The sequence below is a fragment of the Heptranchias perlo genome, chromosome 29, assembly GCF_035084215.1.
Source record: "Heptranchias perlo isolate sHepPer1 chromosome 29, sHepPer1.hap1, whole genome shotgun sequence".
Classification (NCBI taxonomy): domain Eukaryota; kingdom Metazoa; phylum Chordata; class Chondrichthyes; order Hexanchiformes; family Hexanchidae; genus Heptranchias; species Heptranchias perlo.
This window is the reverse complement of record NC_090353.1, coordinates 8777579-8889985: the sequence shown is the minus strand read 5'-3', so window position 1 is coordinate 8889985 and position 112407 is coordinate 8777579. Positions and strand designations below refer to the sequence as shown.

Sequence of the window (112407 nt, the reverse complement as noted above, 5' to 3'; positions counted from 1 at the left end):
AGGCCAGAGTCGGAGGAATGGAGTGTTTAGGGGAGGGATACACGGCTGGAGGCCGAGGTGAGGGCATAGAGGGATTTACAGATGAAGAAAAGGATTTTAAATTTGAGGCGATGGGAGCCAGTGTGATCAGCAAGAAGGAGGGTGATTATCAAGTGGGCCTTAGTGTGAAACAAGATATGTGCAGCAGAGTTTAGAACAAAGTGGAGTTTATGGAGAGTTGGGGATGAGCCAGAAGAGCATTGGATAGTCGAATCTGGATGTGAAAAAGATATTTATAAGAGTTTCAATGGTAGAGGGGTTGAGATGGAGGCAGAGGCAGGCAATGTGGCAGAGGTGGAAGTAAGTGGTATTAGCGATGGAGAAGATATGGGGTCTGAAACTCCGCTCTGAGTTAAACAGGACGGCGAGGTTGCGAACAGTTCGGGAGAGTAGCCTGGGAGGTGGTTGGAATCAGTAGCAAGGGAGCGGAGGTTGTGGCTGGGGTTGAAGATGATGGATTCAATCTCCCCATTGCTGAGCTGGAGGAAGTTAACACTTATCTGGGCCTGGATGTTGGACAAGCAACAAGCAGTCTATCAGCACAGAGGCAGAAGAGGGAAACGAGAGGGATGGTGGAGAGGTATAGCTGGATGTCATAAGCATACATGTGAAAGCTGACTCCATTTCTGTGGATGATGCCACCAAGAGGCAGCGCGAAGGTGTCCAAGGATAGGTCCTTGGAGGAGTCGGGGGTGGCGGGGTGGGGGTGATTCTGGGCTGTTCTTGAGGTATCATCTTTTCGAGGGCTGTATCAGTTTTTGTGAAGAGTTGACCAGCTTCTGTTGGTTTTCTAGCTTGGCGTGTAGAGAAATGGATAAATACTTTAAAAGGAACAAATTTAAAAGAATATGAGGAAAGGGCAGGGGAATGGAACTAAGCGGAGAGTTCTTTTAGAGGGTCAGCATAAACATGATGGACCAAAGGGCCTCCTTGTGTACAGTACAATTCTACGGTAACCACAAAGCTATAGGTGGAGCTCCACACTGAGACCCACTCGGACCAATGCTCTGATGTCTGAGGTATGGTCCATCTCCGCTCAACAGGCTCCCTTGAAATCTGGGAGTCTGATTGTCCTCACTGTTGATATTTTTCAACCTTTAGCATAATTCCTCGCTGAAAGTTCAAGCAGGCTTTCAATTTCTTCATAATCCTATGTTGGCCACATTTTCTGAATGCAATGCAGGCATTGCACACAGTTGCATAACCAGCAATGGGACATGGCATATCTCCACTGAGACTGGTGCAACAGTGTGCAGAACAAATGTAGTGTGACAGCATGTGTGTGAGCTGGAATACAACGGGGTGGAAGTTATGCTGCAGTCGTATAGAGCTTTGGTCAGACCCCATCTGGAGATACTGTATTCAGTTTTGGGCAACATACCTCAAGAAGGATATATTGGCCTTGGAGGGAGTGCAGCACAGATTCACCAGAATGACACCGGGTCTTAGAGGATTAAATTATGAGGACAGATTGCATAAACTTGTAAACCCTTGAGATCAGGAGATTGTGGGGTGGTCTAATAGAGGTGTTTAAAATGTTAAAAGGATTTGATAGGGTAGACACAGAGAAATATTTCCTCTGGTGGGGAATCAAGAACGAGGAGACATAATCTTAAAATTAGAGCTAGGCCGTTCAGGAAACACTTTTTCACAGAAAGGGTGGTAGAGATCTGGAATTCTCTGCCCCAAAAGGTTGTGGGTGCGGGGGGTCAATTGGAGCTTTCAAGACTGAGATCGATAGATTTTTGTTGGGTAAGGGTATCAAGGGATATGGAGCAAAAGGGGGGTAAATGGAGTTGAGGTACAGATGAGCAATGATTTAACTGAATGGTGGCACAGGCTTGGCTGAATGGCCCACTCCTGTTCCTAATGTTCCTATGTTCCTAAAATCAGCAGGCACATCACCTCAGGGTGCACTCAGTTAGCAACTGATTACACAGTAACAAGAACATAAGGAGGTCATATTCCCACCCTCTTAGTAATCTCAACTTTTGCTCAGCGTTAGCACTCTAGCCTCCAAGTCAGAAGAATGTGGGCTTAGGCCTCACTCCAAGGGTTTTAGCACATAATCTAGGCTAATGCTTCAGTGCAGTACTGAGGAAGTACCGTCTATCAGATGAGATGTTAAACTGAGACCCTGTCTGCCCTCTCAGGTGGATGTAAAAGATCCCATGGCACTCTTTGAAGGAGAACAGGAGGAGTTCTCCCTAGTATTCTGGCCAATATTTATCCCTCAACCAACATTACTAAAACAGATTATCTGGTCATTATCTCTTTGCTGTTTGTGCAACCTTGCTGTGCGCAAATTGGCTGCTGCATTTCTTACATTACAACAGTGACTACACTTCAAAAGTATTTCATTGGCTTTAAAGCACTTTTGGATGTCCTGAGGATGGAGAGAGAATGTTTCCTAGACATAGAGAAATTGTTTCTTAGACGTACGTAGAGAAAATGTTTCTATCTGTGCAGGAGTCCAAAACTAGGGATCATAAATATAAGATAGTCACTAATAAATCCAATAGGGAATACAGCAGAAACTTCTTTACCCAAAGAGTGGTAAGAATGTGGAACGTGCTATCACAAGGAGTAGTTGAGGTGAATAGCTTAGATGCATTTAAGGGGAAGCTAGATAAGCACATGAGGGAGAAAGGAATAGAAAGCTTTGTTGATAGGGTTAGATGAAGAGGGGTAGGAGGAGGCTCGTGCATAGACCAGTCGAATGGTCTGTTTCTGTGCTGTAGAGTCGATGTAACTCTATTTAATGTAACTATGTAACTTTTCTCCTCTTGGCTGAAGAATGGCATGTGGCAAAAGAGGATGTAAATAGGGGAGAAACATTTGGAATTCTATATCTTTTTATTCCAGTATCTGCCAGTTTAATGAGGCCTCCACCCCTGGCCAGTCTAATGGTGCAAACCATATCCGATCCCTGGCAGTGCAGTGGCTGTGCTCTGCCCAATCCGTAATGGCTCAGCAGTAGGTACACATCTGTTTTTTGACAATGCAACTGGAAGGGATGCATTCATTTTCTGCAGTGTTGTAGTGACCGGCATGTTCCATGCAGTCTATGTGTTGGTCTCCCTCACTAAATGATTAGCAATTCTGAGAGGATCTCTGATAGTTTATTGAGTGCTGCTATACAGGTAATTGCTCGGAAGAGAAGAGTAGTCACTTGGGTGAGATATCAAAGTGCTGCAGGTGCCTATGGAACTCTATTTCACCTGGAGTTAGTACTTGCTCCTTCAGGAGCAATGAGGAGAAAATTGGGGGGAAAGGTACAGTGTTACTGGGGCTTAATAGCAGAGACGCTGCTAGAAAAATGAATCGCAGTATGAAATGATTTCATCATCATGGAACTCATATATAAAACTCCTTTTCTATCTCCCTGTACCTCCGCCCAGTCATCTTTCTTCACGTACGAACGTGAACAGTGAGCATTAGCAGGCCATGTGACCATAGGGTAGAAGGTCATCACAGCCAAGAGCAGTCCTGTCCTTGCCTGACAACCACATGTACGTCCTCCCGGGAGCCCTGGTCGGCTGATTTTATGTTTTGCTTCTCTAAACCCTCAACCAAGACAGACGTTGCTGACCCTGTCCTCACCCAATATCTACACATGTATTCTTCCTTTATTATTTGTTCTCGGGATGTGAGCGGTGTTGGCAAGACTGCATTTAATGCCCATCCCCAGTTGCCCTGAGAAGGTGATGGTGGGCCTCCTTCTTAGCAAGTGGGAACTAATAGGGTCAACCATGTGGACTGGAGTAGAAGGCTCCCTTCTCTGACGTTAATAAACCAGTCGGATTTTGGCAACAATCCAGCAGCTTTCATGATCATTTTGTTTCTGGCACTAGCCCACAATTTACTAGATTACTAGTACTGTGGGAGCACCTTCACCACATGGACCGCAGCAGTTTAAGAAGGAGGCTCACCATCACCTTCCCGAAGGCAACTAGGGATGGGCGATAAATGTCAGCCTTGCCAGTGACGCCCATATCCCAAAAATGAATAAAATGTTTTTATTATCAAATTCAGTTGGCATCAGAAGATTTGAACTCATGACCTCTGGGTTACTAGACTAATACTATAACTAGTACAATACCATACCCCCCTGTTCCTCATAGGGGTTATGGAGCTGTGATCAGCAGTAGCATCACTGGCTGATTCTCCTCCCCAGCCTCCCTTCTCCAGCCCAGGGATGCTGAGGTTCATTGCAGCAACACTACTGCCACCTTTGTTGAAACTGAGTACAGGCAGGTTTGTAAACCCTTAATCTCCCGAGTCTGTATGATTCAGTGCTACATCACACGGCGTAAGTTATCCACGGAGCCACTGAGTTCTACAGAACGTAAACTGGAAGACTTCTCAAATTTAATCTTTACAAACAAGGGCCTAATTAATGTTGAGTTTAATTTCTACCCTTCACTCAGGAATGTATTGTTTAAAACACCTCAGTGAATACTTTAGTAACATACACACCTCTATAGGGAAACAAAATGATTTCAGAAACTGACTCACCTCCTAGAATGCGGAGTTAATGTATTCCCCTATCTGAAATCTATAGTGTTTCTCAGAATCAGGATTACACTAATAATTACACATTGTGAAAGGGTACTTGTGTTCATCTGAATCACCACACATTCCTGCATGTTCTAAAAGGGGGTGTATGTCCACATACTGGGGTCTCTCACTCATCCTTTGTTTCTGTCTCCTCAGTTTTGAGACAAGTGGTCAGACGCAGATTGAAAGCAGACATTTTGTGTAGAACTCCCCCCTCCCCCCGATGGTATCATGGATGAAAACAGTTGGGTGTGGACAGCACTCTCCAGGCATGAAGTAATTGAAAGGGCGACTTCTACACACAATAGCTATTCTCACACTGTATCAGAACAGCAGTGTTAAATAACAATAAAACGCCTGTGTTGTATAATAGAACGCTTGCAAATACAATGATTTCCCTTATGATTCTAATGCTGACTGTGTTGATATTCAGGCCCGATTCAGCAATGCCTTGACAGCCATAAATCAAAAGGGCTTTTGCTCCCTAAATGTGCAGGTGCTTATCATAGAATTATACAGCACAGAAGGAGGCCATTCGGACCATCGTGCCTGTGCCAGCTGTCTGAAAGTCCCGCTCGCCTGCTCTTTCCCTGTAGCCCGGCAAATTTTTCCTTTTCAAGTATTTATCCAAATCCCTTTTGAAAATTACTATTGAATCTGCTTCCACCACTCTTTCATTCCAAATCACTCGCTGCATAAAAAAAATTCTCCCCAACGCCCCCCTGGCCTTTTTGCCAATTATCTTAATTCTGTGTCCTCTGATTACTGACCTTCCAGCCAGTGGAAACAGTTTCTCCTTATTTACTCTATCAAAACCCCATATAATTTTGAACACCTCTATTAAACCTCCCAACCTTCTTTGCTCTAAGGAGAACAATCCCAGCTTCTCTAGTCTTATGAGACCAACCCGCTCCCCCCTGCCAGGTTTACAATTAGATACGATAATGCTTGCTCCTCCAGGGGTACCCATGAGTCATAATCCAGCCTGTGCCATTGCAATATTACTGAGATCTTCTGAGGGGAGGGAGGGCTGGATGGCTGGCTGCTGGGAGACACAGGCTATCCATTGCAACCATGGCTCACAATGCCTCTGCAAAGCCCGTTCCAATAAGGGAAGAGGAGTATGAGGAGGGGCTGCAACATATGTCTCCCGAGTAAGAAGGATTACTGGAAGCATAAGAACGATATCAGCAGTTGATTGATGGCTTCTTTCCCCTGAGCTGCTGCACTGGGACATTTGTCTCGTGCTGGTTGCAATGAGGTCTCTCCGCTCTGCTTACTCACTGTTGCCCTGCATTTCATCAGCAGCTCACCCACACGAGCATGTGCTGATATCCCTTGGTGTTTACAGAACAAGTATAGGCAGTGCACGACTTAATTAGTGGTAACATTTACTTTAATTAGTGGTAACATTTGCTGTAGTGTGCATTAAGGTGTGATCCATGTGTGTGTCTTTGTGCCGACAACAGACTGCGTGTTCAGAATTGTGATGTAGAACTGGTGCATCAGCGTGCAGAGTTTTGCAGTTCTTGTAGAAAATGGAAGGAATCGCAAAAATAATCCCAAAACTCCTGCAAAAATCCCGGGAACCAACATCACAAAAATAGAATTTAACCTATTCAGTCACCATAAACCATTGAGTCTAATTATAAACAGAGGGCGGATGGAACGAGATTCCCCAAAACACTAGTAAAATTCACGGAATTCCATGTAGAAAAGCTGATTTTGACTTACTGTAAAATAGTGGTCCTGTGTATAACTTAATGGAAATAACTGAATGGCTGCCCCTACGTTGAAGTGAGATGAATTTGTGTGTGTGTTTACGTGTGCACGTGTGCAAGTGCAAGAGTGCAGTGCACTGGGGATATGGGTTATTGTACAGCTATGTACTTCCACCAGAGGTGAACACACCCACCTGTGGAGAATCCTATTTGCTGAAAATCATTGAGTGGTGTTTATCTCTTGTAGGATCGTGCTCCAGCTCAATCAATATACTATTGTGTCCCCTATGGTTGCTAGGCAATTGAATAAACCTTTAGCTCTGAGAAATCTCAAACTGAGTGCTGTTCACCTTCCTTTGGAGTGCAATATTCTAGAGGAACCCAGACCTACACACAGATACAGAAGGATTTCCTGCAAATACAGGTCACGTTTTGGGATTTTTAAACCATTTCTCCACAGAAAGAATTTGGGCAAAAAAAAACATACATTTAAGGGTTGTACTTTAAAACAAAGTGTATTCACACAAGTTAAAAAAGGCCCTGAGACAAATGATGCTTAAAATGCTAATGAGACAGGTTTTGATGTCTTTTCCCTGAGGTCTATAAACAGTAAATAGGTTATTAGCCTGTCTGAACAATTGACTATCACCTCCCAGCTATTGTGTTGGGAGGTTTATGGACCCAGGAGCTCGACAGGTTCTGAACATGGGAAGATTAAAAAAACAGCCAGAGACATGGGCAGTCAGGTTTCCAAACAGAAAGCTGCAAGGGCACACTTTCACCAGGCCCACAAGGAGAATGCAGGATGGGAGTTAAAAGTTATTTTAAGTTAAGCAAGATGACCCACTGATCTGGGGAAGTGTAGCGTGTTCACTATTTTTGTATTATTATAGAAAGACAAGTCATACTGATTGAATTAAGTAAGTCTGATCATAACTGATCTATATGTTCACTTGATGTGAAGTAAAGCAGCTTAACAATTCATAGCTGTCATCGTCTTACCAGGTGCTTTACAGGACTGCCTTTGAAAGGATTGGAGAGGTACATACAAAAGACACAAACATCCAGTTCAGATCACAAGAGGTACCATTGTTACACCCCTGGTTTGCACTATTGTATAAGTAGGTATTGGGCAGTGTGAGTCTACTCTGGTGTGTTGTGGTGTGGGATCTACTTATGGGAGCAACTGACACCACCAAACCCAAGAAGATATCAACGGGAGACCTGGATTTGTAACAGTAGGTTTTATGACTAGTAAATTTCAAAATGGGCAGCCACAGTTATTTTTAAAAATTTGTTTTTGAGATGTGGGCTACACTGCCAAGGCAGTATTTATTGCCCATCCCTAGTTGCCCTGAGGGCATTAAGACTTTACCATGTAGTGTAGAGTCATATGTAGGTCAGCCCAGGTAGGGTGGCAGGTTCCCTTCCCTGACGGACATTAGTGAACCAATTGTTTTCTTACATGGTCATCTGTTCTGGTGTCAGCCCATAAATTACCAGATTTATTGAATTCAATTTCAATAATAGAGAAGATATCTGATCCTTTTGTTGCAGTGCTTGTGCTGGGGGTCACTTGGGGGTGAGGACATAGAAAAAGAAAGATAGACATATGGAGTGAATGAAACAGTTATGAGGTAATGAGACTTGGAGTATGGGAAAGAGAAGAAAACCAACAAGGAGTAAAATGGAGACAGCAAAGAAAGAGAATGGAGAAGACATTATTTCAGTTATATGGAGAGACTAGAGAAGCTGGGATTGTTCGCCTTAGAGCGGAGAAGGTTAAGGGGTAATTTAATAGAAGTGTTCAGAATTATAAAGGGTTTTGACTGAGTAAATAAGGAGAAACCGTTTCCACTGGCAGGAGGGTTGGTAACCAGAGGACACAGATTTAAGATAATTGGCAAACAAATCAGAGGGGAGGTGAGGAGAATTTTGTTTATGCAGCGAGTTGTTCTGATCTGGAATGCGCTGCCTGAAAGAGCGGTGGAAGCAGATTCAATAGTAACTTTCAAAAGGGATTTGGTTAAATACTTGAAAAGGAAAAATTTGCAGTGCTATGGGGAAAGAGTAGGGGAATGGGACCAATTGGATAGCTCCTTCAAAGAACTGGCACAGGCACGATGGGCTGAATGGTCTCATTCTGTGCTGTATCATTCTATGATTCCATAAGACAAGGGGGATAAAGGGATGTAGAAAGCAAAGTTAGAAATGTTACTGCATAATGTTGGGAGCTAAAAAAATAGGTTTTGTAACCTGTTGCCCTATAGTTTCCTCTCCCCCCATCTCCAGCCCTGCATTAAGCTATGGACCTTTGACTATCCAGTAACCTTTACTGCTGCCAACTCACACTATTTACCATTGGCATTTGCTTAATAATGTTCATCATTGTGTGATTTATTTTTGAAAAATAAGAATAAATTCAGTAAACATCCTTATGGTTTTCTTGTATTGTGCTTGAGATTGAGCAAATTTCCTGTGGGAAGAGGTAACTGAGAAAACAGGCAAATCCATTGCATCACGTCCACTGTATCAAGCTCACTGCATCAAGTCCAGTGCATCAAGCCCAGTGCATCAAGCTCACTGCATCAAGTCCAGTGCATCAAGCTCACTGCATCAAGTCCAGTGCATCAAGCTCATTGCATCAAGTCCAGTGCATCAAGCTCACTGCATCACGTCCACTGTATCAAGCTCACTGCATCAAGTCCAGTGCATCAAGCTCACTGCATCAAGTCCAGTGCATCAAGCTCACTGCATCACGTCCACTGTATCAAGCTCACTGCATCAAGTCCAGTGCATCAAGCTCACTGCATCAAGTCCAGTGCATCAAGCTCACTGCATCACGTCCACTGTATCAAGCTCACTGCATCAAGTCCAGTGCATCAAGCTCACTGCATCAAGTCCAGTGCATCAAGCTCACTGCATCACGTCCACTGTATCAAGCTCATTGCATCAAGTCCAGTGCATCAAGCTCACTGCATCAAGTCCACTGCATCATGTCCACGCATTAAGCTCACTGCATCAAGTCCACTGCATCATGTCCACTGCATCAAGTCCACTGCATCATGTCCACACATCAAGCTCACTGCATCAAGTCCACTGCATCATGTCCACACATCAAGCTCACTGCATCAAGTCCACTGCATCATGTCCACACATCAAGCTCACTGCATCAAGTCCAGTGTAGAGAAATGTCACAGTGACTACATTTCAAAAGTACTTCATTGGCTGTAAAGCACTTTGGGACATCCTGAGGTTGTGCAAGGCGCTATATAAATGCAAGTTCTTTATTTACAATTAAAAACATTAAAAAAACAACATAGGTGTTAGTTCTATAGAGCCTTCTTTGCTTGGTCAGCTTCTCAGCTGATTTCCTGTCGTTATGTTTGAATTTCCTTCAATTAACATGTTCCTTTTTTTGAAGTCTTAATTTGCCTTAAGAAAAGGTACATACAAACATTTTGTGAAGTTACTATACAGTTTTGTCACATGGTACTCAGAGAGGTTGTTAATATGCTGTGCCTGTGTTAGGAACATCACACCATTTGGGGGTCAGGATCATTTGATAACCGTCCCTAGGGTATGGCTTTGTCGTGGACTTTTAAAGAATTTACCAAAAGCTAATGAGCCTTAAAGGATTGGGGAATCTTCCCTTGTGCAGCATTAGGAGAGGGTCGTTACATTTGGACTCTCTCCCAACTCTTCTTCACTACTCTCAGCAAAAAGACAGTTTCCACAAGTGGACCTGTGCCTCTTTTGATCTGAAACATAGAACTTTATATGTGTCGTGTATGGCACAGGATTAATAATTGCTGTTTGACCATGGTGTTGAGCTCCGGAGACCCATGTGAGTTGCCCATCATTACTCCTGTCCATTCCAAAAAGCGGAAAACACCAGACGTTCATACCACATATTCAGGCTAAAGCATTGGTCAAATTTATTTATAAGAATTATAATTACACAGAAGCAAAAGATTATAGCAAATTAACAACAAAGTAAAACATGATTTACACAATACTTTAAATGGTCCCAAACTAATGTCCAAAATCTTAGTGTCTTTTGCAAAGTCTTTTAACGGTGTCTTTGATGAGTGTAATGTCAACACTTCAGCTCCACCGAGCCCATCCTGCTGATGCGATGTGAAAACTGACAGACAAATGGGAAACTGAATATCCTAGGACTGTCCAGATATGCTCTTGCATTTCTCTGAAGTGGAGGCAGGCTTGTTTGAAGTACACCCTGGGTCAAAGCAATCCTTTCCCACTAGTCACACAATCGTGTTATTTAGCAGTTTTACCAGTCAGGTGAATAGAATGTGAATAGCAACCGCTTGGCTGTCTGGCGATTCATTCACTACGCCAAGCAGTGAAACAAAGCCTATTGGAATTTCGTTTGACAGCTCACTCCTTTATTGGTTGCAGTGATCACAGATAATGAGTTTTGTCTTCTCCCACATAGAATCATAGAAATTTACGGCACAGAAGGAGGAATTCGGCCCATCATGTCCATGTCGGCCGAAAAAGAGCTATACAGCTTAATCCCACTTTCCAGCACTTGGTCTGTAAAAAAGTTTTTCCTCATGTTGCCTTTGGTTCTTTTGCCAATCACCTTAAATCTGTGTCCTCTGGTTCTCGATCCTTCTACCAATGGGAACCGTTTCTCTTTATTTACTTTATCTGTACCCTTCATGATTTTGAACACCCCTATCAAATCTCCTCTCAGCCTTCTCTGTTCTAAGGAGAACAACCCCAGCTTCTTCAATCTACCCACCTAACTGAAGTCCTTCATCCCTGGAACCATTCTAGTAAATCTTTTCTGCACCCTCTCTAAGGCCTTCATATCCTTCCTAAAGTGCAGTGCCCAGAATTGGATACAATACTCCAGTTGTGGCTCAACCAGTGTTTTACATGTACAACGTTGCATACATTATTAGTTCAATAATCTAAGGCACTAGCTACACAAACCGGACCAGATTTGGTTCTGAGTTTCATAGAATCTTACAGCACAGAAGGAGGCCATTTGGCCCATCGAGCCTGTGCCGGTTCTTTGAAAGAGCTATCCAACTCGTCCCACTCCCCCGCTCTTTCCCCATAGCCCTGCACATTTTTCCTTTTCAAGTATATATCCAATTCCCTTTTGAAACTATTGCATCTGCTTCCACCGCCCTTTCAGGTAGTGAATTCCAAATCATAACAATTCGCTGCATAAAAATAATTCTCCTCATCTCAAATCCGTGTCCTCTGGTTACTGACCCTCCTACCAGTGGAAACAGTTTCTCCCTGTCTACTCTATCAAAACCTCTCATAATTTTGAACACCTCTATTAAATCTCCCATTAACCATCTTTACTCTGGACAACAACCCCAGCTCCCTAGTCTCTCCACATAACTGAAGTCCCTCGTCCCTGGTATAATTCTAATAAATTTCCTCTGAACCTTCCTTCTCCAAGGCCTTAACATTGTTCCTAAAGTGTGGTGCCCAGAATTGGACACAATACTCCAGCTGAGTACAGGCAGTGATCCCCTACAATGGTCGACCTTCTCCCCCAAAACTAATAGCTATTTCCAGGTAGATTTGTGTATCGTCTTTCTTCCCCAATGCAAAGAAACTCTTATAAAAATGCAGCTAATTGGAATTACCTTTTTTAAATTGATGGTAAGTTGGTCTATCTAGTGTTTCATATGAGAAAAGGTTTGAGATAAGAGGGAGCCCTACCTCCATCATTGTTAGTTTGGGCCTCCATTCTGATTTTCTTGAGGGGGTAGTGTGGGTTTCTGTGGGAGCTGCCTGGGATTGTGTGGGTTAGGGTTAGGGTATTTCCCAAGTTTCAGGTGGAGTTGACCGACACATGTCTCACAGTTGTTTCACCCACATATTTGCTGTGAGAAGCCAAGGTGGGATAAAAGATGAAGATGTGTCTTCAGGAGTCTGTTGAGAAATGGAAGTACAGTTTCATGGTGGCCAGCTCTCAGAGTATTTGGAATGTGGCTTGATCCTGAAGACAGTGGAATAAGTTATGTTGGATGAAGTGTAATTTATCTGTGAATTTGAAGGACATAATCTGGCCTATATCGAGGAGTTGCCCTAAGCTGGTGATGTCTTTCTTATGCCAAGTTTGGAACTTCCCCCATGGAAGATGCATCTGGGAGTTCCACATGGCCCTGGGTTTGTGGCAGGAGAGAGGAAACACAACATCAGGGACCCAGAACTGGAGATGGGGCAGAGCAGGAAAGGGAGCAGAACAACATCAGAGACCCAGAGTACAAGGGCCAAGAAGTTTCGAGGAGAAACAGACCTCTTTGCAGACAGAAAGTGTTGTCGTTATTGTGTGCTTCTGCGGGTCCATGAGGACAGACTATATAGAGATATTGGAGGCTCTGGTCTCTATGCCCATTCACGGGCTGTGGAGATGAGCCAGATACCAGGTCGTATTTCACTGGAACTGGGCTGCCCAATTGTGGTATCTGAGGTTGGGAAGACTGAGCCCCTTTTATGCTTGGGAAGTCTGAAACGTATTTGTAGTTTCTTGCCTGCCCTTAGAAACCTATAGATGATGATGTAGAAGTCTTAGAATTGCTGGGACCCCAACTGGTAGCATCTGAAATACCTATAGAAAGCAAAAGAGTAGGTTCATTTTAGTGAGCTTGCCCTTTCCAGGTAGATATGGCAGCGTGTCCCTCCTGTCCAGACCAGTGTACACAGTGACCAAGGTGGGGGAGGGGGGAGAGCTTTTTTGTATAGATCAGTAGAAGACTTAATATTACCCTTCGGTATTTGAAGCCAGACTCTAATTATGCAAGGGACAGGTCTCACGAATGTGTTGAGGGATGTTCTCCATGAGGGACGTTCTCCACGAGGGACATACCCTTTGATTTGGAGAAATTAAGCTTACATCACGAGTTGGCCAAACCCCTTGATTTTGTTTTGTAAGATGGCGGGAGTGAGGTGAAGGGGTTAAATTACGTAAAGTAACATCAGTGTCATCAGAACACCGTGATATTTTGTGCTCAGCCTCTAATCCATAGATGTCCGAGCTCACTGTGGGCATTGTGGCCAACGCAAAGAGGAGGGATAAGAGGCATCCTCGTCTGGTCTCTCATTGGAGGGGGAATGCAGGAGAGCTGAAGCCGCTGGTGAAGGTGACGGATGTGGGTTGGACGCTAGAATTTTAATCCACTTCCACAAAGTGTCATTGAAAGTTATTTGTCTGAGTACTGAGAGAAGGAGTTCCCACTCCACCCAGTTAAATACCTTCTCTGCATGCAGGAGGAATGGTAGAGCAGGGATTTTGGTGCTGTTGCAGTGGTGTGCAATATTGAAACGTGTTTGTGGTTTTGCCCCCAGTGGTAGCTCTGCAACAAAGCCAGTTTGTTTAGTGTGGACTAGACCTGGGTGACTACCTCCAGTCTGATAGCCAGGATCTCGGTCAGTAGTTTGTAATCAATGCTGAGTTGGGATATGGGCCTATAGTGTGAACAGAGAGTGGGATGTTTGTCTTTCTTTGTGGATTAAAAAAGAAAGACTTGCATTTATATAGCACCTTTCATAACTCCAGGACGCCCCACAGTGCTTTACAGCCAATGAAGCATTTTTGAAGTGCAGTCACTGTTATAAAGTAGGAAATGCGGCAGCAAGGTCCCGCAAACAATAACGAGATAATGACCAGATAATCTGTTTTTAGTGAAGTTGATTGAGGGATAAATATTGGCCAGGACACCAGGAGAACTCCCCTGCTCTTCTTTGCATAATTACGTCCACTTGAGAGGACAGATAGGGCCTTGGTTTAGCGTCTCATCAAAAGACAGCACCTCCAACAATGCAGCACTCCCTCAGTACTGCAGTGAAGTGTCAGCCTAGATTTTGTGCTCAAGTCTCTGGAGTGGGACATGAACCCTCAACCTTCTGACTCAGAGGCAAGAGTGCTACCACTGAGCCACTGTTATTGAATGTATCTGGGACAATGCACGTCTCTTCAAAAGTAATGGAAGAGTTTCAGTAAGGGAGCAGGTGTCAGTTTGGGGAGTTGGGCCTTCAAGAACGTGGCTAGGGGGCTCGGGACTTTTCTGGATCAGAAGGTTCATCTAAAAAGAACTTGCATTAATACAGTACCTTTCATGTCCTCAGGACTTCCCCAAATGCTTCACAACCAACTAAATACTTTTGAAGTGTAACCACTGTTGAATATGTAGGTAAACACATGAATATTTGCCAGTTCAACAGAAGAACTCTCTCAAATAATACCTTGGCATCTTTTCTGTCCACTTGAACAGGCAGACGAAGCCTTGGCTTAACATTCTCTCCAAAAGAAGTTTCACCTCTGACAATGCAACATTCCTCCAGTACTATAGTGAAGTATCAGCCTAGATTATGTGCTCAAGTCCTGGTGTGGGGCTTAAACACATGGGGCCAAAATGTACCATAACCGGTGAACGAACGGAGCCCACCATTAGCTAGACTTGCCAATGCCCATTTATTTTCCATGAGATCGTGCACTGTAAGTGGGAGATAGAAATGGTGCAGTGCCGCCTACAGGGCATCTGTGTGAACAGGGCAAGCAGGAGGTGTATCTCCTTAATCAATCAGATTGAAGGATTGTTAAATGAACAGTAGAGTCTGAACGAGGAAGTGTAAGTTAGAATAGTGAATTCAATGTCAAACTAGGCTCAGAAAGAGAAAAAGAGAGAGGGAAAGAAAGAATGGATTAAGAGAGAGAGAAATAAGAGGCAGAAAGAAAACTTTAAAAAAATTTAAGTTTTTAAAAAAAATCTCCAACAATTAAATGAAGGAATGAGAGCCCCGCTTGTAATAGTTAATTTTCAGTGCATTTCAATGCCCTTAAATGGTGAGGCATACGGTGAGATGCCGTTTTCACGAAGCTAAGGGTGGAGTAGCGCATCTCGGACGGCAACTTTCGGATTTGCACATTTAACCTTGCACCTGCCCCTCGCCTGAAGTTGCTGTATGTAAGGGTGAGCACCATTAAACTCACTTATTTTGCAGGAAAATCTGGGCCAAAACCTTCTGACCCAGAGGTGAGAGTATCACCAACTGAGCCTAACTACCACTTTGTTGCTTGGACCTCCTTGGCTGAGATTGGGCACTCTAGTGACTGTGCCTCTTCATTTATGAGTCAGAGAGTGGAAATTTGGCAAGATGGAACGGGTGGCCTAGGACTCAAGATAATGAGGCAAAGCACTCAGCTTTTTAAATGAACATCATCTATTTTGATGCAAATAGAAACACAGAAAATTTATGGCACAGAAGGAGGCCATTCGGCCCATCGTGTCTGTGCTGGAGCGAGAGGGACTGCAGCATAGTAGGGCTTGGAGCAAGAGAAGGTGCAAAATAACTGGGACGCTGGGTAGGAGAGCAGGCAACACAACACCAGGGACCTAAAGCAGGAGAGGGGGCAACATAACATCAGGGATTCAGAGCAGGAGAAGGGGCAGAGCAGGAGAGGGGGCAGCATAACATCAGGGATTGAGAGCAGGAGAAGGGGCAGCATAACATCAGGGATTCAGAGCAGGAGAAGGGGCAGAGCAGGAGAGGGGGCAGCATGACATCAGGGATTAAGAGCAGGAGAAGGGGCAGAGCAGGAGAGGGGGCAGCATAACATCAGGGATTCAGAGCAGGAGAGGGGGCAGCATAACATCAGGGATTCAGAGCAGGAGAAGGGGCAGCATAACATCAGGGATTTAGAGCAGGAGAAGGGGCAGAGGAGGAGAGGGGGCAGCATAACAGCAGGGACCCAGAGCAGAAAGGTAAGCACAAAATTTAGAGTCAGAACTGGACACCCTGACCGTAGTCCTTGGAGAATAAGATTGCACACCATGGTGTATACCTGTGACCACCCATGGATCAAAATGCTGCTGCACACATTGAGAAGATGATCAGAATTTCCATACTTCTCTCGGTGTGATTGCAGTGTCTGTCCACCAGAAAGTGAGCCCCACGAGTAGAAGGAAAATAAGGAAAAAGGCGCAGGGTGTAGGAAAAGGCTGATAATTTGGGAGCACTTAAGTTTGCTGTGCACTTGATATTTTTCCAGATTCTGCCACAGGCGAAGCCGGTGGTGGGGGGGGGGGGGGTGGGGTGGGGAGAAGGCTTCCAGACCCACCCAAGCAGGATAATACTTGTTTTCGTGTTGGTATGTGTGCTGGTGTACAATTGTAGTTTTCTGTTACAGCCCCTTCTAACACCAGAGGCTGTGCACACAGATCACAATTCACATTTAAAGCACGAATGTCAAAAAATATGCAGTAAACAAAATGGACGTTCAGCCACTGAATGGTTAAATCTTTTTATAGTGGGGTTAAGTCTCTGGGAGATTGACAGTGTGAAATGTGTTCCCTTCCGGGTTTCGTATGTGTGCAATGTCCTCTCCGCCCTCAAAGCAATAACGACTTCAGGAAACTGGGTCAAATTTAATGATCACAATTACAGCCCTCAACTTTTATATAATCACAGTAGAAATACATAGATTGCTGATGTTACAACACTCTGATCCTTCTTATAGAAGTGCTGGCCTGTATTTAAAGCTATTTCACTTACACAAAGCCAGAGAGTTCTAAGCATTACTTGCAGGAAACCTATTTTAAATGAAATTAAGAGTTTCCTATAGGATTGGAGGATCCTTAACATGGTGTGCATTTAGGTGAATATTCTTATTTTATATTGCATATAAGTAATAAATGTTTTAATTGAAGTGTTCTTAGATCAGCTTCTCTCCTCTAGTCAGAAGGCTGTGGGTTCGAGCCCCACTGCAGCAGTTGAGCAAATAATCTAAGCTTACACTTCAGTGCAGTACTGAGGGAGTTCTGCATTGTTGGAGGTGCCTTCATTAAGATTAACATTTATACTTAATACTTGTTTCAGGCTTCACTTTTTAATATTTATTTGGGACAAGAAGTAAATTGTCAATTAATTCCAATTTTTAAAAAAGTTACTTTTCAATCTCGTGAATATTTTACAGGACTTAGAGAGCTTGAATATTTGTTTATTACAGCGTACAGTTTTATTAAAATAGTAATGTGATTTTGCCATAAGCTATAACAAGAGGTGTAGAAAGCAATTCGGAAGAGGAAAAATGAAAGGCAGTTTAGGTTAAATCACTGTACACAGAGGGCACCAAGTATGTGGGATTGACTGCTGGGAGAGGCTGTGGGGGTGCACAGATATTGAGGGAGGGAAGCAATTAAGGGTATGATAGAGTGATGTTTATCTGCTGGGATTTGGGATGCTTCTGATGGCCATAACGGTCCTTTCAGATTCTGTAAATTCCTAGAACTCCTAATATAAGGAAAGGATTTACAAGGATGATACCAGAACTGAGAGGTTATAACTATCAGGAAAGATTGAACAGGCTGGGGCTTTTCTCTAGAAAAGAAGGCTGAGAGGTGATAATAGAGGTCTTTAAAATTCAGATGGAAAATCATGAACTGGGGAGTCCAATGCGCTCACAGTGGACCATCTCCTGTCATGCGACACGGGAGTTCACAAACTTTTTTGTGTGTGTCAGCTCCGGTCAGTATTGAGACAGGACCAAGGAGTAAACTCAAAGACAGTATCAGCTACCTAAAGGAAAGCAGTGAATTCGTGGCAGAAAAAAGTTTAAAAAAAATTAATATTTAGCGTAGTGTTACCAACTCTGGTTGAATATATTCCTGGAGGTTTCATCACATCACCTCTTGTCTGCAACTGACCCTCTACCACGCTGCTACCATCGGTCGCCCAACACGTCCGTTCTCACAGCACCACCACCTTCCCAAGCCATTAGGAAAACAAAAAGACTCATTACCCAATTGGATGATTCTTAACTGTCAGTCAAACAGCCTTTTTTTTCCCATCTCCAAATTTTTTTTTATAACTAATAAACTGAAGTGTTTAAAAAGTGTGTGTGTGTTATTTTCTTTGATGCCCGTATGATTTTTTTTTCTCCTGGGTTGCTTGCAGCAGTGTCCTGGAGATTAATCTTCAATTCCTGGAGACTCCAGGACAACCCCAGAGAGTTGGCAACCCTAATCTATCGGCAGAAATAAAGTATTAGTAAGTCAACAGAGAGATAAAATTAAGAAATCTGTTTATCTTGCAGATTCTCCTCATGAGCTCAGTGAGGTCTGGGTACCCCAGTTTGAAAACTTATGGGGGGGGGGGGGCAGATTTAGAATGGAAGGGAGGTCACACTGAAGCAACTCTGTTGAGGGCTTTGTCAGTGCTTCTCTATGCTCTGCTTACAGAGCATCATGTAACGTAGGCCTCATGCGTTCTGGGTGCAGGGAGAGATAGGAAAACATGGAGCAAATAATATAAAAGAAAAAGGAATGGAACTTAAATCAATAACAACTTGTATTTATAAAGCACCTTTAACGTAGTAAAACATTCCATGGCAGGATCGTCATCAAACAAAATTTGACACCGAGCCATATTAGGACAGGTGACCAAAAGCTTGGTCAAAAGAGGTAGGTTTTAAGGAGCATCTTAAAGGAGGAGAGAGAGGTAGAGTGGCAGGCAGGTTTAGGGAGGGAATTCCAGAGCTTAGGGCCTAGGCAGCTGCAGGCACGGCCACGGCCACCAATGGTGGAGCGATTAAAATCAAGGATGCACAAGCAGCCAGAATTGGAGGAGCGCAGAGATCTGAGGGTTGTAGGGCTGGAGGAAGTTAGAGATAGGGAGGGGTGAGGCCATGGAGGGATTTGAAAATAAGGATGAGAAGGGTTAATGGCAAGGGCTTGCACACCAGATCACTATCCAGCAACTTCATCAAGTGCACCTGTTTAGGTTAGGGCAGGATCAAGCTTGCATGTGATGCCCACTACAGTCGAATAACCCGCTGCCACCCATTCTAAAAGCTCAAGTTTGAACAGTCAGTATTTGGATGAGGTACAGGAACTGATTCAGTTGAATTCAAGTTAGTGATCTTTTAGCTTTCACTGTATTACCCACATTTCCTTTGTATTATACTCAAATCATGTGCTGCGAGATCGATCGATACCTGTGCGCTGCCGAATGCTGTGGAGAATTTCAATTTTGTTCAACTTTTTAAAGATGCCAATAGTTAATAAAAAATTAAGCTTTTTACTGTTTTGTTAAGAGACCATTGTATCGTTACTTAACAAAACTTCAAAGATCCGTGTACTTAGGCTGGGCTGAGCTCTTTACGAGGGGCCCTCATCCCCTCACACAGCTCTTACGAGGCGCCCTCGTCCCCTCATCAGGTACTATTTTCTCTGACTAGATTTGATCCCCAATTATTCTGTTTCTCTTCCTAATTTTTAAATCAGATATTGTTTCTTCTCAAGTTGAAAATTCCAATTTGTCTGATAAATTCTGTTATTGATCTCTTCCTTACTTGTCATCTCTGCTCGATAGTGCCTTTTAAAGAGGAATGAGATTGCCATTACTTAGTGCCTAATCAATATTACTCAGAATACATCCAGCTCTTTCCCGAATAGCACCATGGGATCTTTAACGTCCACCAGAGAGGGCCTCAGTTTGATGCCTCCTTTAAAAAAGGACAGGACCTCAGAAGGAAAGAACAAACTTGCATTTATATAGCACCGTTCACAACCTCAGGACGTCCTAAAGTGCTTTAGTCGATTAAGTACTTTGAAGTGTAGTCACTGTTTTAATGTAGGAAATACGGCAGCCAATTTGCGCACAGCAAGCTCCCACAAACAGCAATGTGATAATGACCAGATAATCTGTTTTAGTGATATTAGCTGAGGGATAAATATTGGCCAGGACACCAGGGAGAACTCCGCTGGTCTTCTTCAAATGGTGCCATGGGATCTTCTACGTCCACCTGAGGGGGCAGACGGGGCCTCGGCTTAACGTCTCATCCAAAAGACGGCACCTCCGACAGTGCAGATTCTATACTCAGGTAGGAGTATAGAGTGGGACTTGAACCCACAAACTTCTGACTCAGAGGCGAGAGTGCTACCACTGAGCCAAAATGAACTTCCTCCGTTAGCAGTAGTAATGACAGGGGGCAAAGCATAAAAAGGAGAACGAAAGAGGATTCTAAGGAATCAAATCTGCAATAGGTATAAGCTCTGCCTGTCATATTATAAAATATTCTCTTCATATGAAATTCAGCATAGCAAATTTAAACTCATCTATGAAAGTGTATGGAACAGGGAAGAGATGTAGACCAAATACACAGTACAGTTTGAAGTGACCAAGTGTTTAAATGCAATAGAAATTCTGGCCTGGCTGTAACAATGTGGCTGCCTTAGATGTTTTTGAACTATATCTAACCAAATTATGTGTCCTTGGAAGGACACTATTTTTATATGTAGGTTCCACTCAGACAGTTCTCAAAGAATGTAAGCTTACAGAAACACTCTCTAAAAGGCTGAGTCATCAAAAAAAACGTTGTTTTAGAAAAGCAGGCTGGAACTCGTGTTAGTATTTGCAATCGCTGGGTAATGTAGACTGGGAGTATCAGGGCTCATTAACAGGGACTGCCAGCATCTCCCACCATCATGTCTTTGATCTGGCTTGATTAATGATTTCTGGCCCCCCCGAGGCTGGGATCAACACAGCAGGTTTTTTTTGCTATATCTTTAATCCACTTCTTTTTACTAATTAGCATCACATCACAGTGGGGAGACTGAACGCCAAGGAGTTAAACGCCTAGGTTAGTCGTTTAAATTTTAAAACCATTTTTCCTTATGCATCAGTGAAGCACCTTGGGATAGTTTGCAGTGTTAAAGGCACTACATGTAAATTCTAGCTTGCATTAATAATTTTGAAATACTTATTTTGGTCTCAGATAGTTTAAAGTACTTTTTAATATGTGGATTTATTTTACTTCGGTATAAACTTACATCTTACAATACAATGATTTTGTAGTGTTTGCCTAAAAGATGTGGTCTGTCAGCATGGTGTTTTCTACTTACTGAAGTAATCAGGAGCGTTTGGTTAGCATCCTACACACCCTTCCGTTGTGTAACCTGAAAACTGGATAAGTGAATACTTTGTGTCTGTCTTCACAAAAAGAGAGGGACGATGCAGACATTGTAGTTAAGGGAACGAGGGATAGACCAAGTAATTACAGGCCAGTCTAACCTCGGTGGTGGGAAAATTACTGGAATCAATTCTGAGGGAAAGGTTAAACAGTCACTTAGAAAGGCACAGAGTAATCAAGAACAGTCAGCATGGATTTGTTAAGGGAAGGTTGTGTCTGACGAACTTGATTGAATTTTTTGAGGAGGTAACAAGGACGTTGGATGAGGGTAGTGCATTTGATGTAGTCTACATGGATTTTAGCAAGGCTTTTGACAAGGTCCCACATGGCAGACTGGTCAAAAAAGTAAAAGCCCATGGGATCCAAGGAAAAGTGGCAAGTTGGATCCAAAATTGGCTCAGTGGTAGGAAGCAAAGGTTAATGGCCCACGGGTGTTTTTGTGACTGGAAGGATGTTTCCAGTGGGGTTCCGCAAGGCTCAACACTGGGTCCCTTGCTTTTTGTCGTATATATTAATGATTTGGACTTAAATGTAGGGGGCATGATTAAGAAGTTTGCAGATGATACAAAAATTGGCCATGTTGTTGATGGTGAGGAGGAAAGCTGTAGACTGCAGGAAGATATCAATGGACTGGTCAGGTGGGCAGAAAAGTGGCAAATGGAATTCAATCCAGAGAAGTGTGAGGTAATGCATTTGGGGAGGACAAACAAGGGAAGCGAATACACAATAAATGGGAGGATAATGAGGTGCAGAGGAAGTGAGGGACCTTGGAGTGCATGTCCACAGATCCCTGAAGGTAGCAGGACAGGTAGATAAGGTGGTTAAGGCATACGGGATACTTTCCTTTATTAGCCGAGGCATAGAATATAAGAGCAGGGAGGTTATGCTGGAACTGTATAAAACACTAATTAGGCCACAGCTTGAGTACTGCGTACTTTCATTACAGGAAAGATGTGATTGCACTAGAGGGCCCAAAGGAGATTTACGAGGATGTTGCCAGGACTGGAGAATTTTAGCTATGGTGAAAGATTGGATAGGCTGGGGTTGTTTTCTTTGGAACAGAGGAGGCTGAGGGGTGATTTAATTGAGGTGTACAAAATTATGAGGAGCCTAGATAGAGTGGAAAGGAAGGACCTATTTCCCTTAGCAGAGAGGTGAATAACCAGGGGGCATAGATTTAAAGCAATTGGTAGAAAGATTAGAGGGGAGTGGAGGAAAAATTTTTCACCCAGAGGGCGAGTCTGGAATTCACTGCCTGAAAGGGCGGTAGAGGCAGAAACACTTAACTCATTTAAAAAGTACCTGGATGTGCACCTGAAGTGCCGTGACCTACAAGGCTATGGACCAAGTGCTGGAAAGTGGGATTAGGCTGGGTGGCTCATTTTCGGCCAGTGCGGACGTGATGGGCCAAATGACCTCCTTCTGTGCCGTAAATTTTCGATGATTCTATGACATGTTAATCCTGTTGCATGTTAACCCATTCACTCTGCGCAAGGTTTATAAATTTCAGTTCACAGGAGCGTGGGACTGCCTACTGAAACTGTCCCGAGCATGAATAAAGTTTTGGGAGAAGTCTGAATTGTCATACATACCGTATTCTCACAAATGACAGACTAGGAGCTTGCTTTCGTCCCATCTTTTCTGCAATCTTGAAATCTTAACCCCCACTTATACGGTAAAGGGTAGTATGGAAACGTTTATACTTTTAAAAATTAAAAAGTTGAGCCCAAGTTTAACTAGAATGGCTGCTGACCATTCAAGTCCAGTTTCTGTACAATATAACAAAAGCTTGCTAATTTAATGTAAAGTGCCATTTATTTACAATGATTTTTTTTTTGAGTTAAAAATATGCACCGACAGAATGCTTAAAGTGAACAAGCTATTTTCACTTTATGATCAAGCGGGACAGCTCCAGTAAACCTGGGTAGTTCCTACCAAAAGCATTCCACTGTAAAACAAAGACCGCACTGGTCTTCAATGAAAGAGAAAGCCTCGCTCTTTGGTTCACATACCTCAGACAAAACAATACATTTGCTTCTAATTCACATGAAACAATTGCCACTTCAGTTTTAATAACTTTTTGCAACAGTTGATTAAATTATACATTCAGTCCACATCATTTGCTTTGCAAAATCTTAAGAAAAAAAAAGCTTAAAAACAATCAGTATAGTACTCGTGCTACTGGTGATTTTTTTTTGTAATAAGCCAAATCTGTTTTTACACATTACAAAAAGTGACACTTTTTTTTTAAGAGCTAACCACAACCAGTAGCACAAGATGCCCACAGGCTTCACAAAAGGGAACAAGTGCATCAGACACAACATTATAAACCTGATAGAGTGACATACACCAATATGCACCAGTGCCTTAACAATAACAGCTTACATGTATTTTTATTTATTTAAAGGCATAGGCATATACAATCCATAGACAACTATACAGGAGCACAACACAGACAACCGAGATCCCAGCACAAAACTCAACTCCATTATTCTAATCACAGTGCGTTTCTTTTACCTTCTACGCCTCAGTAGATTAAACTTGTTTCACACGTATTTGTTAAATTAAGTTCATTTTCTTTTCCCCCAGGCACTTTAAAATGGATTCACATTCCCCTAGAAGTACATTCGGGGTGCAGTTTGCCTCAAAAACATTTGGGCTGCTGTACATACAGTTCAGTCACAAAAAGGTTAAGCGAGCCTGAAACAAAAAAATCAATCTACACGCGAGAAGTGATTGTGAGCAGTTCTTCTTTCAAGTGTGTAAAACAAAATTGTGAGAACTTTGCCTTTTTTGTTTCACTACTGACTCCATTCAGCCCACGCTGCAACTGGAACATTAACATTACTTTTCATGATTCTGAATCAGATGTGCTCTACTCTTCTGGTGGAAACACTAAAAGAACGAGACTAGGCATGCACTATTTCCAGTGGAAGGTGAATTTACTGCTCTCCGTATGTACTGCTTTAGACATAATGGCCCACAAAACAAATGGATTTGGGAATCTTAGCATCATTCTCATTATTCAGGACAATTCTCATTCTATAGAATTCTTGATCAGTGTTTACCATTTGCCTTTTCTTCCTGTAACTGGTGATGATAATGTGCATTGCTTTGATTGTTAGACTGGCCTCTTGGGAGTGCTTAGTGGTTGCAATGGGAGGCGTGGTTACTATGTGGGTGATTATATTCTATCCATGAAAATATTTATTAGTTAACAGGCCATTGGGTCTACAGCAAGTGTCAAAAACATCCTTGAACCAAACTGAGCACCACAAGTGCACAACTCTAAGCAGCACTAAATTCTGTGAAATGTATACTTCACAAATGAACTAGATGTTGTCTCATTCAGGAATTGTCAGCTGAATACAGTACATAAAACCGCACAAAGGATTTACTCTGGTAAGCCTGAACCAGTAGACTCTGGTTACTCTGCCAGGGACTGAAATGAATGCTATAAGATAATGGGGAACGTCACAGTATGGTGTACACATTTTACCCGCAATGGTAACGGAATATTTGGAAAGCCAGTGCTTGCAAAGATCAAAACCCTATTGATTGGAAACAAGCTCTTCCCCAGTTTACAAGCCATGTCTAGCAGTGAAGCAGCAAAATAAAAAACTTTAAAAAATGAACTAAAAAGAGTTGACCCAAGAACAGGAACAATGGTAAACCACCCTTTTTTTTTTGCTTTTTGTACAAAACAAACTAAGAATTTACAACTCAACAGAGAAAGGTTGGATTGGGAAAAAAAAAGTGTCTTCCTTTAGCTGATCTTTTAAGCTCAATTCCCTCACAAATGTCAAACCTCAAACGTGGATATGTGGTCGGGAGAACAATGTTTAAAGACTAAGGACTAGTACCAAGCTGCATTGACTGTGTGCGTACACTCACCATTTTAGCACTCTTAAATTTACCCCAGCTCTTTGATACAAGTGCTTTAAAAGGGCTTGTGTTGTCTACTCAAATAACCATGCGTATGCTGGGTGAGTTTTGTTTTTGTTGGAAATGACAAAAATTCTAAATGCAGCACATCTCTCAGCCACCTCAGAACTACCACTAGGCACTGAATTGATCAACGACTCAAAACAAATTTTAACTTCCACAGCATTACTGGTATCTTTGGAAGAATTTACCAAAAACGCTGAAGGTTATAACAATGAAGTATGCAGAGTGACTTTAACACTTCCAATTTATAGGGGGAAAAAAGGAAGTTTTTTTTTAAAGTCAATTTTTAAAATAAACAAACTAGTGACAGCAAAGGGACTGATACTTCTACAGACACTCCCCTCCCCCCCCTCATCACCAATAAACACTTGTAATCCCAAGACTGGTACTTCTACTGACTCTACCCCCTCCTACCGATATACACCTCTAATCCCAAGGAATGGTACTTCTATCAACTCTCTTCCTTTCTGGGAAACACCTGTAACCCTTGGGTGTCTACAACAAAAGTGAATTTTATTGAAGAAAGAATGCCCACAGCGGATCATCGGTCAGTGTAGCATTTTGGCAAGATGTTTAAACGAGCTCTCAAAACACTACAAATATCTGTTGAATATTCACTCCGGTGAACTGCCACTTACCTTACATACTTCCAGAATCATCACAATGACTCCATTTTGCTTAAACCACAAAGAATCCTTATTACACACGTAAAAAAGCACAGATAAAGTAACATTTTCTACAGAGCTAGCGTGCATATTTTCACTGAACAAGATATCCACCTATGTTCAATCATGCATTTGAGAAATCTGCTCCACTATCAACAGACTGGTAGGTCATTTAAAAAACATACACAGGAGTCCTATTACCACAGACTTCCAGCTACTCTCAACTGTGTCTTTGGAAGAGATGCGAGAAAAATATACAACAGGGAATTAAATTACTCACCTGCTTAATCACTGGCTGAATGTTACACTAAGTATCCCACCACCAGGAGAACCAACAAGTACCACTGAAAATGTCAACTAATTTAAGATACTGTTTGGTTTTAAGTTTTAATTAATTCAGAATCTGAGGGGCCTCAAGTGCAAGAACACCTGGAATAAATCTGGCTTACACAGGTTTTACCTGGAGTGGCAACCTAGCCATTACTTAGAGTTGTACTCTGAACAAATTCTGAATGAGCGATTTCAATTTGCATCCCTTTACGAAAATAACAATGTTATATGGCACTACTCTGGTAAGCTTGTATATATATAAAAAAAAAATCACACCCAGTATTGATATTTTAATAGGAAAGCAAATCTTCTGACTCTATCTTGTGAAACGTCAGTCAGTGGCAGGAGATGTGACACAGAGTTTTGAAATTAATTGCTGTACTTTGACAACTAGCAGAACTCACTGGCAAAGAAGAACTTCGAGTCTTGAATGACAGGCTTCCAACCAATTGCTGCCAAGTATAAAAAACCATATCACGGGTATTGATATTAAAAGGGAGGAAACTGCTCAGCCCAAATCAAGAACTAACCAGATAAAGAAAGACAGTGCTTTTTTAAAAAAAAACCACCAATGCTGCCTGGATGTAAAACTCCTCACGTAGTTTCTGAATGCAGGGAGAGTCCCGATTGGTGCCACAGTCACGACAGCAGTGGTTGATAGACATCAGCAGAGGTGGACGGGAGCAGTGGGGTTGGGAGGGAGGGTGGGCTATCGGTCGTTCCTCACACAGCGGTGCGTGTTGGGGTGCTGGGCTGGTTCAGCCCCATAATTTTACACAACCAGCCAGCGAAATCCACCTCCTCCATTTCAGACCGCTTAATGAACGTGTGGCTCTGTGAAAGAGAAAAAAAACAAGAGTCAACATTTTACAGGAATACAGTTGGATACCCGAGTTGTTAAGCAAGTTCTTCAATGCGTGTTATCAGCTGACAAATATAAGACAGAAATGAAAAAGAAAAGAAAGGTATCCATCTAAACTAGCTCACCCAGGCTACAGAAATGAAGTTACAAAGCATTTAGGAGATTTATTAACTTTCATTGGAATACATTCCACAATGATAATTGCAATTTTTCCAGTTTCAGCTTCTAAGAGTTGCTTTCTGCTGCAATGGTACAGAAAATATTGTCAGGGAAACCGTACATTACAGTGACGCATTTGGTATTATCTTACTTCAAAGGAGTCATTAGTTGGAGGTTATATCCACTTGGATAAAAAGGTAATCTCTTGTAGCAAATACACACACATCCTGGCAAAAGCATTAGAACATTTTCAATGTATTTCCCCCCAGTGCAACAGACCCCAATTCCAATAGTTTTTGTTTAAAAATGTACAATGTTCTGAATCCCTCAAAATGGGAACAATCATTATTACACTTCTAAATAATGGATATCTTAAATTGCCATGCAAAAGTGTGTAAACATATCTTTTTTTATTTTCTGCTATGCACTTACAGACTATACAACACGTGGCTGAAGCACCTGTGGGATATATTGCAAACCCAACGAGTGATGTTTGGCTGCTGGCCTGGAACGGGAGAAATGCCAAGAGATCCAACGTCTGCTCTTGGATGCTCACGTCACAACCTCATAACCATCCAACCAATACCCAAAGCACCTCGCAGCAGGAAACTGCAGACCAGCAACAGCACTCACATACATGCAAGGTCAATGGCCACAATCACCAAAATGACCACCAGTGGGCAGGGCCCCACCAATACAAAAGAGAGAGAGAGCAGGGGAGTGGAATTAGTTTTGGGATTATGCTATTGAAGAGCCAGCACAGATGCGATGGAAACCTGGCTAATTCTCACCTCAGGGGAACTGAAAGCAATTGTAGCATCTCAGACAGCTAAATCAAACTCATTTGGGGACTGAACCAGAGACCTTTCTGGTCCATATGGTTCAACCTTAAAACACCTTTTGAGCCATTAGGAACCCTCACAGATACTTCTCTCTCTCCCCCCCCCCCCCCCAAGTCATTTATAAGATGATATAGGAATCAGTTACAGCTCTGCCCAAATGAACTGATTCCAGGAGAAGCTTTTCTCCTTGCCAGATGGTAGGTGCACTCGACCCTTTCTACAAACCATTTGGCTAGCAATTGCTCAATAGCAATCTTTCCTCAATTCTGAGTTCCATAGATAACAGGGTTTTTCCATCCACACATTGGAATTCACATTCTTACCCAGAGTGAACTAGAATAGTCCGAAACAACTGAAACTGTCTTAGGAAAGGACGTGGGTTCAGGACTGATGTCAACCCCACTTTTGCTCTAGATAAGGTGCGATTGGTTGATGACCAATACCTGCAGCTCGCTAAGCATGCAATGTTAATAGTCAACATTTTCACAGGAGTACAAAGTACCTTTGGAATGGGTGTTATTGCTCCATATACACAGAAATTACACAAGTCATCCACTTTCTTCCTGACTAAAAACTTTTTGGGAGGGAAAGAAGCCAGATCAATCTTGTGATCGAGACAATTTTTTTCATTGACACCACTGCCACAAGGATGGGCACAGAATTTATGCAGCTGCAAGGAAAATCCCAGGATAGAAAGGCAGACCTGAGGAATGGCTGAGTTTTGCATATCACTTTTATAAACGTAGAAAATCAGTGGATGTTCTCCCAGTGACCGTTTTAGGGACTGAATAAAAAAAACTGACAGCTGTTTTATCATTCTATAAAGGAGCAATTATTTTACTTACTAGCCCAGCAAAAGCTGTACATACTTCATAATGGACGGATTATCACATCGGTAACAAGATATAAACTAACTGAGCAGCAGGGCTGGTTTAAAAGCACGGGAAATGAAATACCCTGGGACGTTTTACTACATTAAAGGCACCATTTAAATGCAAGTTGTTATTGTTGAAATGGGAAGTTACAAATGTTAGGTCGATTTTTTTCCCCCAACTCTTTGTTCAAGAAGGATACTAAATGAGAAAGAAATTGTATTAGAGAGATCACCTTGGGAGAGAGAAGTGTGCTTCAAAGCTGCAGATATTTTGCAAGAGATCAAGGGCACATTTGAACCCTATAATTTGTTAAATGTGCATTACTTAGTGAGATAATTCAATTTGAAACGAGTTAAAAGTTCAATTATATATGCAGGGCCACTATTTCATATGAGAGTAGAAACAACTAATTTGCACACATAACCTTCATCACTGAACAAGTGGACGCTAAATGGATTACTTGAATATTTGGCGAAGTATTGCGAACCAAACCCACCCAAGATCATTAAATAGGACCTCGGAGCAAGAAATTTACACAATTCACTTAGTAGGGTGGCTCCTTCATAATTTTGTTGAGATTCATAACCATAATCTCAGACGAGTTACATTTATTGCCGTCAAGGTTAATGCTCCCTGTAGCCTGTTATCAGTTTGTTAAATAATCAGGTAAAGGTGGGCAGATAAGTGGGGAAATTTTCAAGGTTAAAACAACATTTCAAAGAACTATCTGTTCAGCTTTTCAGAGGAAAAGCCCTCCCTCGTCACCAGTTTCTAACTCTGGTGCACTTATTTCTTTCTGTACTAGGGTTTCGTAAATTGCCAGGTTAAACTCAGGACTTCAGCTAAAGGTTCAAGCAACAGTGTATCCCATCACATGAATACAACATAAGCTTTACTTCCTCAAACAAACTGCTGCTTCACTGCTCACAATTCTAGTGAGGCTCCAAAAGGATTGATTATAGCACGTGGATGTAACTTGACTAATAATATATCTCACTTACAGATAGAAAGTGCAATGTTTTTCTTGTAAATCTGACCAGTAAATGTGAAACCATGCTGGTAGATTATCTATGCATGATATTGCAAGTATAGCCAAATCAAAAAGGAACTATTATGACAATTCAATGCAAATGAGATTGACTTATTGCATTACTTTGGCTACCATATTGGCTTCATTACATTGCAGTTAACGGAAACCCCAAGACGGTCTCTGTTACATTGTGCAACAAATATGATAATGCAGAACAGAAACCAAAAAAGGGCAAGGAAGTCCCAGTTAAATTTAAGAAAACATTTGAGTACAAATTAAAAAGGATTAATTGAAGTGCATTACATTTCAGTAATCGTTCACCAGTAGAGATGCATTCACCCTCCTAAAACTGATTATTATATAATTTAAGATTTTAGCACTCCTCCACTGGCTGCTCCGAAATAGAAGGGCACAAGTCGATTTTAACGATTAACTGGCGAAAATATACAAGAGGCCCGTCAAAGCAAAATGACCACCTGTCTGGCGACTAGGCTCTCCATGGTTTTGGAAATCTGCGAAATCTGAGATAAATCCAATAAGAAATTCAGGAGAAACGTCTTTACCCAGAGAGTGGTCAGAACGTGGAACTTGCTACCACAAGGAATAGTTGAAGTGAATAGCATAGATGCATTTAAGGGGAAGCTAGAAAAGTACATGAGGCAGAAAGGAATAAAAGGATATGTTGATAGGGTTAGATGAAATAGGATGGGAGGAGGTTCGTATGGAGCATAAACACCGGCATAGACCAGTTGGGCCGAATGGCCTGTTTCTGTGCTGTAATTCTATTTAATATAAAGATACAAATCTCAATAATTCTGAAGGGAGAGGCTTGAGTGGCATTTTCAATAGCATAAATAGGTTGGAGAGAATGCAACCACTATTAAAGTCCCACAGAGTCTGTACTAGATGTAAATTGATAAATGAAGGCCCAGACACTGAAGGATTTTCACTTACCATAAGTAGTTTCAAGTCTGCTCGGTCAGCTGGATTCTTGAATAAGCTACAATTAAAAGTTATAATTAGTAAAACAGCACAGTATTCTAGATTACACTGAAAGATGCAAATTCCAGCTCAAGAGTGCTGAATTTTGACCAGCTGTGCAGTATTTGTAGTCACAACACAATTAAAAATAAATACTAAATATATTCACAGCCAATCATTTTCCAAAGTTTTTTTTTGGTATAACTATTGTGCGCAAGTACAACATGAAATTTACATAATATACATGGCCTGGAGCATGCTATCTCGAATACAGAGTATAAAATTTAAAGCGATAGCAACTTCACAGAACAGATTTGGCAAGTTTTATATTTAAAAAAAATACAGAATGACACAAACTGTATTGAATCATTACAATGAAAATGATGTATGACAAAAAGGTGGCCAAATGCTTCCCATGAAGATAACTTTAAATCACCAATTTTATGAGCCGCCACCTACAAATCAGAAGATCCTGAGTAACTGCAGACTGCAGCAATCACCATCAGTAAGTGCCAGGCACGACTGTACCACATTAAAAGAAAATTGATAACTCAAGGGAAAAAACTTACCCAAATGTTATTTAAAACAAAACCAAAGCTTCCTATGAAGATGAAGTCCTAAAATCCAGCAGAGACACATGCACTTCTTCACTAATCTGACACCAAACAGTAACATCACGAGTACAGCTACTCATTAGCCTGCATATGTTGCTGCACTTCAAAAGTAATTCATTGGCTGTGAAGAGCTTTGGTATATTCTTGAGGATGTGGGAGGTGCTATAAAAATGCAAGTTTGCTCTTCTTTAGGTGGCAGCTAACCAAACATGAAATTATTCCCTTATGCTAAGTTTGATTCATGCAATCTTCAGGTTATAATCCCGTCCATTGGAACTCCTATCCCACTTTTGTATAAAATCTCACGAGCCCCTCAGATTCTTCATTTCCCCTAATTTCTCTCTTCCTCTCCTGCAGGTGGTGATTCATGCTGGAGCACGGCTTATGGACAACAGCCTTCCTTTACCACACTCGTGGCCATTCTTTATATCGGCTTAGAAAACTAGTGCCAGTAGGCTATTTGTTTGTGGAGGCCAACACAGTCTTGGCCAAGTCTGTCCTAATGACATCTAAACATTCTGTGAGGGTAACTGGAGCGGGAGCCGATCAAGAACCCTGACTTATTGCTGCATCCCACCTCCCTGCCCTTGACCAGGGTTACCACCCTGGATCACTATATTTATGAAACCTTGCTGGAAGTACAAATGTGGACAGGAACAGGAACAGGCTCAGCTGTGATGCTCTCAGTTTGTAAACATCAAAGGCTTCTACAGCATAAAAAGAGTCCATTCGATCTTTTTGCTTGTGCTGCCTCTCAAAAGGCTATCCACTTCCATTTCCCAGCCCTTTTCCCCATACTCTCCAACATTTTTCTTTTCAAATATTTATCCATTCCCCTTTTAAAGGCAGTCGTGGTTCAGCACCTTTTCTTGTAGGGCATTCCATGTCCTAACAATCCCCTTGTAAAAAAAAAAATTCCCTAACCGCTCCCTTCATTTTTTTAGTAAATTTATGCACTCTAGTTACTGGCTCACCAACCAATGAAGAGAGATTTCCCCTATTCACCTCATCAAAACCCCTTATCATTTTGAATGCCTCTATCAAATTTCCTCTTGACACTGAACAGAACACACGGAATTTTATCAAATGGCTGACGTTATTAGAGTACTGCAGAGAAACTGGAACAGGTCCAAAGCCAGCAAACCCAAACCACAAGAATCAGGCACATTAAATGGGCCGCAGCCACATCCAATCCCAGGTGGATTGGACGTAATCACAGCCTAGCACAAAACCCAGATTTAACTCCTCTGAGAGGAAGGCTCCCAAAAGAATCACAGTGACAAGAAAATTCAGAATGTAGTTGATTAAGAATGAAAAATCCAATAGCAGGATTGTAGTTGACTACTGAAACACTAAGGTCAAACCAATGCAACCCTACCCAAGACAACAGTGGAAACTGTACATCCACAGCACATGTGAGTTTACATATGTGTAGCTGTAATCCTGTGCATCACTAAACTTTGAAAAAAAAATTGTTCCTAGAACTGTACTCATGTGAAGCAGGAAGAATGGTAGTTATCTGCAAACTATACCATCACTGAGAGGGAGATTGCATTCTAAGGTGTTCATTTTTAAAATGGAAAAAAAATCCTCCACAAAACTAGGTGCTGGGTCACCAAAGGGCCACGGGGGCAATAACCCTTTCAGAGCTCACTGACATCGATACCATCTCATCCACATGACCATCCCTTCCTTGCCTGAATATAGAAGACATTTCTTTACATCCATCATGAGTTGAATACCAAGTTTAGTTCACAGTTCCATAAACTTATACATATATAAATGCAGCTAAGGTTCCCACTGGGCTTCTCTGCACTTACCAGATTTCCCAGATTCCCCAGAGCAGTTAAGTACTTGCAATAAAGCAGCCCTAATGGAAGTTCTAATAAGCCAACTAGTAAGCAGGAAGAGATGTCTGGGTGCTGAAACCTTATGCAGCCAGATACGGAAGGCACTTTTTGAAAGCCCTGAGTGCAGCAGATGTGATTCAGAAGGGAAGCGCTTTGCATTGGGAGTTAGTCCCTTGGATGTTGAATGTGAGGAGTTTAAGAGTTAAAAGTAATTAGCCATGTAGAAGGAAGCATCCATCAGGTGTAGTTAGGCATTGAGGTCTCCTGGAGACACTGCTCAACTGAATTGTGGCAACGACACTATTCTCATGTTAAATGGCCCAGATGGAGCTTCAGGGCTAGGCAGAAACCTCTCAAATAGAGATCATAAATTGTGAATCAAATCCCTTTCATTCCTGGTTTCCTGGCACTTGTGCGGGCTTGCAAAAGAACGCAGATCTCTGCTAGCAGTCCCAATTCGGAGCTCCAAACATTATAAATTCCCTTAATATTGGAGAATCCTTCTAGAGTGGAAAGGATATCCTAGGTGGATTATTTCCTGATCTAAGCAGCTCTTAAACTTTTCCACTGATCCATATGAAATTATAAGGTTCCCCAACCCAGCTACTCGGGTCCCTTGTGATGGAAGCAATGGAGAGAAACCACTGCCAACACGTCAGGGTTAAACCACCTCCGGGACACTCCCAACACATACCCCTTTTGCTCTTAACTCCCTTTTTTGTACAGGGGTTGGAAAGAAAGAGCCTTATCTCGCCTGTAACATGATTGGGTTCACCCAGCTGTGTCAACAGTAGCTTTGAGGTTTTGCTGCAGTGCCTTATGAGTCCTGGGATCAACAAGGATGATATATCATCACATAAGTTTAAATTTCAGAACAAGTTAGAAAGCTTGGATTCTTGTAAAGCTACGCAATTACAGATGAAAATTTGTCGAAATGTTCTCGTCTAAAAGCACTTGGTTTTCAGCTTTAAAATGTACTTGTGCATTCATTATTTTTGGTGAAATTCCTATAACCAAGCATTAAATATATAAAATATCACTGCATTTGCAGCTCCAATTCTATTCAGGAGAATACAGTAATAGAATACAGAAGCTGACACCCCATGGTGGGACTCGTGTTTTTAATATTTATGATGTCCAGCATTTTTGGTTTGCGGTACTGGGTTTATAATTGGGCTACCTAGCAGTGCTCGTAAGTTGACTCTTAGGCTCTGAAACCTGGAATTTACAGTTTGAATATCAAGCATTCTTAGCAAATTAACTAACTTTCAACAACATACATAAGAACATAAGAAATAGGAGCAGGAGTAGACCAATCGGCCCCTCGAGCCTGCTCCGCCATTCAATAAGATCATGGCTGATCTGATCCTAACCTCAAATTTAAATTCATGACAATTTCCTGCCCGCTCCCCATAACCCCTAATTCCCTTTACTTCTAGGAAACTGTCTATTTCTGTTTTAAATTTATTTAATGATGTAGCTTCCACAGCTTCCTGGGGCAGCAAATTCCACAGACCCACCACCCTCTGAGTGAAGAAGTTTCTCCTCATCTCAGTTTTGAAAGAGCAGCCCCTTATTCTAAGATTATGCCCCCTCGTTCTAGTTTCACCCATCCTTGGGAACATCCTTACCGCATCTACCCGATCAAGCCCCTTCACAATCTTATATGTTTCAATAAGATCGCCTCTCATTCTTCTGAACTCCAATGAGTAGAGTCCCAATCTACTCAACCTCTCCTTATCTGTCCGTCCCCATATCCCCGGGATTAACCGAGTGAACCTTCTTTGTACCGCCTCGAGAGCAAGTATGTCTTTTCTTAAACATGGTCTGCAATTATTTATGTCTTACAGTTTCAGTGTGTCCAGATTAATTTATCTGTTACTTTTTAAAAAAAAAGTCACAAACTTGTCCTGTAATAAAACCTTTGGCAAAGAATTTGTAATATATCTTGAGCCTCACAAAGTATTGCTATCAATCTATAAACAATGATGTGGCCTGAGCACTCGACACGTTAATCCACATCTAAGATTCTAACAATGGACAACAAGCCATCATATCTCACATTTAGATAAAAAGGCCAAAAAGTGTATGGGAGAAAGTGCAGCAGATAGCAGTGGCCAGATGATGCTGAGATTATAAGAATGAGACAGAGGGTCATCTGTGGCAAAGGACAGTAGAAAAGGTCTGACAACTACCTTAGGACATCAAATATTTTGGTAGGCAGCCACGTGCTGCTTGGATAATAAGAGTCTAAACAGGATAAAGAAGCAAAAGGATCTAGGGGAACAGATACATAAATCACTAAAAGGAGCAACGTAGGTTAATAAGGCCATAAAAAAGGCAGATCAAACACTAGGGTTCATTTCTAGAGGGTCAGAATTGAAAAGCAAAAGAAGATTATATTAAACTTGTATAGAACCTTGGTTAGACCACACAGAATATTGTGCATAGTTCTGGTCTTCATATTATAGGAAGGATATAGAGGCATTGGAGAAGGTGATACCCTTATCAGAAAAGGCTGATCAGGCTGGGGCTCTTTTCTCTAGAAAAGAGACGGCTGTGGTGTGACCTGATAGAGACCTTTAAGATAGACGTAGAGAAAATGTTTCCACTCATGGGGAGTCCAAAACTAGAGGTCATAAATATAAAATGGTCGCTAATAAATCCAATAGGGAATTCAGGAAAAACTTCTTTACCCAGAGAGTGGTTAGAACGTGCTACCACAAGTAGTTGAGGCAACTAGCATAGATTCATTTAAGGTGAAACTAGATAAGCTCATGAGGGAGAAAGGAATAGAAGGCTATTCTGATGGGGTTAGATGAAGTAGGGAGGAAGCAGGCTCGTGTGGAGCATAAACGCCGGCTTAGAGCAGTTGTGCTGAATGGCCTGTTTCTGTGCTGTAGTTTCGATGTAACTTGATGCAACAACCTTGTAGGACTTAGCATCTATGAGAGGTCCCAGTGCTTCTACCCTCACACTGCATACCATTCGATTACTTACCATTTATTTACAAACTCTTGAAAATCCTGTGTAAATACACCACCACAGGGGAGTTTAGGAGGAGGCTGGAAGGAAAAGTAACAAAATGGTCATTAAACAGCACTGGAAATGATAGGATTTTTCTGAGCGCACTGCACTGCCAGTTGGCCAGATATGCTACATTTTTGCATGTCAGTTCATGTAAATCCTCTGGACAGCTCCCATGCTCAGTACCATTTAAAGTCACGTTTGTAAGTGACCATGTATCCTTGAAGACTCAATTATTTTTGGACAATCAGCATATAAGAACATAAGAAATTGGAGCAGGAGTAGGCCAATCGGCCCCTCGAGCCTGCTCCGCCATTCAATAAGATCATGGCTGATCTGATCCCAACCACAAATCTAAAGAACACAAGAAGTCGGAGCAGGACCCGGCCACATAGCCCCTGGGCCCTCTCCGCCACCCACAGGGCATTGACCGATCCGAACTCAGCTTCATGTCCAATTTCCTGCCCGCTCCCCATAACCCCTAATTCCCTTTACTTCTAGGAAACTGTCTATTTCTGTTTTAAATTTATCTAATGATGTAGCTTCCACAGCTTCCTGGGGCAGCAAATTCCACAGACCTACCACCCTCTGAGTGAAGAAGTTTCTCCTCATCTCAGTTTTGAAAGAGCAGCCCCTTATTCTAAGATTATGCCCCCTAGTTCTAGTTTCACCCATCTTTGGGAACATCCTTACTGCATCCACCCGATCAAGACCCTTCACAATCTTATATGTTTCAATAAGATCGCCTCTCATTCTTCTGAACTCCAATGAGTAGAGTCCCAATCTACTCAACCTCTCCTCATAGGTCCGCCCCCTCATCCCCGGGATTAACCGCGTGAACCTTCTTTGTACTGCCTCGAGAGCAAGTATGTCTTTTCTTAAGTATGGAGACCAAAACTGTATGCAGTATTCCAGGTGCGGTCTCACCAATACCTTATATAACTGCAGCAATACCTCCTTGTTTTTATATTCTATCCCCCTAGCAATAAAAGCCAACATTCCGTTGGCTTTCTTGATCACCTGCTGCACCTGCATACCAACTTTTTGATTTTCTTGCACTAGGACCCCCAGATCCCTTTGTACTGCAGTACTTTCCAGTCTCTCGCCATTAAGAAAATAACTTGCTCTCTGATTTTTCCTGCCAAAGTGCATAACCTCACATTTTCCAATATTATATTGCATCTGCCAAATCTCCGCCCACTCACCCAGCCTGTCTATATCCCCTTGCAGGTTTTTTATGTCCTCCTCACTCTCTACTTTCCCTCCCATCTTTGTATCATCTGCAAATTTTGATATGTTGCACTCGGTCCCCTCCTCCAAATCGTTAATATAGATTGTAAAGAGTTGGGGACCCAGCACCGACCCCTGTGGAACACCACTGGTTACTGGTTGCCAGTCCGAAAATGAACCATTTATCCCAACTCTCTGCTTCCTGTTTGATAACCAATCCTACACCCATGCCAGAATATTACCCCCAATCCCGTGATTTTTTATCTTAAGTAATAATCTTTTATGTGGCACCTTGTCGAATGCCTTCTGGAAGTCTAAATACACTACGTCCACTGGTTCCCCTTTATCCACCCTATACGTTATATCCTCGAAGAACTCAAGCAAATTTGTCAGACATGACTTCCCCTTCATAAAGCCATGCTGACTTTGTCCTATTAAATTATGCTTATCTAAATGTTCCGTTACTGTCTCCTTAATAATAGACTCCAAAATTTTACCCACCACAGATGTTAAGCTAACTGGCCTATAATTTCCAGCCTTCTGCCTACTACCCTTTTTAAATAACGGTGTTACATTAGCAGTTTTCCAATCTGCCGGGACCTCTCCTGAGTCCAGGGAATTTTGGAAAACTACCAAAGCATCCACAATCCCTACTGCCACTTCCCTCAAGACCCTAGGATGGAAGCCATCAGGTCCAGGGGATTTATCCGCCTTGAGTCCCATTATTTTACTGAGTACCATCTCTTGAGTGATTTTAATCGTATTTAGCTCCTCCCCCCATATGTGATGGTGTAAACAGTAACATTAGCATTCCGGCTCAGATACATGTAAAAGTGATTCACGCTAATTCAACTGCCATTTGTGAAGTAATGGTTACACAAAAGAAAAGTTTTAAAGTATATAAATTCTGGACTTAAGAATTTGTTCACTGGGATATATTTTAGAATGCCAATATTGGAGCGAGTTACTACTTAAATGGTAAAAAGTTGATCGTTATTCTTTGCATGTAGCTTGGACTCTACATTCCAAAGGAAAGGAAAGATTGGCAGCTGTCCATGGAGAGTTTTCAGGCTGGAGCCAAGCACTATCTTCTTGCAGCATCTATAAACTCACAGTCTTGCTGAGCCATATATGTTTTGTCTGGTCCAAAACTATCTTAACCTAACATTTCTTGGGAAATCTGTGGATACTACTTCCTTAAAGCTTAGCTCACTATGACCAACATTTCTTCCTCAAGCACCAAGAGATTAACTGGCCATTCATCTCATTGCTATTTGTGGACCCTGGTCATGTGCAAAATGACTGCTGCGTTTGCTTATGTAACAATCACTGCACTATAATTCACTGAATGTTAAATGCTTCAGACACTTGAGTGATGGGATAAGGTGCTTCAAAAATGCAAGTCTTTCTTCATAATCAACTGACCAAACACAGATGGAGGATGAGATTGGTTTCACGTGGAATAAAATCTTCAAAAGGAATTGAACTATTTCACCTAAATTGTGCTTGTTAGATCAAATTGAAGTATTTAGTGAAGCTATTCCACCAGATATCATAGGGGTGCTGACTCTGAGGCCACCCAAGCAGTCACAGAAGATTACCCCATTCTTTGAGAGGGAAACTGTTTTCACCCTACTAGCAGAAGGCAAGTCAAACAAGATGATGATCTTAACTATTGTGGAAGCAATGTTCCTTATGGACTTTGGTTGAGCACAAGAGTCAAGTGGGGCTGATTTTCCTGGTCCCCACCTCTGCTATAGCACAAGATAAGTATGATGCAGGCCCAACCCTTGGTGAGGCCTAGCCCTGGCAGATGGGGGGAGAAAATCTGACAGCAATCGCAGGCCTCTCAGGCCTGCTGCTGCATGGCTACAGCTCAAGGGCATCAGCCTGAAGGCCCCAATACCCAAAGGTCTGGTGGGTAAGTAAAAGCAGAGTTAAAACTTGTTTTCTGGGGCTCTCTTCAGCCAATCTGTGGGGGATTCCTGGCTGAAGCACTTTGCCAGTTTTGCAGAGCACATCATGGCTGCAACTCCAGGAAAAAGGCAGGAGATTGGTAATACTCCTTTCTGTCTCATGTAAATGGCAGTGATGGGCCTGATCCTGCAAAAGCTCTGTCTCCCCAGAGATTGCCCAGAAATTCTGGGGCAACAAAGGAAATGGAGACGCAGAGTAATGGGTCCCCGCTCCTTTTCTCCTGAGCTTTGTGCCTAGAGCGTGTTTCGGCTCCAGGGGCAAAGTTCAGGAAAATTGGCCCTAAAATCTCAAGCCAGGTGGAACCCCAATGATGCTTTTGGAAAAAATGTGGATAGAGTAGTAGCTCTGCAGCATCTTCATCAGCAAGCCAAGGGGTTTAAATGGGGAGTGGTGCCAAAAACAGATCTGTTCTCAAAAGGTTTTGCTAGCCAAAGGCTTGACTTGGAGAGTCCATAAATGTATGCGGTACAATATGAAATCTCCCAAGCTGGAGTTTAGAATGGTTTCTAGTATTCGTGGGGGGGGGGGGGGGGGGGGGGGCGGGAAGAGGGGGGCAAAAAGAGAGGAACCCATATCGTAAAGAAATTGAGAAATATAACTTGACTTTTACAACAACAGTCTTTTCCAAAGAATGCTTTGTACAAGGGGCTGATCAGCTTGTGTTGCAATAAATGCAGGTGGAAGAAAGAGTTAAAGATGGCAATCGGGAAAGGGGGGGGGGGGAAGAAACAGAAGAGCTTCTGGATACAGTAAAGATAAATTATATGATTCCTGCCTCTTTTTTTTTTGATATAAAAGGGAGAGGGGCATCTCTCTAATCTTCTCCAGATGTATCTCAGCTTGCCCATGGTAGGCAGAGTATGACGGAAAATTTGTGAACTGGTAGTTTTTAAAACAGAACTGAAATAACTTAACAAAAGCACAAAAAGGGGACAACTTTACAAACACATTTCAGACCAGGGCACCAAACATTTATCCTTTGTGTTAACAATTTTGAAGTGAGCCTTCATTACTATAAACATTCACACACACAGAAGTACAAACCTCATTAACAATATAATCCAGAAGTTCAAAAATAGCCATGGCTGGTCGACTGTCCATCCCATGCCCTGCACAATAGAAAGGCAACAAGTCAGCTGAAATACTGACATCTCTATTCTACACAAGCAGATCTGTGAACCCCTGAACTCAGCTGTGTTGCTGTGGGAAGGAGCCAAACAGGTAACCACCCACCCCCCCCAGTGGATAGAGTGTACTGATGGGGTGGGGGGGGGGCGGCATGGGGGCTGAGAACAGAGGACCAGTTGCCCCTTGCCATTCTCACTGCAGCTCCTACAGCCTGGCTTAAAAGTGGCAATGGCAGAGGCCTATATTCAGGATGATCACCTGCATTGTTGGTTGTGGTCTGTGGATGGCTCCGGAAAAGTAGCAAACGGGTTGGGGGAGAAAAAAGAGACAGAGCTTATCCTTAAAAAAAACCCTCCAAATCCTCTAGGCTCTTTGTATAAAGTTAAATGACTTTTCTGCTTATTGTTGGTCAGAATTCAGGTAATAGAATTTTACCAACCTTTTTAATCATGTGATCTTTGCAAAGTCATAATGAACAACAGCAATTAGAAAAAAAAGATTAAATCTACCTCAGATCTTAAAAGGAGCTATTTTCCTTGGGATTTCTAAACATGGTATAGCAGCTAGAGTGATAGCCGTGACCCAGTTGGTACCACTCTTGCCTCTAAGTCAGAAGGTCGTGGGTTCAAGTCCCACTACAGAGACTTGAGCACAAAAATCTAGACTGACATTCCAGTGTGGTACTGAGGGAGTGATATCTGTCAATAACAATGCCCTTTACATTTATGTAGGGTCACAGTGTTTTCTGTAGCTGAACACTGATAAAACTAGTTAATTTTGTTCTTAGAAATCCTGAGCTTCGATCAGGAATTCCATATAAAAGGAGCATGATGATACTAAGCTAGGTGGGAAAGTAAGCTGCAAGGAGGACGTAAAGAGTCTGCAAAAGGATATCGACAGGTTAAGTGAGTGGGCAAGAAGGTGGCAGATGGAGTAAAATGTGGGGAAATGTGAGGTTATCTACTTTGGTAGGAAGAATAGAAAAACAGAATATCGTTTAAATGGTGAGAAACTATTAAATGTTGGTGTTCAGAGGGATTTGGGTGACCTTGTACACGGAACACAGAAAGTTAACAAGAGCAGCAAGCAATTAGGAAGGCAAATGGCATGTTATTGCAAGGGGGTTGGAATACAAGAGTAAGACAGTCTTGCTGCAATTGTACAGGGCTTTGGTGGGACCACACCTGGAGTACTGCATACAGTTTTGGTCTCCTTACCTAAGGAGGGATATACTTGCCTTAGAGGCAGTGCAACAAAGGTTCAATTAGATTGATTCCCGAGATGAGAGGGTTGACCTACGAGGAGAGATTGAGTAGAATGGGTCTATACTTTCTGGAGTTTAGAAGAATGAGAGGTGATCTAATTGAAACATACAAGATTCTGAGGGGGCTTGATGGGTTAGGTGCTGAGAGGATATTTCCCCTGGCTGGAGAATCTAGAACTAGGGGACACAGTCTCAGGACAAAGGGTCGGACATTTAGGACTGAGATGAGGAGCAATTTCTTCACAGAGGGTCGTGAATATTTGGAATTCTCTAGCCCAGAGGGTTGTGGATGCTCAGTCGTTGAGTATATTCAAGACTGAGATCGATAGATTTTTGGACTCTAAGGGAATCAAGGGATATGGGGATTGGGCGGGAAAGTGGAGTTGAGGTTGAAGATCAGCTATGATCTTACTGAATGTCGGTGCAGGCTCGAGGGCTATATGGCCTACTCCTATTTCTTGTGTTCTTATAAGGATATGGTGACATTTTACATCTGCTTTAACCCCCATTTGGATGCCTCTAACCAGCAGTTTCAAAGCACAAAACAAAACAAGATGTGGTGATAAAGGCAGAACTCTTCCATTGGGCTGAACATTTGGATTTCAACTCCAGTAAAATTTAGATGGTGGGTTACGAGTCCACCTAGATGTGTCAGAGAACTGAATGCCTGGTCAGATAATCCCCACTATCAGCAAAAAAGATCAAACTTTTAAGACTTGATATCGTGAAGTCTTGATGCAAAGTTTTTGACCAGTCTTTTCAACTTTGATATACAGAGACTTGACTTTATACAACACTAGTATGAAATATTGTACTGGTGTACACTGTAGTGGAAGCAATTTGAGGCAATGAATTAGGGGCATCGGACAAGAAGTTTATTGTACAACATTACAATGCATTGGCTTAACTGTAGTTTTTCCTATAGCACACTCTACCAATACAATAAATAAGCCTTGTTACATTATTCAATTTGGAAAAGTTACTAAAAACAAAGTAAGCAATGCTTCACAGACATTTTTGTGACTGTACTTTTACACTTCAGGATAGTTTTTGTGAGGATATTGCTTTCCTCTTCCTTTCACCACAGCCACCCCATTGCTAAGAGTACAGGTCTGAGACTACACCACACCCCCCCCCCCCCCCCCATTATCAAGAGTATAGATCAGTGGTTTATTGCTAAGGCTCCACCAATGCTGGTCTTTATCCAATAACCAGGTTTGCGAATGTGTCTGGGTGAATGACTTTCAGATTTTTCCCCTTCTAAGGCAGCAGAGTTGAGATCAGGAACGGGAAATTGCAGGCATCAACCTACAGTATCCACTCATGTTCTGGGCAGCAGTACCAAATTGGTAATGATTTCTCCCTGCAGTGTGGTCCATCCAAGCCAGTCCAAAGCACGAGTTCCCATTAAATTATTGGACCTGGTCTGGGACGCATTGGGGTGCTCTTCAATATAGGTCACTGCAGCAACCCGGGACATGGGTGAACAACCAAACCAGCAAGACTCCATAAAGCCACCTAGGTAAAACTACCTCCCAATAGGCAGGATAGCTTTGTTAAAAAATAAAAAATTAGCTGTGGAGCAGTTTGTATACAAAATATTGCCAACCCTTCCTTCGCCTTAGCAATCAGAGATGTACGAGCAGACAGCCCATTTCCAAAAAGGAACCTGGCCCAGCTTGTAACCATTTATCAATCCTGGGAGCAGGTACTTTTGCTGCAGAGTTTACGAATGGAACCTCAAACTCAGGTTCTCACTAAACAACTTCAAGTCCCGTGATAAGTCATCCAGTTTTTTGAAATTCGAGAAAATAATAGAGGTGACAAATGATTTAGTTTTTAATTGATAAATACCAGGGGCTGTTCTACGTATCTATTTCTGAAAGGAAGAAACAATTTGATTATGATAAATCACTAACCATGTTTAGTAAGAGGAAAATAAATGAATTTTCAGCTGAGGATATTTACAAAATACATGGACTGTTTCTAAAATGTCCATTTTTAAATTAACCCAGCATTGGATGATAGGAAACTGAAAACTGACTGAAGTTATTGAGGCAACAAACTGATGACAGACAGGTTCGGACCAATCACACACGTGGAATTAAAGCATGAAAAGCATAATTTAAGCAGCAAATAAGAGCATAAGAAATAGGAGCAGCAGTAGGCCATATGGTCCCTTGAGCCTGCTCTGCCATTCAATAAGATTATGGCTGATCTTCAACCTCAACTCCACTTTCCTGCCCGATCCCCAAATCTGCCAAGTTCTTACCACTGATAGGACGCCCTGGGAGCCTTGCCCTGGGGGATGTGCTGTGTGATTCTCCTCCTGCTCCATCCATCAAAGGGCGTTGAAAGATGGCCTCCAGCTCCCTCCCATCAGGAGGGGGGATAGGATACCTGCCAATTGCCAACTCTACCAAGGAAAGCCCCATACTCCAGATATCAGACTGCACAGAGTAATGGGTGCCTTGCAGTCTCTCTGGCTGCCAGGAGAAAAAAGTACAGTACAGCAATTTGCATCGTAAGTAAAAGGGAAACAAACATTATACCAAGTATTCACTTTGTACCAAATAGCTAATAGCTAGGAAACTAAAATGCATGAAGAAAATGTGAAATACATTATATATTTATACAATACCAGAACTGAACTTTTTATATTGAGCAAGACAATACCACAACACTATATCCATGCCACTTCCCACACTCTGCTGGCTGGAAGAAGACATGTGATTCAGGTCACGAAGGCTGACACAATTTTGCAAGTACTCCATCAACATTGTTCTTAGTGTTTTTTCACTTCTGTGCTGTTCAGGGCCATAGTAACCGTTTATCAACTTAAGACATGGTTTTAAGTGATCTGTTTCAGCACTAAGACTCCAATTTTGTACTAATTGTATTTACAAATTAGCTTATATAGAAAAAAAGTGACCAAAGTGATTTCTCCATCTGTATATTCCTCAGGTTTTACTTTTAAAATATTTAACATTAGTAGCCTAGGGAGGAACAATTGCAGGTATTTAAAAAAACTTTCGAATGCTGCAAAGGCTAATTCTGCACCCCCAGTGGGGAGCTATGGTTGCAGGGAACATCATGAGAATCAGTGCTACTATCGCTGACCCATGTCCCCTTCAAGCGTGCTTCCCTGTTGGGGAGTGCAGGATCACAGAATCAGCTCTATAGAGCACTAAAAAGGTCACCAAAATAAAACTTACAATTGAGATTTAAAAGTAGTTTGCAACATCTTGTTTTGAAACATGTTTTCCTTCTTTAGGATGACCTGTAAAATCTAATTAACTTAGATCTCTTGGTGAAGCAGTTCTAAATTCTTTAAGAGGCTGCACCCTGTAATCTTTCTACCGTACCTACTGATCTGGCTGCATTACAATTTTTGAGTGACCACAACACTTAAGAAGACAGGAGTTGTTTTTAACAATGCATCACACAAAGGGTCACATTAAACATCTTATGCCAATCTGCAGAGTTTTGAAATACTTGTTAGGTCACCTTGCTCATAAATCGCTAGTTTTTAAATAATAAAACTGTACAAAGCTCATGAAAGAACAAAGACTTACAGACATGTAAGAGCGAGTTCCCACAAAGGAGTTTGCCATTGAGTCAATCAGCTGACCACTTACTCCAAAGTCACAGAGCTTTATCTCACCACGAGAATTCACCAAGATATTGGATGGTTTCACATCTGAAATAAAAAGGCAACAGAATTGAGGAAACAAGGAGTGCAGCCATTTTGGCACTGTGACACAAAATTACTTATTAAAGTAAACACACATTGGAAAGATCAATTAGTGGTTTACAGACAATAAACCAGATTTTTTTTGAGCTATCTTGTATATTCTTCGCAGGTCAATGAAGACTTCAAAACAGAAATAAAGCACGATCTTCTCCTTGGATTGGAAGCTATTTAAAAAGATAAAACAACCTTTTACATTCCTCACTGCCTAGACACAATTAATTTGACTTTATATATTCTTTAAAAGGAACATCAGGGAACTCTCACCTTTAAGAGCATAAAGAAGATTCTGAAGGATACACTCCATTTGAAATTTTCACCATTGACTTTCCCACATATTAGAATACTTATCATCCAGATTTCCCCAAGCTCATTTTTGGATTATTGCAGCACTTGAAACTGATGCAACGTACAAAACAGACCATCTGGTCTATCAAGCCTGTCCCACACAGTAGTGGGGGGGGGGGGGGTGGGGAGAAAAATAAAGAATGACGTTTACACCACCCCCACCCCCCCACGGACGCTGTAAACTAATCCAGGAGACCACACAGACTATGCTTGTATTGCCTGGTATTTCATCCAACTTTTAAAAAACCTATGTGATATCAACGTGACAGATGAAAACTAACCAGACTCTATGTTGGGAAGTTGTTAAAAAATAAGACTTTTAGTTTAGCACTCAGCTCATAGTTGAAGTTGGGGGAAGGAAGGCCTTGGTAGCAAAATTCATCTCTCTTCTGCCTCCTACAGATAGCTGGAAACATCATAGGTTCATTTTTGAATTTACCTCAAAGACTGCTAAATGTGAGATCTCTTCCCCTAGGGAATGAGGGGGGTCACCTTGATGTTTGTTGGGGCTCTGCACGATGCTTGGACTTGTGCAATTTTACCTGGGGGGCTCTGCACCACATTAGAGATTCTCAAATCCTCTCCCTTTACCTCTCCTCAAGGCAGTGACTTGTCTCCACGGGCATTAGCCAACTGGTACCTTGCCACTCTTCACATATATCTATATTAAGTCGCAAGCTTTTCAATTCTGGGAGGCATTACAGCTGATCCCCAACTCTCTTCACCTAATATCCACCACGACCTTGATCCCTACTTTTTCCCTCTCCCCACCCTTTCAACTCTGTTTTGATAATTAGCAGCTGCTAGGGCTTCACTTTTGTACCTTTCTTTGAAGCTGGAAGAGATTTTTAAAAAAAAAGTTTATACTGCATATAAGGGAAAGGAAACTGGCATGACCCATTGCAAAGTGTAGGCAGAACTTAAATCCTAGCATAAGCTCTAAAAACAAAATTAAAACTGGTGCGTGTTCGACAAAAACAGAGAAGCATTACCAGTAACAGTTTCTTGTGATGGAGCAGATGCAGTGAAACTGATATGATGTGGAATGGAAAGAAAATTTTAAAAATGACCAGGAGGGCAGCCATGTATAGTACGGAAATGTACTTGCAACGACTCCTAGTTACTGAAGCCTGGTAGGCACCCTTTTTGTGGCATGCAAAGCATGAAGGAGACAGTTTAGCCTATGTACACATGTTTATCCATGGTAGTTCCTTGGCCTTAAGCATGTTTACAAAGAGGCCGTGTTTGCAGAAATGCATACAGAATAAATACAATTACAAAAAAAAATCAATATGTTGTAATTACCTCCTACTAAGAAACCTACTAGTACCAAGATTATACTTCACACATTCAGGCTCTGTACTAATATGACAGACTAATTTAGCTTATATTAATGGGGAATACATGTTATAGGTCAGAGACTAGTGAACAATTATAGGTATCAAAAATCCATCACATGTAGTATTAATTTTAGCAAACTGTCTCGCTTTAAATGTCCTTTTAAATTTATTCTGTGTTCTGTGAGGTTTTATGTTTATCTCGTCTTGTCCCTTCTCACTACCAAACTCAGATTACTCTCAAGGTATGGATGATCCTCAATGAAACCTTGATTTCAGAGTAAGCAGATTAAAGATCTGTGCAGTATGCTTGATTAGTAAAATCACTTCCAGCTTCAGCGGTAAACAAATTGTTTTGAAACAGCATGTACTCAAGTATTAATAAACAGATTCGGAGGAACTTCTTTCAAAGCAATGCATACAGAGACACTATTCTAGAAGCGTTAACCTGGTGATTTCACTTGCTTTTCAAGCCTTTATTTCGGCATCTATTGTACCAATCATGTAGGTGGTGCTATTCCTTTAGCAGCACAAAGGATTAGATATTTCACCTTATTCTGCTCATTAACCAATTTACTGAGTAAGTGGCAAAATGAGAGAGAAAGTTATAGAAGTTTACAGCACAGAAGGCAGCTATTTGGCTCATTAGGTTTTTGCCAGCTCTCAAAGTTATTCACCGAGTCCCATTTCCCTGCACTTTCCCTATACCCTTAAAAAAATTTCTTCTTCTATTTCCTTTTTAAAAAAATTATCATGGATTCCGCTTCCACCATTGTTTCTGGTAGGGTGTTCCACACCCTAACACTACTCCAATTCTCCGAACCTCTTCTTTTTTTTTTTGAGCGATGATTTTAAATTTATGCCCTCAGTTTATTAATGTTTTCTTAAAAAACAAAAGCTTTCCAATTCCTTTTCTTTCACTCCATGTATTTCTGCCTCCTTTTTAAAAGCAGCATCGCAGACAGTTCAACATTTCTAACAGAATGCAAACTGCCAAGAAATCTGAGAAACCAAGTCAAAGTTGGCATGGTTGATCGCTGCATTACTGAAAGCTCTCATTATAAAACCGTTTTACTTAGTGGATCACAAGTAACAAAGCTGACAGCTGTAACATGAATTCTAGAGTTTGACTACATCAGTTCTCGACCTCAGTTAAAGTAACATGAATGAACATAAGGATGTAGGCGATCTGTTTTTGATTTCGTCTCCATCTCACCTCTGTGCATGATTTGATGCTTTTCTCTTAAATATGCCAATCCTCTTAGGACCTGCAGAACAAATGGCATTAAAATGCATGTTAAACAGCAGGTTGCTTTCATACCATCTAGATTTATGTATTACAGAATTAGCTAATATCAAGTTAACAACATTTTTGTATTTGGTAACAAAATAAAAGATTAGAACCTCTGGGTACTAGATTTCTTCTAGGGCCAGCAACAGCCAGGGTTTGCTTAAAAAAACATAACTACTCCCTTCAAGTTACCCTTTTAATTATCCATCAATTCTGGTTCTTGGAATCAACCTGCCATGAGGTGTACTTTGATCCTCATCTGGCCAGTTGCAAGTAGGCAACAAAAACATTAGTGAAATTTTGAGTTATGATCACTAGAAAATTGTCACCCAAGTTTTAGTGCTTAGTGGCCTAAACAGAGTAACTAGATTCACCAGCTTGATTAAAGGAGCTGAAGGGCAGGACATGGAAATAAATATATTTCCTCATCTACAGATGTATTTACAAAAAGGCAAACCTAAAGACATATCTGTTCAGGGAAAGGTTAGAGAAGTGATTTCATAAAAAACAACCCAAAGAATGTAGGATTAGACAATAGACACCACCCTAGTGGCAGCACTGGTATGCAGTAATAGGCAAGTGTTATCATGCAAGCATAGCAACTGGGTATCTAAAATGAAGTCCACACATACAGCTTTCAAATTGGTAGGCTCTGTAGGCAAGTTAAGCTGATGAGTACATTAATAAGGTTTCATATATTTTTGCTTTAAAAAAGGTATTTTTCCCTCTGGAAATGCAGAATTATATAAATTCTTCAAGTTTCAACTTCAAAATGAGACTCAAATATTTGCTAAGCCTACTAAGTCAATGATAGACATCATTCACTGTTGCTATTTTCCATAGGTAATTCTTTGTTGCTAAGGAATTATCTTCAATTCAAGATACAGCTATTATGAAATTAACATTTTGGATTTAGTTCTGCCTTCCTAAAATGAGAACACAACTACCAACTATGTTCCCATTAACACTTTGGGGACTGCAACAGTTCTTCAGCAACACACCTCGAGGGAACGGTTTCTGGGCACAAGGATACAGGAATGTGGGACACCAGTTCAGGCCACTCTGGTCATTCCATATGTTGTAGGTTTTTCTAAACCTACTTTATCCCATTAGAAATATATTCCAGATGTTACATGAAAGAAAAGATACAAATCCCCGAAGGATAAAATATTTCAATGATTAAAGCATTAGATTGTACTGTTGTGGGAGAGAGTAGGCAAGGTGTAGCCACCGTGAGGAAGAGGGGACGGTACACAGAATAGCCAGTACCTTCCAGCTCCCAACATTACTATTTATAAACATCATTTATCCCCATTTCAAAGCTTTTCATTTCATGTGCCACAGTAGAGCAGCAAAATCTGTGCTAGAGGGAAGACTAAAGCCAATAATGAACCTTTAATGTATAATAAACTAACAGGGATTTTTTGTCACAGCTCTGAAGATATACAGGATATCAAAAAATAGGTTGAATCATTGATTCCAAAACTAAACTAGACATTTTGATTAAAAATCCTTTAAACGTAGTCAGTGTGGTGGTACTGAGTGTTAAGGGTGTTAACAGACTGCTGCTGGTTCAAGTGCTGTTTGCTCAGTTCCCAAAGCGAACAGCAGAGGCTGGAACAGCTCCTTGCAAAGGGAATGGGGAAAAAAAGTGTCACAGGAACAACTATGCCTAGATAGTCCCTGGTACCTCCTGACTGCCAGCTACAGGGGGGTGGTGATGGCAGTCGTGAATAGGCCATGTAATACAGTTGCAGAGATGTCTGGCAAGGCAGAGAGACAAAGAAAGCAATAACTTACAGAAGTTGGGACTTATCAAAAAATAAAGCAAGTGATTGTTCACATTCTTGTTCTCTTTACCCCTACCCACCCCACCTTTTTCTTTTCAATTACATTCTTGCCATTATCCATTGCTTGAATAATCAGATTTTGCTAGTATAAAATTATATTTGCCTGCGACAGTTGCAGTCTCTAACATAAACTGTCCATGAATCAAATCTAAAATTAAAGAAATGAGAAGGTAGCTGCTACATGTAGATTTGAATATCTAAAGCCTCACATTGAATTTCTACTTGCAACATTTTCAAACTGGATTCGAAAATATGATAAAGTAATCCAGGAACATCAGCACCCGGACAGATTAAATTGAGAGGTAGGGCTGCAATGAAATGACATATGGGAATTTTGACATTAATTCACATTCAGTCTGCAGGTGGGTCAGCGAAGAAAATTGAACATCAGTACAGTACAGCCTTAACCTCCATCCCACACACATCTAAGTGATCATTCCTTATGTCTGAGTGTTGGCAGGATATTTGATTGTGGGGGCACAATAGCTGAGTAAATCTTTTCCTGATATGGCACCCACCAGCTTGTTTCCACCAGCAGTCATTGGGTAGCAATCAGAAGCAGAAGCTCTGGATTACTCTATTCAACCTTCCTCACTTAGGGGCGTGAGATGAGACCATGCAGTACCCCAACTGCTGATCCAGCTCATTAAACCCATAAACTGGAGATCTTGTGACCCATATGGCCTAATACTACAGTAGCATTGCTTTTACCCAATGGGCCATTGGGAGAAACTCATCTCACTTAAGCCAATAGCTCATTCATATGTCAATGTGCCACACATGGGTGGTAAGACAAGACAAAGGTACACTCACTACTCCCACAGAAAGATCCCAATCTCATTAACTTCAAGCATTGGCAGGTGCTTCATCCTGGTGAAGGAGGGAGGGAGGATTATAACAAACCTTTACCAATCTCACCCACTTTGTAATGGCTGGTTTAAAAGGTGGCATAGTAAGGGACTGGGAATACGTTGCCTGTACAACTTCTTGGTCAGAGAATGGTACACGGTATGGAGAGGCAATACAAAATAACTTACACTATCAGGGCAATGCCTAAAGAGGTAAATCTATATCAGGATGCTAACCTATTACCTTCCTTAATGATTGTAGTTTCCAAATGTTAAAACTATATATTTTTTGAAAAAATAGGCACATTTCCATGGATTATAGATTAGAATAAGATATTATGGAATATTTCTTAATAGTGTCTGCTCATATCACACTAACTCCACATTCATTCTCCACGTTTCTTTGTGCTTTATACACTTACCGCTATGCTGACTGTTCCCAGGATTTCCTCTGGAATTCTCCTGGCTTCCTTTAGCACCTGATCGAGAGAGCCACCATCCTGAAAGGAACAGAGAAGTGGAAAAGAGAAATCTTGAAAAATTAAAAGAAAACTACACAAGATTGAGATGATTTGCACGAGAGCTGTAGACGTTTCCTTGGTCCAGCCTTAAATATTATATACCACACACAAATAACTCTACGAACGGGCCCTTCTGGTAGTTCAACCACCGCAGCCTGGGCATTTCTGCAAAAATACTTTTACCACAAAAGTAACCAGTTCTATTGTACTACGCCGTGACTGGCTAGAATAAGGCAGTGGGGAATGAGTCAGGTTTGTCAGTTTTCCCCTCGCGTACTCTCTCATGGTGACCTATGTAACGACCACTTGAAATGTTCACCAACTAAGGTAGATGAATCTGCACAACAGGCAGCTCCGAGACCTAAAAGGCTGTGACATTCCAACCCCTCAGTACTCTACAAAACCTTGTCTTTAAATTAAATAGGACACAGCATTGCTTCAAAGCAAAACAAAACTAATAAAAACTATTCCCCAATAAATTGCTGCAAAAAGAAAACTCTAAAATTACACTGTAATGCAGAGTTTAAACATACATAGCATAAAATGATGCAAATAATCCTTCTGCTCCTTAGTTACCATTATCTTACCATGTGCACCAGATAATGGTACTATGTTTAAGGCAGTAAATTCTACTTGCAATGTCCTCTCCATTCCTCCCTCTTCCACTCCCTAAAGTACTGCCTAGCATCACAAAATAGAAGTCCTCTAGTATCTCCCCCCAAAATGGCTATTCCTCACATGGGTCTAGACAAGGAATATCACTAGGATATTTGACTGTGGAAGTATTGTAGCTGAGCTGAATTCTGACCCACCTATGACATGTATAGACATACTCACACTTTTTAGCAAGGATCGCAGAAAGGCCATCAGAGAAGGAGCAAGGAACCTGGCTGGTACTTTTTGTTCCTTCCTAGCCTGGAGGGTTTAAGACCGACGGTATCTCACAACCCCCACCCCCCACCCGATGTGCTGGCTGAGGTCAGTTAAAATACATGAGTTAGTTCTGACCTCAGCCTGAAGCTCTTCTCACTTTAGAGTTTTAAATCATCTTAGAGAAGGCTAATTTTGTAACTTTGTAGTTTTAAAACTTCTAACAGCAATTAAAAATGCTGGTGAATACAGCAAAACACTGCTTTTTGATATACAAAGTGCACCATCTAGTGGTTCACAAATACACATGCCAAGGGGAGTGTTCAAAAACACCTGCATCACTAGTCCAGAACCTCAATTACCAATTTAATCACCTTAGATCCTAGGCATTGGCACAGAGGATAAAGTTCTCTGCATTTCCTAATTATAAAGCAAGAGTATCTGAACTGACCACTTACTGGTTACTGTTACTGTGGTTTCACATCATTAAACTCAAATATAAAAAAAGACTTGCATTTACATAGTGCCTTTCATGATCTCAGGATGTTCCAAAGTGATTTACAGCCAATGAAGTACTTTTGTAGTCACTGTTGTAATGTAAAATGATCAGGCAGGCAGTATGCAGCAAGAGCAAGGAATGTTCCACACATTCCTACAATTCTCAGTACTAGCACCTTTAATTTTGCCACTACTGAACTGGTTTTGAACCGGAGTGGCTGTTCTTCTTGTAAACGTGTGGTCAACAATCTGGACCCCCGTGAGTCAGAACTGGCCATGGGAGACTTCTGCGTATGTGATTTAACCAGAGAAAAACGTGAAGCTGAAATGGCTGCATGTGCTGTGCACTGAAATGTGGCAGCAAAGAGTAAAAGTAGCAATATATTTTCACGTGAGAAGAAAAAAATTAATACAGATTTAGCTTTTCAAAAGAAAGTAAGAATTCCAGAGGCAGAATTGTTGCACTGCTTTGAAAAACTAGATTCACCACAAAAAGAACATTGCGTAGGTCAAGAATGGGTTTTCTTAAAAATCAAGTCTTAAAAAGAATTCAAGTGGTGGGAAAAATAAGTGAGATTACAATAAACACACACTTATAAACTACTGCCCAACAGATCTGTTCCCAACTCTTAAGAATAATTGTAAAATTTTGCATTCTGGTTAAATTCTTGGTCAGAAAGCAGCCCTCACGTGCTTCCTCCAAGGCACAATGTAGAGATTTGATTTTGAGAGATTATAATCAGATTAATATAACTTTTATATTCCAAGCTATGAAACAGTAATATTTGAACAGTGACCTGAACCCAACACTAGAAACTGTCAAAATGTAAAAAGGGATTGGAAGAATCTCTATGCAGCCCTCCCCCACATCCACACCCCCTCAAATGTCTCCTCTCTTTGCCTGAAGATGTCGGCTCATGCTTCCATGGGCTCTGGGCACCTGCCACTCTCACCCAAGTATTACGTAGAATTACGTAGAATGTACAGCACAGAAACAGGCCATTCGGCCCAACATGGTCCACAGGAGTCTCCTCCCTCCCTATTTCATTTAATCCTATCAGCATATCCTTCTATTCCTTTCTCCTTCATGTGTTTATCTAGCTTCCCCTTAAATGCATCTATGCTATTCACCTCAACTACTCCTTGTGATAGCAAGTTCCACTTTCCAACCACTCTCTGGATAAAGAAGTTTCTCCTGTATCCCCTATTGGATTTATTAGATATTTGATTTATTATCTTATACTTATGGCCACTAGGTCTGGTCTCCCCTGCAAGTGGAAACATCTTCCCTACATCTACCCCATCAAATCCTTTCATAATCTTAAAGACCTCTATCACGTCATCCCTCAGTCTTTTTTCTAGAGAAAAGACCCCCAGCCTGTTCAATCTTTCCTGATAGGTAGAACAGCTCAGTTGTCATATCATCCTAGTAAATCTTTTTTTTACACCTTCTCCAGTGCCTCTATATCCTTTTTATAATAAGACCAAAACTGTTCACAGTACGGCAAGTGTGGATCTATACAAGTTTAACATAATTTCCCTGCTTTTCAATTCTATCCCTCTAGAAATGAACCCCAGTGCTTTGTTTACTTTTTAAAATGGCCTTATTAACCTGCGTCGCTACTTTTAGTGATGTGTGTATCTGTACCACCAGATCCCTCTGCTCCTCTATCCCATTTAGACTCTTATTTTCTAAAAAGAGTATGTGGCCTCCTTATTCTTCCTACCAAAATGTAACACCTCTCACTTATCTATTCAGAAACTAATTTGCCAATTATACGCCTATTCTGCAAGTTTATTAACGTCTTCCTACATTTTGTCACAGTCCTTCTCAGTATTAACTACATCCCCCATTGGAGTCGTCCGCACTTTTTGAAATTGTACTTCCGATTCCCAAGTCCAAATCATTTATGTAAATGGTGAACAACAACAATCCCAGCACCGATCTTTGTGGAACACCACTTCCCACCATTTGTCAGTCTGAGTAACTACCCTTAACCCCTACTCTCTCTTCTGTTTTGTAGCCAGCTTGCCATCCATTCTGCTACTTGTCCCGACTCCACATGCTCTGACCGTAGTCATGAGTCTGCTATGCGGTACCTTATCGAAGGCCTTTTGAAAATCCAAATATATTACATCTACTACATTACCCTTGTCCACTCTTTGTTATTTCTTTAAAGAATTCAATAAGGTTGGTCAAGCATGACCTTCCCTTTTGAAATCCATGCTGATTATTCTTTATTACATTTTCGATTTCTAAATGCTTTCCTATACATCTTTGTGTAAGGATTCCATTATCATTCCTACCACCTACGTTAAGCTAATAGTTTCCTGGACTGGTTCTATCTCCCTTTTTTAATATAGGAATTACATTAGCTGTCCACTAGTCCTCTAGCACTATTCCCTTCGGTAATGAATTTTTATATATATGTAATAGTACCTCTGCTATCTCTTCCCTAACTTCTTTTAATATGCGTGGATGCACTCCATCTGGACCAGGGGTTTTATCCTCTCTAAGTTTGATTAGTTTATCAATTACCTCCCCGCTTTCTATCTTAAATGTCTTTATATCTTTTTTGATCTCTTCTCCTAATATCATGCCCACCATGTTAGACTCCCTGGTAAATACTGAGGCAAAGTAATTATTTAATATTTCTGCCCTTTCGCTGACATTACCTGTGAGTTTATCGTGTATATCTCTTAGTGGCCCTATCCCTGTCCTGATTTTTCTTTCGTTATTTAATGTGTCTGTGCATTTAGAAATCGAAAATGTAATAAAGAATAATCAGCATGGATTTCAAAAGGGAAGGTCATGCTTGACCAACCTTATTGAATTCTTTAAAGAAATAACAAAGAGTGGACAAGGGTAATGTAGTAGATGTAATATATTAATTTTGTAGTTTCTCTGCCTTCCTAATTGTTTTTTTAAAACTTCTTTCCTAACCTTTTCGTATTCCCTCGTCATCCCCTCCTTTGTTGTCTATGTACTTAGTGTATGCCTTTTTCTTTATTCATCCATGATGTATCATTACTGGCTAATTTGTTCTTGCTTTTTAGTGGGATTTATTTCTCCTGGACTCTATTGATCACAGTTTTAAATGTTTCCCACTGCCGGTCTATTCTGTTTATCAGTAAGTTTTTTCAGTTTATTTTCCCTAGTTCCATTCTCATCCCCTGAAAATCAGGGGATTTAAAGTACTCACTGTGCAGACTCTCCCATTGTCAGTAGACTATTATACAGGGTGGTGAAGAGAGGGGGGGGGGGGGGGGGAACAGGGCACGATCCAACCAAGCCAAATTCTATTCTCACTTGGCAACCATAGCAGTGCACATTCCAGCAGTAATTACTGGATAGCAGCGAGCAGCAAGAAGCCCTATTGCTGCCCTGGCTAAGATCGGCTAACTCAGCACAGATTACGGATAGAACACAGATCTTCCTCGTCTGAATGACTCAGTTCTGCACAGGACGGTGCATTTACAATCTGAACCACTGGGATGCTTAAAACAGTTTCCACATCGGGTCGTAGGAACAGGAGTAGGCCATTCAGCCCCTCAGGGGAGGGAGTTCCAGAGATTAGGGCTGAGGCAGATGAAGGCTCTAACACTAATGGTAGCGTATTTTTCCACACTCTACATTTATAGATCTTTTGAAAATTAGAGTCAACTCCTACTTTCTCCCCATCTCTCCTAAAGAGAGAGACACACACACACACACACACACACGACTAAGTACCTAAAATCTTAATGTGTTTCCCAATCTGAGTGTCATCTCAAAATCATAAAGCAACAATTTGTATTTATATAGCCATTAACGTAAAGGAAATCCCTTCAGAGCTTCATAAATAGAAATAGATAGGGAACAAAGATATAGAGGGAGAAATTAGGAGAGGTATCCAAGGGCTTGGTCAAAAAGACAGGTATCGAGAAGGTTTTTAAACATGGAGAGAGAGACAGAGGTTTGGAGAGGGCTGAAGGCTCTAACACTAATGGTAGGGTGAAAGGAAGGGAGGGAGGATATAGGTCAATGTCAGAGGACCAAAAAGCGTAAAGGAGGGGATATAAAGCCAGAGGAAGGGAAGGAAGGATGAGGCTGTGGAGGAAACGGAAAACAAGGACAAATATTTTAAATTTAATGTGTTGGTGGACAGGGAGCCAGTGTTAAATCAGTGAGAACTAGTGGGATGGGCAACCAGGACAAGACAGGATATAGGTGGCTAAGTTTGAGAGTTGGAGCTTATGGAGGTTGCAGGATGGGAGGCCAGTAAGGGGACCATGGAGTATTCGTGTCTAGACACTAGAATCTGCAAGTAAACACAGGCTGTAGATGGACTGCAGGTACATGATGATTTGTTAAAGTCTTAACATCCTTTAAACATTAGTATTGCTGTGAAGTGGAAACAATTTGACAGCTGTACTAAAGTTGCAATATAAATGCCAAGCAATGCAGCTTAGATACAATCTCAATTTATATGCAGGTCACATGTATCCAGGCTATATTTCTCAATAAAATACTAGCCATGAAGACTATTAGAGAAGCTGTAACACTTTCCTCTAAATCACTTGGGGGTGTATGTACACAAATCTTTGAGGTGACAGGTCAAGTTTGAGAAGGATGTTTTAAAAAAAAGCATATGGGATTCCTGGGTTTTATAAATAGAGGCAGAGTACAAAAGCAAGAAAGTTATGCTAAACCTTTATAAAACACTGGTTAGGCCCCAGCAGGAGTAGTGTGTTCAATTTTGGGCACCACACTTTAGGAAGGATGTCAAGGCCTTGGAGAGGGTGCAGGAGAGATTTACCAGAATGGTACCAGGGATGAGGGATTTCAGTTATGTGGAGAGACTTGGAGAAGCTAGGGTGATTCTCCTTAGACCAGAGAAGGTTAAGGGGAGATTTGATAGAGGTGTTAAAAATCATGAAGGGTTTTGATAGAGTAAATGAGAAACTGTTTCCAGTGGCATAAGGGTCGGTAACCAGAGGATACAGATTTAAGGTGATCGGTAAAAAAGTCAGAGGCGACATGAGGAAACATTTTTTACACAGCAAGTTGCAATGATCTGGATTGCACTGCCTGAAAAAGGGTAGTGGAAGCAGGTTCAATAGTAACTTTCAAAGGGGATTTGGATAAATACTTGAAAGGAAAAAAAATACAGGGCTATGGAGAAAGAGCAGGGGAATGGGACTAATTGGATAGCTCTTTCAAAGAGTCGGCACAGGCACAATGGGCTGAATGGCCTCCTCCTATGCTGTATCTATTATCATATTTCTCATTTGCATCTGGCCCATTTTCAGAGTAGCAGCACAGGCTTGAGATACGGCATAGAAACAATTTTCTTTAATTTTTCTCACATATCTGCAGGTAGTCACAGGTTTCAGATGGCCTGCGGTTAAAAGATCATTTATTTAAAGCCTATTCTAAGCCTCAGCTAATCTCCTTTAAAACGTTTTGTATCTGCAGTAAAATCCAGGAAAAAACTTCACTTCCCGTGGAGCAAAATACATTAATGAATGAACAAACTCTGATTCCATGTCAACCCCTGCAGTGCTTCACAGATCTGGTTTTCTTTGTTTCCAGAAGCTGTACAAGGGCAGATTCAATTGTAAAATGGTGTTCTCCAATTCTGCCCTTGCTTGGCACTGCACAACTTGCAGTTTTCTTCCCAACAGCAATTGTGAAAATGGCACACTCAGCGAAATGGCTAAAGATTTTTTCAGCTTGCCCTTCATAGGAAGTTGCTATTAAAATGCCAACTTAAGAGTCCTGCTGCTAAAGATTTCATCTTTGACTCGATTCCTCTGAGACCATTTCTGTGTTGTAGATTGTATGTAGTTCTATGTAAAGAAGAAACTTCAAGCTGAGCACAATGTCAAGCAAGGGCAGAATTGCAACATGATATTTTAAAATTCAATACACACCGAGCTCATAACCATGGCTCCTCACTCATGGCAAAGAACAAGTGCTATCAAGCGGCACTTACTCACCAATAACCTGCTCACCGATGCTCAATTTGGGTTCCACCAGGACCACTCGGCTCCAGACCTCATTACAGGCTTGGTCCAAACATGGACAAAAGAGCTGAATTCCAGAGGTGAGGCGAGAGTGACTGCCCTTGACATCAAGGCAGCATTTGACAGAGTGTGGCACCAAGAAGCCCTAGTAAAATTGAAGTCAATGGGAATCAGGGGGAAAACTCTCCAGTGGCTGGAGTCATACCTTGCACAAAGGAAGATGGTAGTGGTTGTTGGAGGCCAATCATCTCAGCCCCAGGACATTGCTGCAGGAGTTCCTCAGGGCAGTGTCCTAGGCCCAACCATCTTCAGCTGCTTCATCAATGACCATCCCTCCATCATAAGGTCAGAAATGGGGATGCTCGCTGATGATTGTGCAGTGTTCAGTTCCATTCGCAACCCCCCCCCCCCCCCCCAAATAATGAAGCAGTCCGAGCCTGCATGCAGCAAGACCTGGACAACATCCAGGCTTGGGCTCATAAGTGGCAAGTAACATTCGCGCCAGACAAGTGCCAGGCAATGACCATCTCCAACAAGAGAGTCTAACCACCTCCCCATGACATTCAACGGCATTATCATAGCCGAATCCCCCACCATCAACATCTTGGGGGTCACCATTGACCAGAAACTTAACTGGACCAGCCATATAAATACTGTGGCTACAAGAGTAGGTCAGAGGCTGGGTATTCTGTGGCGAGTGACTCACCTCCTGACTCCCCAAAGCCTTTCCACCATCTACAAGGCACAAGTCAGGAGTGTGATGGAATACTCTCCACTTGCCTGGGTAAGTGCAGCTCCAACAACACTCAAGAAGGTCGACACCATCCAGGACAAAGCAGCCCACTTGATTGGCACCCCATCTACCACCCTAAACATTCACTCCCTTCACCACCGGCGCACAGTGACTGCAGTGTGTACCATCCATAGGGTGCATGGCAGCAACTCGCCAAGGCTTTTTTGACAGCACCTCCCAAACCCACGACCTCTACCATCTAGAAGGACAAGAGCAGCAGACATATGGGAACACCACAACCTGCGCGTTCCCCTCCAAGTCACACACCATCCCGACTTGGAAATATATCGCCGTTCCTTCATCGTCGCTGGGTCAAAATCCTGGAACTCCCTTCCTAACAGCACTGTGGGAGAACCTTCACCACACGGACTGCAGCGGTTCAAGAAGGTGGCTCACTGCCACCTTCTCAAGGGCAATTAGGGATGGGCAATAAATGCTGGCCTTGTCAGCGATGCCCACATCCCATGAATGAATAAAAAAAAAACTTCTCCACGTCACTTCCACTGATTCCCTTCACTTTGAAAACATGGATCATGTCCATTCTCTTTTCACCTAAATTCTGTCCTCTCCTTTTCAAAGTTTCTTTTTCTGATGACATTTAGTTTCCTGAGCCCCTCTCTATATCAGAGTTAACAGATGCTATCTTTAATTCTTACCTGGTAATGATACTATCCTTCCTTTGTTTTTGTAAATGCCAACTTAGGAAACTATTGAAAGCTGACTCTAAGCTTAAAAAAAAAACACAATTCAAACAGCCCTCATTACACAAGACGACAAGAAGTTGGACTGAAAGCGCAGTGGGACAGAGTTGAATTTTGTGCTCTTAAGTTGGCCCAAGTGCTTCCAATTCAGGATTTGCAATCTATCAGCAAAAAAAGACCAAGAGATCGATTAAGGAGGGGAAAAAAGAGCATGAGAGTAAACTTGCAAGGAACATAAAAGCAGACTGTAAAAGCTTCTACAAGTATGTAAAAAGAAAAAAGATTAGTGAAGATAGATGTAGGTCCCTTACAGTCAGAAATGGGATAATTTATAATGGGGAACAAGGAAATGGCAGAGCAATTAAACAAATACTTTGGTCTGTCTTCACAGAAGAGGACACACATAACTTCCCAGAAATGCTAGGGAATCGAGGGTCTAGTGAGAAGGAGGAATTAAAGGAAATTAGTATTAGTAAAGAAAAATGCTGGACAAATTAATGGGACTGAAAGCCAATAAATTCCCAGGGCCTGATAATCTACATCCCAGGGTACTAAAAGAGGTAGCCATGGAAATAGTGGATGCATTGGTTATCATCTTCCAAAATTCTATAGATTATGGAAGATTGGAGGGTGGCAAATGTAACCCCATTATTTAAAAAAGGAGAGAAAACAGGGAACTACAGACCGGTTAGCCTAACATCAATAGTAGGGAAAATGCTAGAGTCTATTATAAAAGGATGGGATAACAGGACACTTAGAAAATATTAACGGGATTAGACAAAGTCAACGTGGATTTATGAAAGGGAAAATGCATTTGACAAACCTACTGGAGTTTTTTGAGGATATAACTGGTAGAATAGATAAGGGAGAACCAGTGGACGTGGTGTATTTAGATTTTCAGAAGGCCTTTGATAAAGTCCCACATAAGAGGTTAGTGTGCAAAATTCAAGCACATGGGATGGGGGTAATATATTGGCATGGATTGAAAATTGGTTAACAGACAGGAAACAGACAGTAGGAATAAATGGGTCGTTTCCGGGTTGCACGCGGTGACTAGTGGGGTACCGCAGGGATCAGTGCTTGGGCCTCAGCTATTCACAATATATATCAATGAGGGAACCAAATATAATATTTCCAGGTTGGCTGAGGACACAAAACTAGGTGGGATTGTGAGTTGTGAGGAGGATACAGAGAGGCTTCAAGGCGATTTAGACAAGTTGAGTGAGTGGGCAAATATATGGCAGATGCAGTATAACGTGGACAAATGTGAAGTTATCCACTTCGGAAGGAAAAACAGAAAGGCAGAGTATTATTTAAATGGTGATAGATTGGGAAATGTTGATGTACAAAGGGACCTGCATGTCCTTGTACACCAGTCACTGAAAGCAAACAGGCAAGTGCAGCAAGCAGTTAGGAAGGCGAATGGTATGTTGGCCTTCATTGCAAGAGGATTTGAGTAAAGGAGCAAGGATGTCTTACTGCAGTTATACAGGGACTTGGTGAGGCCACACCTGGAGTATTGCGTGCAGTTTTGGTCTCCTTACCTAAGAAAGGATATACTTGCCATAAAGGGAGTGCACCGAAGGTTCACCAGACCGATTCCTGGGATGGCAGGACTGTCATATGAGGAGAGATTGGATCAACTAGGCCTGTATTCACTAGAATTTAGAAGAATGAGAGGGGATCTAATTGAAACGTATAAAATTCTGAGAGGGCTAGATAGACTGGATGCAGGGAGGATGTTTCCCCTGGATGGGGGGTGCAGAACGAGGGGTCACAATCTCAGGATACGGGGTAGGACATTTAGGACTGAGATGCGGAGAAATTTCTTCACTCAGAGGGTGGTGAACCTGTGGAATTCTCTACCACAGAAGGCTGTGGAGGCCAAGTCACTGAATATATTTAAAGAAGGTGATAGATAGATTTCTAGACACAAAAGGCATCATGGGGTATGGGGAGAGAGCGGGAATATGGTATTGAGATAGAGGATCAGCCATGATCATATGAAATAGCAGAGCAGGCTTGAAAGGATGAATGGCCTACTCCTGCTCTTATTTTCTATGTTTCTATGTCTATTATGCTTTTATTAATTATTGTCACTCCTCACATTTCTCTGTGGATGTTGACTGCTCTAACAGAGGCATGGGCGTTCTCTCTCCAGTTTCTGCATGGTAACAAAGGAACCAGTACTATGCAGGCAGACGAGGCCTCAGTTTAACATCTCATCCAAAAGATGGCACCTCTGACAATGCAGCATTCCCTCAGTACTGCACTGAAATGTCAGCCTAGATCATGTGCGCCAATCTCTGAAGAGGGGCTTGAACTCTCAACATTCTTATTCAGATGTAAGTGTGATACCACTGAGCCAAGGCCAACACAATTAAGTGAAAATCATGATTACTCCAGTCCTGCTCCTTATTTTATTTCTAATTAACTTTAATTGTACAGATGCAGCTACAGCAATGATGAAGTTTATGCATTCACATGAACATCCTCATCTCAAAAAACAGCTGCAACTAGTTTCAAAGAAAATAAATCTTCACATAAAACAATAGCTGAGCATACTCTGAGTTTTTAAAAACTGCATTTTAGCAGAACACTTCTTTGGGGACAAGTGCTAAACAAACAAATGCAAAAACCATTTGCTCATCTTAAACCTTTTCTGACCCAATTCATGCGCAAACAGTTGAGCAAACTAATGCCTGGTTAATTGGTTCGAATAGCTATTAGTCCTGCCCTCTAGCTGATCCAACTCATGTTCCCCTCCAATCCCAGTGGGAAAAAAAGCTTATTTTCATTCTGAAACACTGACAAACTGAAATGCTGTCAGCTCGGCAACCTGATGGTTGGCATGCTCATGCAGTGACATTATCCTTGTGGGAAAATCTGTTACCTTGTGCTGATACTATCCTTGTAGGGAATCGGTTACTTTGTGTTTTATGTGCAGAGACCTTGCTCAGATAGCAAGCTGTACAAGAATGTTCGCATACGATGTTACATTTGTTTCATGTACTTCTCCAATATTGATCTTGGAAATGCAAAGCATTGCTAAGTTCTAAACCCTTTGACAGTATCTGTTTTTGTGCAACAGCACTACTTTGCAAAACAAATTTAAGGAAAAAAAATTAAACAAATGAATTGGATTCTATATTTGAAATCTATGCATTAAAATTTACCTCAAAGACCAAGTCCACTTGAAGCAAACAATTTAGAATACTGACATTTGCGTTACATTACGAAAATACAAGTAACAAGTCAGCAAAAAAAAATTATGAAAGCATGCCCCAGAGATCACTACAATCAATTCTACAGCATCAATAATTCAGGATTCATGCAATGCAGACTTTGTGTTCATACAATGAATCACATTAAAAAGTAAGCAGCCCTATACACCAAGACTTAAAAAATTGTGACATTACAGAGGATAAAAATGGATGTAAACCGGTGGTACTCAATTTGGCCTGCCTTGTTTTTCCTTTCTCTTCAGCAAGAAAAAGCAAGGGAATGCAGAGAGCATGGAAAGACTCCACTAAAAATGAACTTGAGTCTAGCTTTTCCCCTCCCTCTTCCTGTGTTCAAGTACCTGTCCTCCACTTAGCAGCTGCCCACAACTGAGACCAGCAACTCACTACATGGAGAAAGATAGGTTTGAGCCATGCCTCCCAACTCCTTGGTGTGTGTTGCAATAATCACAAGTTCGGTCCTTGAGCAAGACTGCGGTCCAAGAAATTTAGTGCAATGTTGCTTTGAACCGTCACTGTCAAGAATGTATTTCCCTATTTTGTGTATTTCTCATTTGTGATTTTTTTTATATGGCACTTTTGCCTTCCAAATTGCAAACCAAAAGTTTAATATATCAAGTGAGGAGGAAGAGCATTGGGTGACAAGTATGCCGTTTACACAGTACTGAACTAAATTATTCCTGGATGATCCCGTTGTCTGGTGCATCACAGCAATACCAAGATTTTTATTTGGTGTCAGCCGTGGCTCAGCAAAAGCTCACTTGCCTGAGTCAAAGGTTGTGGGTTCAAGCCCCCCTCCAGAGACTTGAGCACATAAATCCAGATGGACATTCCAGTGTAGTACTGAGGGAGTGCTGCACTGCCAGAAGTGATGTCTTTCAGATAAGATGTTAAACCAAGGTCCCATCTGCCCATTCAGGTGGACATTATGGATCCCACGGCATTTTTCCAAAAAGAGCACGGAATTCCTCCAGTGTGCTGGCCAACATTTATCTCTCAACCAACATCACTTCAAAAAAAAGTTATCTGATCATTTATTTCATTTCCGTTTTGTGGGATCTTGCTGTATGCAAAATGCCTTCTGTCATTCCCGGCATTACAACAGTGATTACACTTCAAAAAGCAGTTCATTAGCTAGGAAGTGCTTTGGGACATCGTAAGGTTGTCTATAAATGCAAGTTCTTTCTTACTGATGGACTCTATCCTGATAAGGGGAATGTTGTCAGAGGATACTAGTAATTATCTCCTAACATGACTGACAGCACAAAAGGCATCAGATGGAGCAAATAATTGCTAGTGAACATCAATATCAAAAAAAATATTGCTCAGAGTATGACAAAAAGCAAGGCACCTACTCTATCTGCTTAGCGATGTAGAGTGGAAAAAGGCAAATGGCTCATGGGTAAATGTATCATAATTCAATTCTTGGCTTGTGCCGAGTTAGCTGGTCTCAACGGTAGCTCGACAATTAGTCTCGGTGCCCTGATGTGGGGATGGAAATTGGCCTGGTGAAAAAGTGAACATCAGGCAAGGACAGGATTGATCTTGGCTGTAGTGTCCTTGATGGTCACTTGTGGACACTATGTCTAGGCGCACATAAGCGAAACAGTTGCAGAGGAGAGTTCCTAAAGAATTCCAGCTCCTGTTGAACCATGCTTGGGGAAGGGTGGGGAGGGGCGGAATGTGGAAGTGGGAGAAGGAGAGAAGAGGATTCATGAACCATACATGGACTCTGGATGGAGCAAGCTTGATGAACTAAAAGGGGTTTTCTTGCTATAGAATCAACATTATGAGTCACTGCCTTCAGGACTGGAAGGGAAAAAGTTGAATACAAGATTAAAAATGGGTTTCAATCTCAAGGCATTTGAATGGAAGAGCAAGGGCAATAAACAATCCACAATTAGAAAATTGTCAATTTCCCCATTGCACTATTTACCATTTTAAATTCTTAATACGTTTTTATTCCAACATTTTTAAAACACATGGCTTCATACAAAAAGTCAAAGACACTTCAAAAATCCTACATTAAATAACAGAATTGATGGCTGCTGGATATGCAAGAATGTTCTGTGCTGAAAGGATGATGTTTGTTACTGTTCACTGTTACTGATAGCCGGTTCCATCAGTCTGTTTGTATTTTGATCTATTTGCTATGGTCTACAATTTTTCCACTAACAAATTAAACTGTTGTTTGAAGTGGCAAGGAAAAGGGAAATTAACTGCAGCGAGTATTCCAGTAAAAAGCCAACCAGGAAAAATTGTTTCCACTGAAAAAAGGTTCTTGTGTTAGAAAAACAACCCACAGTAGATGCAACAATCTGCACAAAAGGTGCTTTCTGGTATAATCCATATTAAACAGACTGGATGCACGTAATCACTTTATGGAACACCAGACAAAAATTGCCCTGGGGAGAAAAAACTGATCCCATTGGTTACTTTACACAGGTGGGACATGCTACACATAAATATCAACGTAAAATTCCAACAGATGATCCGTTTCTTGTGCCCAACACACATCAAAACTCAATTCCCTTAAGGCACATCACCCATTACAGTTTCAAGTGTGAACAGATCCATGGAGCTCGCGAGTCAGTCCTGCTGCTTCCTTGAACTTAGAAAGAAATCCCCACAATTTTTTTTTACAAAAAAAGAATTCCCAGAAGTCTTCAGAATTGCCCCCCTCCAAACTGCTTCTCCCCTTCCCTCCCTCTCCCCAAACAGCTTCTCCCCTTCCCTCCCTCTCCCCAAACAGCTTCTCCCCTTCCCTCCCTCTCCCCAAACAGCTTCTCCCCTTCCCTCCCTCTCCCCAAACAGCTTCTCCCCTTCCCTCCCTCTCCCCAAACAGCTTCTCCCCTTCCCTCCCTCTCCCCAAACAGCTTCTCCCCTTCCCTCCCTCTCCCCAAACAGCTTCTCCCCTTCCCTCCCTCCCACTGAACAGCTTCTCCCCTTCCCTCCCTCCCCCTGAACAGCTTCCCCCCTTCCCTCCCTCCCCCTGAACAGCTTCTCCCCTTCCCTCCCTCCCCCTGAACAGCTTCTCCCCTTCCCTCCCTCCCCCTGAACAGCTTCTCCCCTTCCCTCCCTCCCCCTGAACAGCTTCTCCCCTTCCCTCCCTCCCCCTGAACAGCATCCCTCAATTGCTTGAGAAGGAGGCGACCAGAAAAATATCAAGAGTACTTTTAGTGACAGTGGTCAAAGACTGAAAAGAACCTGGCTAGGGATAGATCTTTCAAAGTCCATCCCCATGCCAGCACAGTTCCACAGCCTTTAACCCTGGAGAAACTGACTCAGATCTTCCAGCTGACACCCACCCCTGCCTGGTCTGCCTTTATTGGCATATGTTGGAGCTTTGAGCTGTCAAACATGGAAGAAATCAGGTCAGTGCTTACCAGCAGTTAACAAGATTGCTAGAAAGCAACACAAACAGAACAGTCCCAGGATTACAATTAGCCATGGTCACAAGATCATGGCTGTCCAGTGAGATTACTGAAAAGGCATACACCAATTTTGTTATATAAAGAACAATAGTGGGCCAAGTTAAGGAATCTTATAGTGGCTGGTGGAAGGTAGGTAGAATTTTTTTTGGACAAATGCGAGTGCAGCCGTTCATGAGATTGGAAAGAAAGGTTTTGCCTAATATGATTAGGATTGGTGAACAAGTAGAGAACAAAATAGAAAAATAGACTTAACCAATGAGGAAGAAAAGACACTAAATGAAGAAAATTGACGCACAGACTGAACAGTCACAAGGCAGATAATGAACACAAGACATTTTATTTTTAATGTGATTTTCATGCAACTGTAATAATGTGTATATGGACTTTCAAAAGGCATTTGTTAAAGTACCACATAATAGACTTGTTAACAAAATTGAAACCCATGGGATTAAAGGGACAGTGGCAACATGGATACAAAATTGGCTAAGGGTCACAAAGCACAGAGTAGTGGTTAACAGTTGTTTTTCAGACTGGAGGGAAGTATACCTTGATGTTCCCCAGGGGTCAGTATTAGGACCACTGCTCTTTTCGATATATATTAAATGACCTGGACTTGGGTATAGAGGATATAATTTCAAAGTCTGCAGATGACATGAAACTCAAATGTAGTAAATAACGTGGAAGATAGTAACAGACTTCAGATGGCCGCAGACTGGTGAGATGGGCTGACACGATAAATGAAATTTAATGCAGAGAAGTGTGAAGTGATACATTTTGGTAGGAAGAACGAGGAGAGGCAATATAAAATAAATGGTACAATTTTAAAGGGAGTGCAGGAACAGAGACCTGGGTGTATGTACATAAATCTTTGAAGGTGGCAGGAGAAGTTGAGAAGGCTGTTAAAAAAGCATATGGGATCCTGGGCTTTATTGATAGAGGCATAGAGTACAAAAGCAAGAAAGTTTATGCTAAACTTTTATAAAACACTGATTAGACCGCAGCTGGAGTATTGTGTTCAATTCTGGGCACCACACTTTAGGAAAGATGTCAAGGCCTTAGAGAGGGTGCAGAAGAAATTTACTAGAATGGTACCAGGATGAGATACTTCAGTTATGTGGAGAGATGGAGAACCTGGGGTTGTTCTCCTTAGAGCAGAGAAGGTTGAGAGGAGATTTGATAAAGGTGTTCAAAATCATGAACGATTTTGATAGAGTAAATAAGGAGAAACTGTTTCCAGCGGCAGAAGGGTCAGTAACCAGAGGACACAGGTTTAAGGTGATCAGCAAAAGTGCCAGAGGCGACATGAGGAAATTTTTTTTTAAAAACGTAGTGAGTTGTAATGGTCTGGAATGCACTGCCTGAAAGGTGGAAGCAGATTCAATAGTAACTTTCAAAAAGGAATTGGATAAATACTTGAAGGGAAAAAAATTTACAGGGCTATGGGGAAAGAGAAGGGGAACGGGACTAACTGGATAGCTCTTTCAAAGAGCTGGCGCAGGCATGATGGGCCGAATGTCCTCTTCCTGTGCTGTACCTACTACGATACTATGCATACTGTCTAAAAATTGCATACATTATCTTCTGTCTAAATTCAATTCCCCACTCAAAACTGAACTTCAAAAACTTAAAAAAATATACACAAGCTGGCTTTAGAAAAAAAAACATTTGAAAAATCCCAAAACGGGTCTCTGGCTCTTGGCCGCAAAAGACCAACGTGTGTAACTTATACTAAAAGTTCCATTGCCACTGCAGTACTGAGACGCATTATTGATAGCATTAACACTTACCATGTGCTCCATGCATATACTGATTTCCCCATCACTGTAAAATGCTCCGTAGAAGCCCACAATATATGGTGAATTACATTCATGTAGCACCTGGAGCTCTCTGATGATTTGATTGCGGATGGCAGGCTTTATTTCTAAGTGAATCAGCTGTAAAAATGGAAAAAAAAACTTGAAATTAGATCCTTTATTGATGATTATTTGAATCCATTACCTTTTTTTTAAAAAAATGGAAAAAATCTAACCATGGTATTTTTCACTTGGAATTATACTGACCTTTACAACTGTTACAAACTCAGATTTCTGGGAATATCACAATGTTTTCTTGCTGATTCTCCAGATGGCAAGTAGTGTGTCAGCACAAAACCAGACATAGCTATCTATAGAATCACATTCAGGTGGGGTAGAGAGTTCTGTCATGTTAGTACAGAGATTCTGTCGCCTTAAGTCTGGCTCATCATACACATTAGTGAGTGAGTTGAGTCAAACTGCCCAGTTTACTCTCAGTGGGGATGCTACACAGGCAGTTTTGTTTTGCATGCATGCCTTGATACTAACTGGGCAAGCAGAGCAAAGTTCACTTGAACAGTCTGTTTAAGTCAAAGTTAACTGGGATGCTCTTTTGGGATTGAATGTTTATCTTGCACAAGTTGCCTTCAAACTTAACTGGTGCCAATTTTTAGAAAGAATTCATCATTTGATTGCTTTTGTTGCTTACCTCTGCCAATTCTTTTTAATATTTTTGTTTAAATAGTTAAATCTGATGACCCTCAACTGAACAGCTGGTTTGGAGGCGATGCTGAATTGTACTGTGTGAGGGATTGAATTAAACAGTTGAAAACAAAAAAAGCTGAAGCTTCTTGGGTTGCCAGCAGAGAGGTCATTAAGTTCCCTCATATCAAGCTGTGCATCTCTTCTAAACTAGTTCCTTCAGTGATGCCAGCATTCCCAATTTATCTTAAAAGAGAAGCAATGATGAAACATTCTTATTAAATACCTTGGGAACTAAGCTGGGGAACTCCTCCTCCATGAAAAAATAAGCCCGTTAACCTGTGCCAACTTAAGCACAAATATTTTCTCCTTGACTTAATATATCTGTACTGCCACAATCATGTCAGCTTATGTTTGCTGAGGTTTCAGAATACATCTCCACAGTCAGTACGTTCAAACCACCTTAGCAAGGCATAAAAATCTGTTTGCTACTTCTGAATGGCAAGCTACTTTAAAGAAATCCTTTTGGTTTATTTAATCTCAATCCAAGGCATCAGATAGGGAATACTTTCATTATCCTCTGTATCCCCGAGCCAGGGTTCCCATTTCCAGCAGCTACCTAGTGACCCGTTGGAAGTGTGGACCCTAGGTTAGGACTGAACAGGGTCAGTTATAATATCCTCCAGAGTTGAATAACCTGCTGCTATTCACTAGGGGTAATCTGACGCTTCCAAGAAGCCCTCATTGGGAAATCGCCAGCATGCAGTCGGTGATTTTCCGCTCATTAATAAAATAAATGGCTGCAAATGATGGGCTGCTCATATGTGTTTTCCCCAAGATGTACTCCTGGGGAACGTCAGTTTGGGGAAATCACCCCTTAGGCTCATGTGAAGAATGACCACTTCAGTGAAGTTTGGGAGTGTTACTGGTACCTGTAGAGCCTTTTTCAGCAAAGGATAGCGCCTTCAGGAGAGGGGAGAAAATTGATAAAGGTGAGATGGAACGCCAAAAAAAAATCCTTTTCATGTTGGCAATGTGCAACGGTGAGAGGAAAGGGCATAGCTGTCAAGAATTAATGTGAAGTCTAGCACTTGCGAGGCAGTCAAGAATTAATGTGAAGTCTAGCACTTGCGAGGCAGTCAAGAATTAATGTGAAGTCTAGCACTTGAAATCCATGTCTTGCCACCAGTTGCATCACCAGGTTTGCAGGATATAAAACTGTGTAAAACGGTTTAACTTGTACATCACTTTGTACAGTGCTTTCATAGGCAAAGATTTCCTTTTCCTTGTTGACGCTGCAAATTGCCTGGCATGTGACATCAATGTTTTTTTCCACACATCTGTTCAATAAAATTGTTGAGCAAACTGCATTCATTGGGTAAAAAATACCATTGGAGTACCCACAATTGTGCATGAATATGATTTTTAAAAAAAAACTTGGACTGTGAAGAAACTACATTGGCGATACAGGATGAATACTGGAAAATTTATATCGACTGTGAAACTGGAATATCCCAACAGTGCCCATGAAAATGTCACTTCTTTCCGTCCAAAACAAAATGGAATACATCATTTCTAAAAACGCAGATCCAAGAGCACGAAGATGAAGCTCTTTGGAATGTCACAGCCGATTTAGGATAAGCACAACAATTTGTATCTTATGAAACTTTGAAACATGAAATGTCCCATGGCACTTCACAAGATATAAGGAAAATGGTGTTGTGCAAAGGGAGAGTTGCTTAAGAGTAGTCACAGCTGGAGATTTGTAAGGTGGACAGGTTTAGGGAGGGAGTTTCAAAATGTAGGTCCAAGGCAGCTGGAAGTTCTGCCACCAATGATATGAATGCATAGAATGCTGAAGACAAGAGGAGTGGAGTATTCGGGATGGTATATAGGGCTGGTGGAGATTGCAGAGATAGGTTGGGGCAAGGCTTTGGAGGGATTTGTAGACCAGGACAAGGATTTTAAAACGTAATGTGTTGGGGGCCTGGGAGCCACTACAGGTCAGCAAGGATAGGCATGATAGGCAAACAGGACTTGGTACAGGACAGGATGTGCACAGCAGAATTTGGGTCAAGTCGGAGTTTGTGGAGAGTGGAGGATGGGAAGCCAATTAAAAGAGCCATAGGGAAGTCAAGTCTTGAGGTGACAAAGGGTATCTGTCACAAAGCAGCTGAGGCAGGAGCAGAGGTGGGCAACACAGCGAACGTGGAAGTAAGTGGACTTGGTGATGGATAGGATGGTTGGGGGGGGGGGGGGGTTTAAAGTTCAGCTCAATTCAGTACAGCCCGAAAATGTGATTGGGGAGGTGAATGGAATTAGTGGCATGGGAACGGAAGACAATGGCTTCTGGGTTTCTGATTTTATGCTGGAGGAAGTTGTGATTCTTCCAAGACTTGATAGCAGTCTGACAGCACAGAGACAGTCAAAGGGTTGAGAGAAGTAATGGGGTGATACAACCGAGTATCATCAATATACGTGAAAGCTGATCCTTTGTCTGTGGATTACGTCAGAGGGGAAGAATTTAGATAAGGACAATAAATAAGGATGTAGGGATGCTCCAGATAGTTGAACACAGTTTCTTTGTTGACGATAATGTTGCAGCTTGGAGTAGAATTGTGCAAGTCTGATTGAAATAAATAGAGCTGAATAAATACTGACTGCTAATCAACTAAAAAAAACTATAGTGACTTTGTACATCAGAAATTAGAGGCATCTTTCACTGGAACCAGAATATATTTTGCAGAGAGAAAAGAATACTGATTTTAAGAAAGGAACTCAAAGATATAGCTCAACAAGATAAAGAACTCAGCGGAAAACGGCAAGTGGGGTCCAGTTCACCCTCAGAGCAGTGTTTTAATATAAGGAAAGCTACAGCAATTCTCTGCTTTCTACTGTCCTTAAACATTGACTGAAAATGAAGTTGCACATATGCTTAAACTATTGCAATGATTTTAATTGTGAATTTTAATTAATGATAGTCAAATAGAGTCCAATAAGTCAATATATTTGGCTTATTATATTTTTTCCAAAAATAGTAACCTTATTTTGTCCATGAACTACACAAAACACAAATTTATTTTCTGCCACTCTGGGATATTTCATATCCACTTAAAGGCTGATTTTCTTTTTAAACAGAACTTCATTCATTGCTTCTACTAAAGTATTGGGACAGTGTTCTTGTTTTCTGATTTATAGTTAGAAAAGTCCATGTTAACCTTGAGTCTAAGAAAAGCCTACTGATAAACAACTGCACAAATTTACATCTGAAGAATCCATTAACTTTCTGCAATTTGGAACTCTTAAAACTTGCACCAAAAATTGAGAAGCTGCAGCTCCTAAATACTGAGAAAATCTCCACAATGAATGCAGGGATTACCCATCACCAAATCCTGCCAATATAAGCTTACCTTTCTTGCCATAATAAGTCCCGATGGTTTGTGACGTACTTTGGTGACGACACCACCGTTCCCGGCACCCAGCTCACATATCTTATCAAAGTCGTCATCTTTCAGTTCACCAACTTTGGCCTTCTGTGTAAGAAAGGCTTCAAGTCTCTTTTTCTGCTGCTCGTCAAGCTCGAGCTCCTCCAACTTCTTCTGCAGGGCTTCTAGGTTAGCTCTGAAAACCAAAAAAAAGATTTTTCAAAGATCTTGAAATGAAACAAGGATCTTGTGACATAAGTTTCACAACCACCCCCCAACCCTCAATTTTTCTGAACTTTGCCCCTTATCCTACCTGCTCTTTCCTGAAATCAAGTCACGACGTGAGTACAGTAGCCTGCAGTACACTGCCTAACTTCATGAGTTGGCCTGGGCAATGATGGTTGGCAAGCTATTTCAGCAAAGAAGGAAAAGATTCACATTGACCTGTCTCATCTTCGCCCTACATATACCTTCAAGATGGTGATCAAGAGCTGGAACTGTTCCTTCCAGTTCCCTGCCCACCTACTCATAATGAGACACACACATGTTGCAGCAGTAGGACACTATCAATTTACTTCAATGTTTAATGATTGAGGAATCTAAATTTCACTATATTATGAAACCAATCTTCAAAAATTAATCATGCCCAAAATATAATTTCCATCCATTTTTCATCCATACACTGACCCTCTCCCCACCCTCAAGGCTCAAGGCTCTCAAGAGCGTACAGCATGATATATAGTGTTGTCTCACCACTGCATGCAGTGACGAGACACAGGAAATAGCTATCTCTCTAAAGACAGACAAGATAAGCACAACTATTTTTGTCTGGAAACTTGCCTGCAAAAGGAAAGAGTTCTTGCTCACTTTTTCTTTTTAGAAGATTCAAAGTTTGCAATAATAGTTCTTGAAATTACACTCTTTCCTTTCAACCAAGAACACTGTTTAATTATTTCCTATTGTAAAGGATCAGTTTCAACACTCAGCTCCCAAACACATCTTTGACGTATCTCAACCGCAGCTTTGCAAGGCAACCCCAAAAGTACCACTGGGAACTCAGTAAGAACATTAACCCCGTGCCTCATTGAATAAGCAGGGAAGAAAGCCATTCGGGTTGCACACCTGTTCTGTCTGGTCAATAGTTTGTGCAGTCATTTGAATCATACTTCTATTAGGCACTGGCTTTGCAACTGGCCTGCTGTAATCTTTTAACAGTGATCTTTTCAGCTTGTGATCATTAAGTTGAGGGCTCAAGAAAACGGAGTGCTCTTTTGACCAAGAAGTTTTGCAAGATGGTCCGCTACTACATGTTTCACATTTTTATTTAAAACTGCAAACGGTAATCAGTAACTATATAGCAAATAAATAGTAAGTGTACTTCTATGTTAATTTTTTTTAAAAAGACAATATAGCCCACCTACATTTAATTGACCCATCACCATGTTGTGGTTATGGTGAGTGGGTGGGTGTTAACTAACAATGGATGAAATATTTAAAAAAAACAAAGTCCAACCACAAATGGTGGAAAGCAAAAAATGCTGAAGAAAATACAACTTAAGGTCTGAGTACTGGATTCTGGGGAGACCTTAAAAACAAAAGAGTCAATTATAATCAGAGTTATAGTGGGAAAAATGCAGATTACCAGACATGAACACATGACAAGAATCCATTCTGAAATTTAACATTCAAGGCTGATTTCAAAGAAAGCATGGAAGTTTATCCATTGCTGTAGAAACTCCACCATGCCTTTATTTAGCGTATACAAAAAACGTTCATGTTAAAGTAGGTTAGAACGTAGTCCTTTCACCTTTTGCGCTCAGTTCAAATCCAGCTCGCACTGATGAGATGAAAGTTTCCTCACTCTGCTGTTTGTAAGGGGTCTATAATTGAGCAGACTTAACACAGCTGAGTGTGCAATGGACCATAGAGAAAATCTAGCATGAATTCAACACCAATCAGCAATTGTATTCCGAGGCCACCAGGAAGCTGCTGTGGAACATGGACAAATTCGCTGATGTACTAGGAGTGCTTTTTTTGTTTTAAAGACAATTTCCACCACCCCGCCACCCTGGAGGTGTGAACTTTTGCTGGAGTACAGTTCCACAAATGGTGGTCATCTTCCTGTACCTCACCTAAGTGACTGTGGTCATGTATAAACCAAGATAGTGCGCAACGATGGGATATTCAAGTATGGAGTGCATCACAGCAGAGCCCCACACCCTCATCCAACGTCTACACATGCACTTTGATTAGGAATTGCGAACCCTAACTAGTATTGGCCTTAAAGCTGTTGGGTTGTAGGATTTAAATATCAGTGTCCTAATCTGCAGCTCTGGCTGAGATCAGTTAACTTAGCACAGACCAGAAAGTGAACCTGCAAACTTCTAGTCTGTGGGGCTTAGGGATACACTGAATGGTTCCATTTTGCACTAGGCCTTTGGGACAGCTTTAAGTGCTCTAACCTAAGGATTAAGGAATATTTTGCTGGGGCACAGTAAAGGGAGCTTTTCAACATGATCAAAAATACAGCTTCAAAGTAAATAGCATGGTAATTGGCAACTATATAGCACCCAGAACCTTTGCCACATCACACTGCCAATTTCATATCACTACCCAGTGGGACAAACTCTGCTGGATTTCACAAAACTGTATGTGGGATAGGAGAAAAGCAATTGGAAAAATATAAGTAGTTTATTTTAGCGATAACTTCTTCATGAAGATAGGGGATGGATTTGCATTCCATGGGTCTTCATAATGTATTCTGTTTATACCACAATTCAAAAGTTAATTAGGTAAAGAATTAGATTAAGAGTTAAAAAGGTGGGTTTAATGATGCATCATGATGTTTTGAATTTGGTTCCAGTGCAGTCACAGGCAGTATTGATTCAGCTCTTCTTGTTGGATAACTTCCTGTGCATCTGCATTTGTAACTGTGACTACAGACTCAGTCTGTGAGATCAGATGATGTGGCCCATGATACCTCTGTAGCCGAAGTCATAAACAAACTGAAACTAGACCCTGTTCAACCACCGAGCAGGGTCGTCTTAAAGTAAATGCGAAAGGAAGGAGTGCTGTTAGGCAAAAGCGAAGTCTTTAACGTGGTACTTGAAGTCTCTTCAGAGTAATTGTGAGCTGCTGCATGTCAGGAGGCCAAGTGGGTCATGAGAGAGAGATTGGGATTCATCCACAGGGGTGCACAATTACTCAAAAATGAACTTAAATAAATTTTGTTGGCTAAATTCCATCATCAATCGTGCTCAAACTGGGCCTTATGGGCTACTGTCACTGGTGACTTGAACAAACTCAACACCATCCACAGGACTTAATAGAACATTTCACTGAATTATTGTCTGAATAATAGACCTTTCCAATTATCTTCTGCATGGCAAATGGAAAAGGTGGTAAAGTGTGCTGTGTAGCCAAAAGGCCTTAATGAAAGAGTATGGTAGGAGAAAGTGGACTCCTTGCTGTCTCGCTTACCTAACGGTGGGGCAATAGGCATAGACAATACACTTACTAAAGTCCTAAAAACTGCTCTAGGCTTGGGGGGAGGGGGTATTGGGAAAGAGGAGGAACCAGTAATGGTCTTGGAGATTAGTGCCAAGAACTGCCACCTCTTGGAGCTGCCCTTCTGAGGCTGGGGAACAGGACTTTGTTTGGGCACATATACCCTTGGTGTTCCAGAGTGCAGTTATCTCCATCCACAAGAGAAGGATCTGAATACGACTGCAGACTATCAAAGAACCAGATATTGGCTGCTGTAGAATGGTTCTGTGTGTCATCATTTCGCATATATTAGACACTTTGGAAAAATCAGAAAGGAACAAGCTCGAGTTTGCTCAGAAATGTGTCAGGCAGGTTGTGGCTTTGTACAAGAAAGTGAAACGTCAACGGTCAGGAGTGAACTACTTACATTGCCTTTATCCATTCTGACCTTGTGCCCTCATGAAGAAGCAACAAGCAATGGGAATATATGGCCAAATGTTGGATTTTATTCAGGATGTGTATTTCTGTTCCAAGATCCACCTAATGATAGACTGGAGAGTCACTGGATCTCCTTGTCAAAAAACTGAGGCAAGGTTGTTCAGTCACACATCCTATCTGATGTCTTCATCAATGATGTGTTGGATTGCATTGTAAAAGATGGTTTTGAAGTGTTTGTTCCACCAAAGGCTCTCAACACCATTTAATAGTTTCTCACCATTTAAAAAATATTCTGTTTTTCTATTCTTCCTACCAAAGTGAATAACTTCACATTTCCCCACATTATACTCCATCTGCCACCTTCTTGCCCACTTAACATGTCTATACCCCTTTGCAGACTTTGTCCTCCTCACAGCTTACTTTCCCACCTATCTTCGTATCAGCAGCAAACTTGGATACATTACACTCAGTCCCTTCATCTAAGTCATTAATATAGATTGTAAATAGCTGAGGCCCAAGCACCGATCCTTGCGGCACCCCACTAGTTACAGCCTGCCAGCCTGAAAATGACCCGTTTATCCCTACTCTTTTCTGTCCGTTAACCTATCCTCTATCCATGCTAATACGTTACCCCCAACCCCATGAGCTCTTACCTTGTGTAACAACCTTTTCTGTGGCACCTTATCGAATGTCTTTTGAAAATCCAAATATACTACATCCACTGGTTCCCCTTACATCCTCAAACAACTCTAATAAATTTGTCAAACATGATTTCCCCTTCATAAAACCATGTTGACTCTTCCTAATCATATTATGATTTTCTAAGTACCCTGTTACCACTTCCTTAATAATGGATTCCAGCATTTTCCCAATGACTGATGTTAGACTGTAGGTCCCTGCTTTCTCTTTCCCTCCTTTCTTGAATAGTGGGGTCACATTTGCTACCTTCCAATCCTCTGGGACCGTTTTAGAATCTAGGCAATTTTGGAAGATCATAACCAATGCATCCACTATCTCTGCAGCCACCTCTTTTAGAACCCTAGGATGTAGGCCATCAGGTCTAGGGGATTTATCAGCTTTTAGTCCCATTAGTTTCTCAAGTTCTTTTTCTCTACTGATATTAAATACTTTAAGTTCCTCATTCTCTATAGATCCTTGGTTCCCCACTATTTCTGGTATGTTTTTTGTCATCTACTGTGAAGACAGATACAAAATATTTTCTGGAGACAGTGACCTGTTGCCAAGCGCCCTGGAGAGGGAGTCAGCCTCTCCGCTGCCAAATCTCTCTCATTTTGCTAAAAACCCTTCATACAAAGCGCTGGGTAAGCAGTTGGTGACAAGCGAACCTGAACTTGGTGCCTAGAACACAGGTGACTGGCACGTTGGTAGCTGTCCTGCATAGATCCTTCCACCATGCTGAATGCAAATGTCCATCGCACACCTGATAAGGTGACTCAGATTCAGTAGCAACAACTTGCATTTATATAGCGCCTTTAACGTAGAAAAATGTCCAAGGCGCTTCACAGGAGCGTTATCAGACAAAATTTGACACCAAGCCACATAAGGAGATATTAGGACAGGTGACCAAAAGCTTGGTCAGAGGTAGCTTTTAAGGAGCAGAGGCGAAGAGGTTTAGGGAGGGAATTCCAGACCTTAGGGCCGAGACAGCTGAAGGCATGGCCACCAATGGTGGGGCAAAGGAAATCAGGGGTGCACAAGAGGCCAGAACTAGAAGAACGCAGAGTTCTCGGGTGGTTGTAGGACTGGAGGTGGTTAGAGATAGGGAGGGGCGAGGCCATGCAGGGATTTGAACAAAAGAATGGCCTGGGAGGTCAACGAGTGAAGGGGTGATGGGTGGAAGGGACTTGGTGCGAGTTAGGATATGGGCAGCAGAGTTTTGGTGAAGCTCAAGTTTACCAGGGGCTGGGGGGGGGGGGGGGGGAAAAAGAGTGGAAGAAGGGTGGCTAGCCAGGAGAGCATTGGAATAGTTAAGTCTGGAGGTAACAAAAGCATGGATGAAAGTGCAGCGGAGGAAGATGTTACCTGCAGGCTGGATACAAGACCACGCGCTTATATATACACACACAAGGCTTAGTGTCTACCATGCTTGTTATGCAGAAAGGCAACAGTTTCTAAAAGTCCTTACCTTCAACTTATAGAGCCACCATTCAATGGGATATCATGTGTGCTCATGCTGCAGTCACACCAGGATGATAATGCATAAACACATTTTGTGGTGAACTGTCTTTTATCTGTAAATGGGGAGAGTTATAGACCTGGAAAAGTGTATGCCTGATTGGCAAAATATAGTGAACTCTCCAGTACACTGACCAGTGTATAGAGAATAGAATTGACCATCTGCCATTTCTTTTCTATTTGCCTACAAAAATTAAATTCAATTTTACAGCTTCTATTTACTTAAAAATTATAACATGTGGAAGTGATTAATGCCTCTTTCCTTTCCTCCCTCTGCACTGAGCAACTCCTCACTTTGATGATTTCAATCTCCTCCTCAACTCAACTTGCCTTTTCTCATGATTTCACTGCTCTCCTATCCTCCATATAAACTCTCCAATCCATATTCAATGCCACCCTCTTGACTGTGCCATGTTGCGTGACATCTCTCCTCTCATGGTCTTAATCAGCCATTTCCGACCACTTCCTTGCATCCCTCACCATGTACATCACCAACCCCACTTCCTTCTGTGTCTACTCTGGAAAAAAAACTCCCTCAAGTCACTTATAATTGCACTTTCAAATGCCAAATGCCTAGCCTTTGCCCTTCCGTTTGATACAATATTTCTACAACTGTCAATCTGCTTAACCATTGCCTCTCCTCCACCTTTGATGTCCCTGTCCCCATTAAACCTTATTCTCTTCCATCCCGATTATTCCCCTGGTATGGCCCCCATCTTTGCTCCCTAAAGTCCATGGGGCTCAAACTTGAGCATATCTGGCACACAAATGGGTTAGCCATCCATCATCAGATCTGACTGGATCATATCGAGCACTATTGTGCCTCATTCTCCTCTGCCAAAAATTGCTCACTATTCCACTACCAACCATCTCCTTAAACCCCTCTCTCCTGCCCCCTCCACCAAGGTCGAGGAACTCCTGGACTTTGTCACTATGACTGAGACCAGCCGCCTCTGCTGCTTCCTCCCCGTTCCCCTTGCCCACCAAGCCAAACCATAGGCTCCTACCTGCTCTGGCCCTGAAACCACGTCTTTCTCTAGGTGCCCTCCTATCTTGTCTCATGCCCTCTCCAAACTCATCTTGCCAAGGAGACCCTCCTTTTGATCCCTTGACTCCATTCCCACCAAACTGCTGACCACCAAACTTCCTTACCTACATAAGAACATAAGAAACAGGAGCAGGAGTAGGCCATCCGGCCCCTCGAGCCTGATCCACCATTCAACAAGATCATGGCTGATCTTACCTCAACGCCATTTTCCTGCACCATCCCCATATCCCTTAATTTCTTTAATATCTAGAAATCTATCGATCTCTGTTTTGAATGTACTCAATGACTGAGCCTCCACAGCCCTCTGGGATAGAGAATTCCAAAGATTCCCCACCCTCTGAGTGAAGATATTTCTCCTCATCTCAGTCCTAAATGGCCTACTCTTTATTCTGAGACTGTGACCCCTGGTTCGAGATTCCCCAGCCAGGGGAAACATCTTCCTTGCATCTACCTTGTTGAGCCCTGTAAGAATTTTGTATGTTTCAATGAGATTCCCTCTCATTCTTCTAAACTCGAGAATGCAGGCCTGGTCTACTCAATCTTTCCTCATATGACAATCCCGCCATCCCAGAATTAGTCTGGTGAACCTTCGTTGCACTCCCTCTATGGCAAAGACATCTCCCTCTTAGGTAAGGAGACCAAAATTGTACACAATACTCCAGGTGCGGCCTCACCAAGGCCCTATATAATTGCAGTAAGACATCTTTACTCCTGTACTCAAATCCTCTTGTAATAAAGGCCAACATATCATTTGCCTTCTTAATTGCTTGCTGCACCTGCATGTTAGCTTTCAGTGACTCATGTATAAGGACACCCAGGTCCCTGTGAACATCAACATTTCCCAATCTCTCACCATTTAAAAAATACTCTGCATTTCTGTTTTTCCTACCAAAGTGGGTAACTTCACATTTTTCCACCTGTCATGTTCTTGCCCACTCACTTAGCCTGTCTATATCCCCTTGAAGCTTCTTTGCATCCTCCTCACAACTCACATTCCCACCTAGTTTTGTGTCACCAACAAACTTGGAAATATTACATTTGGTTCCCTCATCCAAATCATTGATATAGATTGGTGAATAGCTGGGGCCCAAGCACTGATCCCTGAGGCATCCCACTAGTCAGTTTGCCAACCTGAAAAAGACCCATTTATTCCTACTCTCTGGCCCAATGCTAGCTGACATTTTAAATGGTTCCTTCTCCTCAGGTACTGTCCCTCTCCTCAAAAACTCACCCTTGACTAGTGTTCTTTCAAACAACTGCTCCATCTCCAACCTCTCTTTCTTCTCCAAAGTCCTTGAACATATTGTCATCTCCCAAATCCATGTCCATCTTTCCTGCAACTCTATATTTTAAATTTCTCCAATTAGGTTTCCACTTCTACCACAGTACCGAAATGGCTCTAATCAACACCAGAAATGACATCCTCTACGACTGTGACAAATGGTGCACTATCCCACCTTGGCCTCCTCGACCTCTCTGCAACCTTTGACATGGTTGACTACACCATTCTCCTCCAATGCCTCTCCTCCATTGTCCAGCTCAGGAGGACTGTCCTCATTTGGTTCCAATCTTACTTCTCCAATCACAGCCAGAGAATCTTCAATAATGGCTTTTCTTCCCACCCTGCACTATTAACTCTGAAATCCCCCAACGCCCTCATTTGCATGCTGCCTCTTGGCAACATCATCCGAAGAAACTGAGTCAGTTTTCACACGTATGCCGAGGACATCCAGCTCTACCACCTTTCTCGACCCCTCCACTGCGTGTTGTCAGACTGCTTCCCCAACATCCAATCTTAGATGAGCCCAATTTCCTCCAGTAGCCACTGTCTTCAGCCACTGCCACAAACTGTACCCTTGCCACTGATTCTATCCCCTCCTCAGCCACTGTCACCAAGATTCTATCTCCAAAATATTAGCCGTGTGCTGCCAAAACCCTGCTCTGTGCCTTTATCACTTCCACTGTTTAAACAACATCTTGATGACCTCTCAAGTTCTATCCGCTATAAATCCTAACTCATTTAAAACTATATCAACCACATCCTATTCTACATAAAATCCCACTTGCCTATATCCTCCACCCTTGCCAACCCCCATCACTACATCAATTTAAAAATCCATCTCCTTGTATTCAAATCCCTCCATGGCCATAGTTCTCTATCTCTGCAACTTAGCCCTGTGATCCTGTACGTACTCTGCACTTCCAAATCTGGTCTAATGCATGTTCCCCCTCCCCCCACTCTACCACTAGTGGCAGAGCTATCTTGTGCCCACAGACTGGAGTTCTCTCTTCCTCCCCAAACCACCCTGCCTCACTAAACCTCACTCCACCTCCAAAAGCTTCTTTAGAATGTGCTTCTTCAATAGCTCCTTTGGCCAACTCCCCGAACTTCCCTCCTACACCAATTGTGAATTGCTTTGGGACATTGTACTATGTTAAAAGCACTATATAAATACGTGAGAGTGTGCGAGAGTGAGAAAGAAGGAATGAAGAACACACTTTGGACTGAAAATTTCCCTTCCATCATAAAGGGGTAATAATCAAATCGAACCACCTTTATGCCCTTATGCTTATTTCTGTACCCCCCCCCCACCCCCACCCCACTTCCAGCAAAGTGGGGGGGGTGGTTCACTGGACAATCAGAGAATCCTGGCCAATTTTCTCCTTTGCAACCCAAAGGGTTATTGTTTAAACAGCGAGTGCTGATGAAACCATCAGGGAACAAGCCGGGAGGAACTGTGTTGGGGAGCAGAATTATCAACAAGAGGCAATTAACCAACAATTGTGTCACTTTAACTGTACATATTAATTGAGCTGAAGCATGTATACTCATTACATTCTCCAAGCCAGTTCCCCTGGTAAGGATGAGGTCACCAACAAATTTTAACAGAAACAAAAAGGTGTTGATTTCTTTTTATGCAGCAATTTTTTGGGGGAAAAAGTTGTGATGGTGACACTCTAAACATACAGGTTTGCCATCTGTAGCCTCCTTCTTCCTGTTGTAATTGCCAAAATGCTAACTGATTTTTGCAATACCTACAAGTTTACATAGTGCAAATATGGTGGCTAATAAACTCATTAAATGCTAAATTCTAATGGAAATTTTGAAAAGCAATGCATTAAAGGAGTGTTTAGATGCTTCCGACAGCAAGTCTGTTCGGGCTTGTCTCTGACAGCACACTTCATTTAATTAATTTTAATATCGCACAACAGGCCACTAATAGTGGGAAGGAGATACAGGAGTAAATTTTCAGGCAAATTGCGGAAAGATGCAAGAACTTCAGAGTAGCGATAATGGGGGACTTGAATTATCCTAATATAGACTGGAAAAATAACAGTGTAAAGTACAAAGAGGGGGAAGAATGCCTGAAATGTGTACAGGAGAACTTTCTTGATCAGAATGTTTTCAGCCCAATGAGGAAGGAAGCAGTGCTGGATCTAGTTCTGGGGAATGAAGTGGGGCAAATGGAGCATGTTTCAGTGGGGGAGCATTTGGGAAACAGTGAACACAATGTCATTAGGTTTACAGTAGTTATGGAAAAGGACAAGGAAAAATAAAATGTGAAAATACTCAACTGGGGGAGAGCTAATTTCAGTGAGTTGAAAACGGATCTGACCCAGGTGGATTGGAATCAAAGATAAGCACTGGGAGGAATTCACACAGAAGAGATAGTTCAGATGCAGTTGAGACACATTCCCACTTGGGGGAAAGGAAGAGCATCCAAAGCTAGAGCTCCCTGGATGACTAAAGATGTAGAGATTAAAATGAAACAGAAAAAGGAGGCTTAGGATAAATGCCAGGTTCATAATTCAGTAGAGAACCAAGCTGAATACAAAAAGTACAAAGGAGAATTGAAAAAGGAAATAAGAGGGGCAAAGCAAGTAACATAGGAACAGGAGTAGGCCATTCAGCCCTTGTGCCTGCTCCACCATTTGATAAGATCATGGCTGATCTGTGATCTAACTCCATATACCTGCCTTTGGCCCTTAATACCTTGGCCCTTAATACCTTAGATAGCTTTTTGGCAACCAATCTCAGATTTAAATTTAGCAATTGAGCTAGTATCAATCGCCATTTGCGGAAGAGAGTTCCAAACTTCTACAACCCTCTGTGTGTAGAAATGTTTTCTAATCTCGCTCCTGAAAGGTCTGGCTCTAATTTTTAGACTGTGCCCCCTACTCCTAAAATCCCCAACCAGCGGAAATAGTTTCTCTCTATCCACCCTATCTGTTCCCCTTAATATCTTATAAACTTCGATCAGATCACCCCTTAACCTTCGAAACTCTAGAGAATGCAACCCCAATTTGTGTAATCTCTCCTCGTAACTTAACCCTTGAAGTCCGGGTATCATTCTAGTAAACCTACGCTGCACTCCCTCCAAGGCCAATATGTCCTTCCGAAGGTGCGGTGCCCAGAACGGCTCACAGTACTCCAGGTGCGGTCTAACCAGGGTTTTGTATAGCTGCAGCATAACTTCTGCCCCCTTGTACTCTAGTCCTCTAGATATAAAGGCCAGCATTCCATTAGCCTTCTTGATTATTTTCTGCACCTGTTCATGACACTTCAATGACCTATGTACCTGAACCCCTAAGTCCCTTTGGACATCCACTGTTTTTAACTTTTTACCATTTAGAAAGTACCCTGTTCTATCCTTTTTTGATCCAAAGTGGATGACCTCACATTTGTATATGAGAATAGATAGCTGGTAACATAAAAGGGAACTCAAAAGTCTTTTATAAACATATAAATAGTAAAGGTGGAGTCAAAGGAAGGGTGGGGCTGATTAGGGACCAAAAAAGAGATTTTCTTGGAGGCAGAGGGCATGGCTGATACACCAAATGAGTACTTTGCATACCCAATAAAGAGGATGCTGCCAATGTCACAGCAAAGGAGGAGGTAGTAGAGAAATTGGATAGGATAAAAAAAGAGATAAAGAGGAGGCACTTAAAAAGTTGGCAGAGCTCAAAGTAGTAAAGTCACCCTGTCCGGATGGGATGCATCCTAGGTTGCTGAGGGAAGTAAGGGTGGAAATTGTGGAGTCTCTGGCCACAATCTTCCAATCCTTAGATATGGCAGTGGTGGCAGAGGACTGGAGGATTGCAAATGTTACACCCTTGTTCAAAAAAGGGGAGGGGGATAAACCCGGCAACTACAGGCCAGTCAGCCTAACGTCGGTGGTGGGAAAGCTTTTAGACAATAATCCGGAACAAAATTAATTGTCACTTGGAAAAATATGGGTTAATAAGTGAAAGCTAGCACGGATTTGTTGAAGGAAAATCATGTTTGTCTAACTTGATTGAGTTCTTTGATGAAGTGACGGAGAGGGTTGATGAGGTTGGTGCGGTTGACACGTGTATCGACTTTCAAAAGACGTTTGGTAAAATACCGCATAATAGACTTAGCAAAATTGAAGCTCCTGGGATTAAAGGGGCAGTGGTTGCTTGGATACAAAATTAGCTAAGGGACAGAAAGTAGAGAGTAGTGGTCAACAGTGCAGTGGTGTCCCCCAGGGTTGGGTGTTGGGACCACTGCTCTTTTTGATATATATTAATGACCTGGACTTGGGTATACAAGGCATAATTTCAAAGTTTGCAGATGACATGAAACTTGGAAATATAATAAACAGTGAAGATAGTAACCAACTTCAGGAGGACATAGACAGATTGGTAAAATGGGCAGACACATGGCAGATGAAATTTGACGCAGAGAAGTGTGAAGTGATTCATTTTGGTAGGAAGAATGAGGAGAGGCAATATAAGCTAAATGATACAATTTTGAAGGGAGTGCAGGAACAGAGACCTGGGGGTGTACGTACACAAGTCTTTGAAGGCGGCAGGACAAGTCGAGAAGGCTGTTAAAATGACATATGGGATCCTTGGTTTTAAAAATAGAGGCATAGAGTACAAAGCAAGGAAGTTATGCTAAACTTTTATAAAACACTGGTTAGGCCCCAGCTGGAGTAGTGTGTTCAATTCTGGGCACCACACTTTAGGAAGGATGTCAAGGCCTTAGAGAGGGTGCCAACAAGATTCAATAGAATGGTACTAGGTAAGAGGGATTTCAGTTATGTGGAGAGACTAGAGAAACATTAAAGCAGAGAGGGTTAAGGGGAGATGCAATAGAGGTGTTCAAAATCATGAAGGGTTTTGATACAGTAAATGAGGAACTGTTTACAGTGGCAGAAGGGTCAGTAACCAGAGGGCACAGACTTAAGGTAATTGGCAAAAGAACCAAAGGCAACATGAGGGGACATTTTTTAAACTCTGAGTTATGATGATCTGGAATGCACTGCCTGAAAAGGTGGTGGAAACAGATCCAATAATAACTTTCAAAAGGGAATTGGATAAATACTTGAAGGGGAAAAATTTGCAGGGCTATGGGGAAAGAGCAGGGTAGTGGGACTAATTGTATAGCTCTTTCAAAGAGCCAGCACAAGCACAATGGGCCTTCTGAGCTGTATCTTTCTACGATTCTATGACAACTCCAAGTACTCAACATAAAATTGTAGGTTCTGAGCAACTTTTCATTGGCCACAGGACCCGAGTGGACCTTATGATTACATCACTTTTTTAAAACTGAGAAACCTGGATGAAGGGCTAAAGCCCACAGTTTAAGAACCCATCAAGTTTGAAGAGAGGAGTAGATAAGATGAGATAACCAAGTAGGAGTGGCTAGGTGATCAACTTTTAGCTTGAATTATTTTTAAAAAAGCCTGTCAAATGCAGAATGAAGGGAAGACAATGGGGGGGTTCCACAGCTTGAGCTAGGGTAGGAGTTATTGCAGTAGATCTTAATTTCAACACATGAATGCTTAGAAGAGGAAGATAATGTGGTGCAGCAAATCTGCAACTCAGAAGGAAGAGGAGAGTCAGAGAAGGAATGGCCACAGTATTAAAGTACAAAGAGTTACAAACCGTTGCACAAGCCTTCTTCTTGTATTGTATCCAGAACTGCAGGAGAGGCGTTAGAATAGTCTCTCTATATATGGGAGCAACACTGAAGTCTTGCATGGAGTCTGGTATTATTGAGCATTAAGAATTATTGAAGGGAAAAGATGGCTTGACGACAGAAGACAGAGGGAGGGTGTGGAGGGTTGTTTTTCAAATTGGAGGCCTGTGACCAGCGGTGTGCCTCAGGGATCGGTGCTGGGTCCGCTGTTATTTGTTATTTATATTAATGATTTGGATGAGAATTTAGGAGGCATGGTTAGTAAGTTTGCAGATGACACCAAGATTGGTGGCATCGTGGACAGTGAAGAAGGTTATCTAGGATTGCAACGGGATCTTGATAAATTGGGCCAGTGGGCCGATGAATGGCAGATGGAGTTTAATTTAGATAAATGTGAGGTGATGCATTTTGGGAGATCGAATCGGGCCAGGACCTACTCCGTTAATGGTAGGGCGTTGGGGAGAGTTATAGAACAAAGAGATCTAGGAGTACAGGTTCATAGCTCCTTGAAAGTGGAGTCACAGGTGGATAGGGTGGTGAAGAAGGCATTCAGCTTGCTTGGTTTCATTGGTCAGAACATTGAATACAGGAGTTGGGATGTCTTGTTGAAGTTGTACAAGACATTAGTAAGGCCACACTTGGAATACTGTGTACAGTTCTGGTCACCCTATTATAGAAAGGATATTATTAAACTAGAAAGAGTGCAGAAAAGATTTACTAGGATGCTGCCGGGACTTGATGGTTTGACTTATAGGGAGAGGTTAGATAGACTGGGACTTTTTTCCCTGGAGAGTAGGAGGTTGAGGGGTGATCTTATAGAAGTCTATAAAATAATGAGGGGCATAGATAAGGTAGATAGTCAAAATCTTTTCCCAAAGGTAGGGGAGTCTATAACGAGGGGACATAGATTTAAGGTGAGAGGGGAGAGATACAAAAGGGTCCAGAGGGGCAATTTTTTCACTCAAAGGGTGGTGAGTGTCTGGAACGAGCTGCCAGAGGCAGTAGTAGAGGCGGGTACAATTTTGTCTTTTAAAAAGCATTTGGACAGTTACATGGGTAAGATGGGTATAGAGGGATATGGGCCAAGTGCAGGCAATTGGGACTAGCTTAGTGGTATAAACTGGGCGACATGGACATGTTGGGCCGAAGGGCCTGCTTCCATGTTGTAAACTTCTATGATTCTATGGGGATTCTACTTGGTAGAATCATCCAGAACCGTATTCCACACAAGGTCAAACATACCACGATGTTAAAATCCTTCCAACAAAATTTCAGAAACATTACATAAAACAAACATATACTAGGCATATATCAGAGTGTCTCAAACTCCAGCAAGCACCATTAATTGCTCCAATACAGCAGTGCATTATTAGGCAGTAGGTCAGGGCAGCCAGTGCTCCAGCACTAATTGTTCCCCATCACTACACTGATGTAACTCTGATACCTCCTTTATAATGGCTTTGTTTGCCAGAACCTGAGACAACTCTGGTTCCACTTTGATTCTGCAAAATGGGACAGCTGCAATTCAGGCCAGTTATATCAGCTATAAACAGTGAAGATGTCCTAAGTTTGCAGTGTGGAAAAAAATTATTGCATGAGAACAACAGTGTCACTTGCACTGATATGTCAATTTCCAATATGCAGAATAACCAGGAAAATCCCAGAGGAACAGGTCAGGATGGCACTAGAACTTCTTCAAATGTTTTGAATGCTATTCACACGAGCAGAGGTCACATCTATTCAACAATTCAAAACCAAAAGTTGCAGAAAAGTATCACAATCCGCAAATCTAAAACTATTCCTAGCATATGTTACCATACAAGTTGGTGAATATCACATTAAACCAGCTCCAATTGTTCAGGTTACATTTTTCAGCCAATACTTATGCCAACGGCCATGCAAGCAAGTTAAAGACTCTCTCATATTTCCTAGTTGGTTTGGTCATTGGACATGGGACATGGTCTTCGTTCTTCTACTTGCCTCTTCCTATCTCTGTAACCTCCTCCATCCCTACAACCCTCTGGGATCTCTGCACTCCTCCAATTCTGGCATCTTGTGCATCCCCGATTTCCTTCACTACACTATTGGCAGCCATGCCTTCGGCCGTCTAGGCCCCAAGCTCTGGAATTCCCTCCCTAAACCTCTCCGCCTTTCTACCTTCCTTCAAGTCACTCCTTAAAACCTACCTCCTTGACCAAGCTTTTGGTCACCTATCCTAATATTTCCTTATGTGGCTCGGTGTCAAATTTTGTCTGATAACGCACTTGTGAAGTGCCTTGGGATGTTTTACTACATTAATGGTGCTATATAAATGCAAATTATTGTTGTACAGTACAGGGTCTGACTGACCAGACTTGTCATGTACAGCACTAATTGTATGATGTCCACATGGGATGGCCTAATGACAAGCTGTTCAGGAGTGGCACAAAGTTTGAATTTTAACAAAAATCTCAATAAAGCTGGTAGCAAAATACAGCAATCCAACCAGCCATTATAATTACAGCATCGTGGGTAGGTCAATGAGGAAATTATAATGAACTTCACATTCAAATTGTGTTATCCAAAAAAACCTGGTTGAATGTTTAACATATCGTGCCAGCTATAGTGATTTGACCAGATGTTTTAAACAGCAGCTAGACATGACTTCTGGACTCTCTCAGTTAGCAGCTGTTAGGAACTGGCAGTAGAGTAGTACACAGATCACAGTACTTCTGGTGCCTGGTTGGACAAATCTAACCCGCTAAAGAAGGATTTACAGGAGGTACTGATTCAAAACTAAGAGCAGTTGCCAACCCCTGGCTAAATTTAGATGTGTATTAATGGCAATTTTTGAACAGATTATCTAGGTTTATGTTACACACATAAACTTAGATTAGGTTACAATTTTGAAATAACTCCCTAGAATCTAACATACTGTAGCGCCCCAATGGCTCAGTGGGTAAATGCAATACACAATGTGCTACTGAGCAGTCCAAGAAGAATTCCTGGTCTGTGCTGAATGAGCTGATCTCAAACAGGGCAATGGTAGGGACAGAGCAATTAAACTCAGTACCCCCTAGGCTATAGAGGCAAAAAAGAACAAAATAAATCAGCTAGAGCCCCTGCTTGCGAATGCTATTTAGCGACCCTGTTGCAAAGTGCATGTGCGTGCTGGAAAGTCAGGCAACACACACATGAACAATAATCATTTGGGTGAGACACTGTTGGGCAGATGATGTTCATGGAACTGCAACTCAGCAAACTTTTCAGAAGACAGAAAAGAAGGAAACAAATAACATGCTGCTTCAAAAAGTTAAGGTTTTATTTCTGTTCTGCACTCAAGCACCCTCGGTGTGTAAGGAGACTCAACAAGAGCAGTTAGTTAATGCCACTATTGAAGGTATACTGAGAATCTGCAATGGAATACCACAACTTTTTTAAAATTCAACTAATCTTGAAAACTGCTGTTCAGCAATCACAACAAAATATCCTCAATATCAGAATTTAAATGTAAAGGTTCAACCAAGCCCAATTCTTCAACATTCTTTCTCTTGCTCTTAAAAATCAATGTGTCGGATGCGCCAGGACACGCACTGGTCACTTCCTTGTTGTGACACAGTTATTTCAGCATAGCATGACAAAACTAGTTTTGAAATACAACTTTGGGCTTTCTATTCAAGACTAAACATTCCACTGGCCTGAAATTTGAAACTGTACAAGAAAGAAACTGGGGATGAGGAAAAGGGAGAAGAGAAAATGAAGGCAGGCACGGGCCTGCTAAAACAAGATGTCATAAATTTAACAGATAAACTGAAGTACTGGATTTCTGTAATTAAAACATCTATGCGTTGTCCTAATTGACTCCAGTATGTGAAATCTTGCCCTGACACACCAAAACTTCAAGCCCTGTCTTTATTCACTATTCAAACTTTATGTTTGCTGGTCCATTTGACATCAGCCTGTTACATTCTTGAAATAGCAGCGCTTTTCTCATGAGGCTTCAAATATATGAAAATGAACATTGTTCTGCTGCTAAACATTAAGGTTGGAAAGTTTGACAGCCTCCTTGAGTGGATCTCAAACTTCAAAATTTAGTGCACTGGATGGGTGGTTAAGGTGTTAACCGTGGCTCAGTGGTAACACTTCGCCTCTGATTCAAATCCCACTCCAGATACTTGAGCAAAAAAAAAATCTAGGCTGCCACTCGAGTGCAGTACCGAGAGCGTTGCACTGAGGTGCCGTCTTTCGGATGAGACGTTAAACCATCTGCCCTCTCATGGTGCTATTTCGAAGAAGAGCACGGGAGTTCTCCCCGGGTATCCTGGCCGACATCAACAAAACAATTACCTGGTCATCATCACATTGCTGTTTGTGGGACCTTGCTGTGTGCAAATTGGCTGCTGCATCTCCTACAGTGGCTACACTTCAAAAGTATTTGACTGTAAAGTGCTGTGGGACATGTGAAAGGCGCTATATAAATGCAAGTCTTTCTTTCGGATAGTCTCCTGAATCATACTACAATCATTGCATCGGTGTGCACCTAAAACAGCTCTACGTTGATGCAAAAGTAGCAGTACAGCTGCAATGCAAGAAGTCATGTAAAATTACAAGTCAGAAACTACAATTTGAAGATCACTGTACTGAGAGCGATGAGACTCAGATCACCAGCAGCAAACCTAATGGGCAGGATGTAGTGCTAGCAGAAGAGATCAATTTAATCAAATGTGAGAAAAATTAAAGATATGCATCGGAGATGGAGAGATTACAGTCAGGAAGTAGGTGCAAGACACTCTGGAAGGAACTGGGGAAGAACTCAGCCAAAATGTCAATTAGAATGTACTTAAAGTAAGCGTACTTTCTGTGCATTTGGATGAAAGTGAAACCCAGAGACTGTTCAGCCGTTGTGGCGTGTTTCAGAAATTAAAACATTTGCAAACAATTTTTATTTCTGAAATTGTGTATTTATGCTTACAACTGCCAGTAACAAATAAAAAAAGCAAAGGATGAACAAATATTTGGTTAGGAAAATTCTTAAACTACAGACTAGAAAAAAAATGAATGCAATTGCCAATTTTAAATTTAAATCCCCACTCTGCAGTGGACCACACAAGGCGACAGCATCAAGTGAAGAGATAAAAAGGGGAGCAAGCCTAGCGGAGAAGTGAGATGCGGCTGCAATGAGAGCGGGAGAATTACTTCAAAAGTTTTGACATTCCGAAGAAACAAAATAACTTGGCAAATGTGTGGAACAGCATGACGGGAATTAGCAGAAGGAATACCACAACGACAGGACACAATGGCATCAACTGCATATGCAGCAAAAACTGCCGTGACAAGTATGAACAAAAATTCCTCTGCAATATAAAAGAATCCTAAAAGTAAACATGGCCTATACAAAGATCTCTAATGTCGCCAATTTAAAAATAAAAATTGAGCAATGGAGGATAGTGATTACTACCCAGTTTGGATAGAAAAAAAAGGAAAGAGAAAGAGCTGGATTTCTTGCAGTATTATTTTTTCCTGAAGAACTGTCTCATATATACCACTCAAATTCATAAGAATGAATATTTGGTTCTCCATGCTAGCCACCCACATTATTTCAGCCCAACATGGTTTGAATTTTCAAAACCATTTTTCATTCAAGTAAACTGGCACAAACAAAAAATGTAAATGAAATTCCCCAGAACATTTTTGGGAAACAGCTATTTTGACTTTTTTCCCCCCACTTTGCATCACCAAAAAGTAACAGCTCAGTTACAGTCCCATATAAATATGTTTTGACCTGTAGCAATAAATGAAAAGAATTTGCATTTATATACCTCCTTTTCGGACTAAACCCACGACCTCTACCACCTAGAAGGACAAGGGCAGCAGGCACGTGGGAACACCACCCACCTGCACGTTCCCCCTCCAAGTCACACACCATCCCGACTTGGAAATATATCGCCGTTCCTTCATTGTCGCTGGGTCAAAATCCTGGAACTCCCTTCCTAACAGCACTGTGCGAGAACCTTCACCACACGGACTGCAGCGGTTCAAGGCAGCGGCTCACCACCACCTTATGAAGGGCAATTAGGGATGGGCAATAAATGCTGGCCTTGCCAGCGACACCCACATCCCAAGAACAAATAAAAAAGGATGCCATAAAGCATTTTACAACCAATGAATTACTTTAGAAATTATACTCACTGTTGCTTTGTAGGCAAACACAGTAATCAATTTGCACACAGTGAGGTCCCACAAACAGCAATGTGATAAATGACCAATTGGGGTTAGGCTAATAAGCTGTTTTTGGTGGTGCTGGTTGAGGGATAAATGTTGGCCAGGACATCAGGGGAACTGCCTGTTCTTCTCTGAATACTGCCATGAGATCTTTCATGTCCTCCTTTAGCATCTCATGAAAAGCAGCATATCCAACAAAATGACATTCCCTCAGTATTGCACTGAAATATCAACCTCAGTTAGCTGCTCTAGTTCTGGAGTGGTGCTTGAACCCCCAACCTTCTGACTTAGAAGCAAGAGTGCTACTACTGAACCAAACCAAAATTAAGTTATACACTATCAATATATGGAAAGAAATATATTTTGGTGCTTGAATTTTTCCCCTCTCCTCCTGAAGGCACCAATTCTAGGTCCATGGCTCAGCTGCTCACCAGCTCCCCCAAACTACCATTTTTCAGGTGATTCTAGTCAATGACCAGTAAACAGTGGCTATTTAATCACAGGGGCATCAGAACTAAGTCAGTCCTCACCAACATCTACATATACAAACAGGAGTTAGGGGATAGAGTTGAGGACCAACAACCAGATTGAATTTTGTTTGCCTCTCTCCATCAGGGGCATGAAAGCCAATTGCAGCACCCAGCCAGACATCTGTCCAGGAGAGGTCAGCTTACTAAGCACAGTCCCAGGATCAAACCTAGGATCTTGCTGGCTTTTATGGCTCTAGAGTTAGAGCCACTGGAAGAGCATTCAGCTCATGGAGCCTGCTGTCACTTTTGTTAGTCGTGGTGGTCCTATCTTTTCAATCCCAAATCTGTTTTCTCCATATTTCTTAATGTCCTGACTTCCCAAGTGAATATTTTCCTCAAGTGACTCTACATTGCAATAGATAGTTCCCGTATTTATGGACTGAAGATATGCACTTCATATTTTCACTGCTTCTTTGTGAAGCTGTTTTTATTCTGGATTCACTACGATTACACTCCTTTCATTATTTTGAAGCACCCGTCAGATCACCCCAGTAAATCCCCTCATCTCCAAGGGGGAATATAACCCAAGATTATCCAGTCTCTCGACATAACTCAAGGCTTTCACTTTTCATGTACGTTTATAATCAGGTCATGCTGGGGAGGGTTCATTGAATCGGATTAATCGTGTGAAATCTCTTTCGAGACTGTTTTAGGGAATTGAATGAATTTGAGAGGGGGGAAAAATAAATAAAATGCACTGAAAAGCAAAATGCATGCGGCTGCAGAGCGCATCCTTGTCGCTGCAGCAGGTACAAGGCCTTAGAGATATCGGGAAATCCCTGACCTGGTCGAATAAAGAACATGGTACAGGCTGCAGGAGGCAGCCGGCCCAGCCTCTACTTACTCGGCGTTGTCCTCGCTGGTGGGAGACGGTCCTTCCACGACGGTCGTTGTGATGGTGAGAGCGGGCAGCACCGCTTTCCGTTTAGCGAACATTTTATTTTCCCCCCGCGGTCGACCAGTTGACTGACTGACGGGCTCTGTGACCGGCTCTTCACTGGATTAAATTGCTGCCTTTTGTGATTATTTTCTCTCTCTTTTCCCCCCCTCCCTTCCTTCCTTCCTCGCCAGGCTTTTTCCTTATTCACATTTGAATTTGACTGGCGGCAGCCCCTCCAAGACACAGAGGGAAGGTCAGCGGCGTCAATTGCTTCCGGGGTAGAGAGGAATAGGCGAGTCCCCAGGCTTTTAGCGGCCTGCAGGGGTAAAGCGAAGTGACGAGGCCGCGAGTTGCTATGGGTGGAGGAGGGGGGGGGTTAGGCCCGGTTGCTATGGGAGGAGGGGGGGGTTGGGCCCGGTTGCTATGGGAGGAGGGGGGGGGTTGGGCCCGGTTGCTATGGGAGGAGGGGGGGGGTTGGGCCCGGTTGCTATGGGAGGAGGGGGGGTTGGGCCCGGTTGCTATGGGAGGAGGGGGGGGGTTGGGCCCGGTTGCTATGGGAGGAGGGGGGGGTTGGGCCCGGTTGCTATGGGAGGAGGGGGGGGTTGGGCCCGGTTGCTATGGGAGGAGGGGGGGGGTTGGGCCCGGTTGCTATGGGAGGAGGGGGGGTTGGGCCCGGTTGCTATGGGAGGAGGGGGGGGGTTGGGCCCGGTTGCTATGGGAGGAGGGGGGGGGTTGGGCCCGGTTGCTATGGGAGGAGGGGGGGGTTGGGCCCGGTTGCTATGGGAGAAGGGGGGGTGTGGGTCCGGTTGCTATGGGAGAAGGGGGGGGGTGTGGGTCCGGTTGCTATGGGAGGAGGGGGGTGTGGGCCCGGTTGCTATGGTGAGCTCGGGCTCAGAGTGGCTCTGCGCAGCGCGCGCGCTGACCGAACACCTCCTCCGCCTAGCGCCCCGTGCCGAAATCTCGTGAGAGTTCACCACCCAACCGGATCTTGCGAGACTTTAGATGGTCGAAGCCGGTACCGGAGCGTTGCATTTCAAGGTACGGTGTCGTCTGGAGCCCCTCAGCGCCAGGCGTTGGGAGGGACCTCCCCCCTCCTTCAATCTGTCGGGTTCTTATGTATTATATGGCTGAGGTACACAGTAGATACTCTCCGGCGCTCAATGTCACCGGTCTGTCCATTAAGTGGACCCCAAGTCCCCTACGATCTGGTGTCTGCCTTCACTGCCCAATGCCAAGTCATACAATATTGTGAGCCGGGGGATGATAATAGTGAAACCCCTTGTGTGCACTGAATACAGCAATGGCACATGTACATCATGCATGTTTCTCCTCTCTTCCAACAGGTAACCACACCAGTGGAACCTGGGAGGTGACACCAGGCTGCCCAGGATCGAGCACTGCTGACCAGCCAACTTCCCTTTCTGGCCCCCATCTTAGCTGATATTGTTAACAGTTTCCTCCTCAGGTACTGTCCCCCTCCCCTTCAAATCTGCTGTCATCACCCCGGCCTCAAAAAACTCACCCTTGACCCCTCTGTTCCCATCTTCAACCTCACTTTCCTCTCCAAAGACCTTGAACATGTTGTCAAAGTCACAAATGACATCCTATGTGACTGTGCCTGTGGTAAACTGTCCCTCCTCATCCTTCTCGACCCATCTGCAGCCTTTGACACAGTTGACCACATCACTCTCCTCCAAATCCTCTCTTCCGTCATCCAGCTGGGTGGGACTGTGCTCGCTTGTTCCATTCTTACCTACCCAGTTGTAGCCAGAGAATCACCTGCAATGGCTTATCTTCCTGTTCCTGCATCTTTACCTCTGGAGTCCCCCAAGAATCTATCCTTGGCTCTCTCCTATTTCCCTCATCTACATGCTGCTCCTCAGCGTCATCATCGGAAAACAATGTCTGGTTCCATGTGTAAGCTGATGACACCCAGCTCTACCTCACCACCACCTCTCCCGACCCCTTCGTTTGTCGCACCCCGCTTGCCAAAATCCAGTACTGGATGAGCAAAAATGTCCTCAATCTAAATATTGGGAAGACTGAAGCCGTTGTCTTTGGCTCTCGCCACAAACTCTGTTCCCTAGCCGCTGACTCCATCCCTCTCCCTGGCTAAATCTGAGGCTGAACCAGACTGTTCGCAAACTTGGCGTCTTATTTGACCCTGAGATGAGCTTCTGACCACATATTTGCTCCATCACCAAGACCTCCATGACATCGCCTTTCTCCACCCCGCCTCAGTTCATCTGCTGCTGAAAACCTCATCTATACCTTTGTTACCTCTAGACTCGACTATTCCAATGTTCTTCTGGCTGGCCTCCCATCCACCCTCCATAAACTTGAGCTCTTCCAAAACTCTGCTGCCCATATCCTAACTCGCACCAAGTCCCATTTACCCATTACCTCTGTACTCGCTGACCTACATTATCTCCCTGTTTCTGGAACGTCTCAATTTTAAAATTCTCATCCTTGTTTTCAATTCCCTCCACGGCCTCACCCTCCCTATCTCTGTAGCCTCTACAACCCTCCGAGATCTCTGTACTCTTCCAATTCTTTCCTCTTGTGGAAAAAAAACAAGTTAGAAGAACCCATCGTTAATATATTTTGAACTGCTATGAAAATGGTACAGATCCTCAATCATAACTGATGCTTGTGGGTCTTTAACATGAATAAAAGAAAGACTTGCATTTATGTAGCACCTTTCACAACTGCAGGACATCCCAAAGCTCTTTACAGCCAATTAAGTACTTTTTTGAAGTGTAGTTAGTGTTGTAATGTAGGAAATGCAGCTGCCAATTTTCGCCCAGCGAGGTCCCACAAACAGCAATGTGCTAATGACCAGATAATCTGTTTTTAATGATGTTGGTTGAGGGATAAATACTGGCCAGGGCACCAGGGAGAATTCTCCTGCTCTTCAAAATAGTGCCATGGGATCTCTTGCATCCACTTGAGAGAGCATACTGGGTCTTGGTTTAACATCTCATCCAAAAGACACCACCTCCAACTGTGCCACACTCCCTTAGTAATGCACTGGAAAGTCATCCTAGATTTTGTGCTCAAGTCTCTGGAGTGGGATTTGAAATCACAACCTTCTAATTCAGAGGTGAGAGTGCTACCACTGAGCCACGGCTAACACCTTTTTCATAATGTACCGTAACTGATAAAAAGTCTGCTATCTCAACATCTCCTATTGCTAACATTAATTTTTAATTTTTCTCCCTCAAATTTTCCTCTCCTCCTCTTTATGCACCAATTCTTGCTGGGGTAAGACTCCTTGGGCACAGGGATCCTACCTGTCCCTCATCCCAGCGTAATTCTTCACAGTGAGTGTCAGAGGATACTTGACAATAAAGTCATCAGAATGATGTCACCACACATTGATACACACGCACTTTCTAGCAAGAGTCATTGGATAGGAGTCAGGAGAGGGAGGCCTCGATGATTTGCTCCCTTCATGGTTAGCAAGCGGTGCTGAGGCCAATTTAGTACTCCTGCTCCTCCTGGCCTACAAGAAAACCTTTAGAAAAAAAATGGACATACCTTTTCAGCCCTCTCCTGGGCCTGCTGCTCCTTCCTGCCCAGTGCTCCCGGTCAGTCCTGCTTTGGGCACTGAACCCGCCTGCCAAGAGTTAAAATAACACTGAGGTCTGAATGATAGCATCAGACATCAACTTCAGTGAATTACAATGAGGGCCCTCGCCTGCCTGGTGCGAGGGCCTCTCTGGCTGGCCAGAACATGCCTGTTAAAATGGCACCTGGCACAAGGCCAGCGAGGATCAGGTGAGTTGGTCTATGCCAGCAGTTTAACCTCCTCCTCCCACAAATCCTGTTTTTTAGAGTCATAGAGTCTCTATGACTCTAAATCCTGTTTTTGTCTGGCATGGGGCAGGGAGGGTGGTTAAAATCAGGAATGGGAACTCTGACCATTCTTCCTCTCTGTAACTTAGGGGAGATGAACACAATTGTAGAGACTCTACCTTTGCCCTGCAAGAAACCTAACTCAGCATTGACGGGGACTTTCCTGGCCCATATGGCCCAATTACTCACTGCCTGAACCAGCTGAGCCATCAGCGCAGCCACCTCCCTCTTGTTAATGCAGCATTAGTCTCATCCAACTATTGTTATATTAAAGGGGCCTGAATGTATCTGTTTCAGATCAGAAGCCCATGTTTGTAGATATTCTGATATGAATAACTTTCAGAGATATAGCCAGTGGCAGAAAATCATCAATGACACCTAAGTGTAAAGACAATGACAACTTGCTTTTATATAGCGCCTTTAACATAGTAAAATGTCCCAAGGCGCTTCACAGGAGAGTTTTCAACAAAATTTGACACCGAACCACAGATATTAGGACAGATGACATCTTTCAGTACCTCAGGACTTCCCAAAGCGCTTTACTCCAATGAAGTACTTTTTTGCAGTGTAGTTACTATTGTAATGTAGGAAACACGGCAGACAATTTGCGCACAACAAGCACCCACAAACAGCAATGTGATAATGACCAGATAATCTGTTTTAGTGGTGTTGGGTAGAGGGATAAATGTTGCCCAGGGCACCGGGGAGAATTCCCCTGCTCTTCTTCAAAAATAGTGCCATGTGATCTTTTACGACCACCTGAGAAGGCAACGGTGCCTTGGTCAAAGTGGTAGGTTTTAGGGAGCGTCTTAAAGGAGGAGAGAGAGGTAGAGAGGCGGACAGGTTTAGGGAGGGAATTCCAGAGCTTCAGGCCTAGGCAGCTGAAGGCACGGCCGCCAACGGTTGAGTGATGAAAATCGGGGATGAGCAAGAGGCCAGAATTGGAAGAGCGCAGAGATCTTGGAGGTTTGTAGGGCTGGAGGAGGTTACAGAGATAGGAAGGAGCTGATGATTTATTACTTGCAATCTCTAAACTCCTGATAGCATTGATCACAAGATACTTACAGATGAGGAAGGCCATTCGGCCCACCTTAATTCATTTACCTGGATCAACCCGACACTCCTCTCGGTGCTGCATCAAATTGTTCCATAAATGAAAATGTTTTCCTCTGCCTGCACTTCAAGCAAATGCTTTGAAGAAAAAAAAGACTTGCATTTATATAGCATCTTTCCGTACCTCAGGACTTCCCAAAGCGCTTTACTCCAATGAAGTACTTTTTTGCAGTGTAGTTACTATTGTAATGTAGGAAACACGGCAGACAATTTGCGCACAACAAGCACCCACGAACAGCAATGTGATAATGACCAGATAATCTGTTTTAGTGGTGTTAGGTAGAGGGATAAATGTTTTCCAGGGCACCGGGGAGAATTCCCCTGCTCTTCTTCGAAAATAGTGCCATGTGATCTTTTACGACCACCTGAGAAGGCAACGGTGCCTTGGTTTTAATGTCTCATCGGAAAGACGGCACCTCCGACAGTGTAGCACTCCTTCAGTACTGCGCTGGAGTATCAGCCTGGATTTTGTGTTCAAGTCCTTGGAGTGGGACTTGAACCCACAACCTCCTGACTTAGAGGCAAAAGTGCTATCACTGAGCCACAGCTGATGCCTCCTGATAGCTGTCTTAAAGTTACTGTTCACTAGTTTGAACATATGTCCCCTTGTCCCACTCCCATTGTTTAATTTAAAGTGGTTTTCCAGATTAATCTTTTCCATGTCATTTCCTATCTTATATTCCTACATTACAATATACTTCATTGGTTGTAAAGCTCTTTGGGACCTCCTGAGGTCGTGAAAGGCGTTACATAAATGCAAGTCTTTTTTTTTCTTCTTCTAGTCCGCAATAAGATCACCTCTCTCAGACGCCTTCCTTTCGAGGCTGAAAAGCCCAAGTCTCTCTAGTTCTTTCCTCAGACCCCTGACACTGGAGATCAGCCTCCCGGCTCATCTCTGCACTGCCTCCAATGCTTGAATGTCTCTCTTGTGCCTCAGTGACCAGATATTGGACACAATATTCAAGGCGCTGTCTGACCAGAGTCCTGTACAGTTTGATCACGGCATCCTCTGACTTATATTCTATTTGTAATGAAAGGCCAAAAAAAAGCCTTGTTTAATTTCATCTTGGTGTTAATATTAAAAGCATTTAATCACATTTTCCTATTATATAAGACACTGCACCTTTGATTCAATTTGGAAGCTCCTGAGAGACAGCACCACAAACTAAAATGTCCAAAAAAAAAAGTAAAATGTTATATATGGCACATTTGTAAAGGATTGACACTCGGAGCCTCGTAGTTCATGGAAAGTAAAACATCGAGTGGAGTTGGCTGAGCAACCCATAAGTGAGTTAAATTGGATCTGACACTCGTGGTTCATTTTCCATAGTCTACAGGTCTTCAGTATGTACTTTACTCAGGCAACAGAAATTTACATTTTTACATGTATAAATGTAGGACCTTCACACTTCAGGTGTCATACTTTCAAGTGCCATGAGAATAAAAGAAAGAGGAAAAAAAGCAGTCATTTCAAGCCAGTTTCTGCTAACCCGGATTCGGGAAATTTACCTGCAGTATTCTTTCCTCAATGGCGGTTAATCTGCAGTTGACTCCAGGATGTGCCTCTTTACAGCCAAAAGACTTTGTGACCATAAAGGAACAGGCCACCCAAAAACATAACTATATAATTATATACAACAGATATTACATTCGAGTTATAACCTTTTCAAATTCTACACTACCGTGTACAAGGATACATTATGACGATCAGAGAAATTAAGCAATAGATGGTAGAGGGATCAATTACCCTTAGCATAAAGCATTCTTACAAAGAATTACAAAGAATGTACAGCACAGAAACAGGCCATTTGGCCCAACAGGTCCATGCCGGTGTTTATGCCACACGTGAGTCTCCCCCCATCCTTCTTCATCTAACCCCATCAACATTATCCTTCTATTCCCTTCACCCTCGTGTGTTTATCTAGCTTCCCCTTAAATGCATCTATACTAGTCGCCTGAACTACTCCTTGTGGAGTGAGTTCCACATTCTTACCACTCTCTGGGTAAAGGAGTTTCTCCTGAATTCCCTATTGAATTTGTTAGTGACTATCTTATATTTATGGCCTCTAGTTCTAGTCTCTTCTCAAATGGAAACATCTTATCTAAGTCTACCCTATCAAACCCTCTCATAATCTTAAAAGACATCTATCAGGTCACACCCCAGTCTTCTCTTTTCTAGAGAAAAGAGCCCTAGCCTGCTCAATCTTTCCTGATAGTTATGACTTCTCAGGTCTGGTATCATCCGAGTAAATCTTTTTTGCACCTTCTTCAGTGCCTCTATATCCTTTTTATAGTGTGGAGACCAGAACTGTTCGCAGTACTCCAAGTGTGGCCTAACCAAGGTTCTGTACAAGTTTAGCATAACTTCTCTGCTTTTCAATTCTAACCCGCTAGAAATGAACCCCAATGCTTGGTTTGCTTTTTTTTATGGTCTTATTAACCTGCATTCTTTGAGCCCTTAGGAGCTGAAGAATAAAAAGTTAGCATTTTCCTTTGGTCCCTCATGGGCCTCTGGGTCACTCTAGCAGAGCAGCTATCAGCCTTCCAACGTTGGGTGGCACTGATGCACCATCACAGGGATGGCCGATCCATTTTGTGATTGGCTGGTGTGTTAGAATTCAAGTCACAAGCAGGCCCAGGAAACCTGGCTGGAAGGAGGTCTCGGGGCAGGCCTACTAACAACTGAAGGCCCTTTAAAAATCCTACGGATGTTAAAAGTGAGTTCTTTTTTGGGTCCTCGGTGGCATTTTTGGTTTTTTTTCTGCTTGCTTTTATAAGTTGTTGTGCCAGTGGTTGTTGTGCCTCCAGCTTCCTTTACTAGCAATAGTGCATTTGCCAATGAGTATTCTTTGAGCTGACATATTGGGAGGAAAAGGAGGCTCTGGACAGGGTTGCCAGGCAGGCCGGGCTTCCCATCAGCACCTGCAACCCCGCATCTGGAGGGAGACGTGAAATTACCTCACTTTGGCAGACTTTGTAGTGGTGGAGGCTCCTCTTCCCACAGAAGCCTGCACTAACGAACCCCTGGTGGCACACTATGAGATGTGAAGGCCTGACCAAATGCTGGATGGTTCTTCAGAAGCACCCTAATCACTGAATGTCATGGTACTTCATGAAAGAAGGCATGCCAGGGTGCTGGCATTGCCTGATTGGCCGCACCCACCAAAATCCAAACCATTTTTGCAATGGCCTAGCACAGATACCTGGGAATGACACGAGAACCTGTCTTTGCATGATCCCGATCTGTACAGAGGCAGATGTAGGGCTGTGCCATTAGCTGCAAGGACACCTAGGGCAACCTTGCAGCATAGGGCTGGCACATGCAGGGACAGTAACAGTCAGCGTGGCCTGAAACTTGGCTGCTACTCCTTGCAGGCATGCTGCAACAATGACTTATGGGGATAGTACTGTTGAATGGCATAGAGGGTAACAAGCATTCCATGTATTATCACCACAGCACCAGCAGCTATCATAAGGGGGATAAAGTGTTGGGCTGATTCCTCACTTGTGTGCGGACTCATGCTTGCACTCAGGTCCCCTTTCCCTTCATTTTCACCTGCTTTTCCTTAATCACTTGCCCCTTCAGCCCTGGCAAAGGCCACAGATGGGTTGAGAAGACCGTTCAGGCAGGGTTAGCATCAGTTTCAAACCATTTAGAGCTGACTTAGGGCTGTAGATGCAAATCGAATACAAAATATTTGTACTTGAATCGAATGGCTTAGCCCCTTCACTCAGACGCTTGTTTTCATACAAATTTTTGTAACAGAATGTAATAAAAATGAGCAGGAACATTCTTCTATTAGTGAAACTGTTTTTTAAGTCCTCAAGTAGTGCAACAGAATTACCATTGCTAAATCTTGGCCAAAATACCTCATTTGTTTGTCACACCTATTTTCTGGAGGATAATTTTCATTTCAGATTTGCCCTTTATTTGGCACCAGACAAAAATGATGTCATGCTGCAGTGGGTTAATCATAAACAACTATTTCTTATGTTTACATCCTCTGTGCTTACTTTATTGACCTGGTTTTTGAACATTGGACTTGGTGCTTCCAACTCTTCCTCCTGTTCCTCCCGGCCCCACAAAAATAAACGCAGACTTGCCCATGGGCTCCTCTTTGGCTGGATTGCCAGCTAATACAAGAAGGAGCTTGTGTGGCCCACTGTCCACCCATTACTCTCCCAAAATGGCAGTTGGGGTCCTACGTACATCATAGGACCCTGATTTGCATTTTAAATGGGCCTCCCGCCTGTCTCAGGACCACAGCGATGGTGGGAATCGGGCAGGACGTATTTCCCCAACATTTTCGGGGAGTCATCGCCTGTTTCCATTGGACGGGAGGCCTGGAAACCTACCCCATTGACACTAAAACATTTGTGGTACCACATACTGTGTGTAGTGGATTCACAGAAAGACTTCGGTCTTAGATTATTTAGTGATGATCAGGGTGACTGGTTAATGGTGACTGAACAAGTTAAATCCATTTATGTGAGAGTCTGGAATTTTCCTTGATGTTTTAGGGATCAATCTCGATGATTCTGTCCATTGTTCTGTAAACAGTGACGTTGGCTATGGTGAAAAGACATGAACGAAGCTAAATTTGTTCTCACTGGAGAAAGAAAGAAAGATTTGCATTTATATAGAGCCTTTCATGGCCTCAGGAGGTCCCAAAGCGCTTTGCAGCCAATAAAGTACTTTTGAAGTGTAGTCACTATTGCAATGTAGGAAACGTGGAAGCCAATTTGCGCACTGTTATTTTAGTGATGTTGAGGGATAAATATTGGCCAGGACACGGGGAGAACTCCCCTGCTCTTCTAATAGTGCCATGGGATCTTTTACGTCCACCTGAGAGGGCAGACAGGTCCTCGGTTTAACGTCTCATCCAAAAGACGGCACCTCCGACAGTGCAGCACTCCCTCAGTACAGCACTGAAGTGTCAGTCTAGATTATGTATTTAAAATAGATAAGTCACCCGGTCTGAATGGGATGCATCCTAGTAAGGATGGAAATTGCGGAGGTACTGGCCATAATCTTCCAAACATGCTTAGATATGGGGGTGGTGCCAGAGGACTTGTTCAAAAAAGGGTGTAAGGATAAACCCAGCAACTACAGGCCAGTCAGTTTAACCTCGGTGGTGGGGAAACTTTTAGAATCTGGGACAGAATTAACAGTCACATGGACAAGTGTGGATTGATTAGGGAAAGCCAGCATGGATTTGTTAAAGGCAAATCATGTTTAACTAACTTGATAGAGTTTTTTGATGAGGTAACAGAGAGGGTAGATGAGGGCAATGCAGTTCATGTGGTGTATATGGACTTTCAAAAGGCGTTTGATAAAATGTTGCATAATAGGCTTGTCATCAAGATTGAAGCCCATGGAATAAAGGAGGCAGTAGCAGCATGGATACAAAATTGGCTATGTAACAGGAAGCAGAGAGTAGTGGTGAACGGTTGTTTTTCAGACTGGAGGGAGGTGTACAGTGGTGTTCCCCAGGGGTCAGTACTAGGACCACTGCTTTTCTTGATATATATTAATGACTTGGACTTGGGTGTACAGGGCACAATTTCCAAATTTGCAGATGACACAAAACTTGGAAGTGTAGTGAACAGTGAGGAGGATAGTGACCGACTTCAAGAGGATATAGACAGGCTGGTGAAATGGGCAGACATGTGGCAGATGAAAACCAATGTAGAAAAATGAGACGTGATTCATTTCGGTAGGAAGAACAAGGAGAGGCAATATAAACTAGAGGGCACAATTCTAAAAGGGGTACAGGAACAGAGAGATCTGGGGGTATATGTGCACAAATCGTTGAAGGTGGCAGGGCAGGTTGAGAAAGCAGTTAACAAAGCATAAGGGATCCTGGGCTTTATAAATAGAGGTATAGAGTACAAAAGTAAGAAAGTCATGATGAGCCTTTATAAAACACTGGTTCGACCACAACTGGAATATTGTGTCCAGTTCTGGGCACCACCGCACTTTAGGAAAGATGTGAAGGCCTTAGAGAGGTTGCAGAAAAGATTTACTAGAATGATTTCAGGATGAGGGACTTTGGTTACATGGATAGACTGGAGAAGCTGGGGTTGTTCTCCTTGGAACAGAAGATTGAGAGGAGATTTGTTAGAGGCATTCAAAATCATGAAGGGTCTAGGCAGAGTAGATAGAGAGAGCAATTGTTCCCATTGGTGGAAGGGTCAAGAACCGGAGGATATAGATTTAAGGTGATTGGCAAAAGAACCAAAGGTGACATGAGGAAAAGCTTTTTTACACAGTGAGTGGTTAGGATCTGGAATGCACTGCCGGGGTGGTGGATTCAATTGTGGCTTTCAAAAGGGAACTTAATAAGTACTTGAAAGGAAAAAATTTGCAGGGCTATGGGGATAGGGCAGGGGAGTGGGACTAGCTGGATTGCTGTTGCATAGAGCTGGCGTGGACTCGATGGGCTGAATGGCCTCCTTCTGTGCTGTAACCATTCTATGATTCTATGTGCTCAAGTCTCTGGAGTGGGACTTGAACCATAACTCAGAGGCAAGTGTGCTACCACTGAGGCACAGCTGACACGAAAGAAGGCAGAGACTGGAATTGCACCTCAGTCTCATAGTTGGGATGGGAATTCTCCATGTAGGGTAGCAGGGCATGAACCAAAGCTTTTAATATCAAGGTAGGAATCATGGGATAGTTATGGAGATATTCTTTGCACAGAATCCACAATCGAAAAGCAAGGTGTAACTACATTACACTGACAGCTGTTAACTTCTGGAATGGACTATCACCTAGTGCAATGAGTATGGACTCAGGTAAAACATTTTAATAGGAAATGAAGAGATTGCTAATTCAATAAAGAATAGAGGAATCTGGGATTGGCACCAACGTGGTAGGGAAAATAAAGAAATCTGAATGTATACTGATTGAAGGCTAAAACGATAAGACCAAACACAATAGGTTGCATGGGATTGATGGGCTGAGTGGAGGCTGAGGCCTAGCAATTCTGACGCTCCCATTTTTGTGCGTGCAGGGGGTGCAGATCCCTGCGCCTGAATGGTGAGCCCCCGATAATGGGCCTCTGACCTGATTTCCATCTGGTAAGCTGCAGAGAGTAAGAGGCAGATTGCCCAGCAAAGCTTAATTGAAGATTGGGCAGTTGCGACTCTAACAGCGGCCCTTAGATAAGCAAGGAAGTGGAGTGACCGGGTCAGAAAGGGGGAGACTGGGTTGGAAGTGGGGGAGTGATCGGGTCGCAAGTGAGGGGGTGACCGGGTCTGGTAAGGTGGGCAGTCTGGTTGGGATATAATGGTGCCTAGGGGGATCCATGGTTGGGAACTTGCAGCGGGGCCTCAAACAGGCTTCAAGCCCCTTATATGCATATGCAAAAAAAAAGTATCGACGATTTTTTGGTCTTTACCAACATGACGGGCAGTGCACTTCTGGCTCGAAATGAGTTTGTGCTAGGCCCTAAACTCCGGAATTCCCTCCCTAAACCACTCCGCCTCTCACCTCCTTTAAGATGCTCCAAAAAACCTATATCTTTGACCAAGTTTTCGATCACCTATTCCAATATATCCTTATGCGGCACGGTGTCAAATTTTTGTTTGATAATGCTCATGTGAAGCACCTTGGGACATTTTCCTACATTAAAGATGCTATATAAATGCAATTTGTTGTTGTGTATTAGTCTCACTATCAGTGTGTATGTGTGTTAATCTCAGTATCAGTTTGTGTATGTGTGTTAATTTTAGTATCAGTGTGTGTATGTGTATTAATCTCAGTGCCAGTGTGTGTATGTGTATTAGTACCAGTGTCAGTGTGCGTATGTGTATTAGCCTCAGTAACAGTGTGTATATGTGTATTAGCCTCAGTAACAGTGTGTGTATGTGTATTAGTCTCAGAATCAGTGTGTGGATGTGTATTAATCTCAGTGCCAGTGTGTGGATGTGTATTACTCTCAGTACCAGTGTGCGTGTGTATTAGTCTCAGTGTCAGTGTGTGTATGTATGTTAATCTCAGTGTCAGTGTGTGTATGTATGTTAATCTCAGTATCAGTATCAGTGTCAGTGTGTGTATTAATCTCAGTATCAGTGTGTGTATGTGTATTAATCTCAGTGTCAGTGTGCGTATGTGTATTGATCTCAGTGTCAGTGTGTGTATGTTAGTTGATTCTTAAGTTGGTGTCAGTTCCAATTGACTTGGTCTTTGTTTTCATTTGAGAGATTTTTAATTCTAGATCCTCACGTGTTTGCTCTCTCCACCAACTAACTTCACTGTTATTCTCTTTGGTCATGTAGATACTCAGGGTCACCACTACTCCAAATAACAGGGGTGATAAGAACCACCCTTGCCATCCCCAGTTATTATTTTCAGCCACTCCACCATTTTATCTTCCTTGTCATGACTGTAGCGAGGATATGGTAGCCTAGTGGTTATGATACTGGTCTAGGAACACAGAGGCTCTGAGTTAAAATCCCACCTTTGAAATTTGAGGTCTGGCACCAGGAGAAATTATCATGAAAACTGTCGTCAAAACCCAATTGGTTCACTAATGTTCCTCAGGGAAGGAACCTGCCACCCCTACTGGTCCAGCCCCAAACTACATGTTTGATCCTTAATAAACGCTGTCTTATCAGTGTTGACCACATCCCAAGTACAAACAAATAGTAGATCCAAGAGATCGAGAATGGTAAATACCTTAAAGGTGAGAGTGCCAGTTTGACTCAGCTGATAACACTCTTTCCTCTGAGTCGGAAGATTGTGAATTCATAACTGCAGTATGGACAATCACATGATCTAGGCTGACGATTTGGTTCAGTACTGAGGGAGTGCTGTGTTGTTGGAGGTGTTGCCTCTTGGTTGAGATGTTAAACTGAGGGCCTGCCCTGCTCAGGTAGATGTAAACAGTCCCATGCCACAATTTTAAGAAGAGCAGGGGCATTCTCCTGGTTTCCTGACCAATGGTCCTCCCTCAACCAACACCACCAAAACAGATTATCTGGTTATTTATCTCATTGCTATTTGTGGAACCTTGCTGTGCACAAATTAGCTGCCGCGTTTGCCTACATTACAACAGTGACTGAACTTCAAAAGTACTTCATTGGTTAGAAAGTATTACAACCTACTGTTAATTCAAAGTCAGTTTGTTGTACCAATAAAATTGAATTGTCCAATAATTTGAATGAAGTAAATTAAATAACATAGCAGAATAGACATTTTAAAAAGGGAACTATCATCATTTGAATTAAGAAAAGTAGACTCTGGCCTAGAATTTGCTGGAACAGGGCATCTCACAGCATGTCTAACTTGATTGAATTTTTTGAGGAGGTAACAAGGAGGGTCGATGGGGGTAATGCATTTGATGTAGCCTACATGGATTTTAGCAAGGCTTTTGACAAGGTCCCACATGGCAGGCTGGTCAAAAAAGTACAAGCCCATGGGATCCAAGGGAGAGTGGTAAGTTGGATCCAAAATTGGCTCAGTGGCAGGAAGCAAAAGGTAATAGTCGACGGGTGTTTTTGTGACTGGAAGGCTGTTTCCAGCGGGGTTCCGCAGGGCTCAGTACCAGGTCCCTTGCTTTTTGTGATATATATTAATGATTTGGACTTAAATGTAGGGGGCATGATTAAGAAGTTTGCAGATGATACAAAAATTGGCCGTGTGGTTGATAGTGAGGAGGAAAGCTGTAGACTGCAGAAAGATATCAATGGACTGGTCAGGTGGGCAGAAAAGTGGCAAATGGAATTCAATCCAGAGAAGTGTGAGGTTATGCATTTGGGTAGGGCAAACAAGGGAAGGGAGTACACAATAAATGGGAGGATAATGAAAGGTGTAGAGGAAGTGAGGGACCTTGGAGTGCATGTCCACAGATTCCTGAAGGTAGCAGGACAGGTAGATAAGATGGTTAAGAAGGCAAATGGAATACTTTACTTTATTAGCCGAGGAATTGAATATAAGAGCAGGGAGGTTATGCTGGAACTGTATAAAACACTGATTAGGCCACAGCTGGAGTACTGCATACAGTTCTGGTCACCACATTAAAGGAAAGATATGATTACACTAGAGAGAGTACAGAGGAGATTTACGAGGATGTTGCCAGGGCTGGAGAATTTTAGCTATGAGGAAAGATTGGATAGGTTGGGGTTGTTCTCTTTGGAACAGAGGGGTGATTTAATTGAGGTGTACAAAATTATGAGGGGCCTGGATAGAGTGGATAGGAAGGACCTATTTCCCTTAGCAGAGAGTTCAATAACCAGGGGGCATAGATTTAAAGTGATTGGTAGAAGGATTAAAGGGGAGCTGAGGAATAAAAAATTCACCCAGAGGGTGGTGGGGGTCTGGAACTCACTGCCTGAAAGGATGGTAGAGGCAGAAACCCTCAACTCATTTAAAAAGTACCTGGATGTGCACCTGAAGTGCCATGACCTACAGGGCTATGGACCAAGTACTGGAAAGTGGAATTAGGCTGGGTGGCTAATTTTCGGCTGGCGTGGACATGATGGGCCGAATGGCCTCCTTCTGTGCCGTAAATTTTCTATGATTCTATGATTCTATGTCCTGTTAGTTAGACTTGTTCCTGCACCCTTCAGCTCAAAAACTTTTTGCCTTGTAAGTTGCTGGAAGTGTGAGCTGATAACGGCACGGCGAGAGCAATGGGGCATCTGGGACCTTAGTGAACGACAGGGCCAACAGTCTATCTACTTAACCAATGAGATTTAATGATTGAGAAATAAACAGAGGAAAGACTGAGAAGGAGGGTGAATTAGAGTGGGTGAGTTCAATGTCAAATCAGATACAGAAAGAGAGCAAAAGAAAGATTGGATTAAGAGAGAGAAGAAAAAGAGACAGAAAGGAAAAGTATGAAAGAAATTAAAAAATTTAAAACTTGACATTTTTAAAATCTCCGAAAACAATTCACAACCTGAAGGAATGAGACTCCACACTTTCAATTGTTCACTTTCTGAGCCAGAGAGGGTCATTGGCAATTAATTGGCAGTAACAATTATCACGTTGTTAAAATGGTACTTAATGCTATTAATAACTAGACTTAACTTTCTGTGGCGAATTTAATCGGTAATTAATGCACAAATGCAGCAACGTCATGAAACTCACGGGGAGATTGAGGGTGAGATACCGTTTTCCTGAAGCTAACTGCGGAGTGGCACAAATCGTCCAGCAACTTGTGGCGATTTGCAATTCACGGGGCATCTCTTCCTCGCCATAAGTTGCTGGCTGATTTGTGCATTAATAACGGCATGCGTTGTTCAGACGCCGTTATTTTGCAGCAGTCTGGCCCTGTATTTCCACTGGAGCACTGAAGAGATTTAGTAGAATTTTCAAAAAATTATTAACAGCTTTGATAGACTGAATCGGAAAAGGCTATTTTCTCTGGTTGGGGAATCAGTGACAAGACATCATCAATTTAAAACTGTCATTAAGGGGAGTGGTTAGCAGATAGGTCTTTATGCAGAGAGTTGTTAGAGCATGGAACACTTTGCCACAGACAGTGGTTGAGGCAGAGACCATTGAATCTTTTTAGGGAAGAGTAAATGAACATTTGAAGATAACAGGGCTGTATTGAGAGAGCAAGCAGTGGGATTAGTTTTGGATTACTCGAGCAAAGAGCTGGTACAGAGAGGATGGGATAAATGGCCTCCTTCCGTGCTTTAAATTTCTATTGTTCTATTTAAATGCAAGTCCCTCCTTAAACAGCAGTAACAAAAATGAACGAACCAACCACTGATCTAATTTTAAAGAACTGTCGTGGAAGATTCCCTACTACTATTTTCTGTTTCTTTGGTTTGGTGAAGAACTTCAGTAAAGTTTTGTTCTGATGAAGAGTACACACCTGAAACAACGTAACCTGTCTTTTCTTTTTACAGATGCTGTGTATTCCCAGTGTTTTCTGTGTTTATTTTGGATTTTCCAACACTTGCAGTTTTTTTCCTTTTTATTTTTCAGTCAAATATCGACTGGGTGCTATTGCAGCTACACTGGCTAACTGGAGCCTTGTTCAGAGTTAGCTCTGCTAAAACAAAAAATTCTGGTTTTGAAAATCGGTGATTTGAGTTTTTTTGCTTCTCCCAGTAGATTACATGGCTGCGGGTGGGGGAGAGGGGTGCGGGTAGGAAGTATTTAGTAATGATGCTCCAACCATCATGAGTGTGGGGCGGGCTTGATGGACCAGCTGGTCTTTTATTGCTCGTCATTTTCGTATGTTCGTATGATCTTGGTGGCGG

At 42.3% G+C, this 112407-nt stretch overlaps 1 protein-coding gene across 1 annotated transcript; it reads right to left on the bottom strand.

Moving 5' to 3' along the window:
* Window positions 1-23084: 23084 nt before the first annotated feature.
* LOC137299366 (dual specificity mitogen-activated protein kinase kinase 2) lies at window positions 23085-95565 on the bottom strand. The gene is made up of 11 exons (XM_067968059.1): window positions 95176-95565; window positions 73469-73679; window positions 69351-69497; window positions 51918-51995; window positions 48723-48774; window positions 45646-45770; window positions 44343-44556; window positions 40723-40787; window positions 36445-36509; window positions 30954-30999; window positions 23085-27065 (listed from the first exon to the last, which is right to left on the bottom strand). The coding sequence occupies exons 1-11, from the start codon at window positions 95265-95267 to the stop codon at window positions 26955-26957; spliced, it is 1206 nt and encodes a 401-aa protein (XP_067824160.1). The 5' UTR covers window positions 95268-95565; the 3' UTR covers window positions 23085-26954.
* Window positions 95566-112407: the final 16842 nt, after the last annotated feature.

What these genes read in the sequence shown, in the direction of transcription:
- LOC137299366 (XM_067968059.1), bottom strand. Translation starts at nt 95,267, where the DNA reads ATGTTCGCTAAACGGAAAGCGGTGCTGCCCGCTCTCACCATCACAACG. An exon ending in CCCAGGGCGTCCTATCAGTG is followed by an intron (nt 40,788 to 44,342) that starts GTAAGAACTTGG and finishes TCTATTGTGCAG; the next exon opens with GGCATGGGATGGACAGTCGA. An exon ending in CAGACTTGAAACTACTTATG is followed by an intron (nt 27,066 to 30,953) that starts GTAAGTGAAAAT and finishes TCTCTTTCACAG; the next exon opens with AGCCACACGTTCATTAAGCG.